The following is a 140016-nucleotide window of genomic DNA, read 5'->3' on the forward strand; positions in this document are numbered from 1 at the left end:
CTCCTTGGGGGAGCCCCACTCAACCAGAGGAAGTCTCTGGTTCTTCTGGGAGGGTGATGTGGTGGAAAGTACCTGGCTTCGGGATAGGACAGATCCTTTAGGATCCCGGCTTCATGGCTTCCAAGCCACGAGATCTCAGTTTTCCCGTCGGTAAAATGGGAATAATACCACTTACTAGTCAGGTTGTGTCACGATTAAGTAATTTATGCAGAGAGAGGAATTACAGACATACCATGGTCACGTGAAATATCAGTTCCCTCCTCTCTTTTCTCTGTCCCCCAGTCCCTCTGCTTAGCAATTTATTCCAGGAGCGTCTCTCTGCGAGGGGTGATGCTCCTGTGCAGGGGGCATGCTACCTTGATGGAACCCCCTCCCCAGCGACAGCCCCAGTCCATTCCTCTGCGGCGAGTTTTACAGCCAAGCAGCCTCCCTGGTCCCTTGTGGGGGGAGAGTGGAGAAGGAGCCTTATGGTATTTTGAGATGGGGCTTTGGGAGGTAATTAGGTTAGATGAGGTCACGATGATGGAACCCCCAAGATGGGATTAATGTCCTTGTGAAAGACATACCAGAGAGCTCGTTTTCTCTCCGTGAGAAGACATCCAGCGGCCAGGGAGACGACTCCCATCAGAACCCGACCACCCTGGTACCCTGATCTCAGACTTCCAGCCTCCATGACTGTGAGAAAATAAACTTCTGTTGTTTAAGCCACTCAGCCTATGGTATTTTGTAACGGCAGTGGAGCAGACAGCCTTCCAAACTGTTCCTCTGGACGCTTCTGCCTTGCACGGCGGGAGCTACCCTCCAGTGTAGTTACAGGACTTCCCTTCCTGCTGGAGGCTGGGGCCCAGAACCCTTGGATAGAGGAGAAGCACTCTTCTTAGGAAGAAGTTGCTTGTCATTCAGCAGAGGTTGGGATGGTGGAGGAACGGGAACTGACTGGGTCACAGCCCTTGACAGGTGGTGGCCTCTTAGGATTGAGAGCAAGGCCCTAGGTCCCTTCTGAGCCAGGGCGAGCCTCAGTGTCTTTGGGCAGTGATTGGGTTTTGTTCTTCCAAGAGCCAGTTGCAAATTCCGTTCCTGCTGAGACCCTGAGGGCCTCTCAGAGGCTTAGGGAGGACAGCCACCTACCCTGACCCAACAGGAGTCTTCTCCAGCCTGGGGGGCTTCACTGATCCCTGCATCTTTCACAAGGACCCCCAGAGAGTGGTTGGATTCCAGTTGGTTGCCTTCAGCTCCCCCCTCCCCCTCCCCCAGGCCCTGTCATCCCCTGGCCTCTGTGGACTCGGGGCTGGGGGCTGGGGGTGTGGGCAGGCTGTACCCCGGCACACCGTGTCCTGGGGGAAGTTGTTCCCCACCCGGACGTGGCCGAATCAGCTCTGTCCCTCCCCGAAAAGATGCTCTCTTTGTTGTTAAACTTACTTTTGTCTTGTCTGAGCTGATTTATGCTTATTTTCTTCTTTGGCTGGCCTCTGAGCAGGGACAGGGAAGGGGAACAAACCAAGGGGAAAGGATTTGCTCCCATTGTGTCCACACAGGGCCCATTTTCTTTGTGTGTTTGAAATGTCTGGGAGTCTGAGCTTTGAAAGCTTGTCTTAAATGGTCTAATTGCGCGATCTCAATCCTGGCGTGGCGCCTCGAATTTGGCTTTTTGTGGATTTGACTTGGGAGGGGCAATTGGGGGGTGGGGACACTGTGGGCTGCCTCACTGGTGGATATTTTCAGCAAATCAAAGTTTGTATTTCTGGGGCGATTCTGTTCTCCCTCATCGACTTCCTGACCTGTTGTCTCTGATCTTGTCACTTTCCTTGGTCTCTAGGACCTAGCATAAGGCCACCGCTGTGCTGCTGAATTATCGACAGGGCCAGCACAGTACTGCCAGGGTTCCCCGGGGACCCAAACCAGGAACACCTGCCCAGCCCTCTGCACAGCTCCTGTCTGTGCTGGACATTGGGTGCCATGTATCAGCAGTTCCCAACCCGGGGTCCCCATGACGCTCCAAAAGTTTTTCTTTACACACTTCAGTCGAAATTGGCCAAATGCAGAAACAGACACCAGAATCCAGCTGGCTTCGATTAAGCCAGACACTAAAAAGATTTGTGCTAATGTAAAACAATACCTTTCTGGGGCGCCTGGGTGGCTCGGTAGGTTAAGCCTTCAACTTCAGGTCATGATCTCGCGGTTCATGGGTTCAAGCCCCGTGTTGGGCTCTGTGTTGACAGCTCAGAGCCTGGAGCCTGCTTCAGACTCTGTGTCTCTCTCTCTCTCTGCCCGTCTCCTGCTCACACTGTCTCTCTCTCTCTCTCTCTCTCTCTCTCTCTCTCAAAAATAAACATTAAAACAAATTTGAAACAATACCTTTATTTTCACTAAAATTGTGTTGTTTTGGAAACTAGAAGTTTTTCCACTACAAAATGTTACTTACGGTAATGTGCAATGGTTTATCGCATTGACTATTTTTAAAGAGTTAAACAAAAATTCACATTTTTCCGTTAGTTTCTCACACAGTAACTGTTGATCAATATCATGCATGGAAACACAGTTCTCTGAGATCTTCAATAATTTTTAAGAAGGTAAAGGGATTCTGGGGCAAAACGTTTGAGAACCGTGGACATAATTAATATAATTATCCAACCACTTATCTGGGAAGCAGTATTATCCCCATTTCACAGATGGAAAAGTGAAGCCCCTGGCAAATGACTGGCTCATGGTTCCCCAGTAAGTGGTTGAATTGGGATTTGAAAAAAATTCGGACTTAAAAACAACAGTTCATATATATGAACTGTAAAACAAAATTGGAAAATGAAAAAAGTGTAACCCACTTATAAGTCAGCCATTCAATATTTTGGAACATTCCCTTCGTCTCCAAACTTAATTTATATGGTTTGGATCATCACGGTCGGCAGAGGATTTGAACCCAGAGCTGGGTCAGGGCGACAGGCTGAGATTGTGTCTCCTGGCCGAGGCGGAGGGCAGCTCCCTGTGAGGCAGGGGGTCCTGCCCGTGCACCCTCCTGTCTCGAGAGCGTCCAGGAGCAGGACCCGTAGATTGTGTGTTACAGGCTGAGCTGTGTCCCTCCGAAGTTGGTGTGTGGGAGCCCTGAGCCCCAGTGCCTCGGACTGTGCGTCTGGAGACAGGGCCTGGAGGAGGTCAATGAGCTAAGACGAGGTTGGATGGGGGCCTCCTGCTCTCTGTCTGGTGTCCTTAAGGGAGGTGAGTCTGGGAAACACTAGGGGTGCGTGTGGTCCCGGGAGAGGCCCCGTGAGGACGTGGTGAGAAGGTGGTCCCTGCAAACCGGGGAGAGAGGCCTCGGGAGAGACCCACCCTGCCCCCGCCTGGATCTCAGACACGCAGCCTCCAGGATGTGAGAGTGTAACTGTCAGGCTAGCGACCCCCTCCCCCTGCCCGGTCTGTCCTGCTTTGTGTGGCCGCCCCAGCAAACACACTGAGTCTGATCCCCTCCATGGGTGGGGCCTTCGGACGAGCCGGGCTCTTTCTCTGTGGGGGATCTGTGGGGTGATGGCCACGATGTCACCAGAAGCCGCAGGGGCCCGATCTTAGAACTCCTGCCCAGTGGGTTCTGCCTGCTTGGGGCCGGGGTCACCCCCTTTGCCCTGGGCTCAAGGTGCCAGGAAGCAGCTCAGAGCCTTCCAGGGGGCCTGGGAGCGGGTCCGCCCCCGTGAGAAAGTTCTGACCCAGTGGAAATGGCTCTTCTGGCCTAGAGCCCTGTTACCCAGTTACCACCGAAGCGCTCAGCCCGGCTTTGCGAGTGGGCCTGTGGCACTAACACCTGGATCTGGAATGAGCGGAAAGCAGAGCGCCAGTCCAGGCCAGCCCCCTCCCCTTGCTGACTCCCAGCCTCTCAAGGACACGCGGAGACAGGCGCGGTTGGGCATCATCCCTGGCTCCCGGTCCTGCCTCCTTAATGGCCTCATTGACCTGAGCGTCCTTCCCGCCCGCTGGTTATCGCGTTGAGCTAACGTTCACTGCTTCCCTCTTATGTCCACACTTCCGCGCCCCCATGCTCCTGACAACCCACTCCCATCGGCTTTGACCTTGGGTGGCTGGCCCTGTCAGTGTCGTCTCACACACGTGGGCTCTTGCTTCTTAAAGCGCCCAAGTTTCCTGGGTTTCCCTACTGGCCATGCCCTCCTCCCTCCCGACCCCCAGCCTTGCTCTGTAGGACTTTCTGCGATGGAGGGGGGGTTGCCCCCCGTGCGCAGGGCAGTGAGGGAGCCCGGAGCCCGCACCCACTTACTGGGGTTTCCTTTCTCTTTCATTTTAATTAATTTAAATGTAAATAGCCACAGCGGCTGTTGGCCACCCCGGTTATGGACAGCGCTGCCCAAGGGGTCTTCAGACATCTGCTGCCGTCTTCCAGATCTCCACTCCCTGCTCTGACACCTGCCCCGGCCTCCAGAACCACCTCAGGCTGCCTTCCAGACAGCCCAGCAGGGTCCCTGGCAGGTGGATGGGCTTTACCAGGCCCAAACTCTGGCTCTCGCTGCCCCTTCTCAGCTACGGCACCCCACGCACCACCCGGCTCAACCCCCAGGCTCACCTGAACCTGAGCTCTGTCCGGCTCAACTTTGGGCTCCCAGTCAATATACTTGACTGACTCTGGGCTGGGTCAAGTTCATACTCTCTCTCCCTCTCTGCACCCCTGCTGGCTTGGCTCTGCTCTCACTGCCTCAGGACACTCCCCCTTCTCTTGCCTGTTCCCCTCTTTTGGGCAGAGGGTAGAAGGAAGGAGGGAGGAGCTCCTAAATGAGAGAGGTGGACATCACATCATCCGTGTCCCAAGCTGACGTTGGGACTTGCTGCTCGTGCCGTGTCCTGCAAGGGGGTCCCTCTCTGCTCCATCACTTGGCCTGGCCCCACCCCTACCAGAAGCGTTCTTGGGAATATTTCCTGTTAGACCCAGTGGGGCCAGGGTGCTTAGATTAGTCCTCTGGTATCTGCAGGTTTTGGACACCCCCTCCCGTAGCTCAGGGAGCAAATCCAGCTGTTCTCGGGGAACGTGGCTGATCTGCCCTTACCGGGTTGGAGCAGGTGGCCAGCTGTCCTCTCTTGGAGGGAGGAGGGGGTGTGCTTTGACCGGGGGCCATCCAGAGGCTTCAGGACAGGGTCACCTTGATCCAGGTCTGTCCGGAGCCAAAAGTGAGGACTGGGCTGGAGTCTGCCTACTTCCGCCGTCCCCTCCCTCCCCTTATGACAGAGCCCCATAGCGGCAAACCCAAACTTCTCTGTGAGCACAGTCCCACCCTAATTATAAGGCAGGAGAGCGCCTGCTCTCGTCAGCCCTGACATTAATTTCTCTAATTACAGCTGAGCTTCCGAGCAGTATTTCCCCCCTTAATCTGCTTAATGCAGACACACACTCCCCCTCCTCCCAATCCCCCCTTCCTTGGCTTCTAACTTTAACCCCTTTGCTGCTGGGGGGCAGTTTTCTGAGCGGGCACCTGTCGTGGGCTGCATTGTGCCCCCCTCCCTGGATTCACATGTTGCAGCCTTAACCCCCCGGCACCTCGGGATGTGACTGTATTTGGGGATGGGTCATTGAAGAGGTGACTGAGTGAAAATGAGGTCAGTGGGGCTAATCCAGTATGACGGGTGTCCTTATACGAAGAGAAGTTGGGACAAAGACAGACACAGAGGGAAGACTGCAAAGGTCCTAGGAACCAAGGAGAGAGGCCTCTGAAGGAATCCAACCCTGCCCACACCTTGACTTCAGACTTCCGGCCTCCGGAACGGAGTGAAACTAGATTTCTGTCATTTAAGCCGCCTCATCTGCAGCACTTTGTTATGACAGCCCTGGGAGACGGGTCCAGCCCCAGAGGCCACTGCCTGAGAAGCTTCCCTATGAGGCAGGTGACCCAGGAGGGGTCCGGCTTCAGGACCCACCTGTGGCCAGTGGTCCGGTTGGAGCTGCCTTTTCTCTTCTGGCCTGGTCTCGAAGTGTTGGAACATCTGGGAACATCTGGAAGAGAGGGCCGGTGATGCCTCCCCACTGGTCCATGTTGCACAGCATGTCTGTTCCTTTGCATGTCTCATGTTGGCATGTATACGAACAGGAAAGACCCATCAGCCTTCCTGATTCCCCCTTCCACCCTATGGAAGACTCAGTGTGCCCTTGCTTGCTTTATTTAAAGAAAAAGAATCAGGGGCACCCGGGTGGCTCAGTCGGTGGAGCGTCCGACTTCGGCCCAGGTCGATTTCTCGGTCCGTGAGTTCGAGCCCCGCGTCAGGCTCGGTGCTGACAGCTCAGAGCCTGGAGCGGCTTCTGATTCTGTGTCTCCCTCTCTCTCTGCCCCTCCCCTGCTCATGCTCTGTCTCTCTCTGTCAAAAATAAACATTAAAAAAAAGTTAAAAAATAAATAAGCTTTACTGAAGTATAGCTTTCAAAGTGACACATAAGTGCGTCAACCATCGTACTCACCTCGTCACCAGCACCATAATCAAGATATACAGTATTTTTTCCAGCTTTATTGAGGTATAATTGACAAATAAAATTGCAATATTTTTAGAGCGTATAGTGTAGTGATTTGATACATTGTATACACCGCGAAAGACTTCCCACCATCGAGTTAATTAACAAATCCATCACCATTTTTATATGTCAGAAGACTTAAGGGCTTCTCTCTTAGCAAATCTCAACCCTACAATACAGTATTATCAACTGTACTCACCATTTGATGCATTAGCTACGCAGACTTCACAACTTACTCGTCTTATAACTGGAAGTTTGTACGTTTTACCAACCTCTCCGTTTCCCCCACCCCCCAGGCCCTGGTTTCCACCTTTCTGCTCTCTGTTTCTTCCTTCCTTCCTTCCTTCCTTCCTTCCTTCCTTCCTTCCTTCCTTTTTTCCTTCCATATTTACTTTTGAGAGAGAAAGAAAAAATAAGGGGGGGGGGGAGGAACAGAGAGAGAGGGAGACACAGAATCCGAAGCAGGCTCCAGGCTCCGAGCTGTCAGCACAGAGCCCGACGCGGGGCTCAAACTCATGAACTGCGAGATCATGACCTGAGCTGAAGTCGGATGCTTAACTGACTGAGCCACCCAGGCACCCCAAATTGTCTCTTTTAAAATTACATTTAAAAAATCTCTTCCTTGCTACTGAGTTGTATGAACTCCTTGTATATTTTGGATATTAACCCCTTACTGGTAGGTGGCTTGCAAATATTTCCTCTGATTCCATAGGCTGTCGTTCCCCTTGTTGACGGTTTCCTTCGCTGTGCGGAAGCTGTTTAAATTTTTTTTTTAATGTTTATTTATTTTTGACAGAAAGAGACAGAGCATGAGTGGGGGAGGGGCAGAGAGAGAGAGAGGGAGACACAGAACCCAAAGGAGCTGTCAACACAGAGCCCGACGCGGGGCTCGAACCCACAGACCGCGAGATCATGGCCCGAGTTGAGGTCGGACGCTCAACCGACTGAGCCACCCAGGCACCCCTGTGCAGAAGCTGTTTAAATTGCCGTGGTCACCCTTGCTTGTTTTTGCTTTTGCTGCCTTTCCTTTCACAGCATGCCATTCTACGAGGATGTCAGAAAATCAATCGGTGTCTGGTCAGGGCAGGAGCGGCCGAGCTGGGCTTGCGTCCCCTTGAATGTGACTGTCCCAGACGATCTGTTCTGTGATGAGACAATGGGGGACAGAGATCGTATGGAGCTGATGGCTGAGCTCCAGCTCCCGGCAGGCCAGGTGCTTTCTGGGACTCTGAGTCATTCTGTTGCCGTCATTCCCTACGGTCACAGCCGTGCCTGCCCGGGACTCTCGTTGTTGGAGATCTTCTGAAGGTCACTGCCCAGTTGTGATGGGCCCAGTTGTGATGCATGCCTGACATGCACTGGGGGGCAAAAGGAGAGGAGGTGAGTCTCGCCCTTGACAGTGACCCTCAAGAGAAGTCACAGGCGATGAAAGGTATTACAGAGACGAGGGAAGGGGGTCCCGTGGAGAGGGTGGGGACAGGAGCCAGGAAGGCCTAAAGAGGATGGGCGTGGTCAGGTCCCAAGGCCTGGAGCTGCCCACAGTTACCCCGAGTGGGGAGCAGGATTTCTGCCCTGGGGCGCTCCTATCCTAACAGGGGAGAATGGCTGGGTGGCCCACAAAGAATAGACTGTCCACCCCATGCCTGACTCCTCACCGGGACGCTGAGCAGTTCTGTGAGGCCTGGATTCCCCGCAGCGTCCCTCTGAGATTCTATTCTACGTTCAGGTTCAGCCGCCGCGCCTCCCACGGGGGCAGCCCCTCCCCATCTTCCATGACTGTTGTGCAGAAGGGGTTCTAAGTTTTCAGACCATTTATAGCCAAGGCAACCCATAAATACAGCACAAATGGATTCCTGTTTTGGATCCAGACAGTTTATATAAATATAAAAACATAACTACAAATATAAATATAAATACATAAATGTTTATTTTTTATTTTTATTAAAAATTTTTTTAACTTTTTTTCTTTTTGAGAGACAGAGAGAGACAGAGCGTGAGCAGGGGAGGGGCAGAGAGAGAGGGAGACAGAGTCTGAAGCAGGCTCCAGGCTCTGAGCTGTCAGCACAGAGGCAAATGCAGGGCTTGAACTCATGAACTATGAGATCATGCCTGAGCTGAGGTTGGACGCTTAACCGACTGAGCCATCCAGGCATCCCACATATATATCTATTTAAGTTTATTTATGTTGAGAGAGAGAGAGCCCGCACGCATGAGAGAGTGCTAAAGTGGGGGAGGGGCAGAGAGAGGGACAGAAAGAGAGAATCCGAAGCAGGCTCCTCGCTCTCAGCACAGAGCCCGACTTGGGGCTTGAACCCACATACCCGTGAGATCATGACCTGAGCTGAAGTGGGATGCTTAACCGACTGAGCCCCCCAGGGCCCTCCCCAGACCGTTCTTACTGGCTTCCCATTTAGTCTCATTCTCTCTCCTTGGTTCCCCTGGGTTCTGGGGTCCCTGAGACCGCCCCTAGGCCTGGCGATTTGCTGGAAGCACTCGCGGGTAGTTGTGCCTACGGCTAAGGTTTATTACAGCAAAAGGACGCACAACAGTATTGGCGAGGAGAAAGGTGTACGCAGAGTCCGAAGACGCGTGCGTGCAGACGTCTGATGCTCTTTGCTCCCGTGAGGGGGCACCCAGAGCAAACAAAGACGCAGTAATAGATGTGCTGTGCCTGTCCAGGGATACCCATCAGAGACTCAGCTCCCAAGGTTTCTCCTGGGGGCTGGTCACCTAGGCATCTATGCTGAGCACCTGCCAAATTCCAGACTCCCCCAAGCAAAGCCAGTGTTCATCACAAACCACACCGTTTGGACAAACAGTGTAGGCGCAGTGAACCTTCCTTATCGGTTAGGGAAGGGAGGGATCGTTCAAGTGCTAAGTGCCCAGATGCCAGCTCCGAACCAACTCGCCAGCAGGACCTTCTTTTTTTTTTTTTTTTTTAATCTTTTTAATATCTATTTATTTTTGAGGGCAAGAGAGAGACAAAGTGGGAGCAGGGGAGGGGCAGAGAGAGAGGGAGACGCAATCCACGGCAGGCTCCAGGCTCCGAGCTGTCAGCGCAGAGCCCGTCACGGGGCTTGAACCCACAGACCCTGAGGTCGTGACCTGAGCCGAAGTCGGACGCTTCGCCGATGGAGCCACCCAGGCGCCCTGCCGGCAGGACCTTCTAAAGATAGCAGTCGGGGCCGAGTCAGGCCTCTCCGATGGCTAATCTCTCCTGCCCGCGTCTTCTTTCCCTAACAACTGGCCGAACCTCCGCTCCCTCTCTTCTTCCACCAGCTGTGACCCTGGCTTCCCTGCTCTTTGCCATGGAAACTTCTATTGTACCTCAGACACCGCTGTTGCATGGGGACTGCAGAATCTGCCTGAAAAAGCTCCCCGTCTATCAGCCACTCTTCTGTTCCTTCCTGCCGTTAACCTGTAGCTGTATTCATAACATATCTAGCACACTGGATACATTTCCCCGACTAATACCCCTCCACAGGCTCTTGGCTGGAGAGGCTTGGAGTCTTTCTGGAGGGAGGTTCTAGCTTGTGAGACAAGGACCCCTTTCTGGCTGCACACCTCTTCCAGTGCCTTCCGCGAACTTCAGCTGACAGCGCCGTGGGCTCCTGTGGTCGTTATCTATTGCTGCGTTGCAAACGGTGTGCAGAAGGGAAGGAGAGACAAGAAACTGGTACCGTAAGTTGTCTCCATGGAAGGTACTGGATGGCCGGGGGGCGGGGAGCAGGGGTGGAAGGGACACAAGGCGCTGAACACCCTTTGAGAGCCTCTTAAGTGTTGTACTGTATGCACATATCGCCTTTTCAAACAACATTTTAACTGCCACAAAGGAGAGGAAGACGAGGAGGGCACGCGGAGGAGGAGGAAAAGGGGACGGGGAAGAAGAACCCACAGCAGCTGAAAGGTGGGAGCAACCCAAGAGTCCACGGGCGAATGGGTGGATAAGCGAAATGTGGTCTGTCCCCACAGTGCAACATTATTTGGCCATGAAAGAGCACAGAATTCGATACACGCTGCGATACGGATTGAACCTTGAAAACATACTGCTGAGCGGAAGGAAACCAGTCACAAAAGACCACATATGGTGTGACGATCCTACCTGTATAAAATGTCCACATCAGGCAAATCCGCGGAGACAGAAAGCAAATTAGGAGCTCCCAAAGGCTGGGGGGGAGGAGAGAAAGGAAAGTGACTGTTTAGTGGGTGCGAGCTCTCCTTTCGGGGTGAGGAAGTGTTTTGGGGACTAGAGGGAGATGGGGGTTGCGTAACCAGGTGAATGTCCTAAATGCCCCCGGACTGTATGTTTGATGCAAGTGTAAACGGCTAACTTTATATGATGTGAATTTCACTCTGATTTCAAAAAGAAAACAAAACAAAACAAAACAAAACCCATAAGCCAGAAAGAGCCAGCTCAGCAGGAAGGGCTCTCTGTCCACATGCCGTGGATTCTAGAGGGACAGGAGTCCTGGGCGTCCTGGCCACGCGCACCCTGCTGTCCCGTGTCTCCGCTCATTGCCCGTTCCGCGTCTGGCTTTCCTGGGTTCCAGAAGCAAAGCGGGGGTATGTCAAGGGCACACTTCTACGGTGCAAGTTAAATGGAGCAGTACAGGGGCGCCTGGGTGGCTCGGTCGGTTGAGCGTCTGACTTCGGCTCAGGTCACGATCTCACGGTCCGTGAGTTCGAGCCCCGCGTCGGGCTCTGTGCTGACAGCTCAGAGCCTGGAGCCTCTTCAGATTCTGTGTCTTTCTCTCTCTCTCTGCCCCTCCTCCACTCACACTCTGTCTCTCTCTGTCTCTCAAAAAGAAGTAAATGTAAAAAAAAATTTCTTTTTTCATGTAGTGGTTACACCACAGTGACCAAAATAGCACTCAGGGGCCGACTCCCAACAATGCCCCACAAACAACTATTTTCAAAATGCGTCAGGATATGGCCAGCTCTGCCGTCAACCTCAGGCTCGCGGGCACTTCAGGCTCGGTGGCTTGCAGCTGGGTTGTGCTGAGGGGGGCGGGGTGCCGGCATTGCTCAAGGGGCCAACGGCAAGTCTGATACTCCCTCAGGTTCCTCTGCTCGTGCCTGCTTTCTCCGAGAGACCGGAAGAAAGAACGTGTTCATCTTCGTGGGTTAGGCTTTTGGACTTCGCTGGACCTGGTTGATAAACCGATCCTATTAGGAGAACGGGGGCATCAACACCCAGCGGACAGACCCTACAAGCTGCAGGAAGCTTTCCTGCCATCAAGGTTAAGGTTCAAGCGGTTTAGGAAGACAGACGGACGACACTAGAGCCCTGGGGTCCCCAAGGATCGTATTGACTCCTCCCCTGGCCGGGGACAGTTACACTCAGGACACCCTGGGACAGGGCTGCATTTTATGTGCAGGCTCTGGGAGAATCCATTGCCTTGCTTTGTTCAGCTTCTAGAAGCCACCTGCATTCCTTACCTCGTGGTCTGTCCCTCCATCTCATCTTCAAAAGCAGCAAGGGCCAGTCCGGTCTCCCTCACGTCTCATCGCTCTGACACTGACTCCCGCTGCCTCCCTCTTCTATATTTCAGGACTCTTTCGATTACATTAAGTCCAGCCAGACCATCCAGGACGATCTCCCTATTTTATGCTCAGTGGATTAACCTTAATTCCATCTGGAACCTTAATCCCCTTTGGCCGTGTTATGTGACATAATCACAGATTTCAGGGATCAGGACGTGACTGTCTTTGGGAGACCATGATTCTGCTAACCCCACGTGCCTGCACTGACCTGTGGGACAGTTGTGTGCAAGAGGAACTGTCCAGAAAGAAAGGGGGGGGGTCTTTTTTTTTTTTAAGTTGCCCAGGTTGAGCAAATTTAACTAAAATAGCGGTGTCAACGTGGTAACGTATTTAAAATCCCTGAGTCATTTCCTGGCACATAGTAGGTGTTCAATAAACGGGATCTCATGACGATGTTGAATGAAGAGCTCACCCGTGTCTCCGGTTGCCGGGAGGGGGCCCACTTGGGAGGGTCCCCTGTCTCGTCTCCCCGCCGGCTCCCCTGCCGCCCAACCCCGATGCACACGTGCGCGTGCACATGTATGCACACGTACGCAGACCCAGACGCGGGCGCAGACAAGGCAGCAGCTAACTTCCTTGCAGAGCAGGCAAAGTGCTATAGCTGTGTTCTTTCAGCTCCCACAAGCTGTGTGGCAGAATGGCCTTCTGGCATAAATAAAAATAAACCCCAGACGCTGCTTTTCAATCAGAGGATTAGCCTAAATGTTGTGAAACAGAAAGCATGAAATATGCATCGCAGAAACAGCTCTGCCGGCTCCTCGGCCTCCTTGCATGGCTCAGGGCGGCTGGCGTCCGCATGGGGCGGCTTGTTCCCGCCCGGGGAGGCCGCTGATGATTTGTGCACCGTGTCAGTAAATGCTGTTATGACATTATTAATGCTCCGCACTCCGGCAAAGGACAATGGCCTATTGCCTCTTAATGTGCCGTCTGCTGCTGTAGTCGGAGCACATTAAATGAGGATTTCAAACCCCGTGAACGGTTTGTTTCTTTTCTTCCTCTTTGCACCCGGGCCTGTCTGCGAGCTCCAGAAGCAACCCCGAAGCCTTGAACAGGTGGGGGCGGCAGTCAAGGCTCCCGTTCGCCCAGGAGGCTTCGGGGGGGCAGGGGAACTTCGGGGAACCCCTGAGTGCGCGTAGAAGCGCTGCCCTTCCTCCAGGGGTGTTTGCAGTGGGGGCAGGCCCCGGAGAAGTGGGGCTCGCCAGGCGGGCAGGGCTGGTGGGCTTTGCCCTCTGGTGACACCCCAGGGGACCCGGATGGCAGGCCTCCGGTGGATTTTATTGGTCTCGCATAATGTTCTAAAAATACTGAGTTCACGTTTTACAATTATGCGACTGCTCGTGGGAAGTCCAGATTTCTGACTCTTGCAATAACCGGGTCCCTATTCACACAAGGCAACGGTGCCTGTCCCCCGGGGGGACCTCGGGTCCTTGGCAAGGACCCCTCCGGCCCCTTCCCACTAGGTCCCCGTAGTAGGTTGAGCAGATGTGCCCCCCCCCCCCCATTCATGTCCGCCTGGAACCTCAGAACACAATCTTGTTTGGAAATAGGATCTGTGCAGATGTAATTCGTTAGGATGAGCTCATACTGTGGTGGGGGGGGGGGCCCTAATCCAATGACTAGTGTCCTTATAAGAAGAGGAGAGGACACAGAGGGACACACACGGGGAAGGCCACGTGACGATGGGGGAGAGATTGGGTAACGCAGCTGCCAGCCAAGGGTCGCTGGTCCCCACCGGACGCCATGGGCCAGGTCCCCCCTCAGGGCCTCTAGGAGGAACCGACTCTGCCAAACCTTGATTTAGAACTTCTGGCCTCCAGAACTGTGAGAGAATCACTTGCTCATGTTTTAAGCCCCTCATCTGGGGTAGTTTGTCATAGGAACCCTGGAGACTACTAGAGCCCCTTCCCTTCTTCGCCTGGCCCACCCCCTCAGTACTTTGAGCACGCACCCCTGCGTGCAGGTGCATCACCCGCTTCCCCCAAATCCCTTCCCCAGAGTTCTGCCTTGCCTGCCGCCCCCCCCCCCCCCCCCCTTTATCAGACAGAGGCCCTCCAGCCTGGCCAGGGCCTCCTGATGCCCTGGGCTTCTGACCCTCCGGCCAGGCCGCAGGCCCGCGTGGAGGGCAGCAGAGGGTAGAGCCAGGAAGTGCCGTATTCAGAGCCTGCACGCTGACACCCGTGTCGGGCCAGCTCGTGGTTCTGTTTGTAGCCTCGGGAGAGAAAAAGAGCAGAAAGGGGGACGCTTTTAGAATCTGGTATGACCTTCTGTGTCAGTCCTTGGATGTGCCACCCCCGCCCCCCGCCAGCAAATGTGCCCCAATTCCCGCTCCCCTAATCTCTTCTAGCTTGCTCGGGGCGACTCTGCTTCCTTCTCCGAAGGCCATGGTTCTCCCCCGCCCCCCCGGCCAGTTACGTTAACATAACCTAAAGTATTAAAAAAAACAAACAAACCGGAAGGTGCCCAGGCCCCCGTCTGCGGTACCGAACCGAGGCAGGGAGTTTCTGTTTCATTACGTTCTGCAGGTGATTCTGCTGAGTCAGGGCTGAGAACCACTGGCCCGTAGGGCAGGATCTTGGCTCGGGTTCCCTGGAAGTAAATCCTCGGACCAGGACGCAGGTGCCAGGAGTGTATTTCGGAGGTGACCCCAGGGACATGGACGGAAGAGTAGGGGGTGAGGCCAGGAAGGGAAGGAGGCCGGTATGGGGTGTGCTACAGAGCTGGCCACGGCTGTGGGCAGCGGGGGGCTCAGTTTCCCTGGGGAGCTCTGGGAGCATTCCCGCCCGAGGGAGAGGGAAATGGGTATCGGTCCGTTGCTCGAGGGCTGCTTCGGGGCATCGATTCGCTGGCATTTCTGTGTTGGTCTCGTAGGTTCGAGCAGAAATAAAGCCGCGTGTATTGTCAGGAACCTGCCTTTCGGCCTCTAGAGGGGGATGCCCGGGGAATAGGGTGGGGGCCCTGACAGCACCCACCCCAGGTAGGCAGTAACAAGGAAAATCACTACCGCTAGGCTGTGAGGGCTCATGGGCGCCAGGCAGTGGGCCGTTTACAGGCATCCAGGGGTGACTTCTCAGGTCCCCCTAAAGAGCCCGACTGAGGGACGCCTGGGTGGCTCAGTCGGTTAAGCGCCTGCCTTCGGCTCAGGTCATGATCTCACATTAGGGTTTGAGCCCCACGTCGGGCTTTCTGCTATCCGTGCAGAGCCCGCTTCAGAGCCTCTGTCCCCCTCTCTCTCTGCCCTTTCCCCACTTGTGCTCTCTCTCTCTCTCAAAAAAAAAAAAAAAAAAAAAAAGAGCCTGATTGACAGCCGAGGAAACTGAGGCATGAAGAGGGTATATCTGAGGTTGCATGACCAGGAATCCGCAAACTTCCTCCTAAAGTCTACAACAGGCAGCAAGCAGGACCTTTCACACGGGTCTGTGCTGTAGGCAAGAGGCTGGCAGAAGGGGGACAGTCTGAAAGGAGGCGGCCGGGTGGTGGGGCTCAGAGAGTATCTTTGACTGCCCCCCGCCTCCCTGCCTGGCCACAGCACGCTGTCAGACGGCAGGGAGCACTCTCCCCTGCCCGTCTCAAAGGCCACATGCGCGAGGGCAAGGCCCGGAGCCGGTGGGGAAGACCCTCTCCCATCTTGTGAGCCAAACCAGACATGGCTGTGCCCCTCCTCCCCTTCGGCCTGAAGTGCCAAAAGCGCGACCCCCAAACTTACATGAGAGGCACACAGTTGGAAGGGCCCCTTCATTACTGAGCGTGGATATGGCTTTCACCTTGCCATCCAGGGGTTAAATTCGTGCCTGGGTGTGTGGCAGGTGTGGGCCTGGCAGCGACCCGTGCCTTCAGATCGCTCTTGGGCCAGCCTGCCACGATGCCCAAGTTCCACTGCCCCCCCCCCCCCGTCACTCCCCTGCAGGGAGGCACGGTCAGCATGTCCTTGTTCAATGCAAATTTGTTACCTAGCTGAAGTCACACATTAATCCGCCAACATCAATTCATCATCGGCTTTCACATTAGCAGAGAGCAAGGCGATGAGATAATGGAACACGGGGCAGGTGAATTTTGATGAAGAAGGAGCAGGAGAAGCAGGAGCATGAGCCACTGCTGGTGAGAAATGGCTCAGAAGCGCGGCCGGGAGGTGTGCTGGCAAAGGGGATGGGGCCCCAGTTGGAGGGGACCGAGGCCGGGTGCGTGAGAATAAAGGTTTTTCTCCTCTTCTAAACCAGGCTGCAGAATCACGGCCAGGGACGGAAAGATTCAGGGTCATCCAGATCCTTCTAACGTGGCCCGAGGCCTTGGGCTCCTCCTGGCAGGTGCTTCCTTGTCTGTGCTGGGTCAAGGTCTGGTCTGGCAAGTGCTGTTTCTGCCTGAGTGCTTTGTCCCTTGCGGGCCTGGCTCTCGCGTCACTGCACCGGCCTCCTGGGCCGGTAGAAGCCGCTGACCCACGCCTGTAGTGGCAAACACATCTCCAAAGTGGAGAAGTGGAGGGGGACGGGGTCGAGGGCACGTAAATGCTTTATCGAGTAGGAAAGCGCCTTGGCCAACCTCAGGTCACTCTCATTTCATAGTGGAGAAGCCGAGGCTCTGAAGTGTCCCTGATCTGCCGGCGTCGGCCACTTGTTAACGGAGCGTCTGAGACAGGAGCCCAGGTCAACACCGCGCGCCCTGGCTTCTGGGCTCAGTGGATGAGCCGAAGCGCGAGAGGCGGAGTTTGAACTTAGCTCAGTAAGCAAAGGGGAGCCGCTGCAGTTTCTGACCAGAGAGGGCCAGAGGATGGGTGAGGGCTGCAAAGGACATCAGAGGTGGTGTGAAGGGGCCAGGACAGAAGGCCACCGGGGGACATAGGGGCCGGGGTGGCGACGCGAGGAAGGGCCCAGGCGCCCGAGGAAGTGGGGAAGGGGAGGGGGTCTTCTCCCAGCGCCGACCTTTTCTGTGCTCCGCAGGAGCCGAAGCGGGGCTGGTGGCTCGCGGGATGCTCCCGAAGGCCGGGCCGGGGTGGGGGGGGGGGAGGTGGCACAGCTGGTGGGGGGAGGCGCGGGGACCCCCGCCTCTCCCCCCACACCGGGCCCGGAGGGCGCGCTTCCGGGCCGCAGCCACGAGGTGGCGCCGGCGCGCCGAGGAAGCGCGGCGGCCGCTCCAGGGCCGCCCCAGCAGCGGCTCCTCCGCCTCCTCCGAGGAAACAATGCGGCGCCTCCCCGCGTAGCGCGGCGCGGGGCCGGACGCCGGACACCCGAGCGCGGGCAGCCGAGCGAGCGGGCGGCAGGGCGGGCGCGGGGCGCCCTCGCCGAGAGCCATGGGCAAGGCGCGGCGCGGGGCCGGGGAGCGGCGCGGCCCGGAGGCGCGGGGGGCCGGGACGCGGGCCCGGGGCCGCCTCTAGCCGGCACCGAGGGCGCGGGTCCGGGGATGAGGGCGCCCGCGGCGGGGAGCCCGTCTGCGCGCCGCGGCGCCGTCCCGCCCAGCGAGCGAGCCCCAGCAGGCAGACGCGCGGCCGGCGGTCGGGGAGCGCGCCGCCTCCCGGCCCTAAAAATGTGAAGCGGGGAGGGCGGAGACGCAGAGACGGCCCGGCTGGGCGCCCTCGCCGCCCTCCGGCAGCCGCGCCGCTCCCCTTCCCCGCCCGCCCAGGCCGCGCCGACCCCGAGCAGCGAAGCCGCCGAGCCCCCGCCCCCCTCCCTCCCGGCCTCGCTCAGACCCGGCTTCGGCCCGCCGCGGGTTCGCGGCCCGGACGCGGCGGGAGCAGGGCCCGGGACGGTGCGTCCGGCCTTGCCCGCGGCTCCTCGCCCAGACAAGTTTGAACAATGATCACAGTCAACCCGGATGGGAAGATAATGGTCAGAAGATGCCTGGTCACCCTGAGACCCTTTCGGTAAAGTTCTCTCCCGGCTGGCGCGGGGAGGCCTTTTTGTCCGAGGGGGCGCGGGGTAGGGGTGGGCGAGGTCGTTCCCCGCGAGGGTACCCGTCCCAGGGGCAGAGGGCGGCGGTTCGTGTTTGTGATGGCCGGCGGGGCTGTAGAAGGGATGGGGCCGAGGTTCGGGTTCGGGTGGGGAGGGGCGTGTAATTCTGAGACGTGTCCCGGGGTGGCGAGGACTAGGGGTGCGAGGGTGGGAACGGGGGCAGAGCGCACCCGGGTTGTGGCCCTGGGCCCGGGAAGTCGCCTCTGCCAGGGTGCCCCTTCCCCGCCCCTCGGGGTCCTTCCCACTTCTCAGACGGCCCCACCCCGGCGGCGAAGTTCTTGCGCGGTGCTGGGAGGCTTCCCCGCCCCGCGTGCGAGTCGAGCCCTGGGTTGAGTCGTCCACCTGTCCCACCGCTTTGCCCTCGTCTTCTGCTCGCGCTCCCGTTCTCGCGGCGGCGTGCGGGCCTGTCTCTAACGGGAGGTTCCCCGAGATGGAGCAAGGACGCCCTCCCACCCCCTTTTCTGCTGGGAATTCGACCCTCCTTAGCGTCCGTGGAGAGTTGGTGGCGGGGGCGGCGCTGTGGAGCGCCAGGGCAGCGGGAGCCGGGACCTCTGGGAACGTGGAGGCAGGATAGAGGCGAAGACGGATCCTTTCACCCCAACCTCGGGGGGCCAAGTCTAGCTGGGCTCTGTCGAACCCCTCCAGGCCCCTCCCCCCTCCCAGACCCCGGGCTCCTCTCCCTAGAGCCCGCGGAGCCCGCCTGCTGCTGGGGGTGGGGAGGAGACGCTAAGCGATGGGTGCCCAGCGGGGTCGGAGAGCCACCTTGCCCAGGGGCCTGGGTGGCAGAGGGCGCCGAGGGAGCGGCGGCCGAGGGAGCGGCGAGGGCGGGGCGGTGGTCGCACTCCGGATGCGGCCACAGGTTCGGTGTGGACGCGGCTCCTTTCCGCTGGGGCAGGAGCTGGGCAGGAAGAGGCGCAGGAGGGCTGTGGGAGGGTCGGGTTTTGAGCCCCTCCCCTCCAGGCCTTTGGCCGGAGTCCCCGCCCCTTCCAGCTGGTCTCCCTCCAGCCCCCAGATGGGAATACCTTGGCTCAGATGTCTCCGGCCTCCCCAGCACCTCCAGCCTCTGGATGGGCTGGCTGGGCCTGTAGTGTGGAGCTAGGCAGCCTGCCTTCCCGACAGCACGGCTCATGATGGGCCGCCGATGTCTGGAGGATGCGGGAGGGGAGGATCGTAGAGTTGGCGGTCCCAAGTGTAGGGCCTTGGGCAGGAGGCAGGGGGATGGCTTGACGCAAGGTTCGCATGGGAAGCAGGGCGGGAAGTGGGCGTCCCTGGAATGGACCTTACTCCTCCAGCGAAATCCTCGAAGGCCTGGCTGACACTGACCGTTGAGAGGGTCCTCTCGCGGTCTCTGCCACCCCATGTCGTCCCGCCCTCCAGGTCATGGGAAGGCCCGCCAACCTACCCGAGCTTTGGCTGGACGTTTTCTGGTGCAATTGGAGGCGGCTGCTGGAGCCAGCACCATGGACAGCGCCCACTCCCCAGCCCTCCTTCCCTCTGGGGTCCTGGCTTTTTCAGGCTTTTATCTGAAGCCAGGATTCAGAGGTGGTATTGCATAGACTCCCCTCCCTTCAAGTTCTGTTTATTCACCTAGGGTCTTCCTAGGCTACCCAGAGAGTCACAGCCAGCAGTGGAATCTTCGTGTCCCCTTCAGATGGAGGGGGGCTGGCCTCTAACCACATCACCTCTACCTGTTATTTTATTTATTTATTTATTTATTTTTTTACCCGTTAAATTTTTAAGGCCAGGCTGGGAGCCCTGCTCCCTTTAGTTTCCCCAGAGCCTCATTCTGTAGTTGCTCCCGGAATATCCTTTGAATGGATACACAGACGGACGAAACCATTTTTACTGGAATCCACCATCAATGGCCCTAGGATTGGGGTCTGGCAGAGAGAGATTCAGAAGAGGTGTGTTTGGGGCGTCGGATTCTAGGCTAAACGTTTAGATCCCTTTCTCATAGCAGGTTTGTTTGAGCCCTGGCTCTAAATACAACCCCATCGCTGGGGAGGGGGTTTGAGGGAGCGGGAGACAATAAACTTGAGGAATCCGTCCTTGTCCTCAGGCCGGGAGACGATAGCTGATTCTTTCAGAATCTTCCTGGGTGCACAACCACCCGCCTCCTACACGGTTTCTCTGGCTGCTGTCCTGAGACCAGCCTGGCTTCATCTTGGGATCCCAGGGACCCATCCTCAAGCTTGGTGGAATGCAGTGAGGGTCCCTCAGAGGTGAGGGAGCAGTGTCTCGTGCTGGGTCGCCTGTCCTCCTGTCCCCTCCTGGGGGAAGCCCCCAGTGCTTTCTCTGCTTTGGGGTTGTGCCCCCTCTCCAATTTAATCTCTAACAGCTTCGTTTAAATATGGGGTGGCAATTTTGTTGTGCTTTTATTTTCTTCTGCAATTGTGTGTTTTCTTTAATGGGCCAAGTTTTAATTAAATACTGCTCTGCCAGCTTCAAATAATGAAGATTAAAATGCATAAAGCAAGTCTTGCATGGGGACGCACACAAATGTGGAGTTGAGGGTGGCGGGTGGAGGTGAGAGGGCTGGAGGTCTCTAGCATGACTTGTGGGGCTCCCTGTGGTGAGCCTGGCCTCATATAGGGTGGGGTTCCTCGCCCTGACCAGAGCGGCGGGGGTCTCCGTTTTTAGCTCTGCCTGTTCTGCAAGTCCTCTGATACATTCAAGGTCCCCGAGAAGCTGCTACCTCTGGCCTCCCTGCAACTGTGCTGGTTAGCTCAGTTCTCCTGTTTGAGGCCCGGCACCTAGTACGGGAACAGCAGGAACATGGGGCTCCCTGCTGTCCCCCTGGGGCTACCCCAGTGCCTGGCACCTGGGAACTAGTCAACTATGTGTTGAAGGGACGAACAAGGGTCCTGTTTTGACCAGCTCTCCTGATCCGTGCAATAACGCGCTCCCCAGATGACACCCCGTGCTCAGGCATCCGCCTCCCTGATCGGTCAGTTCGGAAGCTGACGACTGCTATGTGCCTGCCCGGTGAAGATGTGGGTTGGGAGTAATCTGGGCCTGGAAGGTGGCCACATGGCCCTGGCCTTGTAGATCGTACCCTCTGGTAAGAATGGAGGCACACGCCACCCGCCTCGAACATGATAAGGAGGTGTTCAAGCGAGCTCATGACTGATTGCCTTGGCAAGACCTGTGTGCACAGTGCTGAGCTGAGCCCAGGTGATTGATGGGATCCAGGTGGGTTTTGTCTGGACCAATTACTTGCCCTCTGGCTGGCATCGGGTCCTGCTGTTTCCATCTATGCCCGTGCTTCTCAGACTTCAGCGCGTAGCAGGATTGCCTGGAGAGCTTGTTAAAACGTGTTGCTTGCACCACCCCCAGAGTGATTCAGTAAGCCTAGGATTGGAGCCCAAGACTTTGCATTTCTACCAATTCCAAGGTGATGCTGTTGCTGGCCTGGGGATCACACACTGAGCCTGCTTAGTGAACCAGGCTCTGTCTGGAGTCTAGAACTTGCCGGATCTATGCCTGTATCACTGTCCCCTGGGGTTTTGCGTGAGGCTCGTGGCCAGCCCCTTGTAGTCCACTTCTCTTTATTCTGCTGTGACAAGAGACGTGGCCAGGAGCTCAGCCCCGTTTCATCCTCACACCCTCACCCATTCATTTGTACAGAGCCCTTGCTGGGTAGGGGTGCACTCCGCTGACCTGTCTCTGACCCGCCCTGTCGCTCCCTGCAGGCTCTTTGTCCTGGGTATCGGCTTCTTCTCACTGTGCTTCCTGATGACGTCTTTGGGAGGCCAGCTCTCTGCCCGGCGCCCGGGGGACTCCCCCTTCACCATCCGCACAGAAGGTATCTCGGTGGGGAAAGTGACTCAGAAACGGGTGCAGGTGTTTGTGGGTTTGGGAGAAGGAGGCCTTTGAACCTAGCGAACTCAAGGGACCTTCTGGGTCTCCGTCCCAGGGACCCTGGCCACCTCGTCTATGGATGTGTGCTTGGAAAGGGACCGTGGCTTGGGCCGCGTGACCTTGCACGCTGCTCTGGTGCCCCAGAGCTGTGATCATCAGGCTTCTTCTGGTGCAGACTCTCGGGCCAGGGAAGGGCCTTTGAGTCGGGGTCTCCCAGGCATCCGAAGGGGCTGCTTGAGTTGTTTCCTCAGTGTGTGTGTTGGGGGAGAGTGTTTCTGAATATGACGCTTGTCCCTTTGAGACACACATACTTTGTGCTTTTGACCCAGGCTGTGGCCACGGCTGAGGGGGGTGGGAGGTGGGGGCCGGAGTCAGAGGGAAGACCCAGTCATGGCTCATGTGTCTTATCTCTGAACCCTTGGGACCCAGTCCAGACCTTCGTGGCTCCTTGCCCACGTAATACATGTGAGGGAGTGGAACAGAGGTTCAGAGCATGGGCTTTGGGGACCAGATGGACCTGGTTTGTACCCTGGCTCGTTATCCCCCAGCTGCATATGATTGGCCATGGCACTTAGCACACCTACAGAGAAGGAAAGTCATGACCGTCTTCGGGGGCTGGATTGAATGAGCTCACAGCATTGGGGGCATGACAGGGTCATGACCAGGAAGAACCCCCAAGGATGGCCCTCCTCCCCTCTCTTCCTACTCCAGGAAGAGCGGTGAACAGTGCAGAGTCTTGCTCAGTGTTTCTTAGAGGCTCTTTTGGTGACAGTGGGCGGGAGACACGCAGGTTAGTGGGGCAGCTGAGACACATGAGGCTTCTGGAACTATTCATCGGGCTGGCTGGGTAGGCGACTCTGCAGAGATGTCTGTCTGAAGTCCACTTTCTCGCCCCCCCTCCCCCCTCCCCGCCCCGGGGCTCGGCGATGTGGCTCCCCTGTTCCCACTGGCAAATATACCCTAAGTAGAATGGGCTGTCATCCAGGGTGGATGCTCTCAGGGGCCCTGGTTAGGCCATCTGGTGTCTCCTCATTAGATTTCTTCCTTTGGTTTCACATGTACTTCTTTATATCTGCAAAAGCTCCTGGCAGGAATTTCACATTTATTAGTCATTCAAACCTGGATGTACATTAACGTGTCCCAGCTCTGACTTGCAGAGACTTGCTTCAGTCTCCCCGAGCTCCTGTTGTCTCCTCTGATAAACAGGGATCATGCCTGCGCCCCCCAGGATGGCCACCAGGAGCATTAAGATAACACATATGGAGGGGCTCTCGCAGCGTCTGGCACACGGCGCATGTTCCATCCGTGTTTACTGGACGTGTTCAGTCTGAGACAGTGCAGAAAAGGTTGTCTAGGGAAGAGGGCCGAGGAGATGCTGGGATGTCTACACAGGAGATATACGTGTGAATAGGGGCTGGAAGACGGAAGGTGGGGCGGTTGTGAAGGCGCACTTGAGGGGAAGCTGGGGGGGGGAGCTATGAGGTCACTGGTGGGGAGGGGGGTGGATGAGTGTGAGGAGGTAGGTTGCACAGATCGCCGGTCAAGCTCCCTGGCTGCCACTCCTGGAGAGGGGGCGTGTCCATCTGGGTGGCTGTGATAAGGGGCTTGAGGAAGTTGGGTCTCCAGAAAGGTCAGGGATCCAAGAAGGTGGCAGTTGGGGGCTGGGGGAGGGGAGGAGGGGCGTATGCCTGGGCTCTGGTCCCCCTGCTCATCTCCCTGGCAGGGGATGGGTCTAGTGGCCCAGAGCACAAAGGGCTTGCGGGAGCCCTGCGGTGCTGTGCCTGCGCAGTTTTGCCTGCAGAGACCGTAGGAGTCCAGGGCCAGCCAGATCTGTGTCTTGGGGGTGGGCGGAGCCCTAGAGGGGAGAGGACTCGCCCAAGGTCACGCAGTTAGGTTAGAGGCATGTGTGTGTCTGCATGTGTTGTGTGTGTGCGCATTCAACTTTCTACTGGACTGTAGTGCCCCCAGACCGAATGCATCCATGCACCCAGCAGCCTAGATCAAGGAACAGAACGTGATCAGCCCCCGGAAGTGCCCTCCTGCCCCCTCCCGCGGATGACTGCCCCAGGGGTGTCAGGACCCTGACTTCTCCTAGCGCAGACGAGATGTTCCTCTTCTTCGGACTGTCGGAGGGTGGAATTGCGTGGGGGTGGGGGTGGGGGGCGGATTCTGTGTGTGCCTTTTCCTCTCACGACTCTGTTTGTGAGAGCCGCCCGTCTCCTGGTGTGTGGCTGTCGGCATTTGTCTTCATGGCTGTCGTGCAAATTCCATTGTGCGGATGCATCATAGTATGCTTATCCAAAAAAAAAAAAAAAAAAATCCTTGCATCGGTCAACAGAACCATCTGAGCCCAACTGGGGAAACAGTCTGTCCTCTCCCGGCTTGTCAAGCCTGTGAGGGCAGCGGGTCACCCCAGGACAAGGCTGGGGAGAGGTGGATGGAAGAAGGGTGTTCTCCACAAGGCGGGGGCTGACGGTGGCCTCGGTCGACGGTGGTCTCCCTGGGGAGGCTCCAGATACCCCTCTGGGCCAGTTTATATTTTGTGATAAAGTTTGCTATTTGGGGGATAAAAATCTCCTTCTATATGCTACTCACTCGTCTTAAGATCCAGGGGGAAGGAAGCTGGCAGGGACCATGACCGGGAGAAATGTAACCCAATTCCCTCTTGCTGCAAGGGGCTTGGGCCTTGCGGGGGGAGGCTTTTGGGCATGCGCCTCACCAAACCTCAGTCCCTTTTCCCTGCCTCCTGTCTTGTCCTCGGGAGGAACTTGCTCAAGGGGCCCCAACAGGAAGTTGTGTCTGAGGCCTCCCTCCCAGTGTTGCTGCAGATTCCCTTCCTGCTCCCCGCACCCCCAGCCAGGATTGGAACCTGGGGAACATCAGAGAAATATTTCCTTGTTCTGTGGCTGTCTCTGGCCTCCGACCACGGTGCTAGGGGGCTGTTTCTCTCAGAGGCTGGTAATAGATGGGGGGCCAGGGAGGTCTCTTCTACCTGACACGAAGTGGGGCTCCTCCCATTTTCAGGAACCAGCTAGAAAGCATAGGGGTGGGGACAAGAAAGGACAAGGCTGGGGGTGGGGACAAGGGAGGATGGGAGACAGACACAGAGTGTGGAGGAGGGAGCAGAGGGGGCCTGGTGGGAAATCGAGCACCTCTGTCTGTATCTCCTGGCTTCCCAGCTTTCCTTATTTATATGGAAATATGGAGACAACGCTGGGGCCTCACATTAAATACAGTTCAATTTAGCCGACACCAAGAGCGGTGAGGTGACTCAGGGCAAGCCGTGGCAGGGGCTGCTCTGCTGACAGTCCCTGGGTGGGTGGTGGCAGTCGGGGGACTAGCTCCGTGCCCCGGAGATCCTCCGCAAGTGGTGGGGAGCTGGCTGCCCAGGTCTCTGGAGCTTCTAGTCTGTGCCATTTGCAGACAAGAAGGGCCACCCTGAGTCCCCCAGGGGCTGGGGACGGTCTTGCAGTCTTGGTCTGGTCCGATGGAGGTAGCCTTACAGACCCATCGGAAACGGGCCGTCTGTGTCCTTAGCCACGTCCCTCAGCCCTCGGGTCTTCTGGGGTTACCCTTTCTGTTGACATTTAAAAAAATTTTTTTTTAATGTTTATTTATTTCTGAGACAGAGAGAGACAGAGCATGAGTGGGGGAGGGGCAGAGAGAGAGGGGACACAGAATCTGAAGCGGGCTCCAGGCTCTGAGCCATCAGCCCAGAGCCTGACACGGGGCTCGAACTCACGGACCGCGAGATCGTGACCTGAGCCGAAGCCAGATGCTCGACCGACTGAGCCACCTAGGCGCCCCATCTGTTGACATTTTTTAAGAATTGGCTTAATCCTTCCTATGAAAGGCCATCCCGAACCCCACATATCTCTGAGGACTCTCTGGGGGGCTTACGTTTCCCTGGCCACCTCTTGCTCTGATCTCCTGCTTCTCCCTTCCTACGTCCTCGGTGTCCCCGGCATTGACCTAGAGGGAAGGGCATGCTTTCCCAGAAGCCCCTGCACAGAGGTGGGGGTAACGGCATGGGGGCTGTGACCACTGCTCAGCAGAGCAAGCAGATGGCAGTTTCCTCCTGCATCCCTGCAGCTGGCGCTTCCCCCCCACCCCTGCACGGGCACTGCCCTGCCCCCCCTGCCCCCTGCCTCGTTCTCCGTCCTCTCCCAGGCTGAGCCAGGAATCTCCAGTCCCCCTACTTGAATATGCAGGGTCATTTAGCTCTTTGTCCCTCTGCCCTGGGCATCTAGCCTCTGCTCTGGCCCTGAGCTCTCTCGCCCTAAGGGGATTCGGCCACCTTTGGGAGGAAGGAACGGTTCTTTCTTCTATCACCCTCATCTCCAGAGGCAATTAGGGGATGAGCCACAACGGCAGTCCCAGCCCATAGAACCTCAGGGTCCAGTAAGTCCAACGCCCTCATTTTAGAGGAGGAGAAACTGAGGCCCAGAGAGGTGGGGTCCAGGCTTCGGACTCCCACTCCGGCTTGCCCGAGGCCGCTGTCCTGCTCTGACTCCGCTTGGCTTTTGGGGTCGCCGCGTCTCTCGGTTATTGGCCCCAGCAGCTGTTTTGTAGCCTGCCCAGTGGGGCTAAGGGTGTGTCTGTGGGGAGGCTGTGTCCCTGCGGTTCCAGGGAGGGGCTCAGGCAGTGAGGAGGAGTGGAGGAAGCCTGGGATGGGCTCAGAGAGAGGGCGGCGGTGTGACAGGGCCCGGGTGCCAGGCCCGAGGCCTTCCAGGGAGCACAGCACTGCTCCAGAAGCAGTGATATGGGCTCAGCATCGCCGGGGTGCCGCGCCTGCAGGTGCGAGCTGTTGCCCAGACTCTGTGGTTGGTCCAGTTGGGCCTGAGTGCTCTGGCCAGGTCATGGCTGGGGGAGAGGGGCTTGGTTAACGGGCTCTGACTGAGGGTGTCCCCGGCCGTGGTCTCATTCTCCTTTTTTCATCCCACACCTTTGGGGAAGAGGCCACCTGAGCCTGAGCTGTGAGCATCGGCTCATCAGGGCTGCCCCGGGAGGCCGTGCAGGTGGTGCACTGCACAACTCCAAGAGTGGTACTAAGCAGCGGCCAGATCAGATCATCTGATGTTCCCCTATTTTTCTAGCTGAGATGATGGGAACCCCCCCTCTTGTTTTACTCTGTGCTCCGGGCATCACGTGAAAGCCAGGTGTTACATTTGGATGATGGACTTGGGTGGGGGTCTCAGGGATGAGAGCGATTTGAAAGACTAACCGTTGGCCCTGATTCTGTGGAGTTGAAAGAGAGAGGAAGCTATTTATATCCTCTTGGATTGATTGACTGGTTGAGTACTGAGTGAGTGGGGCGGGGCGGAGCAGTGGGAGAAACTGGCTTCACCTCACGCGATGGTGAAATCTCCTAATCCCGACTGGTTTGTTAAAAATCTACCCAGTCTTTCCAAGGGGGGGAAATGTGGGAAGACTTCTAGCTACTTCAGCTGCTGGTGCGGGAATGGAGACGGGGTGGAGACAGTGCGTCTTTACTTCCTTCCTCTAGATGTGCATTTTCTCCAACACCGTCCCGCCGCTGTTGTTCTTGGGTGTGTGTGTGTGTGTGTGTGTGTGTGTGTGTGCGCTTTGGAGCCCGGGACCCTGGCTTCTTTAAGGAAACTGCAGCTCTGCCTTGCTGGGGACTTGGTGGCCAGCTGGCACTTCCTTCCATAGCACGTGAATGAGCCCTCCCCGGCTCCTGGTGGCCTCCCTTCTGACCTCAGGTGGGCTCAGCTTCCAGGGGACCCCAGCCAGGAGTGAGAGAAAGTGGTAGCAGCCACTGGGCCAGGCCAGGCCCCAGAGCCAGGGGACATGGGGGACAATCCAAGCAGAAACGTCACAGGCAGCCTTGGTGACGCGAAGCCTTCCTTGCCGCCCCCTCCCCCCCCCAGCTCAGTCCTATGCCTGGAACAGAGGAGAACAGCCCCCTCCTGTCTCCCCTCTTCTCCCCACCTCTGCCCCCCACTTCCTAGTGGCCTGCCATGCTCTCTGCTGCCCCCTCTTGGCACTGTGACATCGGATTATTGTTCCTTGGGTTGGGGACACAGAGGCCAATAGTGTTGCCGTGACTCGCCCTTGGCCACACGGCCACATCGGGGATTGGTGGCAGAGGTGGGCGAGAGCCCCTCTGAGCTCACTGGGCCCCAGTGCCGCTGGTCCCCCGCCCCCCAGCCCTCACGATGCCCATGCACACGGGCAGACTGGCAGCGTCCGGTGACCGTGGTTCTTTGCCGGGGGCTTCCTACAGTCGTTGGAGCTGGCTGTGCCACCCACGGCAGGTGGAGAGTAGCAGAGCCGGGCTGTCCCTGGGAGCAGCCCTCAACAGTGACTGTGGGAGATGTTGAGCGCATACCCTGGCTCCCTCACGGCCCCCCCACCCCCAGAGGACAACTCTGGGGGCAGGCTCTGCACCTGCTGGTTTCCCCAGTTTGGTGGCTCGCCCTCTCTGGGCTGCCTCCCCTTCCCTGTGTCACCTCCTCGCTCCCTGACCGGTGTTTCCTTCACCTCTCAAATAAAAGCCTCGCCCTTAAACTCTGGTCTTGGGCTTTGCTTCCGGAGAACCCGACCTAAGGCCCTCCCATCCCCACCCCTGGAAACCCCGGGAAGCATTCAGGTCTCCATAACAGGGCTCATTTGCTGTGAGAAGTTCAGAGCCTGGCCCCGGGGAATCTCACGGAGCCAAGCTGGGGATTGTAGCGCCTAGAACCGAGTACCTGTGGACCGTTTGGAGGGGCCGTTAACACCTCCACGTGATTTGGTTGAAAAGGGAGGCAGGGACCTCTCTCCCACCCGGGCACGTGTGACACGATGATCGGGAATAATTAGGAAATCGTGGGGAATCTGGGCTGGTTAATGAATGGCATCTCGGTTGAAGCCCCTTGCTTCTAGTTAATTTTGCTCTTCACGAGGTCTCTCATGCCCCTCAGTCCAGGAGTTGATCTCTGGGAATCCAACGGCCAACTGAGAGTCAGGACGAGTTCGCGATGGTTTTCTATGCTGGGGTCCGGGGTGGGGGGGGTGGGGAAGGGGTCTGGCCGGGCCCAGAGGCTAGCAGGAGAACAGTAGCGCCCCGAGCTCCTTGAACGTGGGCTCCAACCTCTCCTGTGTATGCGCACCACGTGGGTGGCCAGCAGCCGGCAGACCCCTGGGCCCCACACCCTACAGATGTGAATCGGCAGACGGTGACTAGGGCCTGAGAATCCGGATTTTAACAACCCGGCCAGGGGAGTCAGGCGCGGAGTGGGCGATTGACCACATTTTTGGAAGCCCTGATCCGGAAATCCTGTCTGGACCTTAGTGCTGGGGGACCCTGGGGTTCCTGCTCCCCCAACCGGCCCTTTCCCGTCTCCGCACAGACCTGAGATGATGTCTAAAGCTCCATTTTGCAGGCGACAAAACGGAGGCCCAGAGAGGTTAAGATGATCTCAGTGTCACCCAGGTTGTAGAGAGCAGGTTGGCCCCGGGCTCTGTACCCCAACACAACAAAGCGGGGGGCAGGGATCTCCTGTCCTGCAGGGGTGAGGGGTGGGGTGGGCTCACCCTCCCGACCCCTCCTTGGCCTGGGAGAGTGGGAGCGGGGCTGGAGTCTGAGCCGCCAGGTTCAGGGGGCCCCCGGGCTGCGGCTGAGCCTGACTGTGCCCGTGGGCCATCTGCAGTGTTGGGCGGGCCGGAGTCCCGCGGCGTCCTGCGCAAGATGAGCGATTTGTTGGAGCTGATGGCGAAGCGAATGGACGCGCTGGCCAGACTGGAGAACATCAGTGAGCTGCACCGGGCTTCTGGCTACGGGCACTTTGCTGCGGACAGGTAAGGGGTCCCCGCAGGGAGAGTGGCACTTGGAGTGGGGGAGGGGTGGATCACACCGTGCGGGGCGGGGGGAGGGGAGGGACAGCAGGGGACGACGACTGCCGTGCAGCCTCCAAATGCTCTCCCAGAGCTGGGGGGGGGGGGTGCTATCGGTCAGCCCCCTTTCTGCTAATGGAGAAAACTTAAGAAATACAGAAGCCGCACAAGAATACCACCCCAGAGTGCGTTTCCACCACCAGATTCAGCGGCTGTTAACGTCTTGCCATGTTGGTGGCCTGACTCCCTCTTGTCCCTTCTTAATAAGGACCAGAGATGAAGGCCGGGGGGCGCTTTACCTGCTTCCCCGTGGAGACAGGTGCCTTCCCGAGTTAGGCATCAATGGCTCCCGGCACATGCGTGTTGTATAAGCAGATGCTGGGAACGCGCGGTGCGTGGGGTTCACGGGCATCCCACAGGTGCATTTCCTGCACCTGCTTTTTTCACTCGACACGGCACTTTTGAGCTCTGTCCACGCTGACGGTCATGCGGGGGTGGGATGGCCCCGGTGGTTACCCGTCCTCCACCGATGGGCCCGGGTCATTTTTTGCCAAAAAGGATTTCTTGGTTCATTCGTTCTAAATATTTCCCTCCCGAGTCCAGAATATCCAAACATCTCCAAGAGTCTGGGCCACAGTCCCATGGGCCTCAGCAGTGGGCCCACACCAAATGGTGTCTTGGGTGTTTAAGTGCCCGGAAACCCAGAGAATGAGGAAGCGCGGAGTCAGGGCCCTCGGACTGGGCTGTGGAGGGAGGGGCTTGCAGCCCCCCCCACCCCTGCCCCATCCCAGGGAGACGGGCTCCGCCTGATCTCAGATTTCCAACACTGGGGTTCCTTGTGACATGGATTTGCGCAACGTGTTCTAACTGCTAAAAAGTAAGTTTGAAACCAGCACTCAACACGATTTAGGAAAAGCTATGCCTTGGCCAGCGTGATTTGCTAAGAATGTTCTATGGCTGAAAAACCCAGCGGAAATCCACGCTTCTAGACAACGTGTAGGAATGACGTACCTCAGCCAGCACGTGGGAGGTAAAGGCCGAGGCTCCGGGCACCTGCTGTTTGGAGTTTTGCAGAGTCAAAGTTCAAGTGTTGGCGGCCGGTCCTGGTCATTGTGGGGCCCCGGCCGGCCGGGGGAGGGGGCGTGTGGCACGGACCCCTCCTCTGGAGCCGCGTGGGGTCCGCTGACATAGCCTGTGCGGGCCGGGCTGCCGGTCACGGGACACACCTCACACGGGCCTCACTGACTGAGCGTCCTGACGGCCAGTCGGGTCCAACCCCAACGGTGTCGTCAGCTCTGCCCCCGCTTCGTGGGTGCTTTAATCTCTGCCGCGTCAAGGAGGGAACTGAGGTGCAGAGAAGTTCCAGAACTCACCCGAAGTTGCCAGGCAGCTGAGGGGCCGGGCCCGGCTCTGGACCGAGGCCAGCTAACTCCGGAGCTCACGTTTCTGACCCCTGTGCCCTTGGTTGCTGCTTATTGAACGTGTGGCTGCGTGTGGGTTAGTTTTTATTCCTTTGCAAGACTTTGCATCAATTAATTTACAGCTTGGGGGGAGAATATCCTTCACTAGATCTTTGCCTTGATTTTTTTTTGGGGGGGGGTTGGGAAATGTAGACTCCAAAAGGACAGTCCTGGAACCTGGTAGTATGAGGAACCGGCCACAGTGCCTGGCTCCTGAGTCGGCTGCCTGGCTGGGTGCTGGGCGCCTGGTTAGACACTCTCTCACCATCCCGGGATGAGCGCCTGACAGAACAAACTAGACAGATGCTCTCAGGAAATATATTTTGGACCCACTAAGCGCCAGGCTACTGGTGCTGGCGACGCAGTGATGAGCTTGTCCTCACTCCTGTGGAGGAGACAGGCAGTAACTGAGAAAAAGAGGTTAATGAGATAATGTCAGATACCGATACGTGCTCTGAAGGGTTTGGGGTGGGTGTCCTGTTCACGCAGGGCAGTCTGGGAGGAACTTTCTGAGTTGGTGATATTTCAGCTTGATTCTGAACAATGGGAAGGAGCCAGCCGCGCGAGGAGCTGGGAGTACAGGATTTGAAGAAGCGAAAGGAACAAGTGCAAAGGCCCTGGGGTAGGATAAGCTTTAGTGTGTTGGAGGAAAAGAACCAATGGGAAAGGCAACATGGCGGAGGGTGGTGAGGGATAGGACAGGCTGACAGGGCAGGTGGCGTAGGGCTTTGTCAGCTGTGGTGAGTATTGAGGACACTATTCTAAGAGGCGTGGGAGTTTGCTAGAGGGCTCACAAAGAGGGGGTGATAGGAGCTGGCTTTGTTGGGTTTTTTTTAAGGATAGCTCTAACTGCTGTGTGGAAAAGGGAAGCGGGGGAGCTGGTGGCAGAAATGGGGGGAAGGAGGCAAAGGTGTTGGGCTCCCATGGAGTTCCTTCCCTCTGGGGCATGAGATCATTTTCTTCTGCATGTACATGGCGTCCATCGTCCGTCCATCGTCCCTCTAATCCAACCCCTCACCCCCGCTGTCTCCTCCTTGCTCCTCTCCTGCCTGCCCCCAGCTCTGCGGCTGCCCCTCCGGGCTGTCTGTCGGGCTGTCCACAGGTCACCAGGGCGAGGGCAGAGGACGCTGTCGCCTCTCCACTGAGCACCCAGCTGTGGGCGACAGAGCAGAGGGGCAGCTGGCCTGCCTTTTTGGCCGCTGGGGGGGGGGGTGGGGAGAGCTATTGTCAGCAGCTCCACGCCTCTCTGGTTTCTTCCTGTCCTGGCCTCTCCCTCCCTCCCTCCCCTGCCCTGCCTCGGGGAGGAGGGGGAGTCCGCGCCACCTCCTAGCTCCCTCCCGACCCGGGGAAGTAGCAACAATCCATCAAGACCAGCAGAGCCCATCAAACCCCATAGGCAGAGCCGTAAATTTCAGGGACATTGTTGCTTCTTGTTTCAGGGAGAGAAATGGGCGTGTCCAGGGCGCGCAGTGTGTCTGTGTGTGTGTGGGGGGGGGGGGCTGCTGGCTCACACCTCCCGCGTGCACAGACACTCCAGCCCCCCGCCCACCTTGACCCACCCGGGGCTGACCTGGCTGCGGCCGGGCAGATGAGAATCCTGCGATCGTGCTGCTGTGCTTCCAGCAGACTCTGTTCCCCTGCGCTTGGATTCCCCCGCCTCAAAATGATCTGTGGCCTTCACTACCTCCTCTGTCCTCCTCCTGCCCTGCCCTGCCGGAAGCTTCTGGACTGTTGCCTCCCCCGCCCCCACGTGGTTGGCATGTCCTCTGGGAAAGCAAATTTGCTTTTTTAGCCTAGGAAAACCTAATTAGGGGTTATTTGCAGATTTGCTGCAAATGGCATCGTATTATGTACCCTAAAGCCAAACAGTAATGATCTCTGAATTTCCCATAAGGCTTCTCTGCAGCAGCAAAGACGGCCAACGTTTCAGGCCGTCTTCTTCGTTCGAGTCAAGCATGAGTCCGTATCTGCCGGGCGCTTACTGTGTGTGGAGTCTCGGCCGGGGTTTCCGGAATGGGTGGAGAGGACACAGGGGGACGGGGGGTGGAGCCCTGTTCTCCAAGAGCAGCATGGGACCCTGCTGGGGAGGGGGATCCCGCACCTGGCCGGGGGCACAGCTGGAGAGTCATGACAGCAGGTCTCTGTTGGAAGTTCCAGCAGCTCACACCCCGCAGGGAGGGTCTGAATCCTGGCTGCTGACTGGGGCGGTGGCCCGGCAGCACGTCATGTGACTCCTCTGAGCCCCCGCTGTCCTCATCTGGCGGGGAGAGATAACAGCAGAGGGTTAACGTCTAGAGGACCTGGTGAGTGACGGGAGCAAACCCCAAACTTGATGGCTGTGGAAACGGTCTACAGACTCTAGATGCCCTAGTTTATGTCTTCAGTCTCAAGTACCCACCTGCCCACCTACCTGGGGGTCCCAGGAATGACTCAAATGCGGTGTGTCCTGGGTACACCCGAGCCCCCCATCTCCCCAGCCCTCCCGACCCAGGCCATGCCAGCCCCACTGTTTCCATTGCCCGGACCCCCAACCTTGGCGTCGGCCTTGACCCTTCTCCCTCTCACTTGTATCCAGTCCGTGAGCAAATTGTCTCCACCTTCAGAAGGTGCCCAGAATCCCACCTCTCCCCATGGCCGCCACCCGTGTCCCCGTCCCCCCACTGATTCCCAGCTCAGCAACCAGAGAGATTATTTTAAAATACCAATTCAGGGGTGCCTGGCTGGGTCATTCGGTAAAGCATGCGACTCTTGATCTCAAGGTCTTGAATTCAAGCTCCGTATTGGGCATGGAGCTAACCTAAAAAAAAAAATACCGGGGCGCCTGGGTGGCTCAGTCAGTTGAGCGTCCGACTTCGGATCAGGTCGTGATCTCACGGCTCGTGAGTTCAAGCCCCGCGTCGGGCTCTGGGCTGATGGCTCAGAGCCTGGAGCCTGTTTCCGATTCTGTGTCTCCCTCTCTCTCTGCCCCTCCCCCGTTCGTGCTCTGTCTCTCTCTGTCTCAAAAATAAATAAACATTAAAAAAAATTAAAAAAAAAAGAGAAACTCGAAAATGCTCCTAGATGCTGTTGACCACCTGTGTGCCAGCAAAGCCTGTGGCCTGAGCCAAGAGGCCTACGTGGGAGGGTGGGGAGCAGGGCAGGGGGCACGTAACCTGGGAAGACCACTTTGGGGGCTGCTTTTATTTATTTTTTATTTTTTTATTTTTTTTGGGGGGGGGCTGCTTTTAAAGGCATGCCTCAATCATGTCCCACCCTGTGCGGGCCCCCTCCCTAACAGGACAGCCTCCCTGTGGAGATCAGGGTGGGGGTGGGGGCGCTTGTCTGACCCCAGGGCTGGAGAGAGGCCGGGCTGGTGGGGAGGGACCGGCAGCTGGGTGACAAGGGCAGTCAGGCTTCCAGGGCGGAAACCTAGCAAATATGAGGATAAGTGTGAACAGTTCAACCATCCTAACAAAGACAGAGATTCTCAACATCCAACTGTATGCTGTTTGTAAGACAGGCAAGATACACCTGTACAGTAGGGTCTCCATGTGTCTTCAACAAAATATACACATGAGATATTAAAAAAAAAAAAAAATCCCCCAGGGGAAAGCCAGGCCTGGGGTGTGGGGGTGGGAGCTGGAGTCTGGCTCCTGTGTCCCCGAGGCCAGCTTTGCCACCCTGCTTTGCCCCGCTCATGGGGCACTGACCCCTTCCTCACGTGCTGAAACCACATGATGCCCGACTCCGGCTCTGTTCCCGTCAATAGTGGGGAGGTCATCCGTCTGTCTGTCTGTCTATTGCTCTAATATAAATCTATGTGGATGGATGTGTATGTGTATTTCTTGGTGCAAGAGAGAATGCTCTCTGCTCTTGCTTAGGAGGGGGCTAGAAGATCCTGGGTCAAGTTCAGAGCCCCCCCCCCCCCAGCATCAGGGGCTCTGGACGGGGGTGAAGGGGGCCAAAGACGTGGAGGAGGAGAGCGGTAAAGTTGCAGGGAAGGCTGGACACTTTCCGTTCCGTGTGGTATGTGTGAGAGGGGGACAGACAGGGAGGGAGCCAGCCGCAGAGAGAACGCGTCTCCCCGTCCACGACGCTCGTGTTTCTGGCCGAACGTGTCTGTCTCTCTCGGCCAGCGTGTCTGTGGGCACCTGTGGGCTGAGTCTCCGTGTTTTAAAAGGAAAGCGACCGGTTTCGTAATAAAATAACAACTCCCAGCAAGCACGCTGGCCAGCTGTGCGGGAATCGATACCCTGTTAATTGAATGCAACCCTCATAAATCATGGGAGGAACACGAAATTCAACCTCCTTCCCCAGGCGTCCAGGAGAGCTTGTTCAAGGGGCCAGGGAATGAGGGTGGCTCAGGGGCCGAGAGGAGGGGCTGGGGCCTCAAGGGGGCCTCTCTGGGGGTGTGGCCTGAAGCCAGCAGATGACTGGAGCCCAGCCAGCCTGGCCGGCCGAAGGGACAGATAAGTGGCATCTGTGTCCTGGCCCTGTGATGACTGGCTGTGGTGTTGGCTGCCTCTCTGGAGGGCGGGGGGGCACTGGGGCAGTGGCCGGGGGCTGGCCTGTCCACCTGTGCTCTGGTGGAGGGGTTGGCGGTCCGCCTGTGGGTGCAAGGTGAGGGGTGCTCAGGCAGGAGAGCCGGAATACCGTGGATCCTGGAGTATTGTCCCAGTGGCTCCCCGGGGCTGGGGAGTAGGGTGACCAGGGGCCCGGCTTGGCCTTCTTTCCCTTTGCAGGTAAGAAACGGTCGGCCGCATGCCTGTCGCTTCCTGGTTGTGCAGAAATCACACGGGCCCGTGTCCTGAGCTCCGGGCCTGCTTTCGTGTTTTGCAGACGCAGTGGGAAGGAGCAAGGGCTGGCAGAGAGGGCCACGGCCTGAGTCCCTGCCCTGTCCCCAGCCTGCATGCCACCTCAAGGACATCGTCGTTGTGATTTTGTCTTTTCCCGGTCAGTTTCCCCTCCATAAAGTAAGGGGCGAGGCCGGCAGGGCTCTGGGGTCCTCTCTGGCTAATTTGGGAATGCCGATTCCCAAACCCGGGCAGGCCCTCAGGGCCCTCGTGTGCCCACGAAGGCAGTGTGATGGGTTTGGGCACCCCGAGGGGGCGGCTCCACCAGGCAGGGCAGGTAAGAGCTCCTAGAGTGGGCGGGGGGGGGGGGGGGATGCATCTCTTAGCCCTTTTCCTTGGGGTAGGGGCGGCGGTGGCCTCCTCGGAAGCTTGCCCGCGGATCCTGGGACATGCTTTCCCCTTCCCACCTCTGCCCTGCCTGCTGTCTGCAGACTTTGTGTCTCAGGCTGGCTCAGGCCCCCTTGGGCCCCTTTGCTGGGAGAGGGAGGTCGGGGGCCTCTTCTAGTCAACACCAGCCTGGGGTGGCCCTCCGCCCTGAGGGCTGAGTTCTGGTGTCCAGTGGACTTTGATGGAGAGCTGGCTGAAGCAACAGTAATAATAGTTAATGAAGATAATAAATAATACCAGCAGCCTCTCTCTGTTGGGTACTTATTATGTACTTTGACTTGACCAGTGGCCCAGTGAGGAAGGTTCTATCCAGGTCTGTGATTCCCAGATGAGGGCCCCGGGCTCAGGCAAGGAAGGGCCTGGCCCAGATCGTAGACCTGGAGGGGGCGGTGCCCGGCCTGCGTTGTCTGCCCAGCCCTGTGGTCCTGAGACTACCACGTGACTGCCACATTTGGAGACAGGGGGCGGGATGTGAAAAGGTCCTGTGGTTCTTCGTGGAGTGTCTGCCCAGCTGGGAGGGATGGTAGGACCCAGCTGACCTGAGGGCCTGCTGGCCCTAAGAGCTTCCCTCTTTTCTGCCCCTGCCCGGCACCCACAGCTTACAGGTTGGGGCCGGAGAACCTCACCCGTCGTGGGGAGCCGCGGGGTCGGGCTCGGGAATAACGCGCTGCTACAGGGTTAAGTGCAAAGGGGGGGCAGGGGCATTGGGCAGAAACGGTCCTGAGGGTTCCACCCCAGGGATGTCACTCCCTAGATCATGGCCTTGGTCCTGACAGCCTGCCCCACCCCCACCCCCTGTGCCCACCCTTGAGCACAGACCCCTTGCCGGTGAACTGGTACCTGATTTTTCCACTTAATAGTTCCGTGGCCCTGAGCAAGTAACTCAGCCTTCCTGTGCCTTGGTTTCCTCCTCTGTACGATGGGACCGTTAGAAGGGATCCTGATGCCGTGGAGAGAATTGCCTGGGGCCCCCTCAGCAGGAAGCCCCTGCACAGACGTCCTGGTCCATCCCCCCCCTTTTTCTTTTGCACTTGGGAGCTTCCGAGGCCGTGGCTGTGGTCTGCGGTCTCGTGGCACCTACTTTCACTGTCGTTCTTTAAGAGAGCTTCCCAGGGAGAGAAGACTAATCATATATATATATATTATATATATATATATATATAACATATATATATATGTTTTTTAAATTTATTTTTGAGAGAGAGGGACAGAGCGTGAGCAGGGGAGGGGCAGAGAGAGACGGAAACAGAATCTGAGGCAGGCTCCAGGCTGTCAGCACAGAGCCCGACGCGGGGCTCGAACTCACAAACCACGAGATCACGACCTGAGCCGAAGTCGGACGCTCAGCCGACGGAGCCACCCAGGCGCCCCCAGACTAATCACATATTATTTGAAAATAAAAGTGCTGGGCGCCTGGGTGGCTCTGTCCGTCGAACGTCCGACTCTCGATTGCATCTCAGGTCATGATTCCAGGGTCACGGGATCGAGCCCCGCGTTGAGGCTCTGTGCTGAGGGTGGGGTCTGCTTGAGCTTCTCTCTCCCCCTGTCCCTCTCCCCCGCTCAGTCTCTCTCTTCTCCCTTAAATAAAATTAAACAAAGAAAATGAAAGTGCTGCCCACGTGCGAAGTCCAGGATAATGGCGGTGGCGTCACGTCTGAATTGTTAAATCGGACGGATGTCACCTGCACAGGTTAGAGCCCCTGCCAGTGATGCTGCCTGAGAAACGCTTCCCGTGCGAAAATCCTCCGAAACGTGAAGTGCTTTGCTCTGCGGTCAGACTTGCGATGCTTCCTTTGGGGGCCGGGGCGATTGCTGCGGATAGGGAAGAAAGGCGTCTCAGGCATTTATTGTGTTCGAGCGTCGCTGAGCACCTGATATCCTGGGCATCACCCTGTGAGGTAGTCGAGATTCTCCAGCTGTGGTAGGAGCTGGCCCCTGAGCTCAGAGAGGTTAGTGGAGAGAAAGTCTGGCAGCAGGGGCCCAGGAGAACCTGAACTCTCCTTTTGCGATGGACTAAAAACCATTTGCCCTCAGCTCTGTATTAGTGTCCTCGGGCTGCCACCAAAGAAATGACCACGAGCCGGATGGCTTAACACGACAAAAATTTTCTGTCTTGATTCTGGGGGCTGAAGTCTGAAATCTACGTATCAGCAGGGCCCCGTTCCTTCCTAAGCCTCCACGGGAGGATCCTTCCCCGCCTTTTCTAGTGCCTGGTGGCTCCTGGCAGTCCCTGGCTTGTGGCCGCGTCCCTCCGGCCTCTGTCTCCGCTGTCCCGTGGCGGCCTTCCCCTGAGTGTCTCCACATGGCTCTCTTATAAGGACACCAGGAGCGGAACTGAGGGCCAACCTGATTCCGCATGACCTCATCGTAACGAATGATGTCTGCAAAGACCCTATTTCCAAATAAGGTCACGTTCTGTGGTTCTGGGTGGATGTGAACTTGGTGGGGGGCGAGGGGGGGGACACGACTCAGCCCAGCACAGTGCTGGAGCCCTGGTCACATGACCCATGCTGGACAGTGCCCAGTCTCCATCCAGAAGCACGTTCCTGTCCTTGAGAACTCGGGACTCCGCTGGGGGTTTCTTCTTCCTCTATCTCCTTCTCCTCCTTTTTTTTTTTTTTTTTAACATTTTTTTAAGTTTATTTATTTTGAGAGAGAAAGAGTAAATGAAGGAGGAGGAGGAGAGAGAGAGAGAGAGAGAGAGAGAGAGAGAGAGAGAGAGAATCCCAAGCAGGCTCCACACCCTCAGTGCAGAGTCTGATGTGGGGCTCGAACTCACAAACCGTGAGATCATGACCTGAGCCAAAGTCGGATGTTCAACCGACTGAGCCACCCAGGTGTCCCCTCTTCTTTTTTTTAATTAAAAACAACTTTTGGAAGTAATCTCTGCATCCACTGTGGGGCTCAAACCTACAACCGCCAAGTCAAGGGTCAGACGCGCTACCGACTGAGACAGCCAGGCGCCCCAGGACTCCGCCGGGGGTCCAGCTGGTCACAACCACACCCCAGCATGTGAGGGGCTCAGAGGAGAGATCTGGCTCCCAAAGCCAGATCTCTGGATGGATAGAGCGGAGCCTTGAGGGAGAGGATCCTTCAGGAAGGCTTGAAGTGGGGTGAGGTCTCTTCCAAAGTCTCTGGGGACCTAGCAGGACCCCCGCTGGTCCCCTGACAGGGGTTGTTTGTGCTCTGGGGTCTCAGTTAGAAGTTGGAAGGGGTGCCCGGGAGCACCCCGCCTTGTGCTTGGCCGCCCACGCTGGGCACCGACCCTGGCCCAGCAGCTGCGAGCTCTGGGCCCTCCTCCCGGTGGCTGCCTCCTGCGGTCGGCTGAGTGTTCCTTCCGGGCGGAGGAATGTCTGTGCTGTCCCCACATGTCAGCGAGGAAAGCAGTCCCAGCGTGCTCACTCAGAGCTGATGCAGAACCCAACGGACGTCAGGGTCATGGAGTTCTTCCTCTGGCTTAAAGCAGACATCCTCCGTGGGTGCGTATCACCCCCAAGGGTGAAGCCTGCTTCTTGAGGGGGAAATTACCTTAGACGTCCCAATGGCCTGTGGCCCTCCCCTGGCCACCGTGTGTAAACGGAGCAGCAGCATGTCTGTGTTTTTCACTTTTCATGGAGGAGGGCGAGTAGGGGAAAATGTCTCCCAGGGCTCCCTCGGGAGTGATGATGAGACAAGACAGACAAGCGCTGGTCTGGCCCAAACCCCTTTGGCTGCAGCTTCGGCCACACCGCGGCCTGGGCAGGAACGGGTACACGTGCAGGGCTGATCTCCCGCAGAAGCAGACGTCCTTACTGCTCCGTATCCTCATTCCGGCCTCACGAGACTCCACCAGGGAGTGACTTTGTCTTCTCCATTAAAAAAAGAAAAAAAAAATTTTAATGTATATTTATTTTTGAGAGAGAGAGAGAGAGAGAGAGAGAGACAGAGCTCAAGCGGGGGAGGGGCAGAGAGAGAGGGAGACACAGAATCCGAAACAGGCTCCAGGCTCCGAGCCATCAGCACAGAGCCCGATGTGGGGCTCGAACACCTTGATTCCGGACTTCTGGCCTCCAGAGCTGCAAGAATACATTTGTGGTCATTTGTTTCAAAGGCCGCAGGAATCCGGTACAAATTCCATTAGTGTTTTTGTTTGTTTTTGAGGGAGTTGACGGGATTGTGTATGTATGTGTATGCACACACACACGTGTGCATGTGCACGTGTGTATGTGTGTGTGTGTGTGTGTGTGTTGAGGGCTCGTCTGCCCCTTCCTGCCACCTTCTTCCTTTCGTTGCCACCCTACCTCCGTGTCTGCCTGGCCCCCACCGGCCTCCCACGCCCTCCGTGGATGGGGCCACTGCTGTCCTCTCCTCTAGGAAGGCGGCCCCTGGGGGCGGGCAGCTGTCACCGCTGTGCCTCCCTGGGCGGACAGATCCCCCGAGAGGAGCCCAGGTTGGAAAAGTCCTCCTTCCTATAATTCCCATTTTGTGTGGCACTCAAGCCCCCGTCCTTGTAAAGGGATAAATGGAGCTCGAGCGGGGCCCTCAGAGCCAGAGGACGAGGTGCGAATCAGAGATCGGAATTAACGTGTTCGCGAAGGGCAGGCAACTTCTGGGGAAGGCCCACGCGCCGGCCGGCAGAGCGGGGCCACCTCGGCACGGGTCTTTGCAAGGAGACGCATCCTGCAGGTGATGCCTCATAAACTGCTCCGAGAGCCGAGCAGTAATCAACACCAGGAAATAAATTCTCCAAAAATAAAGGCGACGCGAGTATGGGTGGGGGGTGGAGGGCCGTGATGTTTGTGGCAGGCAATGTGTTTGAGATCCTGGGAACAATTCATGCCCAGGAGCCCAGCGATAATTTACTCGAGGCTTAATAGTTGGCAAGTCCCCAGGCGTCTTTGGGTGGAATTTATTTTGGCACGACGTAGCCCTCTGGGAGGAAATGGAGAAGCAGACTCGGGGCAGCCGGCCATGCCCGGGAAAGGGCTCCTGTCGCCTGGGGGTCCCGGGCCAGATCCTGTCCAGGCTCTGGAATAGAATTCCTCTGTCTGCTTCGGCCTCAGGCACCGCCCTCCAACACGCAGGGCACACGCATGTGGGGATGACCGGCCAGCGGGCCTGACACACCAAGTGGGGGCTTTCCCGTGTGGCGTGTGCGGTGGGTGGTTAGAGAGCCCCGGGGGCGGGGGAGGGCACACGCCTCCGTCTGCTGGCCCAGCGTGGTCCGTCTCCCTGTTTCGGTTCCTTGCAGGGCAGCGTCTGGGTCCCCAGGAGCACGGCAGGCCCACTGCCCCTGCTCACGTGCTGAGTCCCTCCCGGCAGGGCCACCGCGGCGAGCTGTGCCCGCTCACCCCTCGCTTCTCCCACCTAGGTTTCCCCCGGGGACCGGCCTCATGGAGCGGATCCAGGCCATCGCCCAGAACGTCTCAGACATCGCCGTGAAGGTGGACCAGATCCTGCGTCACAGCCTGATTCTCCACAGCAAGGGTGGGGGCCAGGGCACCCCTCTGCCTCCAGGGGGCCGGGGTACCGCACGGCCCTGACCGCTCCCCGCGGCATCTGTCCTGGCTCCTGCCTCGGGCTCTAAGTGGGGTGATTTGGGGTTCACCCTGCTGTGACCTGGCGTGAGGACAGAGGTCTTGGAGGCCCTCTGTGGCCCCTGCATTTCCCCTGATGTGGGGAGCAGCAGGCTGGGGGTCCCCCTCAAAGAGTTTTGAGTACATTTGGGTGGGTACGTGAGGTCTGCCTATCCAGACACGGGTCCATAGGCGTTCAAGCCAGCTCCTTACTGGTTCTGAAGCCGCTTTGGAGGGGGAGGGCTAGTGGCAGAGGGGGGAACCCGGGCTCGGGGGCCCTCTGGCAGGTGGCCTTTCAGGTGAGAAAACTCAGCGGAGGGAGGGCGGTGTGGGCTCCTCAGTGACCCCTTCCCACCGCAGACCGGGCCTCTCCAACACTTCACGGGGCCCCTCCGTACACCCGGGGCCTCAGCAAGCTGACCTTCCCTCCCTGCAGTGTCTGAAGGCCGGCGGGACCAGTGTGAGGCACCCAGTGACCCCAAGTTCCCCGACTGCTCGGGGAAGGTGGAGGTAAGGCCTGGGGCTGAGGGCGGGGGTAGAGGTGACCGGGGTGGGGGGCGGGGCAGGCTCCTCCTCAGGGGCTCTGCTCCAGACTAGTCCTGACGTTCTGCTTGTGGGGGCTTCTCTGCCCAGCCCCCTGACCCTGGCACCGGCTGGCAGAGGCCAGCCTCAGGGGGATGGCCTCTCCTCTTGGGCCACCTGCCTGGCCCACCAACCCAGGTTGCTCCCCACCCTGGCAACCAGCTGGGCTGAGAAAGCCCCCTACCCCACCAGCCCCACCTCTGGGGGCTCACCCCCAGGGGCCCGTGGCTGCATGAAGTCTGTCCATCTGGGGGGTGCAGTCCCTGGCGTAAAAGCCAGCTCGTCACTGGTTCTGAACTCCCTGAGAGGGTAGAGCAGAGGCACTGCAGACCCCCTCCTCGGTGACATGTGGGGATCACTGTGGGTGGGGCCTGCTCTGACTCCTGTCCCTGTGCCCTTGGAGTCTGCTCCTGACCTTGGCCTCAGCTGAATCCTGCTCCCCATGACCAGCCAAGCCCTGAGCTGCTATGTCTCCCACTGTTTGGCCTGGAGCTGTCCCTGAATGTGTCGTGACCTGGCCTTGTTCTCCCAGGGTCCTCCTCTTTCCGGGCCCGGGGGGCGGTGGTCCTGCTCGGCCTTCCCTGAGGTTCTCAGCAGCCAGGACACAGGGCTGGGTCGTGGGGCCCTGGTCTGGTTGTCTTCTCTGCTTCTGGCCCTTGCTGCTTCTTTAAGTGTGGCAGAGGTCCCGCCCTGAGGGTCCCCGAGGACATGCATGCCGAGAGCCTGCCGAGGGTGTGGGTGGGGCTGGTGCCAGCACCCTGGCCTGGGCTGGCCCTCTCCACAGTGGATGCGCGCCCGCTGGACCTCTGACCCGTGCTACGCCTTCTTCGGGGTGGACGGCACCGAGTGTTCCTTCCTCATCTACCTAAGCGAGGTCGAGTGGTTCTGCCCCCCGCTGCCTTGGAGGAATCAGACAGCCACCCAGATGGCCCCCAAGCCCCTCCCCAAAGTCCAGGTAGGCGTGGGAGGTGGGTAGGCCCGTGAGGGGCTGGTAGACAGGCCAGCTGGTCTCCTCAGATGGGGCGTCCTTAGGGTCAGCAGGAGGAACCCTGAGTGAGGCCAGCCAGCCGTGCCTGTCCTACCTTCTGGGGATGCTGCAAGGCGTGGCCTACTTGAGGGGCAAGCTGGGGCCCCGGAGGCACCCCCTAGATGGAAAAGAATAATAGTAACAATAGCTGTCGCTTCTGGAAGGCTTCCAGATGCTTTATATGTACTTAAACCTCCCAGCAGCCTTTATGCGACCACATTGAACAGATGGAGATTCTGAGTTTAGGGAGTGGCGTTAACTTGTTCAAGGCACCTCGTTACTCCAGCTCCACTGAAAGGTGGCCCGGACTTCCTACCATCCGAGTACCAGCTCTGACCACTACCCTCGCTGCCTCTGTGTCGCAGCTGAGACCCCTGGGAACTGTCACAGCTGCCCACCCCCAAAGGGCTTGGGACGGAAGGCTGGACTGAGACAGAAGGTTGGGCTGGGGGGTTAGTGTTGGTGGGTGAGACCAGGGCTCCCCGACTGTGGGGGCTCCTCGGCCTCTACAAAGGGCAGGAGAAGCTAGAGCAGGCCCCAGCCTCCCAGGGAGGGTGCGGGCCCCTGTCCCCAGGGGCAGCAGGTGACAGTGGTGGTGCAGCTGGGGGCTGAGGGCTGGAGGACCCAGATCTGGGCCCCCCCTCCAGGCAGTTTTCCGGAGCAACCTGTCCCACCTCCTGGAGCTGATGGGCAGTGGGAAGGAGTCTCTAATCTTCATGAAGAAACGGACCAAGCGGCTCACGGCCCAGTGGGCACTGGCCGCCCAGCGGCTGGCACAGAAGTTGGGAAGCGTCTGGAGGGACCAGAAGCAGGTACTGCTTCCCTGTGCATTCAGGGAGCTGAGCTCACAGAGCTTAGGAAATGAGCTTAGGGCCCCAGGTTTATAAGTAGGCACTGAGTCTGTCCTTGAAAAGGTTTTATTGAATTATTTAAATTTTAGCTGGGACAGGAGAGGCAGAGTCAGGATAGATGCATTTGGTGGCCCCGGCTCTTTTCACGTTTGGGGTAGAATGACAAGCCTTCTCTCACACTGCTTAGGGGTTCTGCCTTCTGTAGACATTTTGTGCTTTTCAGGCAGAAAAGTCATGGCATTTGCCTAGAATATTGAGAATAACGTAGCCTGTTTTGGGGAGATTTGTAGGTTCGTCCGTCCATCCATCCATCCATCCATCCATCCATCCATCCATCCGTCTACCTGTCCATCCATCCTTCCATCCATCCAACCACCCATCCATCATATATCCATCCATTCATCCATTTGTTCACCTGTCTGTCCGTCCATCCATCCATCCATCCATCCTTCCATCTATCCAACCATCCATCCATCCATCCATCCATCCGTCCAACCACCCATCCTATCATATATCTATCCATTCATCCATTTGTTCACCTGTCCGTCCATCCATCCATCCACCATTCTATCCACCCATCTGTCCATCTGTCCATCCGTCCATCTGTCTACTCATTTACCCATCCAACCGTCCATCCATCCATCCATTCGTCCATCTATCTGTCCAACCACCCATCTGTCATATATCCATCCATTCATCCATTTGTTCACCTGTCTGTCCATCCATCCATCCATCCATCCATCCATCCATCCACCCACCCACATATCCATCCAACCATCCAGCCAGCCAGCCAGCCACCCATCTGTCCATCCATCCATCATCTATCTGTCCATCCATCCATCCATCCAACCACCTATCCATCATCTATTCATCTGTGCACCCACCCACTGTCCCATCCACCCATCTATCTATCCATCCATCAATAAATATTTACCTGACTCTCACATCACCCTGTTTATTTCTTTCAGAGTCCCTATCATTTCATGAAATTATCTCTTGTCTGTGTTTACTGTTGTCTACTTCTTCCATCTGGAACGTAAGCACCTTGAGAGCCGGATGTGAACATCTTGTTCACTTTTATCCCCAGTGCCCAGTGCAGTCACTCTGCCTCTTGGTCCCCCTTCTGGTGCCAGAAAACACCTGCCCAGGCACAGCCTGGAGACAGCATCTGCTGCTGGCCAGGTCTCCCTGGGGGTGGCAGGGCAAGAGCTGCTGCTCCTCTGTGCTGACCCTGTGTCCTCCCTCCATGCTGACCCTGTGTCCTCCCTAGATCCTCGTTCACATTGGCTTCCTGACGGAGGAGTCTGGTGACGTGTTCAGCCCAAGGGTGCTGAAGGGCGGGCCTCTGGGGGAGATGGTGCAATGGGCAGACATCTTGGCCACTCTCTATGTCCTGGGCCATGGCCTGCGGATCACAGTGTCCCTGAAGGAGCTGCAGAGGTGAGTGCTGGGGAGGGGAGGGGAGGGGAGGACAGGGCAGGGCAGGGAAGGAAGGGGAACCTGTCCCCCGGGGGCCACTGCTCTGCCTGCAGTTCCCTGGGAGGTTCTTGGTATACTGTGGATAGTGACAGTACTAATTTCCTGCTCCTCTCCACGTTGGTTCCTGGTCATGTTTGGGATGCACCAAGGAAGTATATTTGCATAGTGCTGTTCAAAGGATCCTTTTCTCCATCTTGGGCCAACACGTGCCCTGGTGTTTGTACTCAGGGGCTGACAAATACCAGTTTGTGGAATTGAGCCATGTCATGTAGCTGGGGTCCTCTTTGCCTGCCGTCTTGGTGGGCTTGGTGGAGTCTTGGAGTTTTTCTTCTGGAATTGGGCTCCTTCTTGGGCCTATTCTGGGGTTGGGGGGCTGGCAAGACCTGGAGGGTGGTAAGGTGGGCTGCTAATGCCTCTCCTTCCCCAACGCTTGCCTTTCCAGGGTCCCCCTGATGCTCTTAGAGGTGGGAGATGGTGACGAGAGGGGGAAGGATTGTGTGTATGTGTGTGTGCATGCCTGTGTGCAAGTGTGATTAAGCTTAACTACTGCACCTGTGAGATATAGAAATACAGTTTTTCTTCATTTATTTATTAATGTTTATCATATAATATTTAACACATACAAAAATGTATGTAACAGATGTTAGGAAGTGCAAATATAGGGTGTCCTCCCGTGATTCTGCCAGAATTCCCCCAATATTCCCAGGGCACCTGGGTGACTCAGTCAGTTAAGGAACTGACTTTGGCTCAGGTCATGATCTCACGGTTCATGGGTTTGAGCCCCGCATTGTGGTCTGTGCTGACAGCTTGGAGCCTGGAGCCTGGAGCCTGCTTTGGATTCTGGGTCTCCCTCTCTCTTTCTGCCCCTCCCCCACTCATGTTTTCTCTCTCTCTGAAAAATAAAATAAAATATTAAAAAATGTTTAAGTATTAATTTAAAAGATTTTCTTTTAAATTAATATTTCTTTAATACTTAAAGAAATAAAGAAAACAAAAGAAAGAAAGAAAGAAAGAAAGAAAGAAAGAAAGAAAGAAAGAGAGAGGAAGGAAGGAAGGAAGGAAGGAAGGAAGGAAGGAAGGAAGGAAGGAATGAATATTCCCAGGACTCCTGTATCCACCTGGTGCCCCTTCTCTCCCTGATCCCTCTGCCTCCCCCCAGAGGAAACTTGCAACTTGGACTCTGTGTTTATCATTTCTTTGCTTTTAAAAAACAAATTAATTTTTTACATGGTCATGTATCCATAAACAGCATACGGTTTACTTTTCTTTTGCTTTGAGCTCTGTGCAAATGGCATCTACTGTATGTAACGTTTGAGACTTGCTTTCTTCACCCATTATTATGTTTCGATGATTCACCCATGTTGTATGAAGTAGCTCTATTTTTCTAATTTTCACTGCTATATTTCATTATGTGGATGGTCCTTAATTATTTATCAGTTTTTGCTGACTGGACATCTTTTTCCTGCTTTTGTAACTTATCTTGAATGATGCTATGATAGACACTCTTATACATGTCACCTGGGGAACCTGTGTCATGGTATAGACTGAGTTTCTCTTTGGGATGGACTAAGGTGCACAATCATTGGGACTAATGGTGTGAAATAATGCCAGCTGTTTTCCAAAGTGATGGCACCGATTTCACCCAACCAACTGGAGGTTCTCAGTGGCCGTGTTCTCACCCACACCTAGTGTAATCACTTCCTAACTGAGGGTGGTGTCGAGTGGTATCATGATATTTTGTTATGTTCTTAACTTGCATTTCCGTGACAACTAACGAGGCTGAGCATTCTGTCATAAGTTGGTCCTTCTTTCCCCTTGATGAAATGCCCACACACGTTATTTGCTCACCTTTCTGCTGGGTTGTTTATCTTTTCCTTATTGAGTTGTCAGAGTTCTTTGTATATTGTGGGTATAAATCCTGTGTGAGTTATATTTGTTTAAAAATCTTCTCCAAATTTGTGGCTTGTCTCTGTCATTTTTTCTTTTTTTCCCCCCAAGGAACAGAAAGCCTTAATTTAATGTAATCAAAAGCATCGATCTTTTTTCTCTTTATGGTTAGGGATTTATGGTTGGATTTTTTCTTCCTCTTTCTCATTGGTATTTGGATGAGACTGTTCTAACTTGGCCCCAGGGCATGACTAAGGAAGGCCTCAGAGTTGTTGCTACACGTCGGCTTTCCTTCATCAGCCTATTAACTTACTCTGAGGTGGTTTTCAAGCTAACGTGTGATTCCTGTCCAGAACTTGCCCGCCATCTTGATGGTCTATTGGTTCTGGATGTCTCTGATCAGCACTTTGTCCTGGCCACAAATGCTGATGCTCTATAGCACAGGAGCATTGGAGAACGGAGGATACTGGCGGGGACAAAGCCATAGACAATCTTAGGTCAGCGTGGTTTGGGCAGCTACTCATCCTCTCAGTTTTCCCCTGAACTTGGAGTCTGCCAGTAACTCGAGTAGGGCTCTGTGTGACCTTGATCGGAGGGTGGTACTAGGACCAGCTCTACGGATGGAGGATTATGGGGAGAAGGAGGCTGATACCAGGTTGTGCTGGGAGGCCAATAAATGACCTAGTGGCTTGAAGGTTTTTATTCCTGTGGCTTGTGATTCACTGCTGGAGTCACTGTTTTAGACTGATGCACTTGTCTGCAGTAGGCCTAGGGAAGGTGAAGTGTCTTCAGAGAGGAACAGTACCTATAGGGTTCACTTTGAAGGGGGAGAAAGAAGATGACAGGGACTAATGAAGGGGCTGTATGGGGTGGCAGCACTGGGAAACACAATCCCAGGTTGGGGGCAGCAGGTTCTGGGGGAGGAGTTGTCACCTGGGAGGAGCACATCCCCTACCCCTCAACCCCCCTACCCCCAGCCCCTGCCAAAATCTGGCAGGAGGTCAGTCACCAGAGTGGGAAGGAACTGGTCAGGGAGCTGTCCCCGAGTGCTGGTGCTGAACCTGCAGACTAGCTACTCAGCACTGGGAGAGGGAACCAGCATGTCCCTCACTCTGACTCTCACCCTGGTGGCACTTTGTTGTCAGACCAAGCTGTTCACATTGTGCAGGGCTCTTCAGAGCTGAGTGTGCCCACTCACCACCCGCCAGCACACACTGCTGCTCACCTCCAGCTCCCTCTGAACAGAGGACTCAGATGCATCAACACTGTGGAGCAAAATGCTGCTAATGTTTTTGCAAATGATGAAAAGAGGCATCTTTGCCTGGCCTGGAAGCTTCCTGCAGGAAAGCCAGATAGGGTGGGGGTGAGGTGAAGAAAAGAGAAAAGGGAGCCTGTGTCTGCAAAGTCAAAGAAGTCTTGGGCAGTTTGTGGATGGCACAAGCAGGGGTTGTGGTTAGCCACAAGCCAGACCTGCCTTGGGCAGAGCAGCAAGCAAGGGTCTAGGGGCCCTTGTCCCCTCGGTCATCAGAGACCCTAAGATACAGTGGGAAGAATCCAGGGGGTGAGGGCTATCCGGACCCCTCATCCCAGGCTCTGCCACACACAAAGTCCCCTGTGAGTGTGAAGCATCCTATCAGCATTACTGACACCTTGACCTGCCTCAAGGTTAGATGAATTCACGTTTATCAGATGGGGTTCAGCTTGATTCCTCCCTGCATCTTCTGGGGCCAGAGACATAAGAACTTCCTTCCTTTACTGCTCCCTGAGGGAATGGGCAGGCCTCTCCCAGGCATTTGTGACAGCCTATCAACCACCCTGAGCGAATCATCCCCCCAGGGGAGAGAAGGTATTTGACAAGTCTGCGTAAGAGATAGGAATTTACCTCAGTTACTCTGCTTCTCAACCTGGGCTGAGGTGTCTTCTCATTCAACCTTCACCCTGAGTCCTTACCTGCCCAGAGCACTTCCTCCTCTGGCCACCTCTTGGGCCTGGCACTGAGCCTGTAGTTATTGCCATTGCTTATCCCAGGGCCAGCGCGGTGCAGGTGGGGTTCACTGCACTCAGGAGGCCTTGAAAGTGAGGCGCTTGTGTAAGGTACCAAGGTCTGAAATACCTCCTACTGCCAGCTCGTTCACTACATGCGTGCACCCACATGATGCCCACGTGTGCCCATGCATGCGTGCCCCAGCGCATAACCGTATATGCATGCCCATGTGCGTGTGTGTGCACATGCGTGCGGCCCCTGTGCATACCTCATGCATGCACACGTACATGTCTATCCCTACACATACCCACACACAGGCAAACACATGTGCAAGCACACACACACACACACACACACACACACACACTCACATGCCCCACAGGCACTCCATATCTTCCTGCCAACACATCCCCTTCTGCCAGGCTCCTGTGGATCTGAAATTCCCAGGAACAGGGGCTCCAGGGAAAGGTTGCTCCATTCCTGATTTGCAGTTTGTTAAATGGCCAGGCCCGAGGCTGTGCCCAGATAGCTCTGTCCTCGGTCCCCCGTGGGAGGTAGGTGTGAGCAGAAGCTCTTGCTCAGGGCAGAGTTGTGTCAACAGCCCAGACACCTCAGGGAACAGTCTCATGAAGGGGTTTTCTAAATCTGTTATCAGAAACAATTCCAAAACAGCTAAAGGAATAAAAAAAAAAAAAACTATCATCTCCAGGAGACATAATCCGGTTATGTCTACAAAATTAACAGCATCAGCTATGGTCGGAATACATCTCAGGTGGGGATTCTTACCCTCCACCCGCCCCCTGGCCCTGTCACCGTCTGCAAACATACTAACATTTGGGCCCCACTCTTGGTGTCTCTATTTAATCAGTCTGGGGTGGGTGTCATTATTATATTTCCCAAGCTCCCCAGATGATCTAATGAGGAGTGAAGGTCGAGAAATGGAAACATTGAGGCTGTGGTTTTTGTAAGCCTCCCCTGGAGCCCCCCACCCCCACAGTCTGGGCTGCTGTGGGATTAGGACTTTGTAGAATGTGCGAGCCGGCCTTCATGACTTGTTCACGAGAACTGCCCTCTGTGTCTCCAGTGTACATCCCGAGGGCCTGGATTCCTCCCCAGAGCACCCACGCTATGCTTGGTGGCAGGGGTGGGCCAAGGAGGCATCCCTTGGAAGTGGCCCAGACAGTGGGGCCTGTCACGCCTCCAGGTGGGAGCCTGCTGACCTGGCAGGTACTGTGCCCTCTCTTGGATATACTTTTCTCCTGTGACAGATGCAGGCCAGGGCTGTGAGCTCCTGAAGCTCATTCTGCCAAGACCACCCAACGCTACCTAAATGCAGGCCTTTCCTTCCGGCGGGGACGTAGACACAACTGCGTATTTGCCGTGACAAAGCCCCACAGACTGAGTGGCTTCGACAACGGCAAGCTGTTGTTTCTCAGTTCTGGAGAGGTCCTAGATCAAGATGTGAACAGGGCTGTTCCTTCTGAGGCTGTGAGGGAGAATCTGTCACAGACCTGTCCCGGGGCCACTGGCGGTTTGCTGGGGATCTCTGGCGCTCATTGGCTGGTGAAGCGTCACCCCGAGCTCTGCTTTCATTTTCATGTGGCCTTTTCTCTGTATGTCTGTGTCCAAATCTCTCCCTCTTACATGGACACCATTCCTGTTGGATTAGGACCCATCCTAATGGCCTTATTTCAACTTGACTACCTCTTCAAAGGCCCTGTCTCCAAATAAAGGCACATTCCGAGTTAGTAGGGATTAGAAGGCCAGCATGAATTTTGGGGGGACACGGTGCAACTCATAACAAGACGGTGAGCACTTGAGCCTGGCAAGGGGTCAGGGGCAGAGATCCAATTGAATGCACTCACGGCGTTGCTGTGGGTCCTGAGAATCATCCGGGAGGGAGCCATTCCCTGCAGGCAGCACCAGGTTGACTTGAAAATAGGTCAGGGAGATGTGAAGGCAATCCGGATCCTGAGCCACAGCTCGGCTCCTGTGGCAGAAACGTCTCCCCGGTCTGGCTAAAGGGCCGGTGTGGGGAAGGCAGTGGGACGAAGATGCCGCTTGGACCGTTACCGTGGTTCGCTCACAGATGTTCGTGGCAGATGTCTTGGCCACTGACTGAGCAGCAAGGCTGGACGGATGAGCCGCCTTTCTCTGCTTCTCACGTTTTGGTGTTTTAATTAACCAGCTCACTGGAGTGATGTTTGGGGGCAATGCACAGAGTCCACATCTGGCTTTGCTGCTGGTGTGGGGGCAAGAACAGTGCGCCCAGCAGCGCACGCTCGCACGGCCCTGGCCACGCCCACCGCGCACCAGGGAAGGAGAGGCGGGCCCAGAGCCTCCAGTTGGCCACGCCCCGACTCATCCCCGTGAATGCCCCGTGCACAGTGCGCATTTTATTTATTTATTTATTTATTTATTTATTTATTTATTGTTTATTTATTTTCGAGAGAGAGAGTGTGCAAACAAGCAAACAAGCAGGGGAGGGGCCGAGAGGGAGAAAGAGAGAAGGAGACACAATCCAGAAGCAGGCTCCAGGCCGGAGCCCGACACAGGGCTGGAACCCACCAACCGTGAGCTCATGACCTGAGCCGAAGTTGGCCGCTTAACCGACGGAGCCACCCAGGCGCCCCATATTTTATTTATTTCCTTATTTAAGTTTATTTATTTACTTTGAGAGTGAGAGCGAGGGAGCAGGGGAGGGGCAGAGAGAGGGGAAGAGAGGTTCCCAAGCAGGCTCTGCACCGAAAGTGCAGAGCCCGACGCAGGGATCCACGCGGGGCTGGAACCCACCAACCGTGGGATCATGACTTGAGCCTAGATCAGGAGTCCCACGCTCAACCGACTGAGCCACCCAGGCGCCCCCACAGTGGGCATTTTAAATTAAGCCTTTCCCTGCTTGCCTGCCCAGAATCGGCGGTGCTCATTAATTTTATTTGCATAATTTCAAGCACCATTAATAGTACATGGCATGGGAAAAATTGCTGAGCTCTTCCTCCATCCATGAGTGAAATCGGGTTTAGTAGAAAATTAGTTGACTTAACTGGCAAATGATGAAAGCTTGAGAGGAGAATGTTTAAATAAGGAGGACAGGAAGTGAAAACTCTCGGCCGTCAAGCAGGGGGACCCCGTGGAAATCAGTCTCCTGGCCTTTTTGTTGGAGCAGCGTTGTTCCAGGGAAATACCGGGGAGGATCCCCAGAGAAGGAGGGAGGCGGGGGCCACATCTCGGCCCCCCTCGCACAGCCCAACGCTCTGGGAGCCAGGTGAGGCAGGCCTCAGGGCGTGACTGGCCGTGACTGGCTCAGACTGGCCTGAACTAGGCCGAACTAGCCTGCTCAAAGCAGCCACCGGGTGGAGGGTTCTACCGTCCCCTGCCAAGTGATGGGAGGAAAGGCCTGAGCACAAAACCTTAAGGAACAGTAACAGCGAAAGTCCTCTTGGAGAAAGACGTGCTGCCAGAGGAGACTGAGGTGTGGCCGGGAGGGTCCGGAGCCATGGGCACCAATAGAGAAAGAAGATGCTTCTAGAAGGAGGGTGTGGCCAGTGATGTGAGATGCTCACCGAAAGTGAGAAGGAGACTGAATTTGGCCGCGTGGCCGTCCTTGTTGACCCTACAAAGACCCAGGTGGTTGAGTTGCGGGGATGAACGGCAGACGTGGGTGGGTTGGAGGAGGAGGGGGCTGGTGAGGAAGCAGACATGAAGCCTCTTGGAGGAGCCTCGCTGCGAGGGGAGGAGAGGCCAGGAGGCAGGCGACAGCAGAAACGCAGCTTCCCCGGGGGCTGCCAAGACAAAGTGTTGTGAAACTGGGTGACTTACTGTCTCATGGTGGTGGAGGCCACGGCGCCCCGGTTGTGGAAGTCCCGGGGCCAGTGGGCTGGCTCCTTCCGAGGCTGTGAGAAGCTGCGTCGGGACTCGGCCACCTTCTGGTGGCCTCAGGTGTGCCTCAGCTCGCAGGTGACCGTCTCCTCCTGTGCCTTCACGCCGCCTTCCCCGCCGTGTGTGTCTGTCTCTGTGTCCAAGTTCTCATGTCGAATTAGGGCCCAACCCTAACGTCCCTCCCTCAATCATCCGCAAAGACCCTGTTTGCAAATGAGGTCACATTCCTGGGTATCGGGGAGGGGGGGGGTTAGGACTTCAACACCTTTTGGGGGAACACGATTCACCCCGTAACGGGAGGTCTGCTCGCTTACCTCTCGAGGTGGGAGAGCATAGGCACGTTTAAGTGCTCGTGCGACGGAGGCCAAAAAGGGAGCAGTTGAAGACACAGGATAGGGAGAGTGTGGTGCCTGGTGGCCCCCCGGGGATGGCCCCCCGAGGAAGGGGGAGAGAGCAGGAGGTGGCAGGGGGTGAGGTGGAGGGCAGGAAACGTGAGGACAGCGGACAAGACAGACACACCCCAGGGCTCCACACGGATTTGCGGCGTGTTATCCCCGGGGGGGGGGGGGTGGGGGTGGGGACAGATTTGAACCAAAGGTGGCAAAATGTGACGACTTGACAAGGCTGGGAAGTGGGAATAGAAGGATTTGTCGTATCGTTATATTATTTTCTAGAATCTTCCAGATGCTTGAGACATTTTATAACGTATAAAGTACGTAAATTAGAAACGGGAAGGGCGAGCCCATCTGGCATCTGTTTGGCACTTATCGGACTCCTGTAAACGGTGGCTGTTTCTCTTTGCTGCCCGTTCCTCGCGGAGGCTTGAGAGGCAGACGATTAATCTCTGCTAAAGAAACTCCATCCACTCTCCCCTCTCCTGTTTCCTTCCCTTTCCTTGGATTCCAACGAGGCATTTTAATCTCCGGTGCGGTGGGATGGGGTCAGTGCCGCTGAGCGCCATGCAAGGTGGGGGACCTCTGCCGCGGAGCCCTGAGCTGCGCTGGCCTCCGCCCTGCATCCTTCCTCAGGGTCCAGGAGAGACGGTTGCTTACAAGGGCCGCCCGCGCCTCCTGCTCCGTGCTGCACTGAGCCACAGGGAGTGGGAGTCTGTTTCTTACGAATCTGACCAACTCTCGACACGGGCTGATAAACCAGACCGCACGCATGCAGCGGCTGAGTCACCTTTCCCAGCTCCGGCCTGGTCCCCGCTGGGCCAGAGGGCCGCAAAGGAGGAGACCTTGAAAGGAAATTGTAGGCTCTCAGGCAAGGTCTGTGCAACCCTGGTGGGGTGGGCAGGGCCACGGGGAGTGAGGTGAGAAATGAGGCAGAGGCTGCCTCCTGAGGCTCGTGAACAAGGTGAACAAGGCGAGATTTGTTCCTGGGAGGAAGCCTAGCCTGGGGGCCCCGGGTGCTCGTAAAGGGAGGTGGGGTCCAGTGTCCTCTCCATACCAAGTACAGAGACAGAGGAGATCTTGTCATGTGGCGGCTGGAGAGCGAGTAGGTGGGCAGTGGAGGCTGAAGCCCCCACCGAATGGAGGAAACCCCGCTGCTCCGGCCTCAGAACCGGGGCTCGGCCGGCCTGGGACTCGTTTATTCCCGCAGAAGCCGGCAGAAGTGTAGTGTGGTACAAATGACCCCCTGTGGTCCTTCCAGCTTTCTCTGAGCTCCTAAAGGAGCTTAGGTGAAAGGGAGGCCTTTTCCTGGGAGCCGGACTCGTCTTTCCCAAGCTATTCCCCAGTGACCCAGGGCCCCTAGCCGTGCACGTGCAGCGCCCCGGGACCTCGTCTCTCCTTCAACCCACGTCTCCCACGGGGTTTGTGCTAACCGTGTTGAGAACAGCGGCTTACCCATCTTGTGCCCTCAAGGCCCCCGAGAAAGCTTTGTGGAACAGGATAGGATCGTGAGAGCCCCTGGCACACAAGACTCACCCGGGGACCAGGAACCCAACATCCCAAAGCCCGGCCCCACCCCGGAGTGATGAGGCAGCCCCTCTGGGCCTGGGCATCCGGGAATCTCAGTGGTTATAACCTGCGCCGGGCCTGGGAACCACCATCCTGCTACCTTTAAGGCACAGCTTAGACGAGAGACGCTTGCTTTGTGCATTTACAGACAGACATTCGTTATATAAATTGGGGCCTGTCTGCAAGGAAGGAGGCAGGGAACAGCCAGAGGGACGTGTGACGTGTTCCCGTTCTGACCCCCCGGGAACTGGAGGAAGGAATCCGTGGTTTCATCCCGCTCTCCTGGGAGCGGTGGCACTATTCTTAGCTGTTCGCTTAAATAGGAAGTCGTGCTGGGGAAGAAAGCATCAGCTCTGGACAGTGGTCCTAATGCCCAGGGCGGGGGGCGGGGCGGGGGTTGCTGCTTCCTGTGTTTCTCTTTTAGAACCTTCTGGCCCTTGCTCCTTTTCTGCCTTTAGTTCTGGCTGCTCTTGAGCCGGTCCTGGGCCAGAGAAGAAAATGCCGCAGAACGATAGAATTCTTTCTCTTTGGTGGTCCTGACCTTCCTTCTAAAGCAGTTCATTAGATGTCCTGTTAACTCTCTGGGGTCCTTTCTCTCTGCCTCCTTTGCTCTTGGGAAGAGGCAGGGGCCTGCCCTAGAAACAGGCCGTGGACCTAGACCTAGAGAGACAGGGGGGCAACACCATAGTGCCCAGGAGGCGGGTACTGGATGGGGTAGGAGGGATCGCAGGTCCCCTGGGAGGCGGAACAGTCCTGGGCGGCCCCGGCCGGTGTGCTCCCAGCAATGAGATGGGTCTGGAAAAGCAGAAGTTACCTGGGTGCGCCTAGCACCGGGAGCCAAAGATCTCTGAGCACTTGGTGAGAATTCTTTTTAATTAGGTCCTTCCCACACAGAGAAGAGAGGGAGGGAGGATAGTCTGTTCCAGAATGTAAGCACTACCTGGAGAGATTATTTCCAGCCACAGACCAAAGGCACAGGGAGAAATAAAACCAGAGAATTTTTAGCCCAGAAGGGATCGTGGAGATCAGTCCGAGCACCACGTTCTGGGACGGAAGGCGGACGCCAGGACGATCTGAGGTCTGTGCAAGGTCACCGGGCACGTTGGTGCTGGAGCTCACGCCCAGGAGCGCTTTCCACGGAGCCAGAGCTCAGCATTTCGATTCCCAGCTGAGGATTTTTTTTTTTTTTTTTCAATTGGGCATACATTGTTTCCCCCCCCACCCCCACCCCGCCCCTCTGTTTCGCCTACTGAGTCTCCCCTCCTGCGAATATGTGCTGCACCCCTGCGTTACAGCCAGCTGGGAGTCTGGGGGAGCTGGGGAAGGTGGGGACACGGGCACCTCTGGGAGGCAGAGGGCCCGGCACGTCCTTGTGGGGCTGGGCACGCGTGGTCCCTTGAGTGTGAACGGTTTAATTATAGTAAAATACACATAACAAAATTTGTTCTCCTAACCATTTTGAAGTATATGGTTCGGTATTACGTGCGTTCACAAGGTTATACGGCCATTACTGCCATCCCTCCCCAGGACTTTTTCGTTTCCCCAAACTGAAATTCTGTCCCCATTAAACCCTGACCCCTCCACCGCCTCCCCCCTGCAGGGTGGATTAATTCGGCTTGGGTGTGGGGGCCCCAGGATCACCAGGCGAGCCGTGGAAAAGCTCCATTCCCTTGATCCCTGTGCCCCTTTCATCCGGTATCCAGGCTCCCGGCTCAGGTGGCCCGGGGCCATTTAGAAATATAATCCAGGCACCCAGTTGGGCAATTCCGTGTAGACTCCCCCATCCTCCTGAAGCATTGTGGACGGTAGTGTGCAGACCAGAGGTGCTGAGTGGATGGTGTCATGTCCCTGCATGGGCAGGTGCTGCCTCCCCTAATAGACTGACCCGGGTCGGGAGGGACCCCACGGGTGCACTGGGGGTGGGGAGGCTCCTCGACCTCCCCTCAGCCACCCCACCCCCGACACAGCCCCGGGCTAAAAGTCCGAAGAGGAATCGGGAACTTGCATTGGAAACGAGGAAACATCTGGGCAGGCGCCTTTTGAGGAGCCCGCGTGGAAGGTGGCGTTGCCCGGCCGAGCCTCCGTGGGCACCTTTGGCTGAAAGGCTGTGAGGAGGCAGCGGTTTTCAATTCCTCGCCGCTCAGTGTCCCTCCAGTCTTGTCTCTATTCTAGAGAGATCTTTCTACACTGTAAACCCTGTTCCAGTCCCTCCCAGAAGACTTCTCGCTTCCCGGCCCTTGCGTCCTCCTCCTCCAGGAAGTCTTCCTTGGATGCCCCGCCCCCGTGCTTCCCCAACCGACCAACCCTTGCTCCGACCGACCACGTAGCATAAAATTGCCCATAAAGGCGAACTTAACTGACAAGTGATGAAACCACAGTCCTCCCCCAACCCCCAGGCGGGGCTGACCCTCTCCGCTGTCCTCTGGGCGGGCTCTGAGTCCCTGTGACCAGAGCAATGAGCAGCCACACTTATCTCCAGTGAAGTCTCTTTAAATCGAAAACTCTTGTTTTCTAGAAAGGGCCGGGGAGACGGAGCGGCCCCATGTTAACTCCTCCTGGGAGGCGGTCTGCAGTCTCTGGGCCAGCTTGTCTCTCTTCCTCTCCTTCCTGCGGGATGGCTTGCACACTTGCAGGGCACAGAGGTCCACTAGTGTGGGTCCCGGGGTGTCCCAGGACACTTGCTCACTCCTCAGAAGAGCAGGGTGTTTCTTACCCCTCTGAGACACCTGTCTCCCCTCACCCGGCACCTCTCTCCAGACAGACTTTCCTTGGCCAGATTTTCAGCCTAAGGGTTCACCGGATTCATTGGTTTGTTTATTCCTTCCTGAACACAGCAGGGGCTTATCGGGCCAGATGCTGTCCCAGCTCTGGGCTTTCAAAGATGCCTGGGCCTATCCTCACGGGCCCGGTTGGAAGGAGGTGACTCAGGACAGTGCAGAGTGGCGGGGGTTGAAGCAAGGGGTGGGGGAGCACAGGGGCGCGGCATCCAAGGAAGACTTCCTGGAGGAGGAGGACGCAAGGGCCGGGAAGCGAGAAGTCTTCTGGGAGGGATTGGAACCGGGTTTACAGTGTGGAAAGATCTCTCTAGGAAAGAGACAAGACTGGAGGGACACTGAGCAGAGAGGAGATGACCTCAAGATGCGAGGTGAGAAATGACGGGCCTTGAGCGAGGGGGCTGCGTGTGGTTCAGGAAGGAGTTGCCGGACCCACAAGTGCAGAAGGCAGATGCTGACAAGAAGAAACGATACGTAGCAGAACGCTCACTCACCACGCCTCGGTTGATCCTACCAGGAACCCTGGGAGGGAGGCATTTTTATTTGTCTTTTCCCGAGGAGAAAAACGAAATTCCTAGAGGCTTATGACTCCCCCGAGGTTAGCAACAGAACTGGGACTGGAGCCCAATCTCTGCTGGCAGCCGGGGCTCGGGTTTCGGGGATGTCTTTGTGGTCCGACCATCCGCCACGCCACCGTGCTGGAGACGCAGGAGAGCTTAGCGGGTGGGAGTGGGGGGAGGGGGAGGGCTCTGAAGCCCCACTGCCTGGGTCCCAATCCCAGCTTCACAGCCTCCTGGCTGTGCAACCCTGGCTAAATTACTAAACCTCTCTGTTTTCCTAGCCTAGAAAGAGGGGAGCAGGAGAAGAATGAGTCTGATCTCCTAGATGAAAGGATTTAAATGAATTAATAAGCTGAGACCGTGCAGAATGGTTCCTTGTTCAAAATGTCAGCCCCGTCAAGGGACAAAGATGATGAGGGCTCGCGCCTTAGAACGTCAGTGCGGAGCCATTCTCCCAGGGGAGAGCTGTGTGTGGCTCAGCTGGCCTCTCGGCGGCCGAGGTGTTTGGGGCAGGGGCCACGGCTGTGGTCGGGGTTCGGGCAACCAAAGGAAGCCCCCGTGACTTTGTTGGCACCACGTGTGGCCACAGAGGGACACGTTGCCTAGAAACCAACCACAAATGCAACGTGGGGAAGTAATCTTCTTACAGTGCCTGTAGCAGCGACTGGACCCACCTACAGTTTGTACTTTAGGGTTGTTAATTGACTTTCCCAGGCCCCGATTCCTGTGGGAGGAGAAGCCACCCCCTTCCTGGTTTCTGCAAGGAAGGGATAGGGGGTTCGTCGTCTTGTCCTTCTGTCCGTGGCTCCCCATTGAGTGCAGGGAATCGGGGGAGGGAGGTGGTGTCTCTCTCTAGGTATCTGCTGCAGCCCGGCACAAAAATGATGCTTCTTTCTGGAGCATCAGTTTTACTGGAGGAGTTTTTTGGGGGGGGAGGGTGGGGGGGGGGCAGAGGGCGAGAGAAAGCCCGTGCTTGAAAGGAAACGACAGAGGTATCCTGGGGAGTAGAAGGCGAAAATCTGCTCCCTACGTAAAAATACCACCAAATATTTCATGAAGTCTCCAGGCTGTGGGAGCCGTTTCCTGTGATGGCTCCAGACCCCTGCGGTCTGTGCTCATTCCGGGTTATTTCAACAATAACGGCAAAAGCTGACAAAGGCTGCCCTGCCTTAGAAGTCCTGGGTTTGAGAGTCCCGTGTGGTGGTCCAGTTGGAGAGGGGAGTCACACGGGAGCTGGTCGAGTCGGGGAGGGGACCCTCGGCCACTGTTACGTGTATAGATAAGAAATGAGACAGACGCTGGGTGTTTGATTTTTGCATTCTCCTCTCGACGCTTAGCAGGGGAAGCTGGGTGAGGCTGGGGTGCACCGGCTGGTGGGGAGCAGGCACAGGGAAAGACCCCCCCCACCCCGCCTCCTGCTGCCCTTTTCTGCAGGACGCAGCCGACCCCTGATGTCCCCAATCCCCGTCACACACAGCCTCCCCTGACACCTTTCCATCATGGCCTTGTCATCAGTTACCATAAACGGCATTGAAAAGGCGCAGCTTCTGTCAGTGTGTGCAGGGGACAACGTACGCTGGGGAGAATGTACACAGCGCCCCCCTCCCCAGCTTCTGATGGTGGCCGGCAGAGCATGAGCAAAGAGAACGCAAAGACGTCCAGGCTGGTACTTTTCCACCTGGCTTGAATTGGCTCTAGGAGCCCGAGATGTGCCCAGAGAGCTCATCAGTCGTGGCCTTTTGCCATCGATGAGCCGTGACCTTGTCAAAGCTCCTCCCCTACCCTGCCTGAGTCTGCTCTTCATGTGGATCCCTGAAGGGGCTCAGTGGGAGGTCTCCTGGACCACGCATCCAAGGGAGGTGGGACTCCAGGGGAGGTGGGTGGCTGCTGTGGGGTCCCCACAGAAAGGGGGGCTTTTCCATGCCAGGCTTGGCTCAGGGGCTCAGTACAGACTTACTGAATGAGCGATCTAAATGCCTCCTTGTGTCCTGCAGGGGGGTGGGTTTTCAGGCTGAGCCGGGGCTCCTGCGTGGTGGGCAGGGAAGTCCAATGCCAAGATTCTACACGGGCAGCTGTGGCCGTGTCCTCCGGGCTCCAGTGACATGACCCAAAGGCTCTGGCACTGGGTCACCAGAGGAAAGCTTCTGTGTAAATGATCTAGCAGGCTGGGTGACCCTGGGGAGGCAGGGCTGGGCATCTCTGTGGGCCAGGAGCCAGTCCGCAGAGCTGAATTCTATCTTCTGAGGCAGGGCCTTCTGCTCCAAACACGGAAGACACCTTGAGGACCGTAGTGGGCATTGATGGCGATTTGTGAACGCTAGATAAAGGTGCCCCCTCTGGGCGGGCGCAGGCCTGCGGGGAGCACATTTGTGCAAATCAACAAAAGGTGCCCCTTCCGAGTGGCAAGCAGCCCAGGTGAGGGGCACAGCCTGGCAAGCTAGCCCGGGATGGATCTCAGTCCTCTTTCCTCTCGTTGAGGTCTCTTGGGCAGTGGAAAACTTACACGACTGGACATGGCCACCCTGTTCACTTCCTTGCCAAGTCTGCCAGCGCTCATGTGCCAGCCTCGCTTTCCTTTACGGTGCCCCCCCGCTATGTTTATCCTGGGCTGTAAGAACTGGGGGGGGGGGGGGGGCTCCAGGTGCCCCAGACTCGAGGCTGGTTGGGAAGGTGGGGGTCTGCTGCCTGTGGGCCCCTCTTGGGGCTCAGGCTCTGAGGGGCTCTTCTCTCAGTAACTTAGGGGTGCCACCAGGCCGGGGGAACTGCCCGCTCACCATGCCCCTGCCTTTTGACCTCATCTACACCGACTACCACGGCCTGCAGCAGATGAAGCAGCATATGGGATTATCCTTCAAGAAGTACAGGTGAGTGAGCTCCGGTGGGTGGTGCCGACACTGGCCCCAGGGTGGGGGGACTGCCTTGTCCCTGGACCACGCGGTCGCGGTCGGTCGGGGGCAGCCTCGCCCTGCCTCTGTCTCCCCTCCCCCACCACTGGCCTTCTTGGAGGAGCTCTGCCCCGCCCCCCTGCTTCCTCAATTAATACTCGGAGTGGGGGGCTCCCTTCACTGCCCCTCTGCTGCAGGGCAGCCTGGGGGCGGGGCTCAGAGGTGACCTGGATGGGGTTGGCAGGGGAATCGAATCACGGGGAGGAGTGGATGGAGTGGCACACTCCAGGGGGGCCACGACTTCGGCTTGTGGGGGCTCAGCACCCCCTCCTCCGCCCTCCCTCCACCCCACTCCCCTGGGTTTGGGCGAAGGCCAATGCCATCGCTCCGGCTCCCGTCTCTGCAGCCAGCGGGATACTGGGTTTAATTTAGCACCGAGAGCCCTGCTATTTATTACATTTGCTCCAGTCCCATTGACTGTCCTGCATGATTTTATTAGGGAAAAAAAAGTGACAGGCACTGTTATTGCTTTTATTATTAATGCGTGTTCTTCATGCGCTCGGTGCCGCTGCCTCCCACCCCCGGCCCCTCTTCTGGGGCAATAGTGCCGACCTCAGCAGTTTGTGGACAATTCTGGGTCACCGGGAAGGAAGCGGGGTGAGGGAGCTTCCTGGAGGGGTGTCTGAGTCTCAGCAGTTTCCTTCCGGTGCCCACGCCCAGGGGTGGGACGGACAGAGGGGGAGGTTTTGGGGCCGAGACAGAGCCTCCGCCCGGCTGGGAGGTGTACCTGAAGTGGCCAGGCTGGCATTGCCTTCCCCAGATGTGGAAAGAACTGGACGGTTCTGGAAGGTTCCAGTAGGCTCCAATATTCGGGATAATGGTAGTGGCTGGTCCCCCCGGGCCCTGCCCTCTGCATCGCAGCCCAGGCAGGCCAGGCGCATCCTGGGGGTGTCAGGCTCCTGAGCAGGGGGGCTGTGTACTCGAATGACTGCTGCTCCCTGCTCAGGAAAGTGCAAATCCTACAGGTGACCGCCCCGCCCGCCACTAGGCTCCCTTGGGGCAGCCGAAATAACGAACAGTTCCTGACTGAGTGGTCTATGGTTCACACAACCCTGGGACAGGTGGGCTTTTGTTATCCTCACTTGACCGATGGTGGAGCTCACCCAGAGAGGTTAAGGCGCTTGCCTGGGGTCACACAGCTAGGTAGTGTCTGAGCCCAAGCTCTGACCACAGTTGCAGTAGCACCCGTCCACTGGCTGGTTACAGTGCCCCTGCTGGGGCAACCCAGCCCAGGGAGACACAGGAGGTGGCTGACCCTGGTTCCTGGTACCCACCCCTCCCACCCCCGGGGCGGGGAGCAGATGCCGAATCCGGGTCATTGACACCTTCGGGACAGAACCCGCATACAACCATGAGGAATACGCCACGTTGCACGGATACCGGACCAACTGGGGCTACTGGAACCTCAACCCCAAGCAGTTCATGACCATGTTCCGTGAGTGTCCCGGGCACAGGATGTGGTGGTGGGGGGGGCGGTCAGGGGCAGTTGGGGCCTCCTCGTTGCTCTCAGGGGTGCATGGGAGGAGCAGGGTCCCCTATTCCTCCCTGGCTTTCCTTCCCCGGGCCAGTGTGGGAGCAGGGCAGGCCCAGGCACCTGCCTGCCCCAGGAAAGCCTTGTTCCCCCTTCAGCAAATGTGTGACCCAGACAGGAAGTATCTTGTGGTGTCTGGGGAGCAGGCAGCGAGGAGGGAGCAGCCTGGAGGGAAGGGCAGGGGTGGGGGCTTCCAGCCTGGCTTGGGAGAAACGTGGTGACCTTTCCAACACGGAGGAAGTGGCCTTTGCCTCCAGAATCACAGGCTGCTCTCAGAGAGATGCTGAGCACACATTCCAGAACAACGAGGATTCAGTGACCTTGTAGAAAGAGAGGCCAAAAGTATACTGGGGAGCTCTAGGGGGTGGCGAAAGGGCAGGACAGGCAGGCTCTTCTAAGTGGAGGGACCAGATGAAATGAAGGCAGATGTGGAAAGAAGTGGAAGGTTCTGGAAGGTTCTGGAAGGTTTTGGAAGGTTCCAGTAGTCTCCAGCATTGGGGATAATGGGAAGTAACCCTGGGGGCTGGGGTCCCTGTGGAAACCCTCTGACAGTGGGTGCCAGGCAAGGAGTGCGGTTAGAGCTAAGCCTTAGAGCTATTTTTAATGAGACTCTAAAATATAGACACACACTGACCTGCCCTCTTACCTGCAGCGTGGTGAAGATAATTTAATCTTTTCTTGACAACGAAGGGTCAATTCACTCTGGCTCTGGCGCGCACGAGCCTGCCCTTCGGGGTTGGCAGAGGTGTGCGGAGCTGGGTCCCCTTGCTAAGTGGCCCCTTCTGCTGTCACTGTTTGATGTGCTGCTTTTTCTCCTCATTGGGCAGCTATCAGCTGTCACATTTAATTGTTGTCAGTGTAGCTGCCTCCAGCAGCGTCTTGCACAGCTAATTTGTGGCTCTTTGAAGGCTCTGGGTTGGAAAGCCAGATAAGCACCTTTGTTAGGCTGTATCTAAATTCCGAGCAAACTAGGTTCCGAGCAGGGTCCCAGGAACTTGCGTACAAGTAAAGTACCCGCTATTTATTTCGTCTGTCAAATTAATGCGCCTCTTTGGGGCGCTTAGGGTCCTTTTTTGTCTTCATCTCCAGGTTCTAGGACACATTAGTGGCAGATGCAATTTCTCGGCACATAGGTGATGGCTTGATTGGATCCCAGAAGGTTGGGAAGGTGGGATGGTTCCTTGGAGCCCAGAGGAGGAAACTGAGGCCCGGAGGTCTGAGGCCACATGGCTCTGTGGGGACCAGACTCTGGAGGGAAAGGAGGTGGGGATAGTGGTAAGGGGCAGTGGTAGAGGAGAGGGGGAAGGAGGATATGGGTTAAGAGGCTTCTGCAATAATCTACACTGAAAAAATGGAGGATTTATGTGGGGTGGGGCCCGCTGGATGTGGAGTTCCAAACCTGGAGAACTCCTACTCATCCTCTAAAACCCCAACTCAAATGCCTCCTTTATTTATTATCACTTCCACTGATTTCTTTCATCTTATGTGGGTGCAATATATTCACCTGTTTTTATAACTTATTTTATTAATTAAAAAAAAATTTTGTTACGTTTTATTATGTATTTTCGAGAGACAGAGACAGAGCACGAGCAGGGGAGGATTAGAGAGAGAGGGAGACACAGAATCCGAAGCAGGCTCCAGGCTCCGAGCTGTCAGCACAGAGCCCGACGCGGGGCTTGAACTCAAACTGTGAGGTCGTGACCTGAGCCAAAGTCGGACACCTGACTGACTGAGCCACCCAGGCGCCCCTGTTTTTATAACTTTTAAATCCATTTCTACAAAAGCGTTTATTGAAGTATATTGGAGTTACTTGCTCATACACTGATCTCTCCCTGATAGATTATGAACCACTCAGAAGGGGGGCCACTGACTGATTTATCTCCCTGGAGCCTATCAAGGTCCTCGGAAAATGTTAATTGAGTGAATACATTAAAGAAACAGGACAAAAAAGGAAGAGAGAGTTTGCGGGTCCAGGGCAGAATTCATGAGCAGACTCATTTCCGCATCTAGCCAGGCGGTGTCTCCAGGGTGGCTGCCTCTCTGGGCTCACCCTTGCCCCTGCCCCCACGAGCTCTTGGCTCTTGGTCTCTGTTACTCTAATTGATTGGACACTTCCCTGTCCCACTAGTTTGCTAACTGGGCAGGGTTGGTAGAATGAGGGATTCTTCGGCTGGGTGAGTAGGGAGGAAATGGCAATCAGGAGAGAGGCCTGGGGTGTCTGTGGGGGGAAGCAGGTGGGGCCAGAGGGAGGGAGATGGGGCTGGGCGGGCAAACTGGGGAGAGAGGGTCTGGTCTGTCCTCCTGGCCCCCCACCCCCCACCCCTGCTTCCCAATCTGGGTGGAGCCTCCTCAAACAGGAGAGCTGCCCGCATCCTGACCATCACAGAAATAACTCCAGGCTTCCAGGGCCCCTCCTTATGCTCCGGAAGCTCTAGAAGAAAGATCATTTTGTCCTGGGGTCAGCAAAGGCCCTTCCTTACAGCTGGAGTTTCAGACCCAAGAATCCACGAGCTTTTTGGGGGCACTTAGGCAGGAAACCTTTCCTTCTACGATGCTCCAGACATTGATTGTGACGGTTTGTGGGTAGAAATAGTACGTGAAATCGACACATTGGATCGAAGTATACAGCTCCGTGTCAGAAATGCTAAAATGTGAAAACACGCTCGCGGGATGAAGAAATGGCATCTTTGGGCCAGGGCTGTTCTGGGAAATCGAGGACACGCGCACGGTCTCTGCCAACCTGCTCGCCGCAGCCCCTCCCACCCCGGAAGGTGGAGTGGATGTCATTGGGCTCAACAAATGTTCTGTCCAAGGTCCTGAACACGATGGGAGGGACCCTGTGCCTTGCGAATCCGTGGCACGGGTGCTGAGGCAGACAGAGCTAAGTAGCACGACCATGGAACAGCGAGAGAGGCTGAAGTGCATTCCCTACCCCCGGTGCACTGGGTTCTGGGGACAAGGGAGCAGGTCAGAGTGTGGGCTGTACCGTAGCAGAGGCAGAACCACGGGGGCGGGGCCGCAAAGAGAGGGGCACCGGAGCCCAGAGGAGGAGGTGCCATATGACTGGGGCCCTGAGGCCGGAGAGCATTTTCTCATCCACATCAGGGGAAGAAGGCGCTCCAGGCAGAGGAAACGGCTGGGGCAAAAAACTTGGAGGTGGGGGAAGTCAGGATGTGTCCATGCACTCATGAGCCAGCGCGCCAGGCTCCCCCTCCCAGGTGCCGGGGACAGCGAGGTGAGCCGAGCAGAGCCCCTGTCCTCACGGGGCTTACATTCTGACACCGATAAACGATCCATTTGATGTATAATATCATGTTTGGGTCAGCAAGTGCAGGGTAAGGGACAGAGAGTGACCAGGGCCAGGAGGGACCTCTCGGCAGGGTCTTGTAGGCAAAGCATGCACGGAGAGAGGGAGCGCACCGGGCAGGGTCCCAGGAGGTAGTGAGAGATCCTGCCGAGGGGGGCACGGGGGCAGACCCTGGAGACTGTTGCAGGGACTTTGGCTGTTGGGGCCACCGCAGGGTTTTGTGCAGACGGACCTGGTCTGACCTAAATTTGAAAGGATTGCTCAGGACCTAAAATTGAAAGGCAGTGCCAAGAGAATGGTGGAAATGGGGGTAGGCAGCCGTCACAGTGGCCCAGGACAGAGAATGGTACCCGGGCCAGGGCGGCAGTGATGGAGGCCGTGTGGGACATCCCACCAGGTACCGGCTCTGCTGATGGGTGTCGCCAATGAGAGAAAAGGGGAGGAGCCAAAGCCTCGGTTCCTGAGCGAACCTGGGAGGGAGGACTCTGACCAGGACAGGGTCCTGGCTGTGCCTGTCTGCAAATGAGCAAGGGCACCTCCCAGGGTTCCCTCTGCTCACGACTCCGCTCTGGGGAGGGAGAGGCCCGGGGCCAGGACACTGATGGGTGCTCTGCCCCTCCTCCACCAGCCCCCTGTCCCCGTCCCTGTCTAACGGGGCCCCCTCTGATGGGGCCAGTGCAGGTAGACCCGGGTCGCGTCCGTGGCTGTGTGGCAAGCCCCTTCCTGACCCCGTGGTCTGGCCGCAGCTCACACCCCGGACAACTCCTTCATGGGCTTCGTGTCCGAGGAGCTCAACGAGACGGAGAAGCAGCTCATCAGAGGCGGCAAGGCCAGCAACATGGCTGTGGTGTATGGCAAGGAGGCGAGTATCTGGAAGGTGAGAACGCCCCCCCCCCTCCAGAACTCCCACCCCCCAGCTCTGGATGTAGAACTGTCCCCCACTGATGGGTCAGAAAAGAGAGGTCCCTAATTGCCACTGAAAATACCCAGCCTGGGGGCTGCTAACCTGCCCCCCTTGGCCCCTGCTGTGCAACGCTCTCAGATGTCCTTTATCAAGGACTGTGCCTTGACCCGCCACCCTCCCTAGGAACAGATCCATAAACACTGTGAGCCCGGCAAGGGGGCTTAGGCTTGACTTGGGGGCGCTGCGGGGTGGGAGGCAGGAGTGCAGAAGGCAGGAGAGGCTAAGGATTAGAGCCCCATCTTCCGGCTGGGTCCCTGGGGAAGCGGTACCTGTACGGGAGGTCATGTGCTCACTGCTCACTGACCTGTTCTCTCTCCTCTTTTCTCTGTGCCCTCCTGGCAACGAGGCAGCTCCAGGTATGGTGACCGCTTGCCATAGTCTCTCCTCCTGTTCCTCTCTGTTCTCAATAGGGCATCCCCTGGCGGGGGGGGGGTGCTCTCGAGTCCCCCCCCCCCACCCCAACCCCACAGGGTGTAAGGGGAGGGATGGAGGTCATTCTCATGTGATGCCAAATGAGCAAGCTGCCACGGGGCGCTCGGGCCGGGGGTAGCACCGGCCGCATCTGCTTCTTCCAGAACAACACTGCCAAAGAGCTGCCCCAAGAGATGAGAGGTTATGAAGTCTGGGAAGAGAAAGGCTTTATCTGTAGCTCAGGCGTCTCTGTGATAGCCGGGAGCGACGCTGTTCTGCAAGGGACCTCAAAGAAGCTGCCTCCCAAAAAAGACATCTTTGCTCTGGTCTCTGTGGCTGGGGGAAGCCGGAGGTGGCTTGATGAACAGCATGAAAGGAGCATCCTGGGACAGTCGCCTCCCAGGGTTCAGGAGGGCAGGTGGCACAGGAGTGGGGGACGGGGGAGACTGAGGCCCTCACCTCCTCACGGGAGCAGCAGCCGGGATCAGGGAGAGGCCTTGGGTGAATTTTGTGCCAGAGGCCCGTCTTATCTGGGTGCCCAGAAAACAGGGCTTGTGGCTCAGACCTGGGTGCTATTTTGTGAGTGCGCGTAGCCCAGGGAGCAGGAGTAGGGCAGGGGTGGGTGGAAGAGGGGCAGAAGGTAGGCCTGCCCTTGCTGCTGGAGGAAACAGGCCAGTTATCAGAAGACCTGTCTGGGGGGGCCTTTTCAGACGGCAGGTTGGGCAACCCATGGATAGATCGTGAAGTTAGCCCAGAGCTCTGGAGTTTTTCTGCTCGGCTTTCCTGAGGAATAATCGACAAGGGAAAATTGTATGGTTCTTAGGTTGTACAACACGATGGCTTGATATACACATGTATTGCGAAAGGAACGCTACGATCAAGCTGATTAACACACCTTCACCCCACATAGTCATCTGTGCGTGTGTGCGTGTGTGCGTGCGTGCGTGTGGTAAGAGCACTTAAGATCTGTTCTCTCAGCAAATGGCAAGTGCACCCTACAGTATTATTAACCACAGTCACCACACTGTTCATTATTAGGTCCCCGAACTCACGCGTCCTCCAACTGAAAGCTTGTTCCTTTGACCAGCCTCTCCCTGCTTTTGCACCCCCAGCCCCCAGCAGCCACCATTTCTATGAGCTCCCCTCTTTTAGATTCCACATATAAGGGAGGTCATGCTGTATCTGTCTTTTTCTAACTTAGAGAGTCTCAAATAGCCTTTTGAAATGAAATAGGATCACAGAAACTGTAGAATAAAGGAATATCAGAGGACCTTTATGTATTAAGAGGAAATGTAGTTTTAAGATTTTATTTTTTTATTTTATTTGCTTAAAATTTTTTATGTTTTTTTTTTTGAGAGGGAGAGAGACAGAGACAGAGAGTGTGAGTGGGGGAGGGGCAGAGAGAGTGGGAGACACAGAATTCGAAGCGGGCTTCAGGCTCTGAGCTGTCAGTGCAGAGCTGGACACGGGGCTTGAACCCATGAACCGTGAGATCATGACCTGAGCCTAAGTCGGATGCTAAACTGGCTGAGCCACCCAGGTGCCCCTGAAGATTTTATTTTTTAAATAATCTCCACATCCTGGCACAAAAACAGACACTCAGATCAATGGAACAGAATAGAGAACCCAGAAATGGACCCACAAACGTATGGCCAACTGATCTTTGACAAAACAGGAAAGACTATCCAATGGAATAAAGACAGTCTCTTCAGCAAGTGGTGCTGGGAAGACTGGACAGCGACATGCAGAAAAATGAACCTGGACCACTTTCTTAGACCACACACAAAAATAAACTCAAAACGGATGAAAGCCCTAACGTAAGACAGGAAGCCATCAAAATCCTCGAGGAGAAAGCAGGCAAAAACCTCTTTGACCTCGGCTGCAGCAGCTTCTCACTCAACACATCTCCAGAGGCAAGGGAAACAAAAGCAAAAATGAACTATTGGGACCTCGTCTAAATAAAAAGCTACTGCACAGTGAAGGAAATCATCAGCAAAACTAAAAGGCAACCGACAGAATGGGAGAAGATAGTTGCAAACGACATATCACATAAAGGGTTGGTATCCAAAATCTCTAAAGAGCTTATCAAACTCAACACCAAAAACACAAAGAATCCAGTGAAGAAATGGGCAAAAGACGTGAACAGACACTTCTCCAAAGAAGACATCCAGATGGCCAACCGACACATGAAAAGATGCTCAACATCACTCATCATCAGGGAAATACAAATCAAAACCGCAATGAGATACCACCTCACACCTGTCAGAATGGCTCACATTAACAATTCAGGCAACCACAGATGTTGGCGAGGATGCGGAGAGAGAGGATCTCTTTTGCACTGCTGATGGGAATGCAAGCTGGTGCAGCCACTCTGGAAAACAGTATGGAGGTTCCTCAAAAAACTAAAAATTGAACTACCCTATGACCCAGCAATTGCACTACTAGGCATTTATACACGGGATACAGGTGTGCTGTTTTGAAGGGGCACATGCACCCCCATGTTTATAGCAGTGCTATCGACAATAGCCAAAGCATGGCAAGAGCCCAAATGTCCACCGATGGATGAATGGATAAAGATGTGGTGTATATATATACAATGGAGTATTACTCGGCAATCAAAAAGAATGAAATCTTGCCATTTGCAACTACGTGGATGGAACTAGAGGGTATTATCTTAAGCGAAATTAGTCAGTCAGAGAAAGACAAATATCATATGACTTCACTCATATGAGGACTTTAAGACACAGAACAGATGAACACAAGGGAAGGGAAGCAAAAATAATATAAAAACAAGGAGGGGGACAAAACATTAGAGACTCTTAAATATGGAGAACAGAGGGTTACTGGCAAGGTTGTGGGAGCAGGGGGATGGGCTAAATGGCTAAAGGGCATTAAGGAATCTACTCCTGAATTCATTGCTGCACTATATGCTAACTTGGATGTAAATTAAAAAAAAAAAAAAAAAAGAGAACAGATTTGAAAAAAAAAAAAAATCTCCACACTCAACATGGGGCTTGAACACATGACTCCGAGATCAAGAGTCACATGCTCTATCAACTGAGCCAGCCAGGTGCCCCAAGAGTACATCTTGTTTTGTGAAACTGAAAATTTATATGCATGTGGCGCCTGGGTGGCTCAGTCAGTTAAGCGTCCGACTTCAGCTCAGGTCATGATCTCGTCGTTGGTGGGTTCGAGCCCCATGTCAGGCTGTGTGCTGACAGCTCAGAGCCTAGAGCCTGCTTCGGATTCTGTGTCTCCCTCTCTCTCTCTGCCCCTCACCTGCTCACCCTCTCTGTCTCTCTCTCTCTCAAAAATAAATATTTAAAAATTTTTAAAAATAAAGTTTACATGCATGCGTGCACACGCACATGCATAACGCACACATGCATTATACACACATACATAATGCACATTCACGACACATACATGCGTATACACGTGCATACACACATAAATACGTGTGTGTACGGGTGAAAAAAGGCTGCTGAACAATATATATAACGTGAACTGTTTGTGCATGTGTTTTAAGGAAAATGTAACTATGCTTTGAGTGCATCAAAGATCTGAAAAGGTACACAAGAAACCGTTCTAGCTGCCTCCTGCGACAGAATGAGGAAATTGATGGGGGTGTAGAGACATTCTCTCTACACTTTACATTCATGGTTTGCTTCTCCTTCTGTGAGCATATTTAGTTTTACGAGATGTAGTCCTTTTATATTTAGTGTGGTTTCTGATATATTTGGCTTTGGATCTACCATTTCACTAGCTGACTTCTATTTCTTTTTCTTTCCTGTTCCACGTTCTTTCCCCTCTCATTTCTTGTCTTCTTTTACACCGATCTGTGTTTTGAAACTCACGCCCTCTTAGCTGACTCATACTCTCTGCCAGTCTTGTAGCGCCTGCTGTAAAGATGATAACATGCATCCTTGACTTACACAGTCTAGATAAGTCAGTACCTTTACCTTTTATTAGATAATAAAAGAACATTAAAGTGTTTAATTACATCCCCCCCATGTAGGTGCTCTGATTTTAATTCCCTGAAAATGCCTTTACTTCACCCTTATTCCTAGAGGATATGTTCGCTGTGTACAGAATTCTAGCTTGGTGGTTATTTTCTTTCAGCATTACGAAAATACTGTCTTCTGGCTTCTGTCCTTTCTGTGAGCCTTCCCATTCCTTTAATGGTAATCTGTCATGGGCGCCTGGGTGGCTCAGTCGGTTAAGCATCTGACTTTGGCTCAGGTCATGATCTCGCGGTTCGTAGGTTCGAACCCCGCGTCGGGTTCTGTGCTGACAGCTCAGAGCCTGGAGCCTGCTTCAGATTCTGTGTCTCCCTCTCTCTCTGCCCCTCCCCTGTTCACACTCTGTCTCTGTCTCAAAACTAAATAAACATTTAAAAAATATATAATTTATTTAAAAATTAAAAAAAAAAAAGAAAGGGGGTGCCTGGGTGGCTCAGTCGGTTGAGCGTCCAACTTCGGTTCAGGTCGTGATCTCACAGCTCTTGAGTTCAGGCCCCACATTGGGCTCTGTGCTGACAGCTCGGAGACTGGAGCCTGTTTCAGATTCTGTGTCTCCGTCTCTCTCTGCCCCTCCCCTGCTCGCACTGTCTCTCTCCCTCTTTCTCAAAAATAAATAAACATTAAAAAAGAATAAAGGTAAACTGTTGTCCTCCTTTGCTCACTTTTACGACCTCTGTGTGTTTGGTTTCCAGTAGACTTACTATGGTGTGCCTCGTTGTGGCTTTTTCTTGATTTATCCTACATGGTGTTTATAGAGCTCTTGAATTTGTGGTTTGATCTGTCTTTCGTCTTAGAAGATTTTCAGTTAGTTATCTAAGTATTGCTTCTTCCTCTCTCTCCCTCTCTCTCTCTCTCTCTCTCTCTCTCTCTCCCCTTTGCTTCTGGGTCTCTATTTCCACATACATAGCCTCTTTGTCTCTTACATTCCTTTCTGTAATCTCCACCCTTGCGGTGTGCTTCATTCTGGATGTTTCCTTCTGTTCTTTCACTAAACGAATTCTCTCTTCAGCTGGGTCCGATCTGCGGTGAAATCCATCCATTCAGTTCCTAATTTCAGCTGCTATATTTCTCACTTCTAATATTTCCATTTGGTTTCAAACCTCGTCTTCTGTTGCCTTGACTACATTCAGCAGACTTATCTTGAGGTCTGTATCTGGTAACTCCAGCTTCTAGAGCCTCTATGGGTCTCTTTTTATTGTCTGTTTCTCTTGGGTTTTGATCATATTGTCATGCACCCGATTCTTCTAAAAATCAAGGTGTTTAACTTTTTTCTTTAAAAATCTATTTTTGGGATGCCTGGGTGGCTCAGTCGGTGGAGTGTCTGACTTCGGCTCAGGTCATGATCTCAGTCTATGAGTTCGAGCCCCGCATCGGGCTTTGTGCTGACAGCTCGGAGCCTGGAGCCTGCTTCCGATTCTGTGTCTCCCTCCTCTCTCTGCCCTTGCCCCATTTTCACTGTTTCTCTCTCTCTCTCAAAAATAAATAAACAGTAAAAAAAAATTTTAAATCTATCTTTAACAGGCTTTACTGAGCCTGGACGTGCAATCTACCACACGTTTCAAATGGATAGTCTCGACATATGTGTATATACGTGTGAAACCATCACCACAATCAGGATAGTGCCTGTCACCCAGGTTCCCTTCCTCCTGCCTGTCCCCTCCTCCCTGCCAGACAGCCCGTGAGTTGCTTTCTGTCACCACAGGTTAGTGGAGATATCACTTTCTATGATTTTATATAAATGGGCTCCTCTGGTATATGCTCAGTTTTTGGTCTGGGTTTTCTCACCGAGTATAATTATGTCAAGATTCATCCGTGTTATCGCATGTATCAACAGTGGTTTCCTCTTTATGGCTGAATAGTGTTCCATTGTATGGAGGTACCCAGCCCATATTTTGTGTGTGTTCACCTGTTAGTGGACGTTGGGGTTGTTTTCAGTATTTGGCTGTTACAAGCAGAGCTGTTATGAACATCCACGTACAAACGTCTGTACGGACATATCCTTTCATTTCCCTTGGGTAGATCCCTAGGCGTGAATTGGCTGAATCATAACAGTAGAACTACGTTGAACGTTTTCGGAGCCGTGGGGAGCAGTGGTCGTACTATTTTACGATTCTACTGGCAACGTGTGAGAGTTCTGGTTCCTTTGCAAATTTGTCAATACTTCCATGGCCGGTCTTTTCCATTTGAGCCATTCTGACAGATGTGCAATGATATCGTACGGTTTCCGCTTGTAGTCCCCTACGTCTGATGATGGCGGAGATATTTTTGCAGTCCTGTTTGTCCTCCCTATATCTTTTTGGGGGTCTTTTCAAAGTCAGTCCATTTAAAGAATTGGGTTGTTTGTTTTATCATTGAGTTGTTAAAGTTCTTTACACGTTCTGAATAGAGGTCCCATATCAAATACATGCTTGGCAAATATTTTCTGTCTGAGGCTTGTCTTCCTTCTCCAGAGAGCAAAGTTCTTTATCGTAATGAAGTCCAGCGTTTTATGGCTTGTGCTTCTGGTGTCGTATCTAAGAAATCTTTGCCTAACCCAAGGTCACAAGGGGTCTTCCCCAGTGTTTGATAGTTTTAGGTTTTACATTTAAGTCTATGATCCGTCGTGAATTAACTTTTGTGTATGATGCGAAGGGCAGATGAAACTTCTAATTCGTTTTCTTCTTTCGCACGTGGACGCGCAACGTTCCGTGACCATTGGCTGAAGACACGATCCTTCCTCCCCTGAAATGTCTTTGTGCCTTTGCCAAAAATCAATTGGCCATGCGCGTGCGGGTCTATTTCTGTACTCTCTGTTCTATCCCATTGATCTATCTTGACGCCAACAGCACACAGCCTTAACTAGTGTACTTTTACAATAAGTCTTGAAATCAGGTAATGTAAGTCTGCCCCCTTTCTTCTCTTGTCAAGTTGTTTCTTCTAAGCCTGCTGGGGTTTTGACTGGGATTTCATTGGTGGTGGTAGTGCTGTGGTGGCCCTTCTCCTCCTCCTCCTCCCCTCCCCCTTCTTTCTCCTCCTCCTCCTTCTCCTCCTCCTCCCTCCCCCTCCTCCTCCTTCTTTCTCCCCCTCCTTCTTTCTCCTCCTCCTCCTCCTCCTCCCCCTCCTCCTCCTCCTCCTTCCCCCTCCTCCTCCTTCTTTCTCTTCCTCCTTCTTTCTCCTCCTCCTCCTCCTTCCCCCTCCTCCTCCTCCTCCTTCCCCCTCCTCCTCCTTCTTTCTCCTCCTCCTTCTTTCTCCTCCTCCTCCTCCTCCTTCCCCTCCTCCTCCTTCTTTCTCTTCCTCCTTCTTTCTCCTCCTCCTCCTCCTCCTTCCCCCTCCTCCTCCTTCTTTCTCCACCTCCTTCTTTCTCCTCCTCCTCCTTCCCCCTCCTCCTCCTTCTTTCTCCTCCTCCTTCTTTCTCCTCCTCCTCCTCCTCCTTCCCCCTCCTCCTCCTCCTCCTTCCCCCTCCTCCTCCTTCTTTCTCCTCCTCCTTCTTTCTCCTCCTCCTCCTCCTCCTTCCCCCTCCTCCTCCTTCTTTCTCTTCCTCCTTCTTTCTCCTCCTCCTCCTCCTCCTTCCCCCTCCTCCTCCTTCTTTCTCCACCTCCTTCTTTCTCCTCCTCCTCCTCCTCCTTCCCCCTCCTCCTCCTTCTTTCTCCTCCTCCTTCTCCTCCTCCTCCTCCTCCTCCTCCTTCCCCCTCCTCCTCCTTCCCCCTCCTCCTCCTTCTTTCTCCTCCTCCTTCTTTCTCCTCCTCCTCCTCCTTCCCCTCCTCCTCCTTCTTTCTCCACCTCCTTCTTTCTCCTCCTCCTCCTCCTCCTTCCCCCTCCTCCTCCTCCTCCTTCCCCCTCCTCCTCCTTCTTTCTCCTCCTCCTTCTTTCTCCTCCTCCTCCTCCTTCCCCCTCCTCCTCCTTCCCCCTCCTCCTCCTTCCCCCTCCTCCTCCTCCTCCTCCTTCCCCCTCCTCCTCCTTCTTTCTCCACCTCCTTCGTTCTCCTCCTCCTTCCCCCTCCTCCTCCTTCTTTCTCCTCCTCCTTCTTTCTCCTCCTCCTTCTCCTCCTCCTCCTCCTCCTTCCCCCTCCTCCTCCTTCTTTCTCCACCTCCTTCTTTCTCCTCCTCCTTCTCCTCCTTCCCCCTCCTCCTCCTCCTCCTTCCCCCTCCTCCTCCTTCTTTCTCCTCCTCCTTCTCCTCCTCCTCCTCCTCCTTCCCCCTCCTCCTCCTTCCCCCTCCTCCTCCTTCCCCCTCCTCCTCCTTCCCCCTCCTCCTCCTTCCCCCTCCTCCTCCTTCTTTCTCCCCCTCCTTCTTTCTCCTCCTCCTCCTCCTCCTCCTTCATTCTGGAAAATGAATATAAAAAAATTGTAGAAATAACTCGAGGTCAAGGATGATGCCGTCTTCTTCCAGACACTCTTGGCTTGTGGCTGGGGCCCCAGCAATCTCAGATCAGTGAGAGTGATCGAGACTATTTAAGACAGATTCAGCTCCTGTAGGGGCTGCTCTAGTTCCAGCCCACCCTTTCTACCAGCGTGTAATTCCTCAGAATTCCAATCCGAAGGGTGGAGTTTCCATCAGCCCCCCACCCCCCACCGCCGCCCAACTCGGCAGACCCCAAACTCTGACTTGTCCCCCCGCTCTGCAAGGTGACCAGAAGCTCTGCTCAAGCCTCCTTGCTGCTGACTCTGGAATCAGCAGGTGCCCCTGTGGGGGAACCCTGGTCTCGGCAGCGACCTCAACAGTCCCTGCCCTTCTTCTCTCAGATCTTGGCCTTGTAATTCTTCACGCTTTGTTAGATTTTCACCACCTTCGCACAAGGTTTTGTACTTCCACATCTTTCCTGGTCGTTCTCAGAGGCAGGGCTGATATGCTTCACCTACTACACCATTACCCGGAGAGGAAGGCTTTTGTACGAAAAACGTGTGCAGTTTGGAGTCTCAAAACGTGACCTGTTCATTATCTTGATGTCCATTGATAACTTTCTTCAAGAGCCGCGATTTATAAGACGAAACCTGGGCTGAAGCTCCTTGCTGTCTGACCTCATGGCTAGCCAGAGGGACAGAGAGAACCTGCCTTCTTTTTTCTGGCCTGTTGGCCTGCTGAGGACCTGCCCTCCCTGAACAAAACCCCTCCCTGGCCCGGCCTTCTCTATGATCTCGAAGTTCCTCTCTTCTCAGCTTCTCCTTTCCTCTCTTCTGTGAGTCTCAGAAGCCCCCAAGAAGTACAACCCGGGGCAGATCCCAATCTTAACTCCTGATGAGATCCTACGCTGCCCATACCTCCCGGCTCAGGGCCCCGGCCATGGGGTCCTACGGGTGCCTGGTGGCTGAGCTGTTATCTCCTCCTCTGTGCCCTGCTTCCTGTTGTCCCCCTCCCCCCAGGCTGGGCCTGTTTCCACATCGAAAGCAGAGCCTGGAGCTGGGACTCGCGTCTGGAGGGGCTGAGCCTTTGCTAGTTTGCGGGCGTTCACTCACAGGTGTCCTCCTTGAGGACGAAGGCCCTGCCTGAGCTCAGTGCCAACACATAGCAAGTGCTCCATAAAAATGTGCTCCATGGATGGATGGACGATGGGTGGAGGATGGAGGGAGACAGAGAAGGAGGGATGAGATGACCTTGGCCCCACAGCTCCTCAGGTGTTCTTAGAGGTCATCAGGGGTTCCGGGGAGGCGAAGCGGCTTCATTGGGGTGTATTTAAATGTGAGTCCCTATACGGTTTCCTTGCAAAGGAAACACTTCCGTGGCTAAAAATAGTCCTGCAGCCTCTCTGGTCTAGTGCAAGTTCTGCAACTCACAGATGAAGAAAATGAGGACCAGAGAGGGGAGGGGCCTTGCCCAAGGTCACGCAGCTGGCTGATGGCTCCGCAGTTTCTGGCTTCCAGACCAGGGGTGTCTCTTTGGACGGCTCTGCCTTCCGCATTTGGGGCGAGGTTCCCATGTCCAACCCTCCTCTTCCAGGGGAAGGACAAGTTTCTGGGCGTCCTGAACAAGTACATGGAGATCCACGGCACGGTGTACTATGAGAGCCAGCGGCCCCCCGAGGTCCCGGCCTTCGTGAAGAACCACGGTCTCTTGCCACAGCCTGAGTTCCAGCAGCTGCTGCGCAAGGCCAAGGTGAGCCCCGCCCTCCGCCGTCCTCACCCCCTCGGTACCGGTGCAGCCCGGTGGACTTCTGGGCCAGGCCTTGCTGTTAGAGCCGCTGAAGGCATGGCAGGCTGGGGGCATGCCCTGGCTGGAGTTCCACGGACTGACTGCTTCTGGAAGTTCTGCACCGTATTCCTGGAGCAGCAGCGGGTACAATGGGCATTGACTCTGGTGCTGGGCCCCGAGGGATCGGGGTCAGCTGAGGCTGGAGGGCCTCCAGCGAGCATTCGGGTCCTCTCCTGCTCTAACCATAGCTCTTCCCGCAGGCCCCCTGGATATGTGTGTCTGTGGGTGGGCTGGGCGAGGACGAGCGGCTTTGTGCAGTCAGCAACTTGAACAACCTTACACTGCAGCCCGGGGTTCAGAATCATTTATTGATCGCCTTCCCGCGGGGCCAGCCCTGTGAGCACTCCTGGCGCAAGTTAGGTGCTGAGTGAATCGTTTTTAGGATGTGTGGGTAAAGGTCCTTTAAGCTCAGCTGTAGGTGTGGGTCTGAAACCTCCTAAGCTTGAGACCCTCACCCTTGTCTTTTCCCCTCCAGAATCCTAGCCCGCCGCAGCAGGAACGGGCCTTTGATATAACCGAATCACACCTCCTCTTCCCGAATGGGGAAACTGAGGCCTAGAGAGGGGGGAGTGTGTGCCGTGGCACATGGCCGCCTCCTGTGGATGCCCCCGCCCTGGCTCCCTGGGGCCCTGGGCTGCGGTGCCCAGGCTTCCCTGACCGTTGTGCCACCTGGCTTCCTCAGCTCTTCATAGGGTTCGGCTTCCCCTACGAGGGCCCCGCCCCGCTGGAGGCCATCGCCAACGGCTGCGTCTTCCTACAGGCCCGCTTTAGCCCGCCCCACAGCTCCCTCAACCACGAGTTTTTCCGAGGCAAGCCCACCTCCAGAGAGGTGAGTGGGGAGGGTCTGACGCGGGGCCCCCCGCATCACCCGGAAGAGGGAGACAGGCCTGGGGTGAAAGGACACGTGGGACAAGCTGGGGGTGGGGGGCGTCCCCTTAGCCCAGCCCGGCCAGGCAGGCACAGGGGGAGATCGCTGCTCTCTCTGCCCCGCCAGCTGTCCTCCCAGCACCCCTACGCAGAGAACTTCATTGGCAAACCCCACGTGTGGACCGTCGACTACAACAACTCGGAGGAGTTTGAAGCGGCCATCAAGGCCATCATGAGGACCCAGGTGAGGCTCAGATCCAGCCAGGGCTGCCATCAGCCACCACTGCGGGTCTTAGCCGTAATTAGAAAAAGGTGCCCCTCTTGGTGAATTCAGACTCGTAAGCTTGGGCTGGGAAACGTGATGAGGGGTGGGGTGGTCCCCACTTACCAACTCGAGTTGGCGGGGGAGGAAAAAAAAAAAAAAATGCCTTTGTGCTGTGAGCAACCTGCACAACCGTACATGGCAGCCGTGGATCCGGAATCATTTATTAAGCACCTTCGGAGACTGAGCCCTGTGAGCACTGCCTGCACGTGTCAGGCGCTGAGTGAATGTTTCTCAGGAGTAGCGCTTGGAGGGTCTTTGAACTCTGCTGTTGGTGTGGCTCTGTGGCCTTTTGTCCGCATGCCTCAAACTATAAACGTGCCGGCAGGTCATCTGGGGGTCTTGTTAAAATGCGGGTTGGGATTCAGCAGGTCTGGGGTGGTGCCGGGCCCAGGGCCACCCTTCGCGTAGCAAGGGGGAGAACTTTCTGGGTTTCCTTCGGCAGGTGTGTGGGCATTGCCATGTGTGGGAGCACGTGTGTGGGAGTGGTGACTGCTGACGGCCCCTTGTGCTCTTCTGGTTCCCTCATTTTGGAAAGGGGTCCGACTCTGCTCACCATGATCCCTCTGGACCTGTCTCCCTCCTTGCCCAGCACCATGTGAATTGAGCGTGCCCTCCCCCGGGAGGGGAGGGGACGCACTGCTCAGGGTCAACTTCTGGGTCTGGGGCAAACCCGGAAACCTGGCGAGGCTTCGTCTTGGTGAGGCCACCACAAATGAGTGACAGGAAACACCGGTTCCTTCTGCAAGGACAGCCACGTCCCAGGAGGACACTGCTGCCCCAGGGGAGCTGGGGACACTGCCAGACTCAAGGGCATAGACCGGCAGGGAGAGACCCTCCACCCCAGCCCCAGGGGACTTACGAGCTTAGCTTTGGACCCAGAGCCCCGCCTGGTTGTTCTGACCGTGAGGCAGGCTTGCGTTTTCTTTATTTTTTTTTTTTGAGGGGGGGGGTAGGGGAGGGGCAGAGAGAGAGAGAGAGAGAGAGAGAGGGAGAGAGAGAATCCCAAGCAGGCTCCAGCTGTCAGCGCAGAGCCCGATGCGGGGTTGATCTCACGAACCGTGCGATCATGACCTGAGCAGAAACCAAGCGTTGGACGCTCAACCGACCGAGCCCCCCAGGCGCCCGTGGCTTGTTTTTAATCGCCCTCCTTTCACCACCAGTCACTCCCACGTGGAACAGCCTCTGTCCCCCCTCATCAGAAGCCCCCCAGAAAATCTCCGCCTCCCTGGCCTGCTCCGTTCTTCCACTGACCACACCCTCGTCCTTCCCTCCTCCTGTCTGGGGGCGATGTTTGTCTAGTACAACATAGCTGCCCGGAAGAACACAGCTGTGTCACAGCCTGCGCCCGTCGGTAGTCGTCAGGGACACGGGCAGGTCGACCTGCCAGGTGGCTGAGCCCCTGGAACCTCCCTGAGCAGTGAGGGGGGGACGCCCTCCACTCCGTTCTTCAGCGTCAGCTTGAGGCAGTCGCTGCTGTGAGTCCCTCCAGGCCACGGACCGTCTTCGATCGGGTTCCTCCAGGAGGTGACCCAGGGGCACAAGTCGGTTATTTGGAAAGTGATCCCAGGAGGGAGCGTCCTGGAGTGACAGAATGAGACAGCGTCTAACAGAGTAGGTCACCCCAGCTGGCCCCTGGCCGTCAGTGCTGGCGGGGACCTATGGGGCAGGTCACATCCCAGCGTGACCTCCATCGCTGGGTGGATGAGGGCTGCACCTGGGGACCCTCGCAGGGCGGAGCCAGCCAGAGACAGTCGTAGTGGGCGAGGGGCTCCCCAGGCGGCCTCAACGCAGGAGAAAAGCCGGCAACTGACCGACCCCAGCCCCCAGCCCCCAGCGGTGACACACGGCCCATTCTGCGTTCCAGGTGGGCGCGGCATGGGAAGGGCCCCCCACCCCCCATCCTCCTCCCGCTCCTCCCCTCCCCTTGAAAAGCAGTCCCCCAAGGCTTCTAGCCCAGGGGACAAGGTCAGGGGGCAGACGACATACCAGCAAGCCCACCCCCAGGGCTCAGGTCCGGCCCAGCCTGCAGGAGACATTGCTAAGCTCAGCGAGCACGTGGAAATATGTTCCGTCCGCAGAACAGAGCCGGGCTGTGGGGGGGCCTGTGAGTGAACGTGCTCTTCGGTTCGTGGGTTCTTTCCGGTCGGACACACAAGAAATCGGTAACGGACGCTGCCCTGGGGAAGGGCCTGGGTGTCCGGGATGGGAGGAAAACTTACCTTTCACGGTTTTTTCTTTTGACCTTTTTGTTTTGTTTTGCTCCAACGTCTGTTTCATTCTGGGGATGAGTTAACTTAAAAAAAATCACAATAACAAAAGGGTCAAGGAACCAAGGTTTTGCCTATCTGCCAAGCGGAGGCTGACAGGTGGTCCCCCGAACCTGCCCGCCTGCTGCCTTCAGCCCCTCCGGGGGTCCCGCCACCCCCGCCTGCCTCCCGGGCGGTTCACACCCCCTTACTTACCCAAGAATCGCCCGGGGCAGGCGTTTAAAATGCAGGTTCCTGGGCCTGGCATCTGATATTAAAGGACCGGGTGTGGCCCTGGCAGCTGCCTTTTCACCAAGCAGCCTGGGTATGTGTCCCAATGCTATTTTGGAGCGCTGATCTGGGGACAGCTGGCAGGAGCCGAGAGGACCAATGAGGGCCACCCTCAGGGGACACAGCTTGTGCGGCAAGTCCCAGGGCCTTTCGCAGGGAGCAGCGGGGGGGAAGAAAGGTGAGGAATGGGGAGGAGGTGAGAGAGACCCCTGTCCCCCCCCCCCCCCCACCCCCCCGCCTCCCGCTCTCCTTACAGCCCGGGACCAGCACCTGCCAGCCTGTCGAGACGGATTACACCGTGAGCACCTGTAATTAGGCCTAATGGGGGTAATTTCCAGGCAGGCTGGCTCCTCTGGTGGAGATTCATGGCAGGCGGGATGCGGCTGGCTGATGCGAATTACGTGTGATGTGGGCTTCAAAGCGCAGCGGGAGTGACTCGGGGTGCGTGCGGGGGCTGCTGCTGTGGAGCAGGCCGAGTGGCTTTTGGAGGGGAACCCTCTCCTCCGGGCCCCGATCTCTAGCCGGGGCTTGAGGTCTTGTACCCTGGAGGTGTCCAGGGAACCTCTGGGCGGGAGCCGGCTGCCGGGGCCATCGTGGGCATCAGCCCCAGGGCTGAGGGCAGGGCCGGGCCGGGCCGTGCACCGCTTGGGGCCGCAAAGGCTGCCGGTGGCTGGGGTATAGGACCTGGATTCTCTCGGGTTCTGGAACCGCCCGTGGATGAAGAATAGTGCTCTCAGCTGCAGGGAGAACTGGGGACAAGACCAGATGGGTGGGCTCTCGTCCCGAGAATCTTCTGGAGGCCTGCACTCGTTTCAAGGGGAGCAGCTGCTGTTTCCCCAGGCACCCCCCCCCCCAGCCTGAGCGTCGGGGATGCCCCCCAGAGAGAGGGCCCAGGATGGGCCTCCAGCCCTTCGAGGTGGGGTCTAATGGGAAGCAGGACCCACCCGGTGCACCTGAGTGGGCTTCCGGTGCCGCCCGTCTGTGACGGGGGAGGGAGGCCGCTCCCACTGGGGCAGAGCTGTCAGATCACAGCACCTGGAGCTGCGGGCAGGGAAAGGGCGTAAGTTGGAATCGGGCTGGGCCGGGTGTGGCGCCCACGCCCCCACGTACACACAACACACACACACACACACACACACACACACACACACACGTATGAGATGCGCTTTGCATCTTATACACACACGTGCACACACACTGGGGACAAGCGAGGTCGGAGGCCCGAACAGGCTGCTCTCTGAGTCTGGGATGGGCTATCCCCACGGCCCCGTCCAGCCAAGGTGGCTGTGTGCCGGGGTCACCAGAGAGGGCTTGGTCAGGAAAGGTAACTGGCAAGGAGGTGGGGTGCCCACTCACGGGCGGTGGACACCCCCTTTATCACCGTGTCTCCCTATTCCCCTTGCTCCTCGGGCCCCAGCTACTCGGCTCATCTGCTCATCCCCGGTGCAGGCTGCTCTGTAACCGTCAGGTACTCGGACAGATGGTCTGTGGCCTCTCCGTCTGGGGGCTCGTGTCTTACGTAGCTCCCAGGTGCCTGGCCTGGGCAGGAAGCCTTACAAATTCTCCTCGCTCCACCTGACCGGGAGATGCCCCTGTGTTCCTTTTCGTGAACGTTCTACCTTCTGGGCAGAATATACGGGCAGAGCTGGAGGTGCTACTTGCTGAGCACCTACTGTATACCGGGCACTGTACCGGGCAGGTCCCGGTTCTCCAGGGGGCCTGTAACCTGGGAGACACGAGGGACAGATCGGAAATGATGACACAGGTGCCAGTTCCACCCTGGAGGAACTCTAGGGTGCCACCCAGGAGAGTGGTCCTGGACAGGAGTGGGGCTGGGGCTCAGGGACGGCTTCCTGGAGGAGGTGTCACCTAAGAGGGGAGGGTGAACCCGTCTGGGCTGGCTGTGGGAAGGGCAGGCATCACAGCCCAGGAGGGGATGGGGGCTGAGCTTTAGGACAAAGGGAGGGCAGCCGGGAAGGGGGCAGGCAGGGGGTGGGATGGCCCCCAGGGCCACAGGCAGGTGTTCCAGCTGATCCAGAGGGGCCAGGGAGATGGTGCGGGGGGAGGGGCTTCCGGGCGCAGCAGATTTTGCCCCCAGTGCTGAGCAGGGCTGGCCCCCAGCAGCCGGGTCGGGGAGGGGCCTGGCGCTCCTCCCCCGTGTGTCCTCCCGTCTCTCCCACAGGTAGACCCCTACCTGCCCTACGAGTACAGCTGCGAGGGGATGCTGGAGCGAATCCACGCCTACATCCAGCACCAAGTAGGTGGGCCCCCCGCTCTCCGCCCCCAGGGGTGGGTCCTCCCCAAACCCCATCAGCCCCGAGGAGGGGGCCTAGCCCGCTCCTTCGTCCGAGGACGCTGTCTCCACCCAGGGCTCTGTGTCCGTTAAACCCCCGCCCCTTCTTCACCTGTCCGTCCGGGTACTTTCCCCGGAGATGATGCAGGGGAGCGGTCCTGCACTGCTCAGGCCAGGAGGCCAGGCCTGGGGGTGAGGTGGGGCGGCCCTGGGCGTCCAGCTCGAGAGCCCGGCCCCATACCACAACACAGAAACAGACTGTTATTTTTACTTTGATAAAGAAGTCGTGGACAAGTCTGGTAACTGACTGGCTGGGGAGTATGGAGGACCCCCCTCCCTCCACCCCCAGGGATGAGACTGGGCTGGGGACCAGGTCCTCCGCCCTGAGAACCCAGGGGATCTGAGCCTCCTGAGGGTCCACGGGTGGTCCTTCCAAGCTCTAGGGCCCAGCCGGGCAGCGGAACTACAGGTAGATGGCTTTATAACTATGTGATATTCAGACCGATAGCGTGTGGCCTCTGTCTGCACCTTGCCCCCAAGCCCTGAGGGCTGGAGAGTGCTTGACACACAGCAGCACTGAGGCCTGCAGCAGAGAGGGCTTGGTGGGGTCAGGTCCAGAAGCTAGAACCTGGGACTCTCAGCTCCCAGCCGCCCTTTGGGATGTCATCAGGAAACTCACAGGAAAGCATTTGCTGGGCCCTACGGGTGGTCCCTGAAACTGATCCCTGCCGGGAGAGCCCCCCCCCCCCCTCCACACCGCAGGTGGGGCACATGGGCCTCAGGGTAGAAACCCTGAGTCTAGCCAAAGCTTGAGGTAGCACAGGGTGGAGGATCAAACCCAGCCATCCAGCTGTGACGCCCTGGGCAGATTCCTTGACCTCTCTGAGCCTCGTCCCCCACTGCCGAAGTAGCTGGAGGCATACTGGTACCCTTTTGATGGGGTTGTCACGAGGGGGGAAAAAAAATGGCATAACGCGTGGCGGTTGGCCTGGTTTTCGGGAAGCTCCCGATGTGGTACGATTGTTGTCGTGGCGAGGCCACACCCCCCCGGTGTCAGCGTCCCATTTCCCCTTCTAACGCCCCGCCGCTTTCCTCCTGCAGGACTTCTGTGCAGCCCCAGGCCCTGGCCTGCCAGGGGCCCGAGCCCCACAGAGCCCCTTCGTCCTGGCCCCCAATGCCACCCACCTGGAGTGGGCCCAAAACGCCAGCTCGGCGCCCGGGGCCTGGCCCCCAGCGCACTCCCTGCGAGCCTGGCTGGCCACCGCTGGGAGGGCCTGCACGGACGCCTGCCTGGACCATGGGCTGATTTGCGAGCCCTCCTTCTTCCCCTTCCTCAACAGCCGGGACGCCTTCCGGAAGTGAGTGAGCCCCCGCCCCCGCCCCCACCGGCCTTCCGTGGGTGGCCCAGTGCAGCTCGCCTGTTGGTCCTCGCCCCGCCCCCTGCCAGATCCCTGCCCCGCCCCCTGCCAGCCCCTGCCCTCCACCCCTCCCTGAGCCTCTTCTAGGTCCAGACCAGCAAGGCTGCCCCGGGGTCCTCCTGGTGGCTCAGCCTGCAGCCCCACCTGCCCAGCCATTCTTCTGTCCTTTCTCATAGCGGGCAGAGGGGGGCGGCGGCCCGGCGTCTGTCCCCGGGCCTCCTGGAAACGGGGGTCCCGGTTGAGGACAGAACGGGGAGGGGAGCGGGCGGTGCGAGGCTGGGGCAGTGAGCGCCGCCGCCCCCCCCCCCCCCCCCCCCCCGTGCCTGTCCAGGCTGCAGGTGCCCTGTGACAGCACCGAGTCGGAGATGAACCACCTGTACCCGGCCTTCGCCCAGCCCGGCCGCGAGTGCTTCCTGCAGAAGGAGCCGCTGCTGTTCAGCTGCGCCGGCTCCAGCACCAAGTACCACCGGCTCTGTCCCTGCCGAGACTTCCGCAAGGGCCAGGTGGCCCTGTGCCAGGACTGTCTGTGAGGGCACCCGCCCGTCTGGCCCTCCCTGCCGCAGGAGAAAGCACCAGCAGATTCCCAGCTCCAGCGACCCGCCGGCCCCTCGACGCCCCCAGACTGGAGCTTCCTTCCTTGGCCAGGAAGTGTAGGCGGGGAGAGGGGGGCGGGCAGCTTGTCCAGTGCCGGGTGCCCGCCCCAGGCAGCCTCCTCGTCCTCATCTGGGGGCTCGTGACAGCGTGGTGGCCAAGCAGAGGGCCCCGCTGGCAGGAGCAGGGGGTCGGGGCCCCTCGCTTTGTGCAGGGCCCATGTTGGACCAGATGGAGAGAGGGCCCTGGTCCTTCTGGGCCCACGATGGGGCCTTAGGATGTATGGGGAGGGAGCAGGGGCTGTACTTGCCCGATGACCCACTGAAGGGTCCAGAGAGTGATGTGTGAGGGGTCAGTCTTGTCCCTTTGTGGTCAAGAGGGACAAGGGACGGGGGGGGGGGAAGGCCAGGCTGGGGGACCCTGCTCATGCCTCCTCTCAGCCCCATCCCGCCTGTCTTTGCAACGCCCCCTCACCATTCTATACTTGGGGGGCACAGTGGGAGTGCGGGGGCCGCCTAGACCCTGGGTTGAACCGTCTCTCTCTCCCGCTTGCTCGAGCTCTCTCCACTTCGGGCTTCTGCCCAAACTCATCTTGGCATGACTGAGACTCCAGGCCATGGACTTGTCCCCAGAGCCTCAGTTCCCGGCCCAGCAGGCTCTGGGACCCCCACCCCTTAGCATCACTTGTAGGCAAAGGCTGGGGACGGAGCTGTAGCCCATGGTACGTCCAGTCTAGTCCCTGGCTTCCCAGGCCCGCTAGCCCCCAGGTAGGCCCCCCCACCCCCCCCCCCAGTGCTGCGTGTCCCTATCTCCAGCCACCTCTAGCCTCCAACCGCCTCTGGACCCAAGCATCATCTCTGTGTGGCATGCCTGCCCCGGCCCCAGGACACCCCCTCCTCCTCCTCCCCAGGCCCAGAGCCCTGCCCGAATAAACAGGTCAGGCCTCCAGAGACACTGCCACCCCAGCCCCTTTTATAATCCCACCCCCCCCCCCAACCCCCCAGCCAGGCCTGACCCTCCACCCTGCCAGGGAGGCAGCCCAGGGCCCTGAGAGCCGGGAGAGGGGAGCGAGCCGGTGTGGGGCCGAGGTGGGGTGCCTCCCAATGCCAGACCCCTCTCTGGGCCTGGGTGGCCCCTGCAGCCGCAGAAACTCAGTGGTCGCCAAGGACCTGGCCTGTCAGGGGAAAGCAATAGAGACACTCTTTTCTCTCTCTCTCTTTTTTAAAGATTTATTTCTTGAAATAATAAATATTTTATTGGGATGTGAGGTGCAGAGAGCAGTGTGCTGTTTCTTATCTTTTCCTGGGACAGCCAGGGCATGGCTGTGGGGGGAGGTGGCGCGGATATCCTGGGGCCCTGGGGCCCTGCTGCATGTGTCTCTTGGAGCACACAGGGTGCTTGGGGCTAGACAGTCGGTGCTCCCTGGGTCAGGCTGCCCAAGGGAAGTCCCTGCGGGTGCCCCACACCATGACTTCAGGGACCCCGCTCAACAAGCAGGGCTGTACCCGGTTCTGTTCACCTCAGGCTGGCCCCCGCGAGGTCAGAGAGCACAAATAAATGTTGATAAAAGCCTGAGTCAGATCATGACAAATACTGGCTAATACTGGCCATACTGTACTTCAGACACAGGGCTGACGGTCGGACACACAACTTGTCATTTTTTTTAAATTTTAATTAATTTAGTTTTTAAGTTTTTTTAATGTTTATTTTTGAGGGAGAGAAAGAGACAGAGTGTGAGCAGGGGAGGGGCAGAGAGAGGGGGAGACACAGAATCCGAAGCAGGCTCCAGGCTCCGAGCTGTCAGCACAGAGCCCGACGTGGGGCTCGAACTTACAAACCGCGAGATCATGACCTGAGCCGAAGCCGGACGCTTAACCGACTGAGCCCCCCAGGAGCCCCTCTACTTACTTTTAATTGATTTTTAATTAAAATCAATTAATTGATTTTAATTAAAAATCATTTTAATGAATTTTTATGGGGGCATAAAAAATGGGGGCATCTTTTCGTACGCTTACTCCCCATCTGTGATCTTCTCTGTGAGGGGTCTCTTCAGGTCTCCTGCCCAGTTTGCAATCAGTTCTTTGTTTCTTACTGTTGGGTTTTAAGAATTCTTTGTACAGGAGCCTACTTCCGAATGCTCTCAAGCTTTGAACTCAGGCGGGGTGGGGCGGGCAGAGGGTGTGGGGCGCTGGCCAGCGGGAAGGGGAGAAGGGGACCCTGGGAAGAGCCTGCAGGCCAGATGTAGGACCAGATGCCGGGGTGGGGGAGGCTGTGAGTTCTACAGCCCTTCCCCCCCTGGACCGGTGCCCGGCCCCCCTCCTCAGCGCCCACTGGACAGGGGAGGAAGTAACGGGCCCAGGCCGGCCTCTCCACCACCCCCGTAAGGTGACGTCATCCTCCCTGCTGCTGACAGGTGAGGAAACCAGTCTCCGATGACGCCCCTCCCCAGCCTTTGGAATCACCGGGGGAGCGCCCGCCACCCCCACGTCCAGGCTGCATCCAGACCAGTGAAACCCAGTCTCTGAGCAGGGCCTGGCATCCGAAGTTTGAAAAAGCTTCCCTCCGGGTGTTTGTACCGAGCATCTGATGTGAACCCCTGGGCTGACATCCAGACGGGGTAGCTCCTTTCTGCAGCCCCACCTCCCGGCTCTGCTCCCAGAGGGTCGATGGGGTCGAGGACCTACCCTCTGGGGTCGAGGACCTACCCTCGGGAGGCCTCACTTGCCCTGCCCCTCCCTCCCGTCTCCACAGCCCAGGGCCCGAGGGGGTGCGGCCAATGAACCTGGGAAGGAAGAAGGAGGAGGCTGGGGCCAGCCTAGAGCAAAGAAGGCACACGGGCCCCAGCTGACTCCAAGACTTGAGTCCCAAGTTCGAGGGCAGGAGAGAACCCTGGGAGGCTGTTGACAAGCACCCCTCCCCAGGACTGGGGAGGCTGGAGGGCAGCGGAGGGGGCAGGGGGCCCTGCGGTCTCTGCAGAGGCCTGGGAGGCATTGCCAGTTCGGTTTCTTGCAGCCAGAACCTGGTGGGCTCAGCTTCTCTGCGTCCCGGCACCGCAGCTGACCGCTTTCCCTTTGCGATGCCAGGGGCCCCTCAGAACCCCAACCTGTGGCTGTGGGACCCCACCTAACTCTGTGCTTCTGGCTCCTCCTGCACGAAGTACGGGAAATAGGACACCCAGGGGGGTTGAGGAGGAAACAAGGTTGGGCAGGTCCGGGCCCGGGTACGAGGAGGGAGGTGAAACAGGAATGGGCAGTAGGGGGCTTCTGGGCTTGAGGCTCAGGACTGCCTCCAGGTGCTCCAGGATCAAGGGAGCCTTCCTGGCAGCTGAGGGCCCTGAGGCTCCCGACCACCACTGCTGCCCAGAAGCGATGCCACATATTCTGACCTCAAGCCTGGAGGGTCTTCTCCAGGCCACAGCTGCTGGGGGGGGGGGGGGGGGGCGGGGGGCTGTGCTTGGGTAGAACGAGATGGAGAGTATTGTGGGTTGAATTGTGTCCCCCAGAAGGTATGTCAAAGTCCTAACCTCCAGCACCTGCCAATGTGATCTCATTTGGAAAGAGAGCCTTTGCACGCGTGATAAAGTTGGAGCCCTACTGGATGGGGGTGGGCCCAGAGTCCAACGACTGGGGTCCTGAAACAGGAGAGACAAGGGGCACCTGGGGGGCTCAGTCGGTTCAGTGGCCGACTTCAGCCCAGGTCGTGATCTCACGGTTCGTGGGTTCGAGTCCTGCCTCGGGCTCTGTGCTGACAGCTCGGAGCCTGGAGCCCGCTTTGGATCCCGTGTCTCCCTCTCTCTCTGCCCCTCCCCCACTCTCTCTCTCTCTGTCTCTCTCTCTCTCTCTCTGAAAAATAAATAAATCAACATTAAACCGTGAAAATAAAAATAACAACAGGGGCACTTGGACCCAGACACACATGGGAAAAAGCCATGCGCAGAGGCAGCCACAAACAAAGCCATGCCAAAGATTGTCGCCAGAGCCTCCCGGGGGAGCACGAGCTGCCGACACTCGGGTCTCAGACCTCAGGCCTCAGACCTTGGGCCTCCATAATGGAGAGAATAAATTTCTGGCGTTTTCTTTCTTTTTTTTTTTTTTTACTTGTTTTTCCTTTTCCTTTTCCTTTTTCTTTTCTTTCTTTTTTTGTGTTTAGTTTTTTTTTAAGTTTATTTTGAGAGAGAGCGTTTGAGAGACAGTGCGCAAGCAGGGGAGGGGCAGAGAGAGAGAGAGAGGGAGAGAGAGAGGATCTCAAGCAGGCTCCGCACTGTCAGCGCAGAGCCTGATGGGGGGCTCGAACTCACGAACCGCGAGATCATGGCCTGAGACGGAGTCGGACGCTGAACCTAAGACTGAGCCGCCCAGGCGCCCCAAATTTCTGTTGTTTTAAGTCACCCAGTTTGTGATCTTTTTTTTTTTTTATAGCGGTCACAGGAACCCATACAGAACAGGTCAGATTTCTGCTGCCTTTAAGGATGGATAATCACAGCAGAGGGAGGTCACCACCAGCCCAGAGGGTTGAGCTGAGTGTCCCCAGGGTCATGAGCCAAATGGCCCCTGGCCAGACGGTTGGCCCCAGCACACAGCCCAGCCCGTCTTTTCTCTGGAGGGCAGGACGGTGGTTGCTCTGTAAAAGTTCCAAAGGAAAAAGAAGGTTGGCCCCAGGGATGCTGGCCGACTGTGGTCCACACCGCTGTCCCCTCCAGACACACACAAACACCCAAAACTGGGGGTCCGGGGCCTCTGGGGGCAGCACCCAGGTACTTGGAGCAGGAGGGGGACGTGCCTGGAGCCCGACTTCCCAGCTTGAGTCTGCGACCGCAACCCTCCAGCTGATTGAGCCTTAGATGGCCTCCCTCTGACTCTCTGCTAAAAATAGCCCAGCCCCGGCTTCTGCACATATTTGGATATCGGGCTCCAGAGACTCATGATGCCGGAGGGATAGCGAGGCAGATTCTTCCCATGTTGGGTGTGAAGCCAGGACAGAGGCCATTTGCGTTCCTGGTCAACTCCCAGCTACCCGCGCCGGCCCTGGCCGCCCAGGCCTGACCCTTTCCTTGCGGACTCTTTGTCGGGGGGACCCCAGGGCTGGCGGGGGCTTGGGCCTTTGGCTTTTGGGGTTTCGGGCTGGGGCAAAGCTGCGAGGGCTCCGTGGGAAAACACGAGACACCCCCGGAGGCTCCGTACCCTCGTCCTAGTTCCCCCTTGTCCCTTAGAACCTTCACCTGGACACATGGGTTGTGGTGTTTCTTTTACTTCCTGGTGTTTTATAAAGCAAAGCTCTCCATGGGGCGCCTGGCTGGCTCAGTTGGTAGAGTGTGCGACTCTTGATCTCAGGGTTGTGAGTTCGAGCCCCACATTGGGTGTAGAGATTACTTAAAAATAAAATGTTTTGTTTTTTTTTAAAGAAGAAAAGCTTTCCAGTTATCTAGGGTGATATGGGGTTAAGTTGGCGACCTTCCAAAGGGGGGTTTACATTTAAAGAGTGGCTTCTCTCGTGGAGTAAACATGTGCTCGTGCACACACACACACACACACACACACACACTAACTTGGGCCTTGGAATCAGCCGGCCCTGGGCTCAAAGTCTGTCTTTGACACTTGTCAGTGGCTGCAACCTTCAGCAGTCAACTTCTCTGAGCTTTAGCCCAACGTTTAGGTAAGTTCGGATGCAATTTTTTTTTTTTTTTAGTTTATTTATTTTTTGAGAGAGAGAGCGGGGGAGAGGCAGAGGGAGAGGGAGAGAGAATCCCAAGCAGGCTCCGCACTGTCAGCACAGAGCCTGATGCGGGGCTCGAACCCACAAACCGCGAGATCATAAACCGAGCTGAAATCAAGAGTCAGATGCTTAACCGACTGAGCCCCCCCCGGGGGGCCGCTGGGTAAGTGCAGATAATACGTATTAGTATTGATTCTTATTACTGTCGTAATGAGTGGCCGCAAACTTAGTGGCATAAAACAACACTAATTTATTATGTTATTATTACATATTATTTTCCAGTGAAAGTCCAAAATGGGTCTCATGGCTAAAATGAGGTGCCTGCAGGGTCACGCTCCTTCTGGTGACTCTAGAGGAGAATCTGTGTCCCCTGCCTTTTCCACCTGCTAGGGGCCACCTGTGTCCCCTGCCTTGTGGCCCCTTCCTTCATTTTCAGAGCTGGCGATGGCTGGTCGAGTCCTTCTCACATCTTATCACTCTGGCACCAGCTCGCGTGTCTCCTCCTTCTGCAAATAAGACCCCTGTGATCACACGGTACCCCCCAGATAATCCAGCACAATCTCCCTATTTTAAGGTCAGCTGATTAACAATTCAAATTCTGCAACTTGATTCTTCCTTACCACGTGTGCTAGTCAGGGCTCTCCAGAGAAACAAGAGTGTAGACATATGTAGACATCTACATAAGTATAAAGTTTGAAAGAGATTTATTTTAAGAAGCTGGCGTACATGATTATGGACAGTGACCAGTACGAAAATCTGAAGAGTGGGCTATCAGGCTGGAGACCCGGGGAAGAGCTGACCGTGTAGCTCAAGTCTGAAGAACATCCTCTGGCAGAATGTTCTCTGTCTCAGGGGAGATCAGTCTTTTGTTCTACTCAGGCCTTCAACTGATAGGACGAGGCCCACCCACACCCTGGAGGGCAATCTGCTTTATTCAAGGTCTACCTATTTAAATGTTAATCTCATCCAATCTCATCTCATCTATGTTAATTCTCTCATAGAATCATCCAGAATCATGTTTCAGGTTTGACCACATATCTGGGCACTGTGGCCCAGCAAACTTGACACACAAAATGAACCATCACATAATCTAATCTAACATATTCATAGGTTCTGGGGATTGGGACACGGACATCTTTGGGGAACCATTAATTCTGGTGGCCACAACCACCTCTGTATTAGTTAGGGTTTTCTAAAGAAACAGAACCAATAAAATGGAATATATATGTATATGATTTATTATTAGGAAGTGGCTGATGTGATTAAGGAGACTGCCAGGTTGGGCCAATGGTTTTAAGCGTTTATCTGAGTCCAAAGACCTAAGAACCAGGTGAGTGTAAGTTTCAGTCCCAAAGCCAGCAGACTTGAGACCCAAGAAGAGGCAATGTTTCAGTTCAGGTCTGAAGATGGAAAAAGACCCATGTCCCAGCTCAAGGCAGTCAGGAGGGAGGAGACCCCCACCCCCACCCCTTACTCATAATAGGGTCAGCCTTTTTGTTCTTTTCCGGTCTTCAACTGATTGGACACGGCCCACCTACACTGGGCAGGGTAGGGGGGGGCATTTGCTTTACTCAGTTTACCAATTCAAATGCCAACCTCATCCAAAAACACCCTCGCAGGCATACTCGGAATAATGTTTGACCAAAAACCTGGGCACCCCGTGGCCCCATCAACTTGACATATAAAATTAACCATCATACCTCCTGCAGGGAAGTTTTGAATCCTGTCACATACCGGGGTCCTGGGGCTGGCTAGCTCCCACTGGCCTACAGAGGTGCTTGTTAAATTTTCAGGAATTTTACAAGCCAGTTGCTAAATTGTTGGTATCTCGAAACTGGCCGCGGTGGGAGTGTCTACACCGTGCAAATTGGCACGCGTTACAAATCAGGGCTTTTATGCGTCATTCGCATTTTCTTTTCCAGGGAGCGGGTCTATCCCCCACGCAAGGTGGCGCAGCCACTGTTCCGTAAGTAGTGATTCTTTTCCCTTACCCCCTTCGGCCAAAGCCACAAGCCATCCCTGCCCTATGAAGCAGCTTCTTTGTAGGCGAAGTCTCACCCTGGTGGAGGGCCCCCCCCCAAGCCTTCTCCGCTTTCTTTCCCACTGCGGTCTGGAGGTCCTGGCGGCATGGCCTGCTCTCTCTCCCACCCCAGGCCCAGGCGAGCCTGGTCAGGGCTGACCCAGGCCACTCCTCAGAGCCCCACTCATCCAAGGGTTCGATGGGCAACGTGATGTTGTGGGCCAAGTGGAGCCCTGCTTCTCCCTAGCCATACTCAAGAAAATAACTAATAATAATCAATGGATAAACTGTGTTTATGGAGAGCGGTTTACCACAAAAAGCCTCAGGGTACATTGCACTCAAACATAATTAAAAGTGGCGTCTTTTAAACATTGATTTGAAACAAACAAACAAACAAACAAAGTTGGCTCTATTGCCCAGTGCGGGTACCCCCACACCTCCCTCTGATCCTGGCTTTGCGGATGGGCCTGGAAAGGTGGGAGCGAGGGTCCTCATCATGGGGACAAGGGTGCAGCAGGGAAGCCTGGGAAGGGTCCAGGGGAGTGGGGCCCCCGTGATCAGAGTTGGTCTTCAGTTCTGAGAGGGCTGGTGCCCTGTGGCCACCAGTGGGGATGCCCTAGAAACCAGATGCCCTAGAAACAGGTGCCCACCCTCCACGAAGGGGCGGGACAAAGCCCCAGGGGCCAAGCTCAGACCACTTGGCCCCTGTGTGCCAGTTGATTACAAAGGGAGGTTTCCCTATTTCCTCTTCTCAGTGAGCTGGGCTCCTTCCCTAGCCCGTGGTGGTCCGGATGCACTCTTTCATTCAGCAAGTGTTTATGGAGAAGTTACTACGTGTCAAGCACTGTTCTGGGAATACAGCTATACACAAACGAAGGCGCCCCTGTCATGGAACTTATATCGTGTCTGGTAGAACACAGACAACAAACTAATACTGAACACCTGCTATAGAGAAAATCTCTAGCAAGGAGGACAGGGAGAATGGGCGATGGGAAGGTGGTTAGAGGTTTATAAGAAGACCTCTCACTGAGACGACATTTGAGCAGGAAGCTCGAGGAAGTGAGCCAAAAGGAAGAGCATCCCGGGTGGAAGGATCAGCCCGTGCAAAGGCCCTGAGGCAGTTGCGAGGTGGAGGAAAGAGACTTGCATGGGTGCAGCAGAGCCAGAGAGAAGGAGAGTAGTGATCAGAGTCCATTCTCTCTACAAAGAATCCTAAACTCCAACCCTGTGCTGGCCTTGGACTAGACCTTTGAGTGGTTGATCCCCAAATGGAGAGGCATTTAAATGGCAGGGAGAAATGCTTTAATGGAACCCTGACCTGCCAGGGCTTCTGATGATCAGTCAGGTTGGGGACTGCACCCTAAGAGCCTGGGCATCCGAGGCTTGAACAAGGACAGGTGGAGCCTGGAGAGCCCGTCCCTCTACATCCCCCAACCTCTCAAGAGGCCCCCAAGTTCGGTTTGGGAGGCAGCTTCCCCCAGGGACTGCCTCCCACTCAGCTTTCCATCTCTCTCCAACCCGGTCTTCTGCTCGCTTCCTGGTGACATCAGCCTTATTCTTTTCCTGTTGAGACCCCCTTGGGAAAACCCGCCACATGAGGCTATGAGTCACTCTCGATAATGATTTCATCCTTCCCCTTCTCTTGGGGGAAAGGATGGAACTAACAGGAGACATCAGGGTACCAGGGCCCCTCCCAGAGTTCAGCCTGAGAACGTGGACCGTCGGCAGCTGCCCTGCTCGCTTTTTCTCTATATTTCTCTAAAGTCAGGAGACGCTTATCCCTCTGAGTCCCAAATAAAGCTCATGAAAGCTGTGTTAGGACGACAGAGGACCCCAGATTTCTGCCAGGAGTGGGAGAAATAGGAAGAAGGATTAGAAGGGTGTCCACACCTGTTAGAGTGGTCACTTGGCTGTCCCCAAAGGGTGCTGTGCTGAGAGCTGTGGCCCCACCTCTCTGCTTCCCCTTCATCAGTAAGCTGTCGTTTTAAGAATCCTACCTCCGGGAGAAGGCGGGAAGCAGGGCAGGTAACATCTCATTGGGAGGTCATGTGGCACTGGACAGGAAATAAAGGAAAAGCAAAATCTTTTTGTCCAGGTTCTTAGCCTCGTGGTGTCCTGAAACTTCAATTACCTTTTTATAAAAGAAACAAAGTTTGCTCTGACCCAGAAAGTAGCAAGGGTCATACCTAATTTTGGAAGCTTCCAAACAGCTGGCTTGGCCTTGTTTCCATCCATCCATCCATCCATCCATCCTTCCATCCAACCAGCCAGCCAGCCATCCTTCCATCCTTCCTTCCTTCCTTCCACCCGTCCTTCCTTCTGTCCTTCCATCCATCCTTCCATTAATTAAAAAGCAATGTCTGCCTGCACAACCAGAGCCAAGCACTGTGAGTTAAGCCCTCAAGACGTAGCTTTGTCCCCTCTGTCTCTGGAGAAGGAAGGCTACTTGAATGTTTAATGCTCCAGCAGAATTACAATTATGAAAAGCACACACTGCAATTCAGGTTTAGGCTGAAAGTATTAATTTCCTGGTTTTAATTATTCAATAGAAATTAATGAAAATGCGAGAGGAACCTCAAAGGAGCCTCTAACCAGCGGGGGTGGGCGTAGGCAGAGGAAAGTTGCCAAAGTGGAGTCTGGGGAAGCGGGGTCAACTCAAAGGCCGAGGGTCCCAGCACCTATCCCCAGCCCAGCCAGGCTATGAGCTTCCCAAGGGCGATGACCCTCCAGCACCAACCCAAGACTTGGAGTTTGCACTTTCACCTGGGGGTGGGGGGTGAGGAATGCACTGTCTCCACCTGTGCCCGTCACTGTGTCAGATCCAGATGCTGGGGAGATGAAGAGGACCCAGTCCTGCCCTCAGGAGCTCACAGACCATGACAGGGACAGATGAGTGGCTTTCTCACCCCACCATAAGAGCTGCAGCCCCGGTGTGATGGGAGCACAGGGCAGGGTGGCTCAGCTGGTCAGGGGCAGTGCTGGGAGTGGGGAAAGGAAAGTCTTCCCCCAGGGGGAGACTCCTGGCAGAATTCCAGGATCTCTCCCTCTTGGGCGAACTCAGAAAAACCCCCTTTGAACAAAGGCACTACTCTTAGGTCAGGCAGCATGTGTCATCTGTCTTCCCTGGAAAAGAATTCGAACTCAGAGTCCACACCAAAGGGCAAGGGGAATATTTTTTGAGTCCAGAAGACCGAATTATTGAGGGGTGGGCAGCTCTGGGGCTGGGGGCACGCAGAGAGTAGCTTCTCGGGAAGGATGTGCAGATGGGTCCCCAGAGCTCTGGCCTTGGGAGCCCTGGCAAAGGAGTACCCACACCCAAGCTGAGCTCCAGGCATACAGCTGCCAGTCTTTGAGTGGGCCACGAGAACCTTGGATGATGAGCATCTCCATGGGGACCACGTGGGGATAAAGATGGGGGCTTCGCCATTCTTGTGTGACCTCTGAGAAGGCAGAGGGCACAAAAAGTGACCAACTCCAAACTTCTTGCCACGCTCAGAAGCAGGGTTTGGAGTAAGCTTTAATTTGATTTAGCAAAACGTTACCTTTGTCAAGAGAATGAGAAGACAAGTCATAGATTAGGAGAAAATATTTGCAAATGACACATCTGATAAAGGACTGTGACCCACAGGGCGCCTGAGTGGCTCAGTCAGTTGAGCGTCTGACTTCGGTTCAGGTCATGATCTTGGGGTTCATGGGTTCAAGCCCCGCACCGGGCTCCGTGCTGACAGCTCGGAGCCTGGAACCTGCTTCGCATTCTGTCTCCCTGTCTCTCTGCCCCTCCCCCCACTCACACTCTGTCTCTTTCTCTCTCAAAAATAAATAACCATTAAAAATTTTTTTAAAGAAAGGACTGTGATCCAAAATATGCAAAGAACCCTTAAAACTCAACAACAAGAATATGAACAACCCTACCAACTGGCTCCCATAGATCTTCCTCGTTGTCCTTTGCTCTCTGCTGTGATCATAAGTAGCAGTTCCTTGATCACAGGCCATTAGATTTCAAGATCTCCTTTTAAAATTTTGGTGTTTGTTTGTTTGTTTTAATCGGGGTTTTTGGTTGCAAATAACAGATGTTGCCCTGGAATTACCACTACAGCTGCCCATCACTGGTCTTGCTTCTTCCAGAGAAGGAGATCCCTTCTCTGATTGGTGGAGGTGAAGGGGAGTCTCTTCCCTGATTGGTGGAGCCGCAGGGGCGTCTCTTCTCTGATTGGTGGAACTGCATCAGGTGTGTGAGTTCCAGCTACAAGGGTGTCTGAGAAATCGACCAGGGCATTGCCCATGCCTGCCAAGCTAGGATGTTCCCAGACTAAGGAAGGGCTCAGATGCTGGGCAGAGGGACACAATGACAGATGTCTACAACACTTGACATAGAACTTTGGAAAATCTAGACCGGTACAGACAAGCAAGTAAAAAACCACCTACTCTACTGTTCCCTCTACTGTTAGTTTTAGCATATTTTCTCCCGCGTATTCTGTGCAGATACGGATATGTTTCCACAGCCGATATCTTCCCATCTCTGTGGTTTTGTTTCTTGTCCTTTTTCCCGAAGGGTAGCACCGTATGCTACCCCAAAATATGCCACTTTGGCGTCAGGATTATTTTGAGCTGAAGGCGACTGAGAAGCAGGCACAAGAAAAATTCTCTGCTCTCTCCCTATTTGCCTAAACGCAGGATAAGCATTTGTAAAGGTGTTGCCCCCGCCCCACTACCAGAAAGGAAGACACACGGACCCTTCCCAGCCCAGAGAGGCACCAGAGGAGTCCGGCTAACAAACCCTGTGGAAGGCAGCCCCTTATGTCTTCCATCGGCTTCCGCATATATTTGCTTCCCCACAATTTACTGCCCTTAGAAGCTCAAAGCCCTTGGTCTTGTCACTTCTCTACAGCTTTGTTGTTGTTTTGTTAAAATGCTGTAGAAGCCAGAGTTCCAACCCCTTTGAGTTACTCCTCGCTGGGCGCTCCCGCATGTTAACCAACTCTGGGTTGTTCTCCTCTTGTGAATCGCATAGACCCCAGCTGGAGACCCTAGGAGGCTTTTCCTCCCTGCGTTCCTTAACAGCCTACCACAAGCATTTTACTTTGTCCTTAGAAAGCCTTGGTTAATGTTATTTTCACTAGCGGCATCATGTTCTATCCTTCAGGGAAGTAAATGATCAAATTCCACCTACGGAGCACAGGCTGCAGCCCCAGTGAGCCATCTCCAGCCCCACCTTGTGGTAGGAGGGGAGGGTCTAAAGCCAGCCCTTCAGTTGGGAGATGACTTCCAAGAGCTTGTCCTGGCTCAAGAAGGAGGCCACGCACAAGGCAATGAGTGATGCAGACGGGTCAAGGGTGCTGGAGCAGAGAAACCTGAGCCCAGAGGGAGGAGAGAGCTCTGTGGGCCACGCTGGGCAGAGCAGGTGGGATTTCAGCCGTGCCCGAATGTTAGGGGCCACCAGGTTCCCTGCAGGCCAAGGCTAAGGGACATGGGGGGGAAGAAGCCGGGCTCTGAACAAGGGCAGACCTGAGCTTGAATCCTACCTTCTGTGAGTCTCTGTGTCCCAGTTGGAAACGTAGGTATTTCCACAGCACTCGTGTCCTGGGGCTGTTGAGTGGACACCAGTGTCTTCCTGGTGACCCAGTATCTTAGCCTTGTTTCTATGGTAACAGCATCCCTATTTTCCTCAGGAAGTCACCTGTCTCCCTTGCTGGGCCTTTTTGGGGACATATGACCCAAAGCAAATCAAAAGCTCCTGCCTCTCCCCTCCCAGGACACCAACCATGATCTGCAGTCACTGGCCCAGGAAGCTGGCCTCCCCTAATTTTTGCGCCTTCTTCCAACCTCACATCAACCACAGAGAGCCCAGGATGCACCTCTAACCCATCTCCTAGGACTCCCTGCGCCTGGCTAGGCAGCCGCTGTCGGGTGCCCCCGAGTGAGTTTTTTCCTTCTGTTTCACCAGGAAGTTTCCTGCCTGGGTTTCTGCCAAAACGAAAGTGATGGGCCTGCAGCAAACTGAATCCATAGTATTTGCCTGCTTGCGTGCGGTTCGTCTTCATTTCTTTCCACGTTATCTTCTACAAGAACGTATATAGCACTTAATACATATACCAGTCACTCTGTAGATGAACTCATTGATGCAGAGAAAGACCTTGGGATGAGTGGCAAAGGCAACCGACCCAAAGCCCCAACCCTATCACTCTGTGTCCTGTCTAGCACGGCTCTGGGGTTATCTCTGCTTTTTGTCATCTTTGCGCTCATTGACAGCTCTGTAACTTGTAGAAAACTGGTAATGATGCAAATAACCCTTGTTCACAAAAATGCATGTGCGCTGAGTTTGGCACAATGCAATGGCTTATTGCCCGTGGGCAGTTTGTACATTCATTTCAGTATTCCTGACTGTCTGCATACCTACCTTACGTTCCTTTTTTATTTTTTTAAATTCAAGTTAGCTAACATACAGTGTGGTCTTGGTTTCAGGCGTAGAAGCCAGGGATTCATCCCTTAACATCCGAGACCCAGAGCTCATCCCAAAAAGTGCCCTCCTGAATGCCCATCCCCCATTTAGCCCATCCCCCCACCCAACACCCGGCCAGCGGCCCTCAGGTTGTTCTCTGTATTTAAGATGTTCTTCTTCTTTTTTTTTTTTTTTTTAATGTGTATTTATTTATTTTGAGAGTGGGGGAGGGCCAGAGAAAGGAGGAGAGAGAATCCCAAGCAGGCTCCACGCTGTCAGAGCGGAAGCCTGACACGGGGCTCCATCCCATGAAGCCGCGAGATCACGACCTGAGCCGAAATCAAGAGTCCGACACTTAATCGACTGAGCCAAACTGAGCCGCAGTTTGGAGGTGGGCACTGTTATCATCTGTCGCGTTATAGGGGAAGAAACTGAGGCACAGAGAGGCTAAGAGGCTTGCAGAAGGACACACAGCAGGGTGTCTGGATTTGGACGTAGGACTCTGGTTCTGGATTGTGCCTCTAAGAATACTTGAGCTCTGTTACTGATTAGCTAACCCCACAAAATAGGCCTGGTATTTACAGATGAGAAGCACAGAGTGGTTCTGCAACTTATCCCGGCACACGAGGCTGCTAACTGGATGATTCTACAACAGGACAGACAGCTGTCCCCAGTAGTGCTGGTGTGTGAGGGCACCGGTCGAATATTAATACAGATCATGGCTAACGTTTATGGGGTGCTTTCTAAGTGCCAGATCCTGAGCCAAGTGCTACACCCAGCTCAAGTCACTTACCCCTCCCAAAGGCCCTACAAGGCAGATTATTTCAAGTAATCTCTACACCCCACGTGGGACTCAAACCCACGACCCCCAGATCAAGAGTCGCAAAGCCAGAGAATTTCATTATCCCATTTTACAGACAGCGAGACTTGGAGGCACCCTGGGAGTAAATTGGTTCTCTCTTCATCTCTGGACTTATTTGGGGCTGAGCTTTGCAAGCTGCGGTGCCTCCCCCAGGGCCCCCATCGGGGTCTGCCTTCAGATCTGCTGTGCGTGCCCCGGGCTCCCCCGAACCCCCAGCCCGGGCCTCTCCACCCCCACCACAAAGACTCAGTCCCTGGACTTTCGGACAGCCTGGACACCGGACACAGACTGACCTCCACGGCCGATCTCTCCAGCCGGGCTGGGCTTTGGGGCCCCCCTGGCCTTGAAAATCTGCTAATTATCGCGGGGTGGGGGCGGGAGCCCAGTGTCCGGGGCCTCAGTGAGGGGAGGTGCCGCCAGCTCAATCTGTTTCCTAGGGACTCGTCAAGCTCAAGGGAAACGAGCCGAGTAGCTGCGGGGGCGGGGGCCCGGGGGCGAGCGAGGCAGCCGAGCTCCTGGGTCGACTGCCGAGTGATGAGGTATTAACGAGGAGAAAACGCCGGAGCACTCGCTTCGTTTGCAAGGGAAATGACTTGACGGGGGCCCTTCATTTGCAATCTCTGGGCCCGGAGTTTTTGATTAGCTGTTGGGAAAAAGGTCCCTCCTGTTTTATGCATGAGGGGGTGTGTGCCGGGGGAGGGGGGAGGCGGGAGGCGCCAGGGGACCGCACCCGCCCTGGGCCTACTCCCACCCTTGTCTCCTCTCCCTCCCAGGTCGGGCAGGAGCCTCCCCCTTGGTGGTGGGAATGGAAAGTTCCCAAAGCGAGGCTTCCTCCTGCTTTGCCTGCAAAGTGTCAAATAGACCTCCATGCGGGGACTGGGTGGGGGGGTGGAATTTAATGAACTCGGCGCGTGGGAAGGAGCCCGGCTGGGGGCAGGCGCTCCTCTCTGGTGCCAGCCACCCACCCGGTGACTTTGTGGAAGCCCCTCCCCCCACCCGCTCCTCCCTCCAGCCCCTCCCCTTCCCACAGCCCCTCCTGGTGCTACCTCTGACCCAGACCGCCCCCCCCCCCTTTGGGCACTGGGGACACACGTCTACTGGGAAAGCCAGGGGGCGGGAGACTAAGCTTAGGTGTTTTTCAGAAATGCTCTCTGCAGCGCCTGGGTGGCTCGGTCGGTGGGTTGTGTACCTGCCTCTTGATTGTTGGCTGAAGTCATGATCTCTCCCGGTTGATGAGTTCGAGCCCCCAGCGGGGCTCTGTGCTGGCCTGCTTCCGATCCTCTGTCTCCCTCTCTCTCTCTCTCTCAAAAATAAATGAACATTAAAGAAATAATAATAATAGGGGCACCTGGGTGGCTCAGGTCATGATCTCCCAGTTCAAGCCCTGCATTGGGCTCTGTGCTCACAGCTCGGAGCCTGGAGCCTGCTTCCGATTCCGTGTGTGTGTGTGTGTGTGTGTGTGTGCGCGCGTGCCCCTCCCCTGCTTGCACTGTGTATCTCTCTCAAAAATAAATAAACATTAAAGATTTTCAAAAATAATAATAATAACATTTTTTAAAGTGTTGTCTCCAACATTGTCGGAACACTCCTTTAAAAGTTAGACATTACTGGGGCGCCTGGGTGGCTCAGTCCGTGAAGCGTCTGACTTCGGCTCAGGTCATGATCTCGCACTCTGTGAGTTCGAGCCCCACGATGGGCTCTGTGCTGGCAGCTCGGAGCTCAGAGCTCAGAGCCCGGAGGCTGCTTCGGATTCTGTGTCTCCTTCTCTCTGCCCCTCCCCCGTGTGTGCTCTCTCTCTGTCTCTCAAAAATGAGTAAATATAAAAAAAAATTTTTTTTAAGTTGGACATTACTTTCTGGTCCTTTCCTTTCACATTACACTCTTTCCCCCTTCCTTGGGTTTTGCCCACCTTCTGTAACACTGTATTTGCTGGCCCCCCTGCCCTGCAAATGTGATTAAATGCTGCACGAAACCCTGCTCGGTGCTGTGAGGGCTGGAGGCCGCACTCCTGGCTGGGGCAGCCACACAGGGTTAGGTGGCCCGCAGGGCCCGGCAGGTGAGGCAGGACTGAGCCAGAATCCTGACCAACAAGAATGTGGCTGTGTCTCCAGACAATGGGTGTGGGGGGTGGCACCCAGGATTCACCCTCCAAAATTGCTGAGGGTCACAACCGTGGCCTTGGGAGTGCCCAGGCGGAGGGTCACGTGAGTTCAGGGGCTTGGCTGCCCCTCAGGGCCATTGCCAAATGGCAGGGGGTGGGAATCCTGTCATTGTGTGTAGGGCACCCTGCCGTGTGTGTGCCTTTCAGACCCTGCTTAAAGTCCAATTCTGCCACTTACCAGCTGGTGGCTTATCCTCTGAGCCTCAGTTTCCTCACCAGATGATCGGAGATGATCGTCCCTACCTGAAACGGTTATTGAAAAAGTAGAGATGATGTGCGAATGCATGCGACTGCCATGGGCCTTCGATAGACAGCAGCTACTGCTCTGAAACTCATCAGATGGTGTTTCCTCCGGACCAGGTGGGGGATGGTGGGGAACAGCTCTGCCTTAGCCTCAGGATCCCTGCCCTGCCAGGCACCCACCCCTGCTGGGGAGCTCTTCTTCCTCCTCCAACCCTGAGGGGGGCTCTAATCGAGGTGAATTAATAACCTGGAAGAGAGGAAGGAGCCAGGTGCAGCCCCACAGCTGTCCCAGGATTGGTCAGAGGGATCCCCAGGGACCCCTTTCAAGGGCACCGAGACCCCTGGAGGGAGCCCGGTCTTCACGATTTTCCTCGAACATAAACGTGGGTGGGGATTGAGGCTGCACGGCCTGGGTGTTCAGGAACATCTCCCCTGCTGCCTGGCGTGGACTTGACTGGTTTCTGAAGGCTGGGCTGTATCGCCCAGTGGATGAGGGTCCCGCAGGGACCTGGGGGGGGGGGGCGGCAGCCCCATTAGCATCTGGACCTTGGAGTCAAAAGGGTGGAAAGTTGGAATTCCCATCCCCCCTTTCTCTAGCCACATGGATTGGAGCAAGTTACTTAATTTTTTAGTTTTATCTTTTACTTTTTTATTTTATTTTTTATTTTAGAAAGGGAGAGAGTGTGTGCGAGTGGGGGAGAGAGAATCCTTTTTTCTTTTTAATTTTTTTTTTAGTTTATTTTTTATTTATTTTGAGAGAGAGCAAGTGAGAGAGGGCCAGAGAGAGAGAGGCAAGCACAGAATCCGAAGCAGGCTCCAGGCTCCAAGCTGTCAGCACAGAGCCCTATGCGGGGCTCGAACTCACAGACTGTGAGATCCTGACCTGAGCCAAAGTCAGATGCTTAACCGACTGAGCCACCCAGGCCTTCTTGTACCCAAATGAGCTCGTCTCATACCCCTTGTCCTGCAACCTTGGTATTTTTTACTTTAACGTTAAATCTCAGAGATTGCCCCATGTAAATACATCCGCAGTGTTTCCATCCTTTGTAAGAGCTGCGTATCCTGCCACGGTGTCCACGCACCATAATTGACTTCACCATTTGCTTACCGATCTACATTAGCTCCCGATACTTCTCTCTCACAAGCAACAACGCCACAAATGCCTTTGTGAATCCATGTGCCGGAGGTCAACGTTTAACTTTCAAAAAGTGAAAAGCGTGGTTCTTCCACCAATAGAAAGTGATTATGTACCTACGGCTTCTTGAACTCATTAACGAAGGAACCAGCAGGCGGATTCAAAGAGAATCCAAGAGCCTGGATACATACAGGCTCCGGGAGAAATCTGGAGCAAGACAGGGGCGTTAAGTACAAAGCCGGTGAATGTCCTCCAAGGTAATGAAACTGTTACCTTTGGGACTAGCTTTTCTACGGGAAAATCATTTGCATCTCTCCCAGACAAAATTCATTTGAATGGTTATTAGACAAGAATCATTTGCATAGTTAACAGGTTTTTACAAGTTGCTATCTGCCCTTCAGAGCCACCAAATACCCTAATTAATGGTAAAAAAAAGTAGGTCACAGCAAGGTGCAAATGTCTATGTAATCAGATGACCCTCGTGTGCAGGTGGCAGGCACATCATGTCCCAGCAGGAACGGAAGGCCTGTTTCCCGGTTTCAGATTAGGTCTCTTAACGTAGGACAGCTGTGGGACACGCGGCCAGCAGACTGGCTGGGTCCAAGGGTGCACGCGTTTGTAGTTTCCATAGAGAGGGCCCGGAGGCCCTCTCGGAGCTCATACCGGTCAGGCTCCTCTGTGATCTCTCCGCTCCCTGAGATAATTGCACCCATCGGGATGCTGAGGGTTAAGTACTGCCGCGTGGCCTCTGTTGTTTTGGGGAGGGGGGAGGAGGGGAGCAGAGGAGGGGGGTCCTCTGCCCCACCCCACCGCTGTCAGTCACTCCAGTGGGCCAATGGCGCCTCCCACCGCTGACTGTAGCTCACAGAGAAGTCACCACCGCGCCTTCTAGTGACACCGGTGGCCTCTTACCCACGCCTCCCGCTCTGGGAAACCTCTTCCAGGCCCCCCCCTGGGGATCGTGCTCACCTGGCAGTTTTCCGTCCTTACTCGGTGTACGTCCTGGAACACGCCCGTCCGTGTCTCTGGCCTTTGGATGCCTCCTTCCCCAGGGCCGCATGGAATTGTGGCGGTTCTAGCTCAGTGACATGGGCATCGCCCTCCTGTGCTTCCAGGACAGTCCCAATAGTGTAGGCATCATCCCCTGGGCTCCTCGCTGGGGGGGAGGTGATTCCCCGAGTCCCGGAAGATTGCTCCCTCCCCGGCTGCGTGTTCCGCGCCTGCGATCACACACCTTCCACACCGAGTTCCCTGTGCTCTCTTCTGGCTCCCGCAGGGACAGGCTGGCTGGCTTCCCCAGTTCCTCTGGGGCGGGATCCTTCTCCTCTGTGTCCTCAGCTGAGCTGAACTGCAGCTTGACCCTACTTCTCGGGGGCCAGGAAGGGCGGTGGGGGCGGCTTCTGCAAGGGATGTGTGTTTCCGGAAGGGAAACTGTCAAGTCTGGAGGGTGGCGGTGCGGGCCCTTAGCAGCGAGGTGTGGGCCTCTCTACCTTTTCCCAGAGCACCACTGTCCCTGTCTGGTAAGTGTCTCCTCCATTTTATCAACTGCCAGACGATCACACCAGCAGGAGCGCTCTCTTCCCCCCGCCCCCCCCCCCCCACGCCAGTTCACCGCGGGTAAAATTCTAACAAATGTTCTTCCCTGTGCCAAGATCTATCTGTGCTCCACCCATTACCACGACCCCAAATTCCAACCTAGCGTGGGTGTTTGGGGACCACTTCTGGCACCCACTGTCACAGGTTGGGTTCTCCAGGAGGCAGACTTCTGAGTCAAAGGTGAGCATCGGAAGAGTAATCTGAGGTGCTCGTGGGAAGTCCCTGATGTGATGTTCTTTGGAGGCGGGGCCTTCGGGAAGTAATTAGGTCATGCTCTCAAGCAGGGGATTGGCGCCCTCAGAAGAGGCCAGAGAGCTCACTCGCTTTCCGCGTCGTGAGGGCCCAAGAAAGAGGCCTTTTGCAACCTGCCCCGCTCTCGGTCCTCACCAGAACCCAGCCCAGCTGGTACCCTCGTCTCCGACTTCCAGCCTCCAGAACTTTGAGAGTCAATTCTGTGGATAAGCCACCCAGTCGATGGAAGTTTGTTGTAGGAGCCGGAACGGACCAACAGACAGAGTCAGCCGGGAGGAACCAGCGTGGGGGCCTCTCAGGAGGAAGGACAGTGCAAGGAAACCAGGCTCCGGGGAGGAGGATCGGACCTTGATCATCTGCAAAAGAATCCCAGTGGATGGCACCCCCAGGGGCCGCCTGATGACACACAGCAGATGGGGCTCCCCGCAAAGCGTCCCAGGCCCCAGAACGCTAGTCACATCACACTCACTGGTGTGTGTGTGCACAGCGGGGCCTGTGTGAGCAGGGAGAGCGCGTGCCCACCGGCTGGGCCGGGTGCACATCCACTCCGGAGACCCCAGCCCAAGCTCGGAGAGAAACCACTAGTCTACCCTCAGCACTTCAGGCTCAGCGGTCACGGAGGGTTGGCTGGGAGACCCCGACACCCTTCAGAGACTGTTCTCAACCTGGGTGGGGCGGGGTAAGGAAGGGACGCCCTTTGTGCGGGCTAAGCTTTGACGTGTGTTCGCAACCAAGTGGTCAGAAAAGGCATCTTCTCGACCCGCCGCTGTTCGAGACGCACCAGGCAGGCTTTTGCAAACAGCCTTCCTGAGAAAGCGGGGAAAGAGACCCACCGGCCACCTTGCTGTGCAGGGACATGGGGCCCCACAGTGACCAGGTAACTAAGGGACACTCAGAGCCCTCAGGGACAAGAGCAAACAAAGCTCGGATCCTAGATGTGTGGGACCAGTTTGACCCCCGCTGTGAAGAGAGGTCAAGACAAGTCCATCTCGGGGAAGGCAGAGAACAGGCAGGAAAAAACAAAACAAAACCAAACCCACATCCCTGTATTTTCTGAACCAAAACTTAGGGCCCCGGATTCCCCCCTTCAACTTGAGAATGCATTTAAATGAGAAAGGGGATAAGAGCCTGGACCACGTGGTCTGCCCCTGCCAGCTCTCCCCGGCCTGGGGGTGCCCGCTATGCCGGGGTCCTCGGCACAGGGTGCCTGCTACTAACCACGCCCCCTCGCCAACCCCGTGACTTGACGCCAGCACAGCGCGTCTCTGGAGCCCCGCCAAGTCAGCTATAAATGTGAAGTCACATTCTGTTATGCATTTGACAACCCTCCTTTACTGAAAAGAATAAAAGCTCACGAGCAGAAATAGAAAATGCTACACAAATATATATCCGTTAATATAATAGTCGAAATTGCAAGGGTTGCAGACCACCCAGGAGGAACGAGGTCTGCACCTTGGGGACCCTGCCTCAGGGCCGCTGTCTGATGGGTCAGACGCAAACAGCTTCCACCTCCGCCCCCCTCTCTCTCCCCCCCAAATCCTTTCGAGACCAGGTGGAGTCCACCAGTGCAGTAGGGAAGGGGTCCCTGAAACCTGGGAGCGAGTCACGATTTTGTGAATTGCATTCTATTTCAGATGCCCCCTCCCCAGGGGCGGGTGCTTCCTGTTTAACAGGAACATTTCGGCAAGGTAAAAAGAAATGATTACAATGCAAATAAGCCCTCTCCATTCTATCCTTTTTGGGGGGTGAATCTGATTTTCGCTTTTCTCTGTGTTCAGAGCTGGGAGCAGCATCGTGGTTGCGAGGGAAAACCTAGGTGGGTCGCGATCCAGCCGAACGCTCCCCAGGCAACAGGCAGCACCCTGCGTGCGCTTCTGTGGGGGAAGATGATGCTGGGCTTTGAGACCCAGCCAGCCCTCAGGTCAAGGGCGTGGCCTTTGCCCCGAGACACCTGGTTAGCCTGAGAGATGGTTTAGCAGAGCCACGATGCTGCCTTTGTTAGCATCCTTGTCGGCTATCCTGCCTGTCCTTGCCCAGAGCCCTTCTGGCCACCCGGACCAGCTTGCCCCCTTCCAGTCCCATCCGTGTGCTGTCCCACAGTGAGTCACCCCACCTATCCACCCCTTACGACTCAGGACCACCCTTCGACCCAGGCAAGAGGGACCCCTCCCCTGGGCCCCAACTTTAGAAGGCCCCCACTCTCATCCTCCCCTGGGGAAACCCTCCCCAGGGGCAGGGAGTCTATCCAGAGTTGTGCCAGATGTCACAGGTTTCTGCAGGACTGCCCTTGCTTCGGACACCAGCTGCAGGTTTGGGGGTCCCTAGGCTACCCTCACTTCTGATTAGCTGGCTGCAAATTTGGGGGTTCCAATACCCCCTAATTTTTAATAAATCACTAGAATGGCTTACAGAACTCTGGAGAGCACTAAACTTCTGTTTATAGTTTAATTATAGCAGAAGGAAGCAAATCAGAACCAGGCACAGGGAGAGACACCTAGGGCGAAGTCTGTGAGGTCCCAAATGTGAAGCTTCTGCCACCCTCCAGAACAGGACACCCTCCAGACATATCAGTAAGTGACAGAGGTCATGCTGAACACCGGCAGCGGGGAAGCTTATTTGTGCCTCAGTGTCCAAAACTTTTTTTTAAGTTTATTTATTTTAAGAGAGAGAGAGAGAGAGAGAGAGAGAGAGAGAGCAAGCAGGGGAGGGACAGAGAGAGACAGGGAGAGGGAGGATCCCAAGTAGGCTCCACGCTGTCAGCATGGGACCAAGAGGACATACCCGCTGCCCCCTGTCTAAACCATGCTCTGGAGCTTGGGGTTCCAGAAGCTCCGCCCACCCTGAGGTGCTACAGGTGGTCGGCACCCAGGTGAATGCAGCCCGTCTCACAAGCGGCATGGACGGAGCTGGGATGTGGGGCTGGGGGTGGGAAGGAAAAGGGGGAAGGCCCAGCCGTCTCGCCTGGTGCCACCACGTTCCAGCACAGCTGTCTGAAACTTCTGAACTTGAATCTGCCCTTCGAGGTGTGATAAAGGCCTATCATTGAGGTAGGAAAATAGACTAGATCATATTTTATTGAAAGGTTTGTGAGCTCGAGTTAGAGTCTGTAAATGTTCAGACCTGACGTGTGCACACATCCCTCGTCCTCTCGTCCAAATGTCAGGCCGGGCGCGGGGAACACTTCGGTGGGTTCGCTTTGCCCCAGGATTGAGTCTCAGCTCCAAGGGAGGCACCAGGCACCCGGTTGTTATTTCCTGCCTCATCTCTGGCCACCCCGCCACCCCCAGCTCCTGCCCGAGGTCCAGCCTCCCTCGTTGTCTGACAGTTCCCCCAAAGTACCAAGATGCCAAGGCTCCCAGTTTGCTCCCGTCGTCCCCTGCCTAGGAAGCCCTCCCGCCACCCGCTGGGCTGGCTGGCTTCCCCCAGGGGAAGGCTCCGGCAACCCCCACGGGGCTCTGGCTGGCTGTCACCGCTCCTCTGTCTGACCGGATCCCGGACCGGCGATCCCGGGGGACAGGAGTCGCCTCCTTCACCTGTGTGGGCAGTCGGGAGGGGCTCCGGGCCTTTGGCTCCGTGGACGGCAGAAGGGAAAAGCTGTTAGAAGTCACCGTGGACGTCTTTGGGGGGGGCTGTTATCCTACCGATGACACCCTTCGACTGGCTCTTGGGTTTCCTGGATCAGGACCGAGTTTGGTTCAAGTTTTGTGGGCTGTGGGGATGGAGGGCCCTGCGCCCCAGACAGGCTGGAAGACTGAAGCTCGAGTCCCAGGTCCTGGGGTGGGCGTGCCGGAGACTGTGACGTGGGAGGTGGAAGGGTTCTTGGAATCGGTGACCACAGTCCCGCCTCAGGATCCGCAGAGGTGGGCTTCTTCCAGCCTTTCCTTTGCGGCCTGGCTTTGCTTTTCCACTTGGCCTCTTCCTCAGATACCAGGAAAATCACCATCGGTTTTGCATAACTGTGAAGGCAGCCGCAGATGCCAGGAAATCCCTCTGAGGCCTCCCATCCACCCTCCTCCCAGCCTCAGGGACCTGGCTCCTCCCAGTCTGTTCTTGGGAAGTTGGTGGATGTTTATTTGTTTAAATGCACAGCTCCACATGTGCTCCGCCTCCCAGGAGAGCTGGAAACGGGAGGCAGCACGCAAGCACATTTGGAAAGAACCGGGAGCCGGGAACAGCACCAATCCGGGGCCCCCCAGAGGTCTTGGGCGATTTTCTCATCCTGCGCCTGCGCCGGCTGGGCATCCATGTGTCCCCCTCACCTGGAAATGGCGGGAGGAGACTGGGAGAGACAATGGTCATTTGAGCCTCAGTCTTCCTGCTGAGGACCAGCGACGTCCATCATTGTTCCCTACAAATTAATAGTGTGGCCCATCCCTGTCGCTGTAGCAACCCCACCCCCAGTGCTCTTGCGATCATGGAATGGAATTTATGGACATGCCATTCAGTGAACTCTTCTCCAGACAAATAGACCTGGGAAAGAAATTACCGGAAGCCCGGCACCTCCGAGCGAGTCGTTTCCAGGAGAACCGTTTGATTGGCTGATGAGGGACCCAGAAACCACCGCTGGAAAGGACAGATATTAATTAAGGAGTGTTCCAGAAGTTGACCCGGCCACCGCGGAGGAGTGGGCTTTGTAGATCCCACACAGGGTTCCTGGCACCGCAATTAACCCAGAGCCATCCAGAAATTTCCGAGACAATGAGGTTTTATTTTTCTCCTACTCTCCCACTGTCCTGGGCTTGATTACAATATTTCCCACCTCAAATTGCCTTCCTGGGCTCCTGTCCCTGGGAGGGATGCCACGTGCAGAGCAAATGTAGCTCCAAAGGAGAAAACCTAGGAGCCGCAGGCTGGAGGCTGCTTGACGGGTCCACGGAGGCTCCTCCAAGCAGGCAGGATGATAGCGACTCTCCAGGACTGGGCCCCCACAGAGAAAAGACCCCCCCTATCCTGCGTGCCTACCCCCCCCCCCCAAATAACCACCATTCGTGTTTTGGTGAATATCCCCAATCCTGCTTCGAGGTGTAATGTCCGTGTTGACTCTTGTCAAATGAAGCACTTCCTTATCTGTGTCTCCCTTAGCCCCTTAATCACCTTCCCTCCTCCAGGGATGGAAAGGCTGGCAAATGCCATGGCTTCTGGGCAACTTCTCTTAGGTGACCGCACCATGGTCTCTTCGGGTCACAGAGACAGTCTTAGAATACTCAGCCCATGACATCAGTCACATCTCCCAACTGACCTTGGTTGTCTTTCCCCTCCCCCAGCTCAGACTTCTCCAGGCCAGAGGCCTGTGATGGGGAGGGGAGGAGGTGGGGCTGTGTCCCATGCCGTGGAAGGTTCCAGGGACCTTTCTGGGGTCTCTTCTGTAAGGGCATGAGTCCCATTCACAAGGAGTTCAACCTTCATGACCTACTCAGCAACCAAAGGCCGCACCTTCAACCACCACTGGGGTTTCAACAGATGAGTTTTGGAGAGACACAAACACTCAGTCTATAGCATACTTATGCAGTGTTCTTCCTACATACAAAATTGGGACATAATGGTAGCTACATTTACGGAGCGCTCACTATGTGTCGGGCACCATGGTGAACGCTACAGGATTAGCTCATTGAATCCTCACGACCCAGGAATTAGGTACCGTGTAGAGAAGAATCAACCTCACCCGGCAAAGGGTCTGGGCTCTGCCCTCAGCTACCCAGAGGTGATCTCTAGGCCCCTGCGACGTCCTGCCCGTTGAGCCTCTTTTTTTTCTAAACGTGGCCATAGCACTATTTTGGGTTCCCAGTGCTCTTTCTAGAACCCTGCCACTCCCGATCAGGAGGCGAGATCTATTTCCCCTCCCCTCGAACCTGGGCGGGCTTGTGAGCACAATGAGTTGCAAAGGATGCTGTTTGACTTCTGAGACTCGACCAGTAAAGGCCGCGTGCCTTCCCCGTGGCGTGGTTGCCACCAGCTGCGTGTAGCCGTTGAAAACGTGAAATGTGGCTAGCGTGGCTCGGCCACTGAACTTCAAATTTTATTCAGTTGTAACTGAATTTCATCGAAATAGCCACAGGTGGCGCTGTCACGCACGTGCGCTCTCTCCATTGGCCTGTGGAGCCCTGAACCGCTACGTAAGGGGTGCCGTGTTGTGGAAACCAGGTGGAGAGACACACAAAAAAGTTAAATAGCCCGGGAGCCCCCGGCTACATGCAGTCACGAGTGAGCTTTCTGTTTGCAGCTCCAGCCAGACTGACAGCAACCATACGAGAGATCCCAGTAAGAGCCCCCTAGATGGACCCAGTCAACCCCCAGGACTGTGAGAGACAACGTTAAGTATGGTGGCTGTTCCAAGCGGCTGAGTTTCGGGGTGATTTGTTATGCAGCGATAGATAACCGGAGAGGGGGTGAAAAACACAAAGAAAGGTCTGCTAGGCTGTCCCGTGACCCAGCAGTATCCACTGCCCCTTCCTTCAGCAGAATATGGCCCCCTGCCTGGTGTGATAAATAAAGTTTTATTGGAACACGCGTTGATTTACGTTGGTCTGTGCCTGCTTTCTCATTAAGTGGGAGAGCTGAGTGGCTGGAACAGAGACCATGCAGCCCACGGCATAAAACGTTTGCCGTGTGGCCAACTTCTGGGGTAGGGGATTACATTTCTCTTTTTGAAACCACGGGTATGCGGGTGACCTGTTCCAGCCAGCAGAATGTGAGCAGAATGACGGGGTCGCTTTTGTGTGCAACTCTGAGAACCAGCTCATACTTGGTGCCTTGTTTTCTTTCCCTTTGATGAAAACCCCAGTGGTCTGGGGAGAGGCTGCTCCCTCAGCCTGGGTCCTAGAGCAAGGACAAAAATCTGTGTTGGGTTCCCGTGGTTGCCCCAACAAAATACCACAAACTTAAAGCGACAGAATTTATGTCCTCACAGTTCTGGAGACCAGAAGTCAGAAATCAGGGTGTCACAGGGCTGTGCCCCCTCTGAGGGCTCTAGGGAAGACCTCTTCCAGCTCCTGGCGTCCCCTGCCTCCAGTCTCTGCCTCCACCGTCTCCTGGGGCCCGGCTGTAGCCGATCTGTGACGGGCTTTCAGCACGAGCTAAAAACAAACCTTGTTCACAGCGAACCACTGAGAGGGGAGGGTCGCACGGCCTTGCTGAGTCGTGCTGAATGTAAAACGACATCAAGGACGGAGGCAGGCCACATGCCTCCAAGCACAGGGGCACTGGGAGTGGCCAGTGACCCAGTGACTTAAATAGTGACGCACGACCAAAATGCACGGCGGAGGAATTGCCCCAGCTGTGGAAATAGTTGCTTTGCGTTATCTGAAAAGATTTTTCTTTTCTTGTCTTTTAAATGTTTATTTTTGAGAGTGAGAGACAGAGAGAGAGTGGAGGAGGGGCAGAGAGAGAGGGAGAGAGAGAATCCCACGCAGGCTCTGTACCATCAGCACGGAGCCTGTCTTGGGGCTCGATTCCATGAACTGTGAGATCACGGCCTGAGCCGAAATCAAGAGTCGGATGCTTGACTGTCTGAGCCGCTCAGGTGCCCCCGATCTGATTTTCTTCCATGCGTGTTCTTTTCTTTTCTTTTTTTTCAAGTGTCCATTACAGTTTTAAGGATCAAAAAGTGAGCAGCAGATTGGGGCTCTCCGGGACAAAGCAGAGACCATTCGACGCGGCTTTGGGAAGAAACTTTGACCTTCCTCCCCTGCCCCGCCCAAACCGAGACCCCACATCCTGACAGTTCCTGGTCTGCACCACAATCTGCTGCCGGCTTTGTCTTACCTCAGCTTGGGACCTGGCTGGAGACCAAGCCTGATGTACCAGGAAGACCGCAGATCTGCCTGAATTTACATATAGATTTCCCAGGGCAGGTAGGTGCCCAGCTTCTTCCTGATGAGGCAAGTTTGTTCTTGATTTTTTGATTACCCAGAGGTCACGTTGATTGTGCAGCTTTTTTGCAGAGCAGCTTTCTGGGTTTGGGGGTGGGAGGAGTGGCGGCCCCGGGTGGGAATTGAACAATGGGATTTGGTGATCTTTGGGGGGTGCTGGGCAGATGCGCTCGCTGGGGATTCCTCTTCACAACCTGTCAACAACATTTCTTGTAAGGAGCAGGGAAGAAAACCAACTTCCCATTCTTTCCCTTCCGTGTTCCAGAATCACCGCCTCGAAGACAAGCTTCTTCCACCCCACCTCCCCGGCAGCGGCTTCTTACCTCTTCCTTCTGGCTAATTCTGCGTCCCTCTTCTGAGGCCGGGCGGGTCAGCTTAATGAAGCTCACAGATTTGTTACCAGATGAATGGGATACCATTAGCCGCCTGTTTAACAACCATATTTCTTGTCCTGATGAGGGCTCGAGATCTCTCCCATGAAATATTGCCTAAAGAGCCCCCATCCCGGACTTGAAGTACCGGGCAATTACTCAACAATGATTCCGGAGCTGCAGCAGCTTGGCGACAGCTGCCTCTTCTGTCTCCTCGGTTTGATTGGAGATCGGAAGCGGGCAGGCTTCCATTTTATGAGAGATTGATGCCTTCTCCCTAGTGCTTTGCCGGCTGTCTGTGAAGCTCTCCCTCCAGCGTCCTCTTTCTGGCCCAAATTCTAAAGCCGTGGGTCTCAGTGTGCTCCCTGGGGGCTGAGATGGTCTGCAGGCTGGATCTCTGCCGGAAGGAGGTGGCCCACCTGGCCAGACCGTGGTGCTGACCTAAGGTAATAACTGCCGTCCTGACTCCCATGAGGTCATGCCAGAGTTGAAAAGAGATAATGCTGAGTCAGACACAGGCCGTCTGCTCTTTGGAGGGGTCTGTCAAATCACCCTACCTGGGTTGCCTATGCAAGTAGGCCCTTCTCAGACCCCGAACGGGGCCTCCCCAAATCCACCCCTATGGAGATCGACCCCACAACCACTCAGCCCATGCGTCCTTCCGTCATTACTTACCCTCCTCTCCCTCGCCGATCCTCGCCGCTCCCTCTGGCCTCCTCCATCTAAGGGCTCTTTGCAACCTGTGTCTATATCAAAACCAGGTGGAGGACAGGTGAGTGGAAGGAGAGAAGGGCTTCCTAGCCACATGGCAGACCGAGCGAATGGGGGCTTTTCTGTCCTCTCCTAGTGCAAAGAGGAGCAGAACAAAATATACCACCACCAGCAAATGGTTTTCATGATGAGAATCCACACTCAGAAGAAAGAGAGGAAAGTCCTCGAGATGGGAAATCGAGGGGTAAAAGCTGGAGCAGGAAAGCAGAAGGCCAACATCCTGCCACTCTTCGGATCTGGGGATGGGGGCTGAGGTTCAACACAGGGACCCGAGGTGACATCTGGAGTCACTCAAGGTGAGGTAGCTGGCATGAGCCCCAGCTTAAAGCCTGGAGTCTTCAAGAGGGTTCACTACTGTCCTGAAGATGGTACAAAGAGAGCTAGCAGAACTCCACCGCCTGGGCCAGGGATTTAGGGATTTGGATAGAAACGAACTCACCCGTCAGAAATCAAAACCCTGGGCCGGCGCCCAAAACAGGAGCAAGGTGCGATGATGTTACACTGCCAGGCGGAGAAAGCCCAAGTCCCAAGAGCAACAGAAAAACTGTTCCCGAGCTATTTAAATGCCTGAGTCCTGGCAGAAGCAAATATGAAATTGCTCCACGGGGACAATTCCGTGACCTAGAGCGCACCAGACTGCCGCGGGGCTGGGGCAAACACTCTCATGTGAACCTGCAAGGGAAAAACTACAAAACATGCACGTAAGTAAAGCACCACAAAGAAAGAGACGTTAGAAGTAACAAAAGAAGAATCAGCTGGCCCATAACTGAAATTCACAGAAAATCTTAACTTTAAAGAAACAAAACTGCCAGTTATTTGCCCAGCAGAAACGGGTTCATTCGGAAACAGTGGAAAACTGCATTACAGGAAACGCAGGGACTGACAGAACCACAAGCAAGTCTGCAAAACAAGGGGTGGAAGTTCTTTGATAGAGGAAAGGGGGCTGTTCTAAAAGAAAGTCCATTGGAGTCAACTGGGAGTATGGTGGTTTTTCATTGGCTGGGCTGTGACGCGCGCGCGCGCGCGCACACACACAGGCACACACACTCTCTCTCTCACTGGCTGGGCTCTTACTCTCTCATTGGCTGAGCTGTGACTGTCTCTCATTGGCTGAGCTGTGACTGTCTCTCATTGGCTGAGCTATGACTGTCTCCAATTGGCTGGGCTGTTGCTGGGGGAAGAGGAAACCTTCCTTCCTCCTAATGGGATAATAAAATAGTAGCTAAGGTAGTATGGACTTGGGCTGTGGTCTTTTCCTATTGAGTCTGTAATGGACAAGAGTGGTAGGGAGTGAGACCTTCCCCCGCGGCCTCCAGGCTTCATTCTAAATGAAGTTCCCTTTTATTAATTTTCACAATCTGAACATCCAAGATACAATTAAAGTGTATTGAAATAAAATGACGTAGGAAGTAAAAGAAGGACTCGGAGCCATAAAGAAAGAATAGGACATTTTGTTTTTTTTAATTTTTTTTAACTTTTATTTATTTTTGAGAGAAAGAGATGGAGCGTGAGGGGGAGAGGGACAGAGAGAGAGGGAGACACAGAATTGGAAGCAGGCTCTAGGCTCTGAGCTGTCAGCACAGAGCCTGATGCGGGGCTCGAACTCACGAACCATGAGATCATGACCTGAGCTGAAGTCGGACGCTCAACCGACTGAGCCCCCCAGGTGCCCCGAGAATAGGACATTTTGAAAAGAGTAACAGGACATGAAAATTAATCAAGTAGACCTAGAGGTACAATATATCTTCATTGGAATTATAAATTAAATTTATGAGATAAATAGAGGTAACAACACTAAAGAGAGAATTCGAGAAATAGAAGATAATGAAGAGGAAATCATCCAAATGCAGCACAGAGATATAAAGAGATGAAAAATAAGAAGACACAATTAAGAAACGTGCACAATAGAATGAGTAGGTGGGGCATACATCTCATGGGTGGTCTAGAAGGAGAAAATTAAGACGGGGGGATGGAGGGACACATTTTTCAAAATGGAAAAGTGACAGGAGTTTTCCATAATTGCAGGAATGAGTATTTAGAGTAAGTGTCCCATTACCCAAACAGGATAAGTAAAAAGAAATACACATAAAAACACATCGTGGAGAAACCAGAAAGCATCAAAAATGCAGAGCTCTTCAAGGAAGCCAAAGAGATAAGACTACCTACCTGAAAAGAAATGACAACTGGATTGATGGCATTCTCAGCATCACCACTGGATGCCAGAAGCCAGTGCCGTTGTGTTGGTGAAGTACTGAGAGGTATATCTGTTGTCCTAAACTATATGTCCAGCTAAACTATCATCCGAAAGTGACGGCTGTGATAGATTTTGAGAAAGAAACAAAGGAGTCTACTAAGAGCTCCCCTCTACTTGCTGGATGGGATGCTGCCTGACTTATGAATCTCATGATAAAGACAATTAGATCTTCAAATTAAAAAAAAAAAGTTTGGGGGCGCCTGGGTGGCGCAGTCGGTTAAGCGTCCGACTTCAGCCAGGTCACGATCTCGTGGTCCGTGAGTTCGAGCCCCGCGTCAGGCTCTGGGCTGATGGCTCGGAGCCTGGAGCCTGTTTCCGATTCTGTGTCTCCCTCTCTCTGCCCCTCCCCCGTTCATGCTCTGTCTCTCTCTGTCCCCCCCAAAAAAAAAAAAAAGTTGAAGAAAAAAGAAAAAAAAAAGTTTGCTATTCATGGATCCCCACTGAAAGAACTTCAGTTGTAGGATAAATGAAATCCAGGAGGATTTAAATGATAGTCAACCTAATCAGCATTGGCTATAATTAATAGTTATATCGGCAGTTACAATCATGCTGAATCAAGGGGGTTAAAGACAAAGTGAAGCTAAAATGTTAGCCAACGATAATATGCAAGATGGGAGAGGAAAATTGGAAAAAACACTTGATAAGGTAATACATGTCCGTCCAAATACACCAGTTAAGTCCATATATGTTAGTGATTATGATAGTAAACATATTAAACTTGCCTATTGGGGTGCCTGGGTGGCTCAGTCGGTTGAGCGTCCGACTTCGGCTCGGGTCATGATCTCACAGTCCGTGAGTTCAAGCCCCACGTCGGGCTCTGTGCTGACAGCTCAGAGCCTGGAGCCTGTTTCGGATTCTGTGTCTCCCTCTCTCTCTGAACCTCCCCCATTCATGCTGTCTGTCTCTATCTCAAAAATCAATAAAGGTTAAAAAATTAAAAAAAAAAACTTGCCTATTAATTACAGAGATTGGTTGAAAAGAATCTATCTATACAGAGAATCTATCTAATCCACACAACCCAAAGAGGTTGAAAATAAAGGTTGAAAAAAATATGTATAAAAAAACCTAGGGCACCTGAGTGGCTCAGTCGGTTAAGCGCCCGACTTCGGCTCAGGTCATGATCTTGCGGTTGGTGAGTTTGAGCCCCACGTCGGGCTCTGACAGCTCGGAGCCTGGAGCCTGCTTCGGATTCTGTGTCTCCCTCTGTCTCTCTGCCCCTCCCCTGCTTGAGCTCTCTCTCTGTCTCTTTCTCAAAAAATGAATCAATGTTAAAAAAATTTAGATAAGTAAAACTGTAAAAGAAATCAGCAACGCATAATCACAGGGGAAAATTTTCACATGTCTCTGTCAGAAAATCACAGCTTAATTTAAACCACGTCATTTAACAAGCTTGACCTAGATGGACATAGATGCTAAATATTGTCTTCAGACTCGAATCTGACATTTAACAAAATTGAATTCGACATCAGGTTGCAGAGGAAATTTCAACTGATATTGTACAGATCACCTCCTGACACTAAGTAATAAAATGAGAAATCCCAAATGTTTGCACGCTAAAAAGCACATTTCTAAATAATTCAGATGATAAAGCATCATAAAAAGTCTCAAGTATTTAGAACTGAAGACAGTGAAAGGACAAGATTTCCAAACATGGAAAAAAGTAGTAATAAGAGGAACTAAAAATAGTCATTGGCAAGTAAGAGTGAAAATAAAGTATTTAATGCAAGATGTTAGACAAAATAGCAGGAAAGAAAATGTGTGACAAAAGGAAGGACATGCTAAAGATAAGTACAGAAGTTAGTGAAGCAGGGAATATACAAAAGAAAGAATTAATAAGTGCACAGCTAATTCTCCAAGAGGACAAAACGAATAAACTTCTGGAAATAAAGATTGCAAAAAAAAAAAAAAATGGAGATCACAAATGAATTTTATCAGGAACTCAACGGTAGACATAAACACACAATAGAATTCTTTAGCGAAATAAGCACGATGGACAACTTTCTGTCAAGCAGATTTAAGAGCTGTGCAACATGAAATAGACAAATGCGTAGAAAAAAATAAAAATGATCAAAAAGTAATAGGAAACCGGGAAGCATTTAGGACATTAAATCAGTAGTCATAAATCTACTTGCAAAAAAAAAAAGCATCAACCCGGACAGCATTACAGGCAAGCTTTATCAAGCCCTCAAGAACACATAACCCCTATTCAATACAAATTGTTCCGTAGAAATTTCCTACGGGGAAATATGGGACAGGGGCGGGAGGAGGGGCTCCCCGGCTCCTCTTATAAGGGTAGCAGAATTGTGATGCCAAAAGGAGGCAGAAACGGTACCTACAAGGAAAATAGGAACACAGATGCACAAATCCTATATCAAAATTAGCAAACCAAATCCAGCAGTCTATATATAAATGCTTTATCGTGAGCACAGAGTCTTTAACTCAGGAATATAAGACAGTTTAACACCGAAATATCTGCTAAAGTAATTCACCACATTAAAAGATTAAAGGGAAAGTCCATATACATAATCATCTTATTCGATGCAGAGAAGGCATTTGCTAAAATACAATTTCCACTCGCGATTTTTCCCACTGATGAGTTTTTAAAGCAAATCCTCTTCGAACTGAGAATAGACACAAATTTTCTTTTTTAAAACATTTTTTAAATGTTTATTTATTTTTGAGAGAGAGAGAGAGAGAGAGAGAGAGAGAGAGACAGAGCTCAAGCGGGGGAGGGGCAGAGAGAGAGGGAGACACAGAATCCAAAACAGGCTCCAGGCTCCGAGCCATCAGCACAGAGCCCAACGCGGAGCTTGAACCCACGAACCGTGAGATCATGACCTGAGCCAAAGTCAGATGCTTAACTGACTGAGCCACCCAGGCGCCCCTAGACAGAAATTTTCTCAAACTGCCAAGAAACACCTACCAAAAAGCATCATACTTAATGATAAACCACTAGAATTATTTTCCTTGGAGCCAAGAGAGCAAGATAAGGATGCCTGTTCTATCGTTTTGATTCGGTATTTTACCTTCAGCTAAGCTAATACACAAGGGAAAAAATATTTCTTTGGGTAAATATTTGGCTGCATTGAATTGGCATCAATGCAGATTGATGGTGAAATTGAAAATGGGGATTTCTTCATCACGTGAGTGTCTGAAGGTGTTCCAGAGCCAACACCGGCGGTCCATGAGGTTGTCAGGGAGCCACGCTCCGTTTGTCTGGGTGTTTCACCATCCCTAGAGCGCCGCCCTCATCCTGCGGTCCCCACCCCGGCCACCACGTCTGCAGGTAAAAGTCCAAGAACCACCAACACAATGTTGAAGACGATAGATGAGACCTTTGCCCTTCCAGATGTATATACTTGCTCTAAAGGGATATGGGGTAATAAACCAGTGGTGGTTTGCATCTAAGAAAAATAGACCAACAGGGCAGAATAGGGAAGCCAGAGGCAGATGGTCAGTCTGTGGCAATTTGGCAAATGCCAGTACAGATCAGCGGAAGGCAAGAGTGAGCAGGAGCGGAAAGGCAAACATAAAATGTGTATTTCCCTTATACGACACGTGAACCTAAGTTCCAGATGAATTAAAGACCTGAATGAGAAAAAAGCAAAACTCTCGATCTTTTAGGAGAAAGCACAGAACATCTTTATGACGCCAAGACAGAGAAGGACTCACGATTCCCCAAAGCGCCAATGGTGCGGAATCCGAGAAATACATTGGACTCCGTGGAAATTTAAGGACAGTGTAACGAAGTAAAACGACAAGCTTCACTCTGGGAGATGTTTTACAAGCACCATATTGCTCAATCAATTTTGGATGAATAGATGCATGGAGGGACGGTTGAAAAGAGGTATTTGTTTACTTCTGCCTCACCTCCAAGTGGGCAGGGAGCCCGAGTGTTTGTTACTGTTTTAAAACGTGGTGTCCTACTAGAAGATTCGAGTTACGGTAAAGAAATAGATCAGGAGACGGCTACCATTGGAAAGAGAGTTCATTACACACAGTTTGCCAAGAGAGGCGGTATACCTCTTGCCAGGGAGCCTCAGGGGGAAGCACCAGGCTCGGTCAGGGGCACAGGGAGAGGAGAGAACTGTGCGCATCTGCCTTTAGCGTAGTTTCCGTGGAAAGGAATGTTCGAGGCAGGATAAGCAGGTTTAGGATTGGCTACTTTGAAAAATCTCAGCAGGCTCTGGGGCACAGGAGACACCCCAAGTTGTCTGATAGCTGGCCTTGGAGTGATCAGGACAGGTGCATCATGATACAGAAGGATATTTTTTAGGAGAGTGAGGGGGAGGGGGCTCTGGCTTGATCGATCTGTGTTTGTCTAGTATTTTTTTTAGGAGAGAGAGCAGGGAAGGGGCAGAGAGAGAGAGAGAGAGGAAATCCCAAGCAGGCTCCACACTGTCAGCGCACAGCCTAACATGGGGCTCGAACTCACGAACCGTGAGATCATGACCTGAGCTCAAACCAAGAGTGGGACGCTTAAACCACGGGGCCATGCAGGTGCCCCTTGATCTGTATTCGAAAAGCACATCCCCTCTGACCATAGGGCGTGGCAGAAGAAGGTCAAGGGAAGCGGGAGGCCGAGGCGAGGGGACCCAGGGACGTCCAGCATATGCACGCAGGGCAGAGGTTCGGACATCGTCTCCAGAAACTGGAAAGGCGGTCGATACAGTTACACGCCGGTTACTGCTCCCACCTTCCGACCTTTTTTATTGCCTCGCTCTGAATTTCCTTTCCTGGTAAACAGCTGCTCAGTCTGGAGCTTCAGGGGAAAAGGGTGAAATTAAAGTGTCAAAACCAAAAATGTATTCCTGTTTGTGCCTTATTTTTGGTGCCTGGCACACAGGGCCTGGTAGACAGGCCCAAAACACTGGTTTCTTACCCTCACCTGCTTTGCCTGACGGAAAGACAAGGCCTCTCCCCGTCTGCGGAAGGAGGGACACTCGACGGCCCCTTCTGGAACAGGGCCCTCTTTGGATCAGCTCGTTCCCTTGCCCACACTCCTCACGCACCCAGCCCACTTTGTTCCCCAAATGCTTTTCTGCCAAGCTCACTACATGAGCAAAGTAATGGTTTTATTTGCATGAGTGAGACTCTACCCTAGATTAATCTCACAGCATCGATTTTAGGATATTTAAGTGTGAACCCAGCTGTCATACTCTCCCCCAGGAGTGGAGTTCGGGGCCCAACGCTCGCTCTAGCCGCCCACGAAACGGAGCGTCCCAGCCTGCCTGCCAGCTACCATTTTCTGGAAGAGGTGCTGACCTGGAACCAGAAGGAGGAATTCCTCCCCGGCCTGTTGGAGGCGGGAGGGCGCTGGCTTTGAATCTGTCGCAGACCTGACCAGTCTCGGCTGCTTGGGAAGCTCATCCATTCGGCCACGTTTGCAGGGTCCTGTAATAGAGCAGGTACTCCCTGGGAAGTCGGGTGTAGATAAAACAGGGTCCCGTGCCTGCGTTCCAGAAGGAGCGACAGCCAAGAGAGCCCCAAATTCCAATATGGAAGGGGCAGGACCAGCGATATAATTCACAGCCCCCCCAATGCAACATGAAAATGTGGGGCCTCTTGTCCAAACATTATTAAGGATTTCAGCCTGTGGAGCATTAAACACACAGGGGGCCCCCCAGGAAGCCGGCCCTGGGAAGGAAGTGTGCTCCCTGTCTTGCCCCCGGAAGGAAAGAAGAGCGTTTATCACCAGAGGCGGGGATGGCTGAGTTAAGTCCGCACAAATGAAACCTCACCAAACAACCGTACCTTCCCTCGGTTTCCCCCATGTGTTCACCTTCTGCCCCTAGGAGCTCACAAGCACTTTTCGTCACCTTGTCCCTTCTCCATAATCTATTGCCTTCTGTTGAAGTGACACGTTAAGTCCCCTGAGTGTCACTGCCCTTCTGGGCCTTCGTCCTCTTGCTCTGATGTCCTTCGTGCACCTAACAATGAGCATTCTAACATCAGATGAAATCTGCGTGCCATTTCTCTTGCGCACGGGCCTTTGACAGTGCAGCTCCTAGGCCCGGGCCCTAGAACCTTGTTCTTGAGGGGAGAGAGGGAAGCTTTTCCTCCCCTGAAACCTTTACAAGCGGAGGCCCTCCCCTGGCTGTGATGGGAAAGAAAGCTCGGCGTGCTGTGACATCGCTGGCTTTGAAGGTGGAGGAAGGGACCGTGAGCCAGGGGATGTGGTGGCCTCCAGAAATTGACAACAGCCAGAAAGAAAAGAGGGGCCTCGGTGCTACAACCACAAGGGGCTGAATTCTGCCGCGAGAACCTGCAAGGACACGGGTCCTCCCCAGAGCCTCCAGAAAGGAACCCAGGGGGACCTGTATCTGACTTAGGAGCCACAGAACGGTCAGGTGACCTGTGCGTGTTGTTGCTTAAGCCACAAGTTCACGGTCACCTGTTACAGCAGCAACAGGAAAGGAATACGAGAACACTCAAAGCATGCTGTCTAATACAGGAGGATAGAGAGCGGGAGCTGGGGGGGTGGGGAGGGGAGGGGACGAGGTCAAAGGGAGCAGGTGAATGGGGATAGAGCCCTCCCCCTGCCCAGAGGGCCACCAGCTTTGGGGCATGGCCGTCAACAGCCGGGAGGGCGGGCCGGCCTCACCCTGGAAACTGAGCACTGAGTGCAGAGTCCCTGGCGATGTAGGCCTGGGAGGCACCGGGAGTCTGCACGTTTGCATGGCTGGGCCGATCCTGATGGATGTTTATGCCAAGGGGTTCATGCCATGGGATTCACCAGCCCTGGGCCTTCTCTAGCTGCACAGAGAAGCCCCCCAGAACCTTTCCTGACTTTCGTTAGGGTGCCCCCCTCACCCCAGGCTCCCTCCCGGAGACCGCTCGAACCTATCCCATCGACAGGCAGTATTTAGATTCTCTGCCGAGGTCTGTCCCCCATTTAGCTAGTGGCCTCGAGGGGGGTGGCATTACCGTCTGGTGATCTGATGGCCGAGGCCCCAGGCCAGCTGCTCAGCTCCCCTGTTAACTACTCCCCACCGCTGACTGCGGTCTTTCAGCGCCCAGGTGCTGGGCAGGCCAGGTCAAGACAAGCCGAAAGGCCGGGCTGCGCACGAGTGACTGGAACAGCGCCTGCTAATTACTTCCCAGAGTGCTTTGTGACGATGAAGCTGTTTCGGGCCAACGCTCGGGAAATCCAGCTTGCCGTTTCACTTTGGAACCGCTCTCTGGGCAGGAGGTGGTTAAGGCAGCTCCAGACCAGTCCCAGCCTGCAGTGCCACATGTCCCGCTGTCATGGTGCATTTTCTTCCAGAATTAACGTTCCAGGCCATGCCCTCAGAAAGGCCTTTGGAAAAAAAAACAACAAAAAAACAACAAACCGCGTTAACCCAAACTTGGGACGCAGCTAGGCACATTCTGGTATTTGAGCATGGTGGCAGGAGGCCCAGAAATCAAACATCAGAACATGTATACAGGAATATTTGGGTAAAATAACATAGACTCTATTTTTATTTCTGTGCCGGGATCGTGCGTCGGCTCATGTCACTTACGTTCAAGGGGCGTCACTGCAAAACTCCGGAGAGATTTAAATCGTGTAGGAAATCAGTGCTGATCAAGTTCTTGTATTCGTTCAGGGGTTAATGAAAGTAAGGACCACGTTTACAGAAAGATGTGCCCAGGGGCAGGAGGGACCCTGGCCAGAACAGATACGAGACCTCTCTCACCTTTGCTGGATCTCAAAACAGAAACCCTCTCCCCAGGAAGTGAGGCGGACAGGATCCTACGTGTGTTGGTGGCTGCAGCCCCGAACCCTCCTCCAGAGTCAACAACCTCGTCTCCGTCAACCTCCGGAACTGGTACCTGTGCTGAGGCCGTGACGTCCAGAGGGCACAGGCTCCGCCTGCGGCCAGAGAGAATGCCCAGACGGTTGCCTCCTGCCCCCAGCCCCCCTCACAAGTGCCCTGTGCTCAGAGCTGCAAGCCTGGTCTGCCCAGGATGGGCTCATTCTTCAGAGCACAGTGCCCACAGGACAGACGGGTCTCCCTTGGGGGACGCAGGTGGCACGGCCTCCTGCCGTGAGGTGTGGGAGGGACACAGAGCTCTGCTCCCAGGTCTGCCTAACAGAGCACCGCAGCCTGGGGCTCGACACGACAGAACTCCCGGAAAACAAGATGTCAGCGGAGTTGGTCCTTTGGGAGGCGGGAGGGGACAGTCAGTCCCAGGCCGGTCTCCCAGCTCCCGGGGGCTGCCGGCCACCCTCAGCGTTCCCGGGGCTTGTGGACCTATCGTTCAATCTCTGTTATCACGTGGCACTCTCCTTTGTCATCCTCCCCTCTTATTTTTTTTAAATTTCTTTTTCTTTTTTTTTTTTTTAACCCTTATTTGTTTTTGAGAGAGAGAGAGAGCACGAGCAGGGGAGAAACAGAGAGAGAGGGAGACACAGAATCCGAAGCAGGCTCCAGGCTCCAAGCCGTCCGTACAGAGCCCGACACGGGGCTCGAACCCACGAACTGTGAGATCATGACCTGAGCCAAAGTCCGATGCTTCACTGACGGAGCCACCCAGGTGCCCCTCTCCCCTCTCCACTATGCTTCGTGGAGACCTTAATTCCGTCTGCAAAGATACTCCTTCCAAATGAGATGGACGGACCTCGTCGGTCCTGGGCTGCGGGGACAGAAACCCGAAGGCTGGGTGGTTGGAACAACGGATATCTGTTTCCTCATGGTCCTGGAGGACAGAAGTCCCTGGTGCCATCAGGGTTGATTTCTGGTGAGACACCCTCTTCTGGCTTGTAGGTGCTGTCCCCTGGCTACGTCCCCACATGGCTTTTCGTCTGTGCATGCCTGGAGCTGGAGCTCTGAGGTTCTTCCTCAGCCTAGGACACTCATCCTTAGGGATCGGGGCTCACCCTTGACATTATTTAACCTGAATTTCCTCCCTCGAGGCCCCATCTCCAAATGCAGTCACATGGGGGGGTTAGGGCCTCAACATATGAATTTTTTTAATTCTTTTTTTTTATTTATTTTTGAGAGATGAGAACCCTTTCCTCTCTAAAGTGGCCCCCTCAACACAACACCTTCTTCCCGTTCTGTCTTCCTGAATCCTTCAAGGCCAACTCAGTGCTGTCCCTTCCCGAAGCTGTCGCTTTCTCGGAGTTCTTTGGCCTCTGTCTTCCCATCCCGTTTCTTTCTTAAAATATCATCTTACCCTAGGCCCTGCAAGTGTAACGCTTGTCCCAAGCTTAACGCAGGAGCAGTTTCTGGGAAGCCGCGAGATCGGCTGTTTCTGAGGCAGGGCCGACCACATGGTCCTGGGGGTGAGGGAGTAGAGTGTGGTCCCAGCCCTGCCCCTGTCCCTGCCGCCGTGTCATCCAGACATGGTTATTTACCTTCCTAAGCCTCGTTTTCCCCATCTGCAAAATGGGACCATAGGATCATCTGCCTCCCCGGGTCAGTACGAAGAGAAGTTAAGAAGTGAATACTCAAAGCCCTGATGCTCCTTGTGATGGGAGCTGACGCTTCCCAGGCCCCTGAGGCTCAGCCAAGACTCAGGACCCCAAACCCACCGCCCCCAACTAAGAACCGTCCAGAGCCAGCAGGCCTAGAGAACCAGACTCACTGTCTCCGGAGTCTGCACCCTTGACCTTTCCGGTATAGAGCCCCAGGGCCCCAGGCTCTCCCCTCCACCACGACCCCCCTTCCCTGCCCTCAAACTTGCCTCCCGGGAGGGGCTTGAAACACTCCCCACTCACACAGCTCCGGGTTTGAGAAGCTTTCCGTCCACGGGGCACCTACACCCACCCAGGACAAGAGTCTTCGGGAACCTGGGGACTCCAGCCAGCCTGGTGAGGGAGGGATTTGGGGACAAGGGATCCCCCACGAGGACTGCCCACCTGTTGCGCACTTGGAGGGTGCTGATGGTCATTGGCTGCCTTGCTGTCCCCTGGAGGGAAGATTCTGGAAAGCACTTACAGTGTTGGACACCAAAGGGAGGAGGGCCAATCTTCCTGAAACCCCAAGCGTTTCTACCATCAGAGCTCAGCGGGGCTGCTCCAAGCGTGCGCCCACGGGCCGCTTTCCCAGCTGCCTTCCTGGAACCAGAAGCTGGGCCAGTCTAGCCTCCCCGTAACCACTCTCCTTCCTGGGGTTTCTATGAGCCCCAGGCGGCCCTGCAGGTGTGGGTGGGGGCGTCCGAGGAGCTGGGCTGAACACCATCTGTCACCACCAGCGCTTGGTAGGAGCATGTCAGCTTCATTCAGACGCCTCCTGCCCAAGCCTGGCCGGTGGGGGGCTCCAAGAGTCGGAGGGGCTAACAAGATAGACTGCCCCGAGGGTCGGACCCTTCTCTGCCACCTGCCAGCTATGAAGTCTGGGCCCGGCACTTAACCTTGACGAGGCCTTGCGTTCTCGAGTGTGGAAACGGGGAGTGATGTTTGCTGCCAGGTGTGTGTGTATGTGCGACGTGGTCTTTGGGCAAGTCCTCCGGGACAGAAGCTGCCTTCACCCGCTCACCCTTGCGTCTCCATTTCTGAGGTCAGGGCCTGGGCTTCCGCAGGCACTCGGTGCCCATGGGACAAATGGAGACTAGTCACTGGACGAATAAAAAGAGGACAAGTAATGATAATGAAAGAGTGGGGTCATCATAAATAAATACTGAGTGAATGACTGGATATAATTTAACAAACATTTAGGTGGAGCATCCCCTGGGCCGGGCATCATTCTGAGAACTTTACAATTATTTCTTCACTGGGGCGCCTGGGTGGCTCCGTCAGGTGGGCGTCTGACTCTCGATTTAGGCTCAGGTCATGATCCCAGGGTCGTGGGGTCGAGCCTCACGTCAGGCTCCGTGCTGAGCGTGGCACCTGCTTAAGATTCTCTCTCCCTCCCTCTGCCCTTCTCCCCTGCTCGCTTGTGCTCTCTCTCTCTAAAATAATTTAAAAAGCTATTCTTTTATCAAATGCTTATAACCACCTTGCAAAACTGATGCCGTTACTCTCTCCATTTTATAGAGGGGGAAACCGAGGCACGGAGGCTAAGGCATTTGTTCAAGACCCCCACAGCCGAAAGAGGGCAGAGGCCAGGGCTGGAAGCAGTCTGATTGGTGCTCCCAACCCCCCTGTCCCACCAACCCCATCGAGCCTTAGGGTTGCAACAGCTTCACACCCCCGGGAGCAGGGGGAGGAAATGTAGATCAAGGCAGTGGGCAAGGCGGGGCTGGAGGCTGAGTCCAGGCCCAGAGGGCCAGCCCCCGGCGGTGGGCGGCAGTGGGGCGGTGGGGCAAGGTCCAAACCGTCCCATGTTTGTATCCCTGGTCCCTAGAATCATGGCGCCCTCAGGTTTGTAAAAAGAAAGAGAAATAATAGAGGCTTAGGGATAGGTGTTTGTGTGGAGAAACCAGTCCTTTTGGCGGAGTCCCAGCCTCTGCACCTGGAGAGGAGCCGGCGTCACCCTGGGCTCCCAGGTAATCTCGGAGGAGGGGACAGGGGCCAGCAGGTGGTCCCCTCCTACGCTGCCAGCTTCCCGTCTTCCAGAGCCCGCCCTCATTTAGACTCCCTGGGGTCGAGCTCAGTCTTGCCAAGGGAAAAGCCTGAATTATAGATTTTGGACTATTGAAAAAAAATTGTGTTAGGTTTTATTTTTTATATTTGAGAGAGAGACAGAGAGACAGAGAGCGAGTAGGGGAGGGGCAGAGGGACAGAGACAGAATCTGAAGCAGGCTCCGGGCTCTGAGCAGTCAGCACAGAGCCCGACGCGGGGCTTGAACTCACGGACCGTGAGATCATGACCCGGGCCGAAGTCGGACGCATGACCCAGCGGATGGCCTAACAAGCACGTCATTTTGTGATAGTCACCATGTAATAGTAATAGCTGTAAATGAAATTTCAAGATTCCCACAGGAGCTGAGTGGGGATGGGAAAAGACCCGGAGTTGTTATTGGTGACCAAGTCAAAGGTATGTCTAATAAACACCACTGTGGTCCTGCTGACTGCATTAAAAAAAATTTTTTTTAACGTTTATTTATTTTTGAGACAGAGAGAGACAGAGCATGAGTGGGGGAGGGTCAGAGAGAGAGGGAGACACCGAATCCGAAACAGGCTCCAGGCTCCGAGCGGTCAGCACAGAGCCCGACGCGGGGCTTGAACTCATGGACTGCGAGATCATGACATGAGCTGAAGTCAGGCGCTTAACCGACTGAGCCACCCAGGTGCCCCCTGACTGCATTTTAATGGAGGGAAATGTTACATTTCAGGTAGACTTTTGTGAAAATAAAGAAGTAATCCACCCCTCCCACCCCCGCTAGCCAAATTCACGGACTCCCTAAATCCTATCCACAAACCTCTCGGGATCCCTGCACATCAGGTTCAAAACCCCAGCTCTACACAGTTAGCCCTCCCCTCCCTTTGTCTGTGACTCTCCCCAGACTGTCCTCAGAGGAGGGAGCTGGGAAGAGAAGTGGCTCCATCGGTCTGTCGTGGACTTCCGCTTTCTTTCCCAGAAAACGAAATACGAGAAGAGAGTGTGTTAAGAGGGAAGAACTTTTGGGGCGCCTGGGCGGCTCAGTCGGTCGGGCGACCAACTTCATTCAGGTCACGATCTCACAGATCGTGAGTTCGAGCCCCGCGTCGGGCTCTGTGCGGACAGCTCGGGGCCTGGAGCCTGCTTCGGAGTCTGGGTCTCCCTCTCTCTCTGCCCCTCCCCTACTCACGTTCTATCTTTCTCTTTCAAGACTAAATAAACGTTAAAAGAACTTTTGCCAACCACTCCGGGGAAGTCGGCCCCGTGTTGTCGAGGCACTCATTCAGCCCCATTCAGAGCTCCGCGTGCCCGGGGCCTGGGGCATCCTGCCAACAACCACGGAGGCCGTGAGGCCTCCCGTCAACAGCTGTGAGAGGCGCCATCTTGGAAGCGGATCCACCAGCCCCAGTCGAACCTTCGGATGACGGCAGCCTTGGCTGATGGCTTGCCCAGAGCCTCGTCGGGGGGCCTGAGCCAGAGCCACACCAGCTAAGCCACCTCTAGATCCTGACCCTCACGTGCTGTGAGATAGTAAATGTTTGTTGCTTCAAGCGGCTACGTTTTGGAGCGTTTTGTTAAGCAGCTGGGGACTACGAATACAAGGAGTATGAGACAGGCAAATCCTGCTCCTCTCTAAATGGCTGGGGGTGAGGTGCTGGGGATGGGGAGCAGGGGGAGGCGGTTCCCCTGAGGCAGCCCTCTTGAGGGTGAGACCTCCCAGGGGGCCTCGGCACACGCTCAGGGCAGATGTCACACAGGCCTGCTGATGGAGCCTGCGCCTGCCGGCCACCCGCTGCTTCAGGGCATGGCGTGTAACACCTCCTGTGTCAGTCCCCTCAGCTACAAAGGGCAGTCGTGACCCAGCCTATAGAGCCGCTGCAAGGACCCAAGGAGGTGATACGTGCGGAAAGTGCCAGACGCCCGGTAATAAACGGTGGCTCTTAGTGGTGACCTCCCCGGGCCCTCCCTCCACCACCAGACCAGATGCCCAGGCATGACGTCCCCAAGAGAAGCCCACTGTCCTGTGACACCCAGAAGGTCCTGGCCCCCAAGGGGGGTGGGAACGAGAGACTTCAGGGCAGCTCTACGTGAACCTTTGAGCCTCGCCCTGTCCCCTGTCACCCTCTCCTGGTTTGGAACTCACCCTCAAGAGCATCGAACAGGCAAGAAGAAACTCAGCCTCAGCCTTGACTACGGAAAGGCAAGTCAAAACTACACAGAGATGGAAACACCCGGAATGTCCACCAGTGGAGGGGATGGGGAGATCAAGAAAATGTGGCCACGGAGAGGAGGGAGGCCCTGTGCACACCTCGACGTGGGTGAAAATGGAAAACTTTATGGCAAGTGGAGGAAATCGTTTACAAAGGTCCACGTATTATGTGATTCCATCTACACGAACTGCCCAGAAAAGGCAAATCTGTAGCGACGGGCAGCAGATTGGCGGTTGCGGGGGGGGGGGGGGGGGAGTGAGTGATGATGGGTACGGAGGTTTATTTTGGGGCAAAGACAACGTTTTGGAACTAGATGGTGGTTGCACAACACTGACAATGTATGAAATGCCACAGAGTTGTTCGCTTTAAAATGGCTAATTTCGGCAAAACTATGAAGACGGTAAAAAGATCAGTCGTTGGGGGTGTGTGCGTGGGGGGGGGGAGGGTGAACCGGAAGCTCAGGGCTGCGCAAGTCCCGCGTGACCCCGTGATGCCACCGTGTGGCCGCACACGTGTCCAAACCCCCAGCACGCACACCACCAAGGTGAACCCTGAGGTCCACCCCCGTGTCCGCGCAGCTTCCCCCGTTGGGACAAATGTGCTGTGTGACGCGGGGGAGGCCACACGTGCGTAGGGGTGGCCGGTATTTGGGAAATCTCGGCACCTTCTGCTCGGTTTTGCTCGGAGCCTGAAACGGCTCCGAAAAATAAAGTCTTAAAAAAAAAAAAAAATGGTTAGCTTCACGTTCTGTGGTTTTTACCTCAATTGAAAGGTAGCATTTTCCACCAGCCTGCCTGGCAGAGGAGTAACCGGGCTGGTGGCCGTGGCGGTTGGTGGCCGTGGCAGCCGGTGGCCCGTGGCAGCCGGTGGCCGTCAGCAGGGCAATGGGGAAGCGGGGTCTGCAGGAGCGTCAATGGGAGAAGGTCCAGGGAAACAGCTCGGAGATCGGACAGCCTCGGTCTCAGGCCCAGAGCTCGTGGGCCAGCACTTCTGCCGAAAGGCACTTGTCCCATCCATCCGCCAGCACACGCGAGCAGGCCGCGGTATGTGAATATTTCTTGTAGCATTACACGCCGCGGCAAAATATCGGACACAACGCGAACATCCAGTTCAATAAAGGGCAGCAGCTCGCACACGAGTATTACAGGGAGGAGGCCACTCTTTGCGGGCTGGCTCAGAGAGGAGAGCGGGTTGGTACACTTACGAGCACACGCACGTGGCCGTCCGCACATACTGCGAGTCCTGGAAACACCCACAAGAGCTAGGAAGAAGAATTCTCCCCCGGGGGGGGGGCGGGGGGGAAGGGAGAAGTTTCTGGTATTCACACCCTTGTCCGGTCCCCTCTGTCACAGCAGCAGCATGTCATGGTCTGTGTGTCCGAGGGAAGACAGACCTCTGGGGCTGTGCGGCGGGCTGAATGGGGTCCTCTCCTCAATTCACACGTGGAGGTCCTCCCCCCCAGCACCTCAGAACGCGACTGTATTTGGAGAGGGGGGCTTTACAGTGGTAATTAAGGGAGGGTGCCCGGGTGGCTCAGTCCATTAAGCATCTCGGCTCGGGTCACGATCTCATGGTTCGTGGGTTGGAGCCCTGCATCAGGCTCACTGCTGTCAGTGAAGAGCCCACTTTGGATCCTCTGCCCTCCCTCTCTCTGCCCCTTCCCCATTTGCATTCTCTCTCTCTCTCTCTGTCTCTCAAAATAAACATTTAAAAAAATAAAAATAAAGTGGTAATTAAGGTAATATGAGGCCATATGCATGGCCCTAACGCTATAGGATTTGTACCCTTATTAGAAGAGGAGATCAGGGGGCACCTGGGTGGCCAAGGCAGTTAAGCATCTGACTGTTGATTTTGCCTCCAGTCATGATCTCACTGTCATGAGATCAAGCCCCGAGTCAGGCTCTGCGCTGGGCACGGAGCCTGCTTGAGATCCTCTCTCTCTCTTCCTCTGCCCCTCCCCTGCTGGTGCGCATACTCTCTCTCCCACCCTCTCTCTCTCTCTCTCTCTCTCTCTCTCTCTCTCTCTCTCTCTCTCTCTGAAGGAGAAGAAAAAGAAAAGGAGGAGGACGAAGAAGAAGAAATCTGGACACGGAATCACACGGAAGGAAGCTCGTGTGAATACGCAGGACGGAGGTGGCCATCTGCAAGCCAAGGAGAGAGGTCCTGGAGGGAACCAACGCTCCCCCCACCTGATCTCAGATTTCTAGCCTCCAGAATTGTGAGAAAAGATTATTTCTGTTGTTTCGGCCGCCCAGTCCTGCGGGGCTTTGTCCCAGCAGCAAATGAATACAGCCTAGCTCAGAAGAGGCACTGTGGCTTCCAGCCTGGCTTCCCTGTCCTACAACACTCGGTGTGGGGGAAGCCAGCCAGCCCACTGTCACAGTGAGGACACTCAGGCGGCCTCGCGGAGAAGCCCCCGAGGTGAGGAGCTGGGGCGTCCTGCCGACAGCCTTGTGAGTGAGCCACCTCGGGGTGGCTCGTCCCACCCGGCCAAGCCCAGACACGGCCACCGCCCTGGCCGAGAGCCTGACCGCAATTTCTTGAGACGCCCTGAGCCAGAAGCACACAGCTAAGCGACTCCAAGGTATCTGACCCGCAGACACTGTGTGAGACGATAAACGTTTGCTGTCGTGAGCTGCCGAATTTGGGGAGAATTTGTTACACGGCAGCAGCTAGCCATTACAGACGCTGTGCACTGTTACACCCGTGAAACACTGGATAACGCTCCAAAAAAACATCCAGCTCCTGGTCCCAGGATGTGGTGAACAGAACCTTATGTGGCAAAAGGGATTTCGTGGATGCAATTAAGTTAGTGATCTTGAGCTGGGGAGATGATCCTGGATTTTCTGGAAGGGCCTCGCATGTCATCACAGGTGTCCTTATGAGAGGGAGGCAGAGGGAGATTTGACCTTAAGGAAAACAGAAGGTGTGGGGAACCTCAGAGTGACAGGGGCGCGAAGACGCCACCCTGCGCCTTTGAACACAGGAGAAGGGTCACAAAGAATGCGGCTCTAGAAGTCAAAACAGCAAGGAGACCAGCTCTCCCCGAGTTTCCGGAGGGAGTTCAGCCCAGCCGACTCCTTCATTCCAGCTCAGTGGAACTGGTTTTGGATTCCTCGCCTCCAGAACGAGAGATGAAATGTGCGTTGCTTTTTTTTTTTTAATTAAAAAAAAAAAAAAAGGTTTATTTATTTTTGACAGCCAGAAAGAACGTGAGCAGGGGGCAGGGGCAGAGAGAGAGGGAGACACAGAATCCGAAGCGGGCTCCAGGCTCTGAGCCATCAGCACAGAGCCCGACGCGGGGCTCGAACCCACAAACCGTGAGATCACGACCTGAGCCCAGGTCGGGGACGCTTAACCGACTGCGCCACCCAGGCGCCCCCAAAACACACGTTGCTTTAAACCACCAGGCTTGTGTGATTTTTTTCCAGCAGCCTTAGGAAACTATCCCGGTACCTCCTGAGTTTTGTCCCAAGTGTGTACCTCTGACCGGGCTAGTTTTGGCCCCGTGCACCCTCAGATCCATTCCTCGCCTTCTGGGGCTGAAGCTTCGGGGGGTCTGAACCCTGCCGGCTTTTCCTGGGGCTCCTGACTGGTTTCAGGCCGAAGGAGGTGCTGGTGGGAAATGGGAGGGTGGGCGTAGGCAGAGCTGCCCCGCCTCCCTCTGCCTCGGGCCACACCCTTGCGGTGGCTCTGCTCCTCCCACGGCCTCACCAGGGACACCTGTTCCACGGGGGTGGGGGGGGGGGGTGGGGAGGACCCGATGCCTCCCCGCCAGCAACATACAGCGGGAGGGGTTGCTCTAGAGGCTGGCTAGCGGCTGCACCTCATTCCTGCATCGCGAGGGTCAGGTGGGCAGGGGACGTGGGGCACCCCCAAAGCAGCCCGGTGTGGCCACAGTGAGAGCCACAGAGACGTGGAAAATACAAAACAGCAGAGCACTGTTGAAACCCCCGCACCTGTCCGTGTGGCCGGTGTGGTGAACTGGGGCTCGTCCCCCGAGGTGGCCTCCACCCCGGGTCCGAGGCACACACCCGCTTTCAAAGCGGGACCGAGGGTCCCTTGCCCGCCCGGTGTTTCGCTTTTAGGGCCTGACACAGGAACATTGCTAGGTGACCGTATTTTTTCAAAGCTCAAATCGAGACAGATGGTCTGCCCAGAGATGTTTTCCTGATTTAGCCCGTTTACTTATATAAAAAGCTTCACGAAAAGGGTGCGCGCCAATTTGCATTTGATTGTCCATTTAATGAGTCACCTTTCACAGGCAGGATTGAGCCTCGACCCCTGGGGGGACGACGCGGTCTGGCCTGGATGGGGGACGGGGCTGTGGGGGTAGAGGGTGGGAGGGGTCTTCGGAGAGGGGCAATGCCGGGGCTGGGGTCCCAGGTTCAGGGCACGATTGGCAAGTGGCTCCCTCCGGGCCTGGAGATGGTAAATATTTGGTAGAGATTCGGGGAAAATCCCCGTGGCTCCTGAGCGGTCATTTGACCCAAACTACGACCCCGGGTCGTCGGTGGGACCTGGGGAGGGACTGGTGGGAACCCCCACCCACAGCTCAGAGGGCCTCCCGCTCCCTGGGCCCCTGCCAGGCTGGGAGAAGGGCCGGTCGGCCCCCAGGGGCCCCACGCCACTCGTCACAGAGGCATCCCTGTCCAGAATTCGGGACCCCGTCGGCCAAGTGTCCCGTCAGTCCTATACATGGTGCCTCAGACATCAGCCCCCGTGTCCTCATGTGCCCCGCAGGGGGAAGAGGCCATCGTTAATAGTGTACTTTGCAAAGAGGCACAGAGAAGGTAGCAACCTGACTGAGGCCACACAGCCAGCAGGTGGTGGCAGTGGGACTCAAACCCAGGCCCGCGGAGCTCATCCCACCCTGCTGTGCCTCACCTGCCGTACGTCTCCTACTTCCTCTCTGTCTGGACTCGCGGTTCTAGGTGCTCGGGTAAGGACACCCTTCCTGGCTCCCTTTCCCCTTCCGTGCCTCAACCAGCCCCCAGCAAATCCCGGCTCCCCCTTCAAAATACACCCGGAGGGAGACCAGCACTCCCCCACCCCACCCCCAGCCGCCACTCAAACGGGTCACAGATGCCACATCCTGATGGCTCTGGGGCCACCACAGCCCTCCTAGTGCATTCTCGGCACAGAGGACAGGAGCCTTGTCACACGTGGCAGCCAAATGCTCGGGCTTCTCTGTGGGCTCCCATCTTACCCCATCAGTGTCCTTGTGGAGGTTCCCCAGCTCTTCACAATCTAGCCCTGTCACCTCTGCGCCCACGTCTCCTCACTCACTCTGCCCCGGCCACGTGGGTCTCCTTATCGTTCTTCAAACCCGCCAGCCGCACTCCTGCCTCAGGGCCTTTGCACTGGCTCGTGCTTCCGCCTGGGGTCGAGTGTCACCTTGTCAGTGAAGCCTGACACCCTATTTCGGGTCGCGTCCTTCCCCCCGACACCGCACACTCCCCCAGCCCGCGGCTCCTCTCTGCCCTGCTTCGCCACGGCACTTAGCACCTTCCACCGTTCTGTTCCGTTTACTTAGCATGCTGCTTGTTCGTGGTCTCCGGCTGCTACCGTGTCAGCGACCGGAATCTTTGTCTCTCCCACAGCTCCGTCCCAGTGCCCGCACCTAGAGACCTGCTCGGCACATAGTATACACTCAATAAATACTGAATTGTCCCTAGAAGCCTCAGAGTGGCCTTCATCTCCTTTTGCGGATAAAGTTCGGCGTCCGACCCAGGGGCACACGGCCAAGAGAAAGCAGAGTGGGGACCGGGCCTGGCTTTTTCCGCACAAGAGGCTGCCTCGCGCTTTGGCGGGCGGACTGATTTCCTCCACGCTCCCCTCTACCCACACCCTTTGTGACAACGCGGAGCCTGCTCCCTACCCCTTAGACTTGGCTGCCTGACTCACCACAAGGATGGGGCCAGAGTAATGTCAGCCCCAAGCCTCGGCCTCCGCTTTCTCCTGGGCCCCTGCCATGGGCACAAGCCCCAGGCTGGCCCGGGGGAGGATGGCAGCGACACGGAGGCCAGCTGTGGCTGTCCGAGACCAGTCAGCCCCCCAGCCACCTGCCAACTGCCAGCAGGTTGGGTTCCCCTTGAAGCAGAACCTGAGGCCAGGATATAGAAGTGGGTCGTTTAGGCGCCTGGGGGGCTCCGTCGGTTGAGCGTCCGACTTTGGCCTCAGGTCACGATCTCACGGTCTGTGAGTTTGAGCCCCGTGTCGGACTCTGTGCTGACAGCTCAGAGACTGGAGCCTGTTTCCGATTCTGTGTGCCCCCCTCTCTCTCTGCCCCTCCCCCGTTCATGCTCTGTCTCTCTCTGTCTCAAAAATAAATAAACATTAAAAAATAATAAAAAAAAAAAATAAAAAGAAGTGGGTCGTTTATCTGGGGAGACCCCAGGAGGCAGGACCACAGGACAAACCAGCGAAGGACGTGCCGGGAACCCAGGCTCAAGCCTGCTGGGGCCCCAGGAGCCACATGGGCTGTGCCCCAGACTCACCCACTACAGGGCAGGGGACTGAGACTCCGGTCGGGGGCCGGAGTTGTCTCCGGGGACGATGGCACCCTCCACGTTTCAGGGCCTCTCTGAGCGTGAGCAGATGGGGGAGATGGGTCAGGGCAGCCCCTGGCGGTTCGCGAGGACCTGGCCCCATCACCTTACTCACCCCTACAAGACTTAGCTCACGGTCACCTCCTCTGTGAAGCTGCTTTGACCTTCAAGGGAATGGCCATTGCTTCCTCTGCCCCCGGTGGCCCTTTGCACAGGCCTCCCTTGTGACAAGCTCAGTGCTAAGCAGTCCCCTCATGTGGCCCCTTTGAGGCCACAACCGTCTCAAGTACATACAGGAGTATTGCCACTTTATCCTCCAGGGGCTGAGGTTCAAGGTCTCGGGGCCACAAAGTGGAGGAGGCTGGATTCGAACCTCCAACCCAGGGGCTGGTGCCGGAGCCATCGCCCTCGCCACGGACGGGGGTCTGTCTGCTCCCCTGGACCACGAGCACCCCGTTCATCGGCCGGGCAGCCAGCGCACGTGGCGCGCACCCCCGTGGGAGGCGGGCACGCCTGCCAGCAGATGGAACGCACGGCTCCAGCCCGGTTCCAAACTCACACTCCCACGCGGCCGGCAGCAAAAGTAGCCAGCTCATTTGAATGGAATGACAGGAGGCAGAAGCGAGGGCCCAACTTCAGACAAATGGACGCTCTGAGAAGGGGAAGGGCAGCCACCAGGCCTCCGACAGAACACAGCTCCAGCCCAACAATTTAGCGCGATTAACGGAAGCCGCGGCCCCAGTCGATATAATAGCGGGCGCATTATCAGTTTTGCCACAAACCATTATTCATTATCTCTGCGTTTCCCTGGCTCACGCTGGCTGGCGGGAGTGCCTGTGCCTCTCCCGCAGTCAGCTGTATTTTAATCAGCTACATTACCGGAAAATGTCCTTAGAGGAAGCGCTGCCTTCGCTCGGCATGTCAGCTGCTCGCAGATCCGGGGTAGGAATGTTCCAAGGTGCGGTAATGTGCTGTGACACAGTGTAAGTTCATTTAGAGAAAAATTAAACATCGTTGGGAGGTGAGCGAGGGAGATGGCGGGGGGGGGGGGGGGACTGGCTTGCTTTCAGACAGTGTTTAAATGGCCTTCGGGTATTGATTCTGGAGGAAGTCTTTGCAAGGGCTCCTGGGTGGTCTATAAATGTTTGCCCGGAATTCCCCAACTCAGCCTCGGTGTGGACAAAGAAGACTGAGAAAGCAGGACGTAGCCCCAAATTACAAGGGTGTATTTGGTCCCGTGAGTCTTGGAGGGGTGAGGAATTGGAGGAGGGGCTTTGGGAGAGCTGGGGAGGGGTGGGGGAGGGGAGTGAAGGAACCATCTGGTCGACGCACGTTTCCAGAACTGATTGCACGGGCCAAGTAAGGTGCTGGGGCCCCCAAGATGGGGCCACGCCGTCCCTGACCTTGAGGGAAAGAGACATAAGGGCCAAATGCACGTAACCAACCCAAGGCCTGACAAGAGCAGGAAGGGAGGTGTTCCGACCACTTCCACAGGGAAGGAGGGAACCCTTCACTAAATAGCACAATATGGCCAAACACACGGCACCTGACGCTGGACAGATGTGGTTGTCCCCAGTTTATTAGCGACAGATACTCACAGCCTGAGGGAGAGGGCCTCGCGGGGGCTGCACGCAGGAGCGCTGAAGTCCCGGGGTCTTGGGAGGCCAGCCGTATAGCAGCAGGGGGGTGAGGTCCCTCCTGGTTCCCGTGGAGGATGGGATTGGCTTGTTTGAATAATTCTGCAGGTGACAGGAGATGGAACCCATGAGGTGAGGACCATGTGAGGTGCAGCTGGTCAGGCTGGTAAGGGAGCTGCTCTCGGGAAACCTTTCCCATG

The 140016-nt window shown here is 55.5% G+C and overlaps 1 protein-coding gene and 1 long non-coding RNA gene across 6 annotated transcripts; one reads left to right on the top strand and one right to left on the bottom strand.

The window, feature by feature from the left end:
• Window positions 1-17418: 17418 nt before the first annotated feature.
• MGAT5B (alpha-1,6-mannosylglycoprotein 6-beta-N-acetylglucosaminyltransferase B) lies at window positions 17419-87538 on the top strand. Of its 3 annotated transcripts, XM_053212030.1 has the most exons (18): window positions 17419-17882; window positions 20030-20192; window positions 21663-21775; window positions 29487-29634; window positions 41700-41815; window positions 42341-42414; window positions 43271-43441; window positions 44161-44325; window positions 45635-45804; window positions 61621-61752; window positions 63135-63268; window positions 67418-67541; window positions 77968-78136; window positions 78915-79061; window positions 79227-79343; window positions 84144-84218; window positions 85356-85612; window positions 86004-87538. In XM_053212030.1, the coding sequence occupies exons 3-18, from the start codon at window positions 21706-21708 to the stop codon at window positions 86200-86202; spliced, it is 2268 nt and encodes a 755-aa protein (XP_053068005.1). In that variant the 5' UTR covers window positions 17419-17882; window positions 20030-20192; window positions 21663-21705; the 3' UTR covers window positions 86203-87538. The 3 variants fall into 3 exon arrangements, with proteins under 3 accessions (XP_053068005.1, XP_053068004.1, XP_026907984.1); XM_053212029.1 differs by lacking the exon at window positions 20030-20192; XM_027052183.2 differs by lacking the exon at window positions 20030-20192 and having other exon boundaries at window positions 17420-17882; window positions 67418-67548; window positions 77981-78136.
• A 25850-nt stretch (window positions 87539-113388) lies between these two features.
• On the bottom strand, window positions 113389-116328 carry LOC128313412 (uncharacterized). 3 transcript variants are annotated; one of them, XR_008294070.1, is made up of 4 exons: window positions 116133-116328; window positions 115598-115668; window positions 113589-113756; window positions 113389-113499 (listed from the first exon to the last, which is right to left on the bottom strand). It is a non-coding gene; the product is annotated as an uncharacterized LOC128313412 (long non-coding RNA). The 3 variants fall into 3 exon arrangements; XR_008294069.1 differs by having other exon boundaries at window positions 115598-116328; XR_008294071.1 differs by lacking the exons at window positions 115598-115668; window positions 116133-116328 and adding an exon at window positions 114875-115420 and having other exon boundaries at window positions 113589-114745.
• Between the last annotated feature and the right edge of the window lie 23688 nt (window positions 116329-140016).

Source organism: Acinonyx jubatus, chromosome E1 (assembly GCF_027475565.1).
Source record: "Acinonyx jubatus isolate Ajub_Pintada_27869175 chromosome E1, VMU_Ajub_asm_v1.0, whole genome shotgun sequence".
NCBI classification, from domain to species: domain Eukaryota; kingdom Metazoa; phylum Chordata; class Mammalia; order Carnivora; family Felidae; genus Acinonyx; species Acinonyx jubatus.

Bases quoted from the DNA above. Each gene is read 5' to 3' on its own strand.
- MGAT5B (XM_053212029.1), top strand. From the start codon at position 17,815: ATGATCACAGTCAACCCGGATGGGAAGATAATGGTCAGAAGATGCCTG. The intron at 29,635-41,699 runs GTAAGGGGTCCC...TCTCCCACCTAG, and splicing joins GGGCACTTTGCTGCGGACAG to GTTTCCCCCGGGGACCGGCC. The intron at 44,326-45,634 runs GTACTGCTTCCC...TGTCCTCCCTAG, and splicing joins TCTGGAGGGACCAGAAGCAG to ATCCTCGTTCACATTGGCTT.